General features: G+C 44.4%; 1 protein-coding gene across 1 annotated transcript; it reads left to right on the forward strand.

The window, feature by feature from the left end:
* The first annotated feature begins 23340 nt into the window (after window positions 1-23340).
* UBTD2 (ubiquitin domain containing 2) lies at window positions 23341-92363 on the forward strand. Its single transcript, XM_077265782.1, has 3 exons — window positions 23341-23571; window positions 64216-64452; window positions 91468-92363. The coding sequence occupies exons 1-3, from the start codon at window positions 23502-23504 to the stop codon at window positions 91863-91865; spliced, it is 705 nt and encodes a 234-aa protein (XP_077121897.1). The 5' UTR covers window positions 23341-23501; the 3' UTR covers window positions 91866-92363.
* The last annotated feature ends 51816 nt before the right edge of the window (window positions 92364-144179 follow it).

The raw sequence follows: 144179 nt of genomic DNA on the forward strand, positions 1-144179 counted from the left end.
ACTATGTGGAGGCCAGAGGCGTAGCTAGGGGTTTTGGTACAGGGTGGGCGAAGCTTCTGAGTGGGCCCCTAACCAGGTAACCTTGATTACAACTCGATGACTCGCCCTAATACTGGAGGAGAACCTAAGCAGATGAACCGGCTATTGCTGAATCCCTACAGAACATATAACACATCACAGCTCAGTTATGGATAATGTCTTACCGCTGACGTTCTTTATGATGGAATTGTCACTTTTCACGTCTTTTCCATCTGGCCCAGACCGACATGACAACTTCTTCCAGCTACAACTCGTCTGCAGAGAAAACAACAAAGACACGTTTCACTTCTCACATTCCAGCCATCACCATCTATTCCCAACCTGCACAAACTCCTCATCCTGCTGATACCCCAATAGTGAGCTGCTGCTGCCGTATGTGTCCCTATTACTGCACCTCATACCCCAACACTGAGCCCCTGCTTCCGTATGTGTCCCTATTACTACACCTGATACCCCAATACTGAGCCGCTGCTGCCATATGTGTCCCTATTACTGCACCTGATACAACGATACTGAGCCGCTGCTGCCATATGTGTCCCTATTACTCCTCCTGATACCCCGATACTGAGCCGCTGCTGCCGTATGTGTCCCTATTACTCCTCCTGATACCCGAATACTGAGCCGCTGCTGCCGTATGTGTCCCTATTACTCCTCCTGATACCCGAATACTGAGCCGCTGCTGCCGTATGTGACCCTATTTCTCCTCCTGATACCCCAATACTGAGCCGCTGCTGCCGTATGTGACCCTATTACTGCATCTGATATTCCAATGAGCCGCTGCTGCTGTATGTGCCCCTATTACTGCACCTGATGCCCCAATACTGAGCCGCTGCTGCCGTATGTGTCTGTAGCGCCCCCACTGCCGCAGGGCCGAGGGGTACCCGGTACCGGGCCTCTGAGTCTCTGCTCTGGGGTTGTCACGGTGGCTAGGCCCGGTCCGTGACCCTGCTGAGGGGCGTACAGTGAAAGATAGGATGGATGATGATGATGATGGTGACGCTGTAGTGGTGCGGTGCAGTAAATAACGAGGACACCAGGTTGCAGTCTCTTTACCTCTTTACTGAAGATCTCTGGGTCCTCAGTCCGGAGTCCAGATAGCCAGGCTGCGCAAGTCCGGCCGGTCCAATGGCACCTCCAGAGTTCTCTTAGCAGGTGGAAATCTGTGCCTTCCTTCTAGCGCTATGTGTTGCGGTCCTTCCCTGCTGTGCTTACTGAAAGTCCCCACAACTGTTGTGTCCGTTTCTTAAGTTCCCTCACAACTCAATTAGATGATGTTCTGCTAATCCTCCGTCCCTCCCTGATGTTGCGGTTGGAACGGCATCCGTTTGACGGGTAGGCTCGGAGCTCTTCCGGGACCCTAGAGTCGCCCCTCTCCACAAGTTGCCCCCCAAGACTGCATAGGTGATTTAAGTGAGACAGCCCACCTTAGACTGACTGTCCTGCCGCTGTTTAGAGTATTGCTTGAAGCTGAATATTGTAATACTCCCTCGGCGTTCCGGCCGCCGGTTGTGCGCCTCAGTAGAATGTTGCCTCGATCTTACAGCACGACCCCTACTGGTATTCTCCTTGTCGCTTTGATCTCGTTTCTCACTCAGCACAATCTATCTCGCTTCCAATCCCTTCTTGGGCACCGCCGCTATACTGAGCAGGCACGGTCCCGTTGCTTTCTCTCTAATTGCCAAGTCTCGTCCGGATCCCACTCCTGACAGAGACCCTACCGAATCTTCTCCCGCAACACCTTCTGCCACAAGGTGTTGCCTGGTTCCAACCCAGTCAGCTTTCTGTCTAACTTCCTGCCTGACCCCCAGTTTTACCAGTGTGTGAGGAGTGGCCTAATGAATAGAACCCTTAGCTCCCCCTGGAGGCCCGGCGGTGAAATGTATTGGTGTCTGTGATACCTGATCAGACGAACTCCTTCAGTGCCATCAGACGTACCATAGCTCCCCTTAGTGGCGGAGCCACAGTACTGCAACGACCAGGACTCTGGGGCGCTGCACTCCCCCCCGGTTAAATCCAGTACTCCGGGACTGGGAAGAAAACAACAATACAGATTAGCAAAAAGACATACAATTTTGTTGAGTGCAATAACAATAAGTATATTTGAACAGAGCTTCCCTTTATGGGAGGTGAGGACACTTGAACGTTACAAACATGGTTAAATATCATAGCAACATGCTATAAGTAACTTTTCTTACCCAACCGGGTATTCTACTTAGTACAAATTCTTGAACAATAACACTGGTCAACAGCATTTTTGGTGCCAAAGATATTTCATCGAATTTAGGGTATTTTTGGGGTGCTGATTCTGAATATGTCATCAGTTTTGCCAGATTGGCTCAAGTTTTAGAGATTTTTGGTATCTTATTTATAGCACTTGTTGGTAAATGCGACGCATCATCTCATTAATTTCTTTGGATTAGTACTTGAACTGAGCAGTTCTCAATATAGTTTTGTGTTAATTAGTGTTCTAAAAGTTTGTTCATAGCTTGATTTTTGCACTAACTTTATGTTGTTGTCTGTTTTCCAGTGAAAAGCATGAACTCATCAAGAAGAAGTTGTCTTAACGATCCAGACTCATTCTGTTACATTTGTGGTGAATACACACTGCCAAAACATAGAAGAAACATAACAGACTTCGTAAAAAAAAGTGTATTTTGCCTATTTTGGGGTTATGCTTGGGGACCAAGACAAGTTTTGGGCACCACACATAGTGTGCAAAGCATGTATCGAATTATTACGAAAATGGAGCAAAGGACAAAGAAAAAGCTTCAAATTTGGTGTTCCAATGGTGTGGAGAGAGCCAAAAAATCATCATGATGACTGTTATTTATGGTAAACACAGGTACAGGCACATCTTCACAATGAGGGACAGGCCTTCTTGCAGATTCCATGTTACTCCCATTTTCGTTTCTTATGCTTATTGAATCCTTGCACTTGCACTGCACAGAAATAACAGTCATCATGATGATTTTTTGGCTCTCTCCACACCATTGGAACACCAAATTTGAAGTTTTTTCTTTGTCCTTTGCTCCATTTTCGTAATAATTTGATACATGCTTTGCACACTATGTGTGGTGCCCAAAACTTGTCTTGGTCCCCAAGCATAACCCCAAAATAGGCAAAATACACTTTTTTTTACGAAGTCTGTTATGTTTCTTCTATGTTTTGGCAGTGTGTATTCACCACAAATGTAACAGAATGAGTCTGGATCGTTAAGACAACTTCTTCTTGATGAGTTCATGCTTTTCACTGGAAAACAGACAACAACATACACTCACCGGCCACTTTATTAGGTACACCTGTCCAACTTCTTGTTAACACTTAATTTTTAATCAGCCAATCATATGGCGGCAACTCAGTGCATTTAGGCATGTAGACATGGTCAAGACAATCTCCTGCAGTTCAAACCGAGCATCAGTATGGGGAAGAAAGGTGATTTGAGTGCCTTTGAACGTGGCATGGTTGTTGGTGCCAGAAGGGCTGGTCTGAGTATTTCAGAAACTGCTGATCTACTGGGATTTTCACGCACAACCATCTCTAGGGTTTACAGAGAATGGTCCGAAAAAGAAAAAAAATCCAGTGAGCGGCAGTTCTGTGGGCGGAAATGCCTTGTTGATGCCAGAGGTCAGAGGAGAATGGGCAGACTGGTTCGAGCTGATAGAAAGGCAACAGTGACTCAAATCGCCACCCGTTACAACCAAGGTAGGCCTAAGAGCATCTCTGAACGCACAGTGCGTCGAACTTTGAGGCAGATGGGCTACAGCAGCAGAAGACCACACCGGGTACCACTCCTTTCAGCTAAGAACAGGAAACTGAGGCTACAATTTGTACAAGCTCATCGAAATTGGACAGTAGAAGATTGGAAAAACGTTGCTTGGTCTGATGAGTCTCGATTTCTGCTGCGACATTCGGATGGTAGGGTCAGAATTTGGCGTAAACAACATGAAAGCATGGATCCATCCTGCCTTGTATGGAGCATCTTTGGGATGTGCAGCCGACAAATCTGCGGCAACTGTGTGATGCCATCATGTCAATATGGACCAAAATCTCTGAGGAATGCTTCCAGCACCTTGTTGAATCTATGCCACGAAGAATTGAGGCAGTTCTGAAGGCAAAAGGGGGTCCAACCCGTTACTAGCATGGTGTACCTAATAAAGTGGCCGGTGAGTGTAAAGTTAGTGCAAAAATCAAGCTATGAACAAACTTTTAGAACACTAATTAACACAAAACTATATTGAGAACTGCTCAGTTCAAGTACTAATCCAAAGAAATTAATGAGATGATGCGTCGCATTTACCAACAAGTGCTATAAATAAGATACCAAAAATCTCAAAAACTTGAGCCAATCTGGCAAAACTGATAGCATATTCAGAATCAGCACCCCAAAAATACCCCAAATTCATTAAAATATTTTGGACACCAGAAAAAAAATTTTTTTTTGTTGACCTGTGTAATTTAACATTGCCTTTAAGGACGTACACTCTGAATCCGCTAAGGACCTTCTCATAATCACATTATAAGGCAATTTAACTTTTACATTCTCCTTCTTTAAATCTGCAGGACCGCCTGTCCTAACGGCACCAGACCTACTGCCTCTCCTTTCTTACAGGACCGCTCCTTTCAGCCTGAGCCTTCTGTCTTTTCAACTACTATACACAGTATAGAACATAACATTTCTTTCAGTTTAGGATCAATGAGCCATTTCTTCAAGGCTCCTAAGAGGACTCACTAACTAACCCCATACAGGTTCACTCTCTGTCCCCATCTTTCTATCAACATTATCAAACATTTCTCACAATTTAACTCGTTAAATTCACATAACTTTCTCATACAAACATTATCATCACTTTCTTTCGTCAAAACATTATTGCTACCTGTCTTAAAGCAATATCACCATTTAAGTGCAACAAATGAACATCCCCTTTAAGAGGGGACCAAGTCTCTATGAGGTAGTGTATCTTCTCAAGCTACCAGTCTATACTCAGCAAAGGTTCCAGTGTGGTATCTTCACAAAGAGTCCTTTTTGAAGTAAAACCAGTAGGAAGCACCTTTAAGAAGGTGCAAACTATTTACAAAAAGTTTGTATCATGCACTGTTCATGATTGCGGCAGTTCTGGAAACTTTGTGCAAAACTTGAAAGAAAAACAAACAAAACAATAGGGATCCCGGGTCAACAAAGGGATCCCTTTAAGAGTTAACCCTGAACGGGTTTAGCAGCAAAACAGTAAAACAGTAACTATATACATTCTCATGGTATCGAGGTTTATCCCTCCAAGTCTGGGGATGGCTTCCGTGAGTACCTCCCTCCTCCTGCCACCACGTAAAGGGCATCGGCACCCTGGATAGGGGTCTGGGTACTCACGGTTCGCCTCGGAGTGATGGCCCGCAGACACTTGGCACACAGGGAGATGGAAGCAATGGCCGTGGGTCCCGGTGAATCATCTGAGGATGGTGGTGTCACTTCCGGCTTGTATTTACGCACATGCAAGGCATACCACCCCTTGTCTCCCCAATGGCGGGTATACCGAACCCGGTCCCCTGGGTAGAGATCCCGGCCTGGGTGTCCCTCCATGAGGTGCGCCTCCACATCCCGCCGGTTTACAAACACCTCCAAGGCAAGGCCGGACTCTTTAATGAAGCCCCAACCTCCCTGCAGTCGGAAGGTGCTGATCACGCCGTAGCGCTGCGGGCCCCAGTTCTCCTCAGCAGCCTGCCTGACCTGGGCTTTAGTTTGAAGGTCCTTCTCTCGCTCAGCCTGACGCCGGAGCTCCTTCTTGCAGGCCCACTCCTCTTCCTGCTGGCGCAGCTGCTGGCGGTATTCCCTCTGGCGGATGACCTCAATACTCTCCCCCTCCTCCTGGGCATCCCCTGGAAACCCCATCAGATTGGTAGTGGCCGCGCGGGTCCACTTGAAGGTTACCCATTCTCCTTGGAGCTCCGTGGGCTGCTTGATGGGTCGTAGGGGGCTATCAGCTGTCTGCAGAGTTTCCCAGGGCCTCTCGCATTCGATGCAGCTACACACCCGCCCGGGTGGTCGTGGTGGGGGTGAGTCTACATCCACCAGCAGGGGCTCTTCAGTCACCATGCCAGGGTCGGCGCCGTTACCTGCTTCTGAAGCATCTCCGGTGCCGGTCTCCTCTGTTGTCGGCTGCGGGATCGATGCCTGGTGTGGGTGCGGCTCCTCGCCAGGGATGGTTGCTCGCTGGCACAGACTCCGGAACTGCCGGCACAGCTCCTCTACCTCCGCCCCGAGGATCTCCTGATTAGCGCAGCCTGGTAAGAACTCCTTCGGCTCCCATTGGCGGGGCCTGGTACGGGTCTTCTCTCCCTCTCCGGGGTGACTTCCGCGCTCCATGCTGCCAATCGGATTCTGCCTCGTGGCGTTCAGAGGTTTTCGCTCCTCCCCTTCCGGAGGGCGGCCCCTCTCTCCTCCACCATCCCACACTAGGAGGCGGGCCCTCCTCCTTGATGAGCATATCCTCTGGACATAGTAATATCTGTGAGGGGCGGGTTCCATCTTCGCGCCACTCTTCCAAGCGACGCCCACGATGACACGCCCCCTCTCTCCTGCGCGCCTCATAATACTATAATGGCGGCGGTTTTGGCGGGGAATGGCACAGCACAGTCTTTACATTAAAGCACAGTCCAAGCACCATAAATCACAGTTCCAAGGCACACATGACCTGATTCCTCAGGCTTAAGTAGATCCTGTTCGTGACACCAAAAATGTAGCGCCCCCACTGCCGCAGGGCCGAGGGGTACCCGGTACCGGGCCTCTGAGTCTCTGCTCTGAGGTTGTCACGGTGGCTAGGCCCGGTCCGTGACCTGTCATGATCTCAATGGCAAGAGAACATAGCATAAGCATATATAGGAACTAGCTCTTGGAAGATGGGAACTGAGCTGACCATGAACTAAACCTAACGCACAACTAGCAGTGGCCGGGTAGCATGCCTACGTTGATTCTAGATGCCCAGCCCAGCCGGAGGACTAAATAAAGCTAGCAGAGGAAAATATTAGTCCTAGCTCACCTCTAGAGAAATACCCCGAAAGGAGACAGAGGCCCCCCACATGTATTGGCGGTGAGTTGAGATGAAATAACAAACATAGTATGAAAATAGGTTTAGCAAATTTAAGGTCCACTTACTACATAGCAGAAGACAGAAAGGACACTTTCATGGTCAGCTGAAAACCCTATCAAAAACACCATCCAGAAATTACTTTAAAACTCTGGCATTAACTCATAACACCAGAGTGGCAATTCCCGTTCACAAGAGCTTTCCAGACACAGTAACGAAACTACAGCTGTGAACTGGAACAAAATGCAAAAACAAACATGGACAAGAGTCCAACTTATCTAGTAGTTGTCTAGGAGCAGGAACAAGCACAGAGAGGCTTCTGATAACATTGTTGACCGGCAAGCAACTAACAGAGCAGCAAGGTTATATAGCGACTCCCACATCTTGATGGGAACAGGTGAACAGAGAAGATGAAGACACCAGTTCAATTCCACCAGTAGCCACCGGGGGAGCCCAGAATCCAAATTCACAACAGTACCCCCCCCTCAAGGAGGGGGCACCGAACCCTCACCAGAACCACCAGGGCGATCAGGATGGGCCCTATGAAAGGCACGAACCAGATCGGAGGCATGAACATCAGATGCATTCACCCAAGAATTATCCTCCTGGCCGTATCCCTTCCACTTGACCAGATACTGGAGTCTCCGTCTGGAAACACGAGAGTCCAAGATTTTCTCCACAACGTACTCCAACTCACCCTCAACCAACACCGGAGCAGGAGGCTCAACGGAAGGCACAACCGGTACCTCATACCTGCGCAATAATGACCGATGAAAAACGTTATGAATAGAAAAGGATGCAGGGAGGTCCAAACGGAAGGAAACAGGGTTAAGAATCTCCAATATCTTATACGGGCCGATAAACCGAGGCTTAAACTTAGGAGAAGAGACCCTCATAGGGACAAAACGAGAAGACAACCACACCAAATCCCCAACAGAAAGCCGAGGACCAACACGACGGTGGCGGTTGGCAAAAAGCTGAGTCTTCTCCTGGGACAACCTCAAATTGTCCACCACCTGCCCCCAGATCTGATGCAATCTCTCCACCACAGCATCCACTCCAGGACAATCCGAAGATTCCACCTGACCAGAGGAAAATCGAGGATGAAACCCCGAATTACAGAAAAACGGGGACACCAAAGTGGCAGAGCTGGCCCGATTATTGAGAGCGAACTCCGCCAATGGCAAAAAAGCAACCCAATCATCCTGGTCAGCAGACACAAAACACCTCAGATATGTCTCCAGGGTCTGATTAATCCGCTCGGTCTGGCCATTCGTCTGAGGATGGAAAGCGGACGAAAAAGATAAATCTATGCCCATCCTAGCACAGAATGCCCGCCAAAATCTAGACACGAATTGGGTCCCTCTGTCAGAAACGATATTCTCAGGAATACCATGCAAACGAACAACATTTTGAAAAAACAGAGGAACCAACTCGGAAGAAGAAGGTAACTTGGGCAGAGGAACCAAATGGACCATCTTAGAAAAACGGTCACACACCACCCAGATGACAGACATCTTCTGAGAAACAGGCAGATCTGAAATAAAATCCATCGAGATGTGCGTCCAAGGCCTCTTAGGAATAGGCAAGGGCAACAATAATCCACTAGCCCGAGAACAACAAGGCTTGGCCCGAGCACAAACGTCACAAGACTGCACAAAGCCTCGCACATCTCGTGACAGGGAAGGCCACCAGAAGGACCTTGCCACCAAATCCCTGGTACCAAAAATGCCAGGATGACCTGCCAACGCAGAAGAATGAACCTCAGAGATGACTCTACTGGTCCAATCATCAGGAACAAACAGTTTATCAGGTGGGCAACGATCAGGTCTCTCCGCCTGAAACTCCTGCAAGGCCCGCCGCAGGTCTGGAGAAACGGCTGACAATACCACTCCATCCTTAAGGATACCTGTGGGCTCAGAGTTACCAGGCGAGTCAGGCTCAAAACTCCTAGAAAGGGCATCCGCCTTAACATTCTTAGAACCCGGTAGGTATGACACCACAAAATTAAACCGAGAGAAAAATAATGACCAGCGCGCCTGTCTAGGATTCAGGCGCCTGGCGGTCTCAAGATAAATCAAATTTTTGTGGTCAGTCAATACCACCACCTGATGTCTGGCCCCCTCAAGCCAATGGCGCCACTCCTCAAAAGCCCACTTCATGGCCAAAAGCTCCCGATTCCCAACATCATAATTCCGCTCAGCGGGCGAAAATTTACGGGAAAAGAAGGCACAAGGCCTCATCACGGAGCAGTCAGAACTTTTCTGCGACAACACTGCCCCAGCTCCGATCTCAGAAGCGTCGACCTCAACCTGAAAAGGTAGAGCAACATCAGGCTGACGCAACACAGGGGCAGAGGAAAAACGGCGCTTAAGCTCCCGAAAGGCCTCCACAGCATCAGGGGACCAATCAGCAACATCAGCACCCTTCTTAGTCAAATCGGTCAATGGCTTAGCAATATCCGAAAAACCAGCAATAAATCGACGATAAAAGTTAGCAAAGCCCAAAAATTTCTGAAGACTCTTAAGAGAAGAGGGCTGCGTCCAATCACAAATAGCTTGAACCTTGACAGGATCCATTTCAATGGAAGAGGGGGAAAAAATATATCCCAAAAAGGAAATCCTCTGTACCCCAAAAACACACTTAGAACCCTTCACACACAAAGAATTAGACCGCAAAACCTGAAAAACCCTCCTGACTTGCTGGACATGAGAGTCCCAGTCATCCGAAAAAATCAGAATATCATCCAGATACACAATCATAAATTTATCCAAATAATCGCGAAAAATATCATGCATAAAGGACTGGAAAACTGACGGAGCATTAGAAAGACCAAAAGGCATCACTAAATACTCAAAGTGGCCCTCGGGCGTATTAAATGCGGTTTTCCACTCATCCCCCTGCCTAATTCGCACCAAATTATACGCCCCACGAAGGTCAATCTTAGAGAACCACTTGGCCCCCTTTATGCGAGCAAACAAATCAGTCAGCAACGGCAATGGGTATTGATATTTAACAGTGATTTTATTCAAAAGCCGATAATCAATACATGGTCTCAAAGAGCCGTCTTTTTTTGACACAAAGAAAAAACCGGCTCCTAAGGGAGATGACGATGGACGAATATGTCCCTTTTCCAAGGACTCCTTTATATATTCTCGCATAGCAGCATGTTCAGGCACAGACAGATTAAATAAACGACCCTTTGGGTATTTACTACCCGGGATTAAATCTATGGCACAATCGCACTCTCGGTGCGGAGGTAACGAACCAAGCTTGGATTCTTCAAAGACGTCACGATAGTCAGACAGGAACTCAGGAATTTCAGAGGGAATGGATGATGAAATGGAAACCACAGGTACATCCCCATGAGCCCGCTTACATCCCCAGCTCAACACAGACATAGCTCTCCAGTCGAGGACTGGGTTGTGAGATTGCAGCCAAGGCAATCCTAGCACCAAATCATCATGTAGATTATACAGCACCAGAAAGCGAATAATCTCCTGGTGATCTGGATTAATACGCATAGTTACTTGTGTCCAGTATTGTGGTTTATTATTAGCCAATGGGGTGGAGTCAATCCCCTTCAGAGGAATAGGAGTCTCCAAAGGCTCTAAATCATACCCACAGCGTTTGGCCAAGGACCAATCCATAAGACTCAAAGCGGCGCCAGAGTCGACATAGGCGTCCGTGGTAATAGATGACAAAGAGCAAATCAGGGTCACAGATAGAATAAATTTAGACGGTAAGGTGCAAATGGAAACAGATTTACCAAGCTTTTTAGTGCGCTTAGAGCATGCTGATATAACATGAGTAGAATCACCACAATAGAAACACAACCCATTTTTCCGTCTAAAATTCTGCCGCTCGCTTCGGGACAGAATTCTATCACACTGCATACTCTCTGGCGACTTCTCAGTGGACACCGCCAGATGGTGCACTGGTTTGCGCTCCCGCAAACGCCTATCGATCTGAATAGCCATTGTCATGGACTCATTCAGACCCGCAGGCACAGGGAACCCCACCATAACATCCTTAATGGCATCAGAGAGACCCTCTCTGAAAGTCGCCGCCAGGGCGCACTCATTCCACTGAGTAAGCACAGACCATTTACGGAATCTTTGGCAGTAAATTTCCGCTTCATCTTGCCCCTGAGATAGGGACATCAAAGTTTTTTCTGCCTGAAGCTCCAAATGAGGTTCGTCATAAAGCAACCCCAAGGCCAGAAAAAACGCATCCACATTGAGCAACGCAGGATCCCCTGGTGTCAATGAAAAAGCCCAGTCTTGAGGGTCGCCCCGGAGCAAGGAAATCACAATCCTGACCTGCTGTGCAGGGTCTCCGGCAGAGCGAGATTTCAGAGACAAAAATAATTTGCAATTATTTCGAAAATTCTGAAACCCGGATCTATTCCCCGAGAAAAATTCCGGCAAAGGAATTCTTGGCTCAGATACAGGTGCATGACAAACAAAATCTTGCAAATTTTGTACCTTCGTGGCGAGATTATTCAAACCTGCAGTTACACTCTGAAGATCCATTACAAACAGGTGGACACAGAGCCATTCAAGGGTTAAGAGGAGGTAAGAAGCAGCTAGACAGCAATTAAGGGCTAGGCAGCAAAACTCTGAGGGGAAAAAAAAAAAAAAAAAAATTTCCCTTCAACACTTCTTTTTCTCCTGCTTCAGCCCAAACAATAAACACTTTATTGGCCGGTCAAACTGTCATGATCTCAATGGCAAGAGAACATAGCATAAGCATATATAGGAACTAGCTCTTGGAAGATGGGAACTGAGCTGACCATGAACTAAACCTAACGCACAACTAGCAGTGGCCGGGTAGCATGCCTACGTTGATTCTAGATGCCCAGCCCAGCCGGAGGACTAAATAAAGCTAGCAGAGGAAAATATTAGTCCTAGCTCACCTCTAGAGAAATACCCCGAAAGGAGACAGAGGCCCCCCACATGTATTGGCGGTGAGTTGAGATGAAATAACAAACATAGTATGAAAATAGGTTTAGCAAATTTAAGGTCCACTTACTACATAGCAGAAGACAGAAAGGACACTTTCATGGTCAGCTGAAAACCCTATCAAAAACACCATCCAGAAATTACTTTAAAACTCTGGCATTAACTCATAACACCAGAGTGGCAATTCCCGTTCACAAGAGCTTTCCAGACACAGTAACGAAACTACAGCTGTGAACTGGAACAAAATGCAAAAACAAACATGGACAAGAGTCCAACTTATCTAGTAGTTGTCTAGGAGCAGGAACAAGCACAGAGAGGCTTCTGATAACATTGTTGACCGGCAAGCAACTAACAGAGCAGCAAGGTTATATAGCGACTCCCACATCTTGATGGGAACAGGTGAACAGAGAAGATGAAGACACCAGTTCAATTCCACCAGTAGCCACCGGGGGAGCCCAGAATCCAAATTCACAACAGTGACCCTGCTGAGGGGCGTACAGTGAAAGATAGGATGGATGATGATGATGATGGTGACGCTGTAGTGGTGCGGTGCAGTAAATAACGAGGACACCAGGTTGCAGTCTCTTTACCTCTTTACTGAAGATCTCTGGGTCCTCAGTCCGGAGTCCAGATAGCCAGGCTGCGCAAGTCCGGCCGGTCCAATGGCACCTCCAGAGTTCTCTTAGCAGGTGGAAATCTGTGCCTTCCTTCTAGCGCTATGTGTTGCGGTCCTTCCCTGCTGTGCTTACGGAAAGTCCCCACAACTGTTGTGTCCGTTTCTTAAGTTCCCTCACAACTCAATTAGATGATGTTCTGCTAATCCTCCGTCCCTCCCTGATGTTGCGGTTGGAACGGCATCCGTTTGACGGGTAGGCTCGGAGCTCTTCCGGGACCCTAGAGTCGCCCCTCTCCACAAGTTGCCCCCCAAGACTGCATAGGTGATTTAAGTGAGACAGCCCGCCTTAGACTGACTGTCCTGCCGCTGTTTAGAGTATTGCTTGAAGCTGAATATTGTAATACTCCCTCGGCGTTCCGGCCGCCGGTTGTGCGCCTCAGTAGAATGTTGCCTCGATCTTACAGCACGACCCCTACTGGTATTCTCCTTGTCGCTTTGATCTCGTTTCTCACTCAGCACAATCTATCTCGCTTCCAATCCCTTCTTGGGCACCGCCGCTATACTGAGCAGGCACGGTCCCGTTGCTTTCTCTCTAATTGCCAAGTCTCTGTCCGGATCCCACTCCTGACAGAGACCCTACCGAATCTTCTCCCGCAACACCTTCTGCCACAAGGTGTTGCCTGGTTCCAACCCAGTCAGCTTTCTGTCTAACTTCCTGCCTGACCCCCAGTTTTACCAGTGTGTGAGGAGTGGTCTAATGAATAGAACCCTTAGCTCCCCCTGGAGGCCCGGCGGTGAAATGTATTGGTGTCTGTGATACCTGATCAGACGAACTCCTTCAGTGCCATCAGACGTACCATAGCTCCCCTTAATGGCGGAGCCACAGTACTGCAACGACCAGGACTCTGGGGCGCTGCATGTCCCTATTACTCCTCCTGATACCTCGATACTGAGCCGCTGCTGCCGTATGTGTCCCTATTACTCCTCCTGATACCCCGATACTGAGCCGCTGCTGCCGTATGTGTCCCTATTACTGCACCTGATACCCAAATACTGAGCCGCTGCTGCCGTATGTGTCCCTATTACTGCCCCTGATACCCCAATACTGAGCCGCTGCTGCCGTATGTGTCCCTATTACTCCACCTGATACCCCAATACTGAGCCTCTGCTGCCATATGTGACCCTATTACTGCACCTACTCTGTGGTTCTCTGTACCCTCTAAATTCTAAAGCACCCCTCTATCATATAGTAATGCCGGGTGCAAGTGCCCTAGAAAACAGAGCCCACATTTTGCCCCCTAGAAAGTAATAATGCCCTGTGTGCCCCTTTGATAGTCACAGTAACCTGAGTTCCCCTATTACAATAAGTGTCCACTTTACATTTAATAATGTCCCGAGTCTCCCCCCTGTACAGCTCCCCTATACACAGTATAATGCCCCCTAACTGTATAGTACCACCCACACAGTATACTGACCCCTTAGCAGCCTTCAAACTGTTTGATGGCTCCAACATTGTAATCCCCATACTGTATGATGGCCCCCATAGATAACCTCCATATAGTATAATGTGCCAGATAGTCCTCAATATAGCACAAGGCAGCACCGCTATAGGCAGACCCTGTAGTTTAAAGCAGCACCCGCCTATAGGCAGATCCTGTAGAATAAGGCAGCACTCCCCCCCATAGGCAGATCCTGTAGAATAAGGCAGCACTCCCCCCCATAGGCAGATCCTGTATATAAGGCAGCACTCCCCCCCATAGGCAGATCCTGTAGAATAAGGCAGCACTCCCCCCATAGGCAGATCCTGTATATAAGGCAGCACTCCCCCCCATAGGCAGATCCTGTATATAAGGCAGCACTCCCTCCTATAGGCAGATCCTGTATATAAGGCAGCACTCCCTCCTATAGGCAGATACTGTATACAAGGCACCACTCCCCCCATAGGCAGATCCTGTATATAAGGCAGCACTCCCACCTATAGGCAGATCCTGTATATAAGGCAGCACTCCCTCCTATAGGCAGATACTGTAGAATAAGGCAGCACTTCCCCCCCATAGGCATATCCTGTAGAATAAGGCAGCACTCCTTCCCCCCCCCCAATAGGCAGATCAGGCAGCGCCCATATAAAACACAGTAAATAAATACTCACCTCTCTTCCTCCTTGTTCCAGCGGTGCTTCCTGCTCCTGCTCCCGCTCATCTGACAGCGGGCGCTGGACGGTGATGTCATCGCGCCCGCTGTCAGAAAATGTGGGGGGATGATGGGAGAAGCGCAGCGCTCCTTCCCTCATCACCGCGGTCAGCTGTATCGCTAGATGCCGATACAGCTCACCATGCGATGACGGGCGGGGGGCCCACTGCTGGCACCGGGGCCCCCTGCCTGCTCAGGGGCCCCATAGCGGCCAGGCAGTGGAGCAGGGAGATCGATTCTCCCTGCTCTGCCGCAGAATGTAACTGCATCACCATGCGATGACGGGCGGGGGGCCCACTGCTGGCACCGGGCCCCCCGCCTTCTCAGGGGCCCCATAGCGGCCAGGCAGCGGAGCAGGGAGATCGATTCTCCCTGCTCTGCCGCAGAATGTAACTGCATCGGCGCGCTGCGCGCTTATGCAATTACAATAGCTTAGCTCCGGGTGGGCCCCCTCAGAGCGCGGGGCCCGGGGCGATGGCCCCCTCTGCCCCCCCGGTAGCTACGCTACTGGTGGAGGCACATGAGTTATTATTACTATGTGGGGGCACAGGGGGTTATTAGTACTATGTGGAGGCACGGGGGGTTATTATTACTATGTGGGGGCACAGAGGGTTACTATTACTATGTGGGGGCACAGGGGGTTATTAGTACTATGTGGAGGCACAGGGGGTTATTAGAACTATGTGGAGGCACAGGGGGTTATAATTACTATGTGGGGGCACAGGGGGTTATTATTACTATGTGGAGGCACAGGGGGTTATTAGTTCTATGTGGAGGCACATGGATTATTATTACTATGTGGGGGCATAAGGGGTTATTAATACTATGTGGAGGCACAGGAGTTATTACTATGTGGAGGCACAGGGGATTATTATTACTATGTGGGGGCACAGGGGGTTATTATTACTATGTGGAGGCACGGGGGTTATTATTACTACGTGGAAGCACGGGGGGTTATTATTACTATGTGGGGGCACAGGGGGTTATTATTACTCTGTGGAGGCACGGGGGGTTATTATTACTATGCGGGGGCACAGGGGGTTATTATTACTATGTGGGGGCACAGGGGGTTATTATTACTATGTGGAGGCACGGGGGGTTATTATTACTATGTGGGGGCACAGAGGGTTACTATTACTATGTGGGGGCACAGGGGGTTATTATTACTATGTGGAGGCACGGGGGATTATTATTAGTATGTGGAGGCACAGGGGTTTATTATTACTATGTGGAGGCACAGGGGGTTATTATTACTTTGTGGAGGCACAGGGGTTATTATTACTATGTGGAGACACGCGGGTTATTATTACTATGTGGGAGCAGAGGGGGTTATTATTACTATGTGGAGACACAGGAGGTTATTATTGCTATGTGGGGGCACAGGGGGTTATTATTACTATGTGGAGGCACAGGAGTTATTACTATTTGAAGGCACAGGGTGTTATTATTCCTATGTGGAGGCACAGGAGGTTATTATTACTATGTGGAGACACAGGGGGTTATTACTATGTGGAGGCACGGGGGTTATTTTTAGTATGTGGAGACACAGGAGTTATTACTATGTGGAGGCACAGGGGGTTATTATTACTATGTGGGGGCACAGGGGGTTATTATTCCTATGTGGAGGCACAGGGGGTTATTATTACTATGTGGAGGCACAGGGGTTATTATTACAATGTAAAGACAAAGGGGGTTATTATTACTATGTGGAGACACAGGTTTTTTATTACCATGTGGAGGTACAGGGTATTATTATTACCATGTGGAGACACAGGGGGTTATTATTACTATGTGGAGGCAGGGGGTTATTATTACTATGTGGAGGCACAGGGGGTTATTATTACTATGTGGAGGCACAGGGGTTATTATTACTATGTGGAGACACAGGGGGTTATTATTACTATGTGGGGGCACAGGGGGTTATTATTACTATGTGGAGACACAGGGGGTTATTATTACTATGTGGAGGCACAGGGTTTATTATTACTATGTGGAGAAACGGGGTAATTATTACTATGTGTAAGCACAGGGGGTTATTATTACTATGTGGAAGCACAGGTGGTTATTATTACTATGTGGAGGCACAGGGGGTTATTATTACTATGTGGAAGCACATGGGATATTATTACTATGCGGAGGCACAGGAGTTATTTCTATGTGGAGACACAGGGGGTTATTATTACTACGTGGAGGCACGGGGGGTTATTATTACTATGTGGGGGCACAGGGGGTTATTATTACTCTGTGGAGGCACGGGGGGTTATTATTACTATGCGGGTGCACAGGGGGTTATTATTACTATGTGGGGGCACAGGGGGTTATTATTACTATGTGGAGGCACGGGGGGTTATTATTACTATGTGGGGGCACAGAGGGTTACTATTACTATGTGGGGGCACAGGGGGTTATTATTACTATGTAGAGGCACGGGTTTTTTTTATTAGTATGTGGAGGCACAGGGGTTTATTATTACTATGTGGAGGCACAGGGGGTTATTATTACTTTGTGGAGGCACAGGGGTTATTATTACTATGTGGAGACACGGGGGTTATTATTACTATGTGGGGGCAGAGGGGGTTATTATTACTATGTGGAGACACAGGAGGTTATTATTGCTATGTGGGGGCACAGGGGGTTATTATTACTATGTGGAGGCACAGGAGTTATTACTATGTGAAGGCACAGGGTGTTATTATTCCTATGTGGAGGCACAGGGGGTTATTATTACTATGTGGAGACACAGGGGGTTATTACTATGTGGAGGCACGGGGGTTATTTTTAGTATGTGGAGGCACAGGAGTTATTACTATGTGGAGGCACAGGGGGTTATTATTACTATGTGGGGGCACAGGGGGTTATTATTACTATGTGGAGGCACAGGGGTTATTATTACAATGTGAAGACAAAAGGGGTTATTATTACTATGTGGAGACACGGGTTTTTTATTACCATGTGGAGGTACAGGGTATTATTATTACCATGTGGAGACACAGGGGGTTATTATTACTATGTGGAGGCAGGGGGTTATTATTACTATGTGGAGGCACAGGGGGTTATTATTACTATGTGGAGGCACAGGGGTTATTATTACTATGTGGAGACACAGGGGGTTATTATTACTATGTGGAGGCAGGGGGTTATTATTACTATGTGGAGGCACAGGGGGTTATTATTACTATGTGGGGGCACAGGGGGTTATTATTACTATGTGGAGACACAGGGGGGTTATTATTACTATGTGGGGGCACAGGGGGTTATTATTACTATGTGGAGACACAGGGGGTTATTATTACTATGTGGAGGCACAGGGTTTATTATTACTATGTGGAGAAACGGGGTTATTATTACTATGTGTAAGCACAGGGGGTTATTATTACTATTTGGAAGCACAGGGGGTTATTATTACTATGTGGAGGCACAGGGTTTTTGTATTACTATGTGGAAGCACATGGGATATTATTACTATGTGGAGGCGCAGGAGTTATTTCTATGTGGAGACACACGGGGTTATTACTATGTGGAGGCACAGGGGGTTATTACTATGTGGAGGCACGGGGGTTATTTTTAGTATGTGGAGACACAGGAGTTATTACTATGTGGAGGCACAGGGGGTTATTATTACTATGTGGGGGCACAGGGGGTTATTATTCCTATGTGGAGGCACAGGGGGTTATTATTACTATGTGGAGGCACAGGGGTTATTATTACAATGTGAAGACAAAAGGGGTTATTATTACTATGTGGAGACACGGGTTTTTTATTACCATGTGGAGGTACAGGGTATTATTATTACCATGTGGAGACACAGGGGGTTATTATTACTATGTGGAGGCAGGGGGTTATTATTACTATGTGGAGGCACAGGGGGTTATTATTACTATGTGGAGGCACAGGGGTTATTATTACTATGTGGAGACACAGGGGGTTATTACTACTATGTGGAGGCAGGGGGTTATTATTACTATGTGGAGGCACAGGGGGTTATTATTACTATGTGGGGGCACAGGGGGTTATTATTACTATGTGGAGACACAGGGGGGTTATTATTACTATGTGGGGGCACAGGGGGTTATTATTACTATGTGGAGACACAGGGGGTTATTATTACTATGTGGAGGCACAGGGTTTATTATTACTATGTGGAGAAACGGGGTTATTATTACTATGTGTAAGCACAGGGGGTTATTATTACTATTTGGAAGCACAGGGGGTTATTATTACTATGTGGAGGCACAGGGGTTTTTTATTACTATGTGGAAGCACATGGGATATTATTACTATGTGGAGGCACAGGAGTTATTTCTATGTGGAGACACACGGGGTTATTACTATGTGGAGGCACGGGGGTTATTTTTAGTATGTGGAGACACAGGAGTTATTACTATGTGGAGGCACAGGGGGTTATTATTACTATGTGGGGGCACAGGGGGTTATTATTCCTATGTGGAGGCACAGGGGGTTATTATTACTATGTGGAGGCACAGGGGTTATTATTACAATGTGAAGACAAAAGGGGTTATTATTACTATGTGGAGGCACAGGTGTTATTATTACTATGTGGAGACACGGGTTTTTTATTACCATGTGGAGGTACAGGGTATTATTATTACCATGTGGAGACACAGGGGGTTATTATTACTATGTGGAGGCAGGGGGTTATTATTACTATGTGGAGGCACAGGGGGTTATTATTACTATGTGGAGGCACAGGGGTTATTATTACTATGTGGAGACACAGGGGGTTATTATTACTATGTGGGGGCACAGGGGGTTATTATTACTATGTGGAGACACAGGGGGTTATTATTACTATGTGGAGGCACAGGGTTTATTATTACTATGTGGAGAAACGGGGTTATTATTACTATGTGTAAGCACAGGGGGTTATTATTACTATGTGGAAGCACAGGGGGTTATTATTACTATGTGGAGGCACAGGGGTTTTTTATTACTATGTGGAAGCACATGGGATATTATTACTATGTGGAGGAACAGGAGTTATTTCTATGTGGAGACACAGGGGGTTATTATTACTATGTGGAGACACAGGGGTTTATTATTACTATGTGGAGGCACAGGGGGTTATTATTACTATGTGGAGGCACAGGGGGTTATTATCTACTATATAATTGTCTAAGGGTCACTTCCGTCTTTCTGTCCTTCTGTCTTTTTGTCTGTCTGTCTGTCTGTCACGGATATTCATTGGTCTCGGCCTCTGTCATGGAAATCCAAGTCGCTGATTGGTTGCGGCAACAAAATGGCCGCTCCTTTCTCCGCGCAGTCAGTTCCCGCTCCATAATCCCCTCCAGTCAGCGCTCACACAGGGTTAATGGCAGAGGTAACAGACCGCGTTATGCCGCGGTGTAACGCAGTCCGTTAACACTGCTATTAACCCTGTGTGACCAACTTTTTACTATTGATGCTGCCTATGCGGCATCAATAGTAAAAAGATCTAATGTTAAAAATAATTTAAAAAAAATAAAAAATAGTTATATACTCACCGTCCGTCGGCCCCTCGGATCCAGAACCAGCCTTTCCGCTCCTCGCGATGCTGCGGTGACCGCTCCATGCATTGTGGTCTCGCGAGATGATGACGTAGCGGTCTCGCGAGACCGCTACGTCATCATCTCGCGAGACCGCAATGCACTCTTGGGACCGGAGCGCGTGAGGAGCATCGGTAAACGCTTCGCCTGGTTCCGGGGCCACCGGAAGGTGAGTATATAACTATTTTTTATTTTAATTATTTTTTTTAACAGGGATATGATGCCCACATTGCTATATACTGCGTGGGCTGTGCAATATACTACGTGGCAGTGCAATGTACTACGTGGGCTGTGCAATATACTGCATGGGCTGTGCAATATACTGCTTGGGCTGTGCAATATACTGCGTGGGCTGTGCAATATACTGCTTGGCCTGTGCAATATACTGTGTGGGTACTGCTTGGGCTGTGCAATATACTGCTTGGGCTGTGCAATATACTGCTTGGCCTGTGCAATATACTGCGTGGGCTGTGCAATATACTGCGTGGGCTGTGCTATATACTGCGTGGGCAGTGCAATATACTACGTGGGCTGTGCAATATACTACGTGGGCTATGCAATATACTACGTGGGCTGTGCTATATACTGCGTGGGCTGTGCAATATACTACGTGGGCTGTGCAATGTACTGCGTGGGTTGTGCAATGTACTGCGTGGGCTGTGCAATGTACTACGTGGGCTGTGCAATGTACTATGTGAGCTGTGCAATGTACTACGTGGGCTGTGCAATGTACTGCGTGGGCTGTGCAATATACTATGTGGGCTGTGCAATATACTACTTGGGCTGTGTTATACACTACGTGGCCTGTGTTATACACTACGTGGCCTGTGTTATACACTACGTGGGCTGTGTTATACACTATGTGGCCTGTGTTATACACTACGTGGCTGTGTTATATGCTATGTGGGCTGTTATACACTCCGTGGGCTGTGCTATATCCTACTTGGCTGTGCTATATACTCAGTGGGCTGTGTTATATACTACGTGGCTGTGCTATATACTCCGTGGGCTGTGCTATATACTCCGTGGGCTGTGCTATATACTACGTGGCTGTGCTATATACTACGTGGCTGTGCAATATACTATGTGGCTGTGCAATATATTACGTGGCTGTGCTATTTACTACGTGGGCTGTTATATACTACGTGGCTGTGCTATATACTACATGGCCGGCCGCGAACAATCAGCGACAGGCGCAGGCCGGCTAATTGGTCGCGGCCGGCCGAATCCTGTGTATTCAATGTACTATTCTAAAATCTTCATAAATAAACTACATGCATATTCTAGAATACCCGATGCGTTAGAATCGGGCTACCATCTAGTCTACTATATAATTGTCTAAGGGTCACTTCCGTCATTCTGTCTGTCCTTCTGTCTGTCTGTCACGGAAATCCCAAGTCGCTGATTGGTCGCGGCAAAACGGCCACGACCAATCAGCGACGGGCACAGTCCGGCAGCAAAATGGCCGCTCCTTATTCCCCGCAGTCAGTTCCCACTCCATAATCCCCTCCAGTCAGCGCTCACAAAGGGTTAATGGCAGCGTTAACGGACCGCGTTATGCCGCGGTGTAATGCACTCCGTTAACGCTGCTATTAACCCTGTGTGACCAACTTTTTACTATTGATGCTGCCTATGCAGCATCGATAGTAAAAAGATCTAATGTTAAAAAAAATTAAAAAAATAAAAAATCATTATATACTCACCCTCCGTTGGCCCCCCGGATCCAGCTGAGGCCTTTCCCGCTTCTCGCGACGCTCCGGTGACCGGTCCATGCATTGCGGTCTCGCGAGATGACGTAGCGGTCTCGTGAGACCGCACCTCATCATCTCGCGAGACCGCAATGCACTCTTGGGACCGGAGCGTCACTAGGAGCATCGGTAAATGCCTCGGCTGGATCCGGGGGGCCGACGGAGGGTGAGTATATAACTATTTTTATTTTTTTTTTAACAGGGATATGGTGCCCACATTGCTATATACTACGTGGGCTGTGGTATATACTACATCTCTGTGCTATATACTGTGTTGGCTGTGCTATATACTACGTGGCTGTGGTATATATTACATGGCTGGGCATTATACTACATCGCTGTGCTCTATACTACGTGGCCTGTGTTATATACTACATGGGCTGTGGTATATACTAGGTCTCTGTGCTATACACTATGTGGGCTGTGCTACATACTACGTGGCTGGGCAATATACTACATTGCTGTGCTCTATACTACGTGGCCTGGGTTATATACTGCATGGGCAGTGTTATATACTACATATCTGTGCAATATATTACGTGGCTGTGCAATATACTACGTGGCTGTGCAATATATTACGTGGCTGGGCAATATACTACGTGTCTGTGCTATATACTACATCGCTGTGCTATATACTACGTGACCTGTGTTATATACTGCATGGGCTGAGCAATATACTACGTGGCTGTGGTATACATTACGTGGCTGGGCAATATACTATGTGGCCTGTGCAATATACTACGTGGCTGTGCAATATATTACGTGGCTGTGCAATATACTGCGTGGGCTGTGCAATATACTACGTAGGCTTTGCAATATACTACGTGGCTGGGCAATATACTACATGGCTGTGCTATATACTACGTGGCTGTGCTATATACTGCGTGGGCTGTGCTATATACTACGTGGCTGGGCAATATATTATGGCTGATGCGTTAGAATCGGGCCACCATCTAGTTAGTAATAAAGAGGCACAGACTGAGGGAAGCCGCTGACACGTTCTGTGAAGGCCAGAAACCCCTGGCTCAGGGATTTGCGGCGGACTCGGAGAGGTGCGCCATTATATAGGCACACGCCGGCTCCCGTCCTCCCGCACACAGCCAATGAGAGCGGCTGTATGGATTCCGCTCAGTGACGTCATCAGCACGGTACAAGGAGGCCGACAGGGAGGGGGCGTGGAGCTCAGTGACGTCAGAGGCGCGCTGCCGCGACGTTCTCTTCTTTCTTCCTCGTCCCCGGTTACGGTGACGCGCAGCGTGAGCGCGCCCGCCCGTGTGAAGGAGGCAAGAGGGAGATAACGGCAGAGGCTGCCCCCGCCGGCACCCATGGGAGGGTGTGTGGGCACTCACCACGACTCCTCGGGCAGCTTGAACGAGAACTCGGACGGGACCGGAGGTAAGGAAAGAAGGAAGGATGGTGGGGAAGAGGAGGAGAGAGAGGGGGAGGAGGGAGATGAAAAGAGATTCTCTGCTCTTTTGTCTGTTGCTGGCCCGGTGCAGATAATGCCCCCTGAGGGCACCCAGCGGGCCCCCCATGGGCCGAGTGGGGGTCTGCACTGGCAGCCGGTACACAGGGTAGCCCCCTGGTATCACACTGTCATTCTGGGATGGAGGCTGCTCACCAGGGACAATGGAGGTCCTCTACAACTCCTCCTGACAGGGCAGCGTCCCCTGGTGCCCCCTGGCCATAACCCTACACCATCCATGTGTACACGATTTACCCCAGGGAGAGCGCCGCCTGCTGTATGGATGGAGCCGAGCGCTCATTGTGCCCACAAGTTTCCCCTTAGGAAGTTAGATCGCCCCTGCGGGTCTGAGGGGTGTGTAGGCCGGCCTAGCAATGGGGGGCAGAAAGATACTGGTAGTCATAGAAGTTTTGTTGAGGCCCCAGATTCTTGGGCTTCGTTCCCACCATGAGTTTTTATTCTGCATATTTATTATTGGAGACATTCTAGTAACCTATGTCACTTAATGGGGGCAGAAAATCTGCAATAACAAAAAACCCTCATACAGGTGGGCTTCTCAGATCACTTTTACTTTCCCCTAATAATGCATTTGCAATTAAAGGGGTTTTCCCAAAATTGACACTTATCTAATCATAGGATAGGTGTAAAGTATATGCCTGCTAGGGGCTCCCTGCCGAGACCCCACTGGTTGAGAGCTGGTGTACCATGTCCCGCCTTTGAATGAAGTGCTGGTCCAGTGTTAAATGGCTGTTAACTGGTTTACTCTATAATTTTTATATTTCTCGATGCCAAGGTGACTCGACCACCTCTGCTGGCGTGGAGTGGTGGCCGAACCAAAAACCGTGCTTACAAGCTCTCTCCTAATTATGGTAGCTGCTGAGCTCTGCACTGAAGATGGCCACTGACGGACGTTGCTCCTCCAATGCTGCAGAGACGAGGCTGATTCATAGAGCAGCATAAGGGGAGCGTTGTACAGGACAGGAGCACCCCTCAGCAGCCAGAAAGGAGGCCTGGGAGCGCTTTGCTTTTTCTCCAGATGATAGGACAAACCTTTTAGGGTACGTGTCCACTTTCAGGATTGCATCAGTATTTGGTCAGGATTTTCCATCAGTATTTGTAAGCCAAAACCAGGAGTGGGTGATAAATGCTTAAGTGGAGCATATGTTTCTATTATACTTTTCCTCTAATTGTTCCACTCCTGGTTTTGGCTTACAAAAACTGATGAAAAATCCTGACCAAATCCTGATGCAATCCTGAACGTGGACACATACCCTTAAAGTCTATGATACTAACGCAGATAGGTTAGTGCTGCCTCGGACAGTCCCATAGACTTTACATGGCACATGGATGACTTTACATGGCACAGAGGCATGCATGACCGCCAATAGCCTCAAACAGGAGACTGATTGCATCACTGGTAGGGGTCAGGCCACGGTCACACTAGCAGTATTTGGTCAGTATTTCTCATCAGTATTTGTAAGCCAAAACCAGGAGGGGGTGATAAATGCAGAAGTGGTGATGTGTTTCTATTATACTTTTCCAATGAATATTCCTCTCCTGGCTTTGGCCTACAAGTACTGACCATGTGACCATGGCCTTATAGTAATGACTCACAATTTTGGAAGAGATTAAAAATGCCAACAGAAGTTTTATTGCTTGCCCCCCTTATTCCAGCTAGAAACAGAAGCATCAGTTCCCTATTAAGGCCGGGATCACACATACGTGAGATACGTCCGAGTCTCTCAGATGAAAACCCAGCTCTGGCGCCGGCACTCCGGAGCGAAGCGTGCGGCTCCATGCATTGCTATGCGGCTGCACGCTCCGGCTTACCTGCCTGATGTCCCTGGCGCCGTTCTTCCCCAGCACAGAGCAGTATCAGACCACTCCAGCCAGGGATTCAGCTGTCTCTGCTGATACAATGGGGTGGGACTTCCGAGGGCACTCTCATTGCCAGCTGGCTCCCCCAGTTAGGCAAAGGGGATCCTTCTGTCAATCAGAATGACCTCGGAAGTCCCGCCCCGTTGACAGAGCAGACTGGAAAGGAAGCCTCCGCTCTGTAAATTTGATGTCAGCGGAGCCTTCTGAATCCCCGGCAGGAGCGGACGGTGACCACTCTGTGCCTGGGAAGAACGGCGCCGTGCCCAATATTCAGGTAAGTTTCAATTACCTGTCTGTTAGTGGTTAGGAGCATTTTTATTATTTTTTGTAAAGTCCCAGATACCCCCTTTAAAATACACCTGATCCAGGATCATAATCACTAAAATAATGCTAAACAATTCACTTTTTAAATTCTGTGCTGCTGTTCCTAAGGGCCTGATGAAATGTAAGGTATATACAGTGTATGACTGCATGCTGTCGCTGGCTGTAATGATAACTATCTCTCGCAGGCGTTTCTGGATGTTCTCCCCATTGTATGCCAATTTCTGCCATATTTGGGGGAGTGCTGGGTGACCACAAATGTGGCTGTAATTACTGCTTCCATATTAGTTGTTGTTAGGATGTCCTAAAGTTCTGAAAGACAAGTCTGCAATCTTCATGTAGAGGTATATGGGTGAGGGAGGCAGATTTCTTCTTTCGAGAGTGTAGGGAGCTCGTCTAGGGTGCTCCTTCTAATGATGGCTGCGAATAGCCAAAATGTAGAGACCATTGTATACGGTTTGGTTATTAGAGACTGTCTCGAGAAAGTGCTGATGTCTGTCAGTCCATATTCTAGTCTAAGGGTTGGTGCCCACGCCATCTTTCAGACCCTGGTCTATCCGTATAATTTTTTTAAAAATGGAAGACACTGGAGGAAAACACCAGCTTTTTTTCTGACTTATTTTTGGACATCTTTTGGGGCAGCTTTGCAACTGGTCTTTCTTATTCCTTTCCATATATAACAGTGATGGATTCCAAGTAGAAGCTGCTAGATGAATGGACCAGTCACTTTTAGGCTACTTTCACACTAGCGTCGGGCTTGGCCCGTCGCGGTGCGTCGGGCCGAGGTTCCCGATGCTAGCGTTGTCTCCGCCGCACAACGGGGGCAGCGGATGCATTTTTCCAGCGCATCCGCTGCCCCATTGTGAGGTGCGGGGAGGTGGGGGCGGAGTTCCGGCCGCGCATGCGCGGTCGGAAAAAGCGGACCGTCGTGAGCAAAAAACGTTACATGTAGCATTTTTTGGTCCCGACGGTCCGCCACAACACGGCGCAACCGTCGCATGACGGTTGCGACGTGTGTCAATCCGTCGCAATACGTCGCTTAATGTAAGTCTATGGGGAAAAAACGCATCCTGCAAGCACTTTTGCAGGATGCGTTTTTTCGGCAAAACAATGCATTGTGGCGGATTGCAGTTAACGCTAGTGTGAAAGTAGCCTTAGCCATTGCATTGCATGTGTTCAATCCTTTTTGCATTTTTTTAGCACTTTTTCAGGCAGGTTCCATGCGTATTCCGCCTGAAAATGATTTTGAGTGCACATACTCTAAATGTTAATTTTTTTTGCTTTGTATACAGTATTTGTGGCCAAAAAATATTATTTTTCTCCTAAATTTTGTGACTTTCAGTCAAAGGCTCTTTCCATAGCTTAGAAGAGCGAGGGTCCCCAACCAGTAGCTCAAGAGCCACATGTGGCTCACAGAACCATTGATGTGTGACTTGTGGCTGTCTGCCAGCTTGGTGCTTTGGCATCTCTAGATGGTGACTTTTGTGTGTAGCCCTGCACAAAAGAGTGGATCTAATTGGAGACCCTGGAGCTTGGCATACTGCCTTGGTGTGATTTTAGTGGAAAAGCTTTCGCTGCTGTTATTATACCTGTATTGGGGGCTCTGGGTGTTACTACCATGAGTGGGGCCGGAGCTGGATGTGGCTCTCTGACCCTCTCTGAATTTGTCTCGCGCCTCTGTTTCATAGCTGAAAGTGGCTCCCAAGGTCAGGAGGTTGGGTACCTCTGGCTTACAGTAACCATTGTATTTTATTTTATAAATCTGCTTTTTTTTTCTCTGGACTGTTCATTTGCTCTCAAGAGTTGAAATCTGTGTTCCATTATAGATTTTCACTTTACTGAGAAAGCAAATTATAGTCACTGCCAGTTTTGGACTGGAGAACACTTGGCCCACTAGAGGTCTTGATTCTGAGGGCCAACCTTTTTTCAACTATCACTTTTTGGTATTTATACTTGGTTTTAACAATTCGAAATAAAGGGACTTGACATTTTATCAGAAACGTGGGGTCTTGTGAGCTGGATCAATCTTTACCTTCGTATTGCTGAGCTTTCGCAGTAGTGCCGATCACAGACTCTGGGACAGACTGAAGCTGCAGGAGGGTGAGCTGGTTCCTTTTTCTTTCATTGTATCTCCCAAGACACACACCTGTGTCCTAATATTGAATTAAAGAGATTGTCCACTGAACATGAACATGGTCTGACACCCATCACCCCTGCCGATCAGCTATAGTCGGCAGTGGCTGCTATCCAGAACTATACAGTTGCGAAACTGATTTGAATAGGAGGCAGATGTGCGGTACCCTACTGTGTCCACTATCAGAAGACAGAGCAGTTCTGCAATTGGGGAGCTTTGGCTGGCGGCTACTGACACTAAGAAAAGCTGATCGGCACGGGCGATGGATGTCAGACCCATACCGATCAGACATTGATGACCTACCCTAATCATGGGTCATTACTGATAAATTAATGGACAACCTCTTTAAGACTTTAGTTTGTCTGTGCACTGTTCCTGTCCTCAGGCTCTAGGCCATCTCCTGATCTCCAGTCCTTGAGTTACTTTTCTGCAGCTTCCAGTAAACCTGCTACCTGTTCTGGTGTTCATGACACCTTTAAACTTTCAGTTTGCCTCTGTATGTGGCTTCCAGGATGTCTCCTGTCTGCTTGCTTCTTCCAGATCTCCTTTAAGACTTTCAACTTGTCTCTAACTGTCTGACTGTGACTTGCAGTAACTCTGCTGTTTCCTGCTTGCTGCACCAACACCCGATCCATCTCACTTAGTGACCACACTTTATTTAACAAGCATTTGCTGCAGTTCCAGTTGTAACACAGCCCGTATCTGCTTCGTATGAAGCAAGCTCCGCTCTTGAGTCGGCTACACACCGCTGTTTGTAATCTTTGACAAAAATAAAATGCGGTCATCATTAGTGATGAGCAAGCGTACTTGATTGAGCATTGGGGTGCTCAGGTACACGTGTTACTTGATCAAGTATGGCAGGTGCTTTTGCACCGCCCCACGTGTTTTGGGGCTGGTAGACGGCTTAGGCCGGAGTCACACTACAGCGTAATACGGACGAGTGCAATGCAATAAAAAATCGCATAGCACTCGGCCCAATGTTAATCTATGGGGCAGCTCCTATTATCCGTTGTTTTCTTGGCTGTATTCAGGATCCGAGTGAAATCGCAGCATGCTGCGGTTGTCAGCGTATCTCGGCCCAGAATCGCCAATGCAAGTCAATGGGTGCGAGAAAAAAAGGGATTACACAAGGACCATCAGTGTGACTTGCGAGAAATACGCAGCGGTGTTCTATAGAAAAGCCGGTAATTCAGTGCGGTGTACAGTAAAATCACACTGACAGGATGGAATAGAACAGATAAAATTAATGTCTACACATAGTATAGGTGTGTATGTATATATATATATATATAATATGTATATGTATCTCGCTAGATAGCTTAAAATCCGGTAATTCAATTGCCGGCTCTTGCTGTCTCCTTGCTAAGCCGACATATGAGACATGGTTTACATACAGTAAATCATTTCATATCCCTTATTTTTTTACATATTCCTCACTACTAATGTTAGAAGTGTAAGTGTGCAAAATTTGGGGGCTCTAGCTGTTAAAATAAAGGGTTAAATCCCGGAAAAAACTGGCGTGGGCTCCCCTGCAATTTTCTCCGCCAGAGTGGGAAAGCCAGTGACTGATGGCAGATATTAATAGCCTAGGGAGGTACCATGGCTATTGCCCCCCCACCCCCCTGGCTAAAAACATCTGCCCCCAGCCACCCCAGAAAAGGCACATCTGTAAGATGCGCCTATTCTGGCACTTAGCCTCTCTCTTCCCACTCCCCTGTAGCGGTGGGATATGGGGTAATAAGGGGTTAATGTCACCTTGCTATTGTAAGGTGACATAAAGCCAGGTTAATAATGGAGAGGGTGTCGGTAAGGCACCTATCCATTATTAATCCTATATTAATTGTTAAAAAAACACATACATTATGAAAAAGTATTTTAATGAAATAAAGACACAGGGTGTTATGATATGTTTATTAAACGCTCAATCCAATTGAAGACCCTTGTCACCTGAAATAAAGTTAAAATAAAGAAACAACAATATCCCATAGCTCTCCGGAGCTCAGTCAAGTCCCACGATGTAAATCCATCAGAAGGGGTTAAATAATTTTACAAGCAGAAGCTCTGCTAATTCAGCCACCCCTGGCTGTAAAAACTGGGGAATGAATGGAAAGCAGGGGAACGTAGCAACCTAGACTTGCGGTGCTGCGCCCCCTGCTGGCATAACCTAGACATGTTTGCTGCCTATGAACTCGTAATGACCTGGAGAATCATAATGGCAGGTCAGTTTTAGCATTTAGTGAACCTAGCAAAAAAAGCCAAACAAAAAAACAAATGTGGGATTGCACTTTTTTTGCAATTTCACCGCACTTGGAATTTTTTTCACGTTTTCTAGTACATGACATGGTAAAACCAATGGTGTCGTTTCAAAGGCACAACTCGTCCCGCAAAAAACAAGCCCTCACATGGCCATATTGACGGAAAAATAAAAGTTATGGCTCTGGGAAGAAGGGGAGCGAAAAACAAAAACGCAAAACCTGAACCCAATTGAGATGGTTTGGGGTGAGCTGGACCGCAGAGTGAAGGCAAAAGGGCCAACAAGTGCTAAGCATATCTGGGAACTCCTTCAAGATTGTTGGAAGACCATTCCCGATGACTACCTCTTGAAGCTCATCAAGAGAATGCCAAGAGTGTGCAAAGCAGTCATCAAAACAAAAGGTGGCTACTTTGAAGAACCTAGAATATAAGACATAATTTCAGTTGTTTCACACTTTTTTGTTAAGTATATAATTCCACATGTGTTAATTAATAGTTTTGATGTCTTCAGTGTGAATGTACAATTTTCATAGTCATGAAAATACAGAAAAATATTTAAATAAGAATGTGTGTCCAAACTTTTGGTCTGTACTGTATATATATGTGTGTGTGCGTCTAAGAAATATGAAAGACACACAAGTTCAAATCACCCCCTCTTGCCCCATTAAAAAATACACATTTGTCATCGCTGCTTTACTAAAAGACTGTAATATCAAAATTTAAAATGAACTTAATCTGATCGGTAAAAGGCGTAATGAGAAAACATTTTTAAATGCCCGAACTACGTCTTGTTTTGTTTTTTTTTGTCACCGCAACATTGCAATAAAATGTAGTAAGAGGCGATTAAAACGTCAGATCTACCCCAAAAGGGTATCACTAAAAACACAATCTCAGGGCACAAAAAAGAAGCCTTCACTTAGCCCTATATCCCAAAAATTGTAAACATTACGTGTCTCAGAAAATGTCGACAAAAAAAGTGTTGTTTTTTTTTAATACAAATTTCAGAATTTTTTTTTCACTACTTAAATAAAAAAAAAAACAAAAAAAACAACTATGGTACCTATGTAATTCTACTGACCTGAAGATAGTGAGGTCAGTTTCACTGTATAGTGAACACGGTTAATAAATATTTGTCAAATTGCACTTTTTTATGCAATTGTACCACATCTGGATTTTTTTCCCTGCTTTACATTGCATCATATGATAAAATGTCATTCAAAAGTACAACTTTTCCTGCAAAAAACAAGCCCTCATTTGGTTTTGTCCAGAAAAATGAAAAGTTATGGCTCTTAGAAGGGGAGGAAAATGAAAAAAATGGAGAGGGTGACTCTAACCTGCTGTAAGGCATTGCCTGGACTCCATATCTAGTGGTATGACAGCTTGTAGACCTCCTGCTGATCTCTGCTCCAGCACCACCCTTGTGGAACTTCCTTCATCTGTTTTATGCCCCCTTTTCAGTTTGTAGCTGCAATTCACACTGGGCTTTAAGCATGACTTGTCCACTGGAATAACTAAAATGGACATGGATATCCCCAGCTGTCCACAGCATGTAAGGGTAGATGGGCTGGGTAAAATTGAACAAAATGTGTACTACACAAATGCGTAGTGGTGTGTTCCTCAGAACGTGCGTGCAAGAAAGATTAATGAACGTGACAGCGAAAAAAAAAAATGCAAATTGTGATTTTAAATCTTGTGTTGCATCTGCTTCATAAAAATGCTGGTATCAAACAACTTACTACCTCCCTAGATAAATACATGAAAGGGTATAATTTACAAAAAATACATTTATGGGGGATTTCTGTTGCTCTTGAACCACAGGGGCTCTTGCAAATATGACAATTTATTCCAAATAGAGCCAAATTTATGTTACAAAATTCAAATTGTACCTCTTCTATTCCGTGCCAAACAGTTTGTCCAAACAGAACTTTTTGACTACATATGGCGTATTGCCGCGCTTGTCAGAAAGTGGGCAACAAACTGTGGGGTCTAGTTTATGGTGTTACCTCTTGCAAAAGTGAGAAATCTGGGGCTAAAGCAAGATCTTTGTGAAAGAAAAATGAACTTTTTCAATATGACGACCTAATGTCATCAAATTCTTTTTAGTGCCTGGGGGATCAAAATGCTCACTATATGCCTGCAGAAAATCATTGAAGGATGTAGTTTTCAAAATTGGTTCACTTGTGGGGGGTTTCTGTTGTTTAGGCACCTTAGGTGCCCTGCAAATGCGACATGGTGCCCACTATCTTTCTGCCAAATTTGTGTCCCAAAATTCAAATATTGCTCCTTCCATTCCGAGCCCTGCCATTTATCCAAACAGACATTTTTGACTACATGTGGGATATCGCCGTGCTCATAATAAAGTGGGTAACAAACTGGGGGGTCCACTTTTTGCTGTTTCCTCTTGCCAAAGTGAGAAATCTGGGGTCTAAAGCAAGATTTGATGTAAAATTTTATTTTTCATTCCACTTTGCATTAATTCCTGTGTACCACCTGAAGAAGGGTTAACAAATTCCCGACAGCAGTTCTGAAGTAATTTGAGGGGTGCGTTTTTTTTTTTTAAAATACTTCCCTTTTGGGGATATATAGGCCCATCAAAGTCCATTTAAATCTGAATAAGTCCCTAAAGAGACAGGTTTTGTTAATTTGTTGAAAAAATTTGAAATTACTGCTAAACTTTTAACCCCTCTAACATCCTAACAAACAAACAAAAAAGTTTAAAAAATTATGCATGTCTAGTAAACAAATGAGAAATCTTATTTATGAATTATTTTGTGTAATATAACTATCTGATGTAAAAGGATAAAAATTTTGAAGTCTGAAAATTACGAAATTTTCACTTTTGTTTTTTTTTTTAGTAGAAATTTCAATATTTTCCTAAATATACGCAAATCAGATCGTCCAATATTTATCACTAACATGAAGTACTGTCACGAAAAAACATTCTCCGAATCAGTAGGATGCGCTGAAAAGTTCTAGCGTTACTACCTCCAAGTAACACTGGTCAGATGTCTCAAATTTGACTTGGTCATTAAGGTCAAAATGGTCATTAACCCCTTCCCGACCTTTGACGCCACGTAGGCATCATGAAAGTTGGTGCCAATCCGACCTGTGACGCCTATGTGGCGTCATGGAATGATCGCGTCCCTGCAGATCGGGTGAAAGGGTTAACTCCAATTTCACCCGATCTGCAGGGACAGGGGGAGTGGTACCACCCCCCTGTGGCTACGATTGCTCTGATTGGCTGTTTCACTTTCAACAGCCAATCAGAGCGATTTGTAATATTTCACCTATAAAAATGGTGAAATATTACAATCCAGCCATGGCTGATGCTGCAATAGCATCTGTCATGGCTGGAGACCCCGATCTGCCACCGATCGCCTCCCCAGTCGTCCTTTCTGCCCCGTCCTCCTGTCCACTCCCCTCCGTCCTCCTGTCCGCTCCCCCGTCCTCCTGTCCGCTCCCCCCCGTGCTCAGATTCCCCCCCCCCCCGTGTTCCGATCCCACCCCCCCATACTTACCGAGCTCCGATGTCCCTCCCGGTGTCCATCCGTCTTCTCCATGGGCGCCGCCATCTTGGAAAATGGCAGGAGCATGCGTAGTGTGCCCGCCGAATCTGCCGGCCGGCAGATTCGTTCCCTGTACATTTTGGTCGCTGTGATAGACCCTATCACAGCGATCAAAATAAAAAAATAGTAAATAAACCCCCCCTTTATCACCCCCATAGGTAGGGACAATAATAAAATACAGAAAATATAATTATTTTTGTTTTTCCATTAGGGGTAGGGTTAGGGTTAGGGTTGCACTTAAGGTTATGGTTGCACTTAGGGTTAGGGTTGCACTTAGGGTTAGGGTTGCACTTGGGGTTAGGGTTGCACTTGGGGTTAGGGTTGCACTTGGGGTTAGGGTTGCACTTGGGGTTAGGGTTGCACTTGGGGTTAGGGTTGCACTTAGGGTTAGGGTTGCACTTTGGGTTAGGGTTGCACTTTGGGTTAGGGTTGCACTTTGGGTTAGGGTTGCACTTTGGGTTAGGGTTGCACTTTGGGTTAGGGTTGCACTTTGGGTTAGGGTTGCACTTTGGGTTAGGGTTGCACTTTGGGTTAGGGTTGCACTTTGGGTTAGGGTTGCACTTTGGGTTAGGGTTGCACTTTGGGTTAGGGTTGCACTTTGGGTTAGGGTTGCACTTTGGGTTAGGGTTGCACTTTGGGTTAGGGTTGCACTTTGGGTTAGGGTTGCACTTTGGGTTAGGGTTGCACTTTGGGTTAGGGTTGCACTTTGGGCTAGGGTTGCACTTTGGGCTAGGGTTGCACTTTGGGCTAGGGTTGCACTTTGGGCTAGGGTTGCACTTTGGGCTAGGGTTGCACTTAGGGCTAGGGTTGCACTTAGGGCTAGGGTTGCACTTAGGGCTAGGGTTGCACTTAGGGCTAGGGTTGCACTTAGGGCTAGGGTTGCACTTAGGGCTAGGGTTGCACTTAGGGCTAGGGTTGCACTTAGGGCTAGGGTTGCACTTAGGGCTAGGGTTGCACTTAGGGCTAGGGTTGCACTTAGGGCTAGGGTTGCACTTAGGGCTAGGGTTGCACTTAGGGCTAGGGTTGCACTTAGGGCTAGGGTTGCACTTAGGGCTAGGGTTGCACTTAGGGCTAGGGTTGCACTTAGGGCTAGGGTTGCACTTAGGGCTAGGGTTGCACTTAGGGCTAGGGTTGCACTTAGGGCTAGGGTTGCACTTAGGGCTAGGGTTGCACTTAGGGCTAGGGTTGCACTTAGGGCTAGGGTTGCACTTAGGGCTAGGGTTGCACTTAGGGCTAGGGTTGCACTTAGGGCTAGGGTTGCACTTAGGGCTAGGGTTGCACTTAGGGCTAGGGTTGCACTTAGGGCTAGGGTTGCACTTAGGGCTAGGGTTGCACTTAGGGCTAGGGTTGCACTTAGGGCTAGGGTTGCACTTAGGGCTAGGGTTGCACTTAGGGCTAGGGTTGCACTTAGGGCTAGGGTTGCACTTAGGGCTAGGGTTGCACTTAGGGCTAGGGTTGCACTTAGGGCTAGGGTTGCACTTAGGGCTAGGGTTGCACTTAGGGCTAGGGTTGCACTTAGGGCTAGGGTTGCACTTAGGGCTAGGGTTGCACTTAGGGCTAGGGTTGCACTTAGGGCTAGGGTTAGAATTAGGGTTAGGGTTAGAATTAGGGTTAGGGTTAGAATTAGGCTATGTGCACACGGTGCGGATTTCGCTGCGGATCCGCAGCGGATTGGTCGCTGCGGATTTGTAGCAGTTTTCCATCACGTTTACAGTACCATGTAAACCTATGCGAAAACCAAATCCACTGTGCCCATGGTGTGGAAAATACAGCACGGAAACGCTGCGTTGTATTTTCTGCAGCATGTCAATTCTTTGTGCGGATTCCGCAGCGTTTTACACCTGCTCCATAATAGGAATCCGCAGGTGAAATCCACACAAAAACCACTGGAAATCCGCGGTAAATCCGCAGGTAAAGCGCAGTGCTTTTTACCTGAAGATTTTTCAAAAACGGTAAGGAAAAATCCACACACAAATCCGCAACGTGAGCACATAGCCTTAGGGTTAGGGTTGGAATTAGGGTTAAGACTAGGGTTAGGGGTGTGTTGGGGTTAGGATTGTGGTTAGGGTTGGGATTAGGGTTTGGGGTGTGTTGGGGTTAGTGTTGGAGTTAGAATTGAGGGGTTTCCACTGTTTAGGCACATCAGGGGGTCTCCAAACGCGACATGGCGCCACCATTGATTCCAGCCAATCTTGCGTTGAAAAAGTCAAATGGTGCTCTCTCCCTTCCGAGCCCCGGCATGTGCCCAAACAGTGGTTTACCCCCACATATGGGGTATCAGCGTACTCAGGAGAAACTGGACAACAACTCTTGGGGTCAAATTTCTCCTGTTACCCTTGGGAAAATAAAAAATTCTGGGCTAAAAAATTATTTTTGAGGAAAGAAAACGTATTTATTATTTTCACGGCTCTGCGTTATAAACTTCTGTGAAGCACTTGGGGGTTCAAAGTGCTCACCACACATCTAGATAAGTTCCTTTGGAGGGTCTAGTTTCCAAAATGGGGTCACTTGTGGGGGGTTTCTACGGTTTAGGCACATCAGGGGCTCTGCAAACGCAACGTGACGCCCGCAGAGTATTCCATCAAAGTCTGCATTTCAAAACGTCCCTACTTCCCTTCCGAACCCTGACGTGTGCCCAAACAGTGGTTTACCCCCACATATGGGGTATCGGCTTACTCAGGAGAAACTGGACAACAAATTTTGGGGTCAAATTTCTCCTGTTACCCTTGGGAAAATAAAAAATTGCGGGCTAAAAAATCATTTTTGACAAAAGAAAAATTATTTTTTATTTTCATGGCTCTGCGTTATAAACTTCTGTGAAGCATTTGGGGGTTCAAAGTGCTCACCACACATCTAGATTAGTTCCTTGGGAGGTCTAGTTTCCAAAATGGGGTCACTTGTGGGGGAGCTCCAATGTTTAGGCACACAGGGGCTCTCCAAACGCGACATGGTGTCCGCTAACGATTGGAGCTAATTTTCCATTCAAAAAGTCAAATGGCGCGCCTTCCCTTCCGAGCCTTGCCGTGTGCCCAAACAGTGGTTTACCCCCACATATGAGGTATCCGCGTACTCAGGAGAAATTGGACAACAACTTTCGTGGTCCAGTTTCTCCTTTTACCCTTGGGAAAATAAGAAAATTGTTGCTAAAAGATCATTTTTGTGACTAAAAAGTTAAATGTTCATTTTTTCCTTCCATGTTGCTTCTGCTGCTGTGAAACGCCTGAAGGGTTAATAAACTTCTTGAATGTGGTTTTGAGCACCTTGAGGGGTGCAGTTTTTAGAATGGTCACTTTTGGGTATTTTCAGCCATATAGAACCCTCAAACTGACTTCAAATGTGAGGTGGTCCCTAAAAAAAAATGGTTTTGTAAATTTTGTTGTAAAAATGAGAAATCACTGGTCAAATTTTAACCCTTATAACTTCCTAGCAAAAAAAAAAATTTGTTTCCAAAATTGTGCTGATGTAAAGTAGACATGTGGGAAATGTTATTTATTAACTATTTTGTGTCACATAACTCTGGTTTAACAGAATAAAAATTCAAAATGTGAAAATTTGCTAAATTTTCTAAATTTTCGCCAAATTTCCGTTTTTTTCACAAATAAACTCAGAAATTATCGACCTAAATTTACCACTAACATGAAGCCCAATATGTCACGAAAATACAATCAGAATCGCTAGGATCCGTTGAAGCGTTCCTGAGTTATTACCTCATAAAGGGACACTGGTCAGAATTGCAAAAAATGGCGAGGTCATTAAGGTCAAAATAGGCTGGGTCATGAAGGGGTTAAGGTCAAAATAGTCACTAAGGGGTTAAAGGCACCACTCCAGGGCTTATTTTTTATTTCAATGCTGGAGTGATATTACTAATGTACGTTCTCCAAACCTTAGTATTAAACTTGCCAGACGCTTTCTTCTGCTCTCCCCAGTGCCTCTCCTGTGGAACCTCTGACTGACCATGAGTCAAAGGTAAAGGCCCCGTCTCACATAGCGAGATCGCTAGCGAGATCGCTGCTGAGTCACTAGTTTTGTGACGCAACAGCGACCTCAGTAGCGATCTCGCTATGTGTGACACGTACCAGCGATCAGGCCCCTGCTGTGAGATCGCTGGTCGTGTCGGAATGGCCTGGACCTTTTTTTGGTCGTTGAGGTCCCGCTGACATAGCTGAATCGGTGTGTGTGACACCGATCCAGCGATGTCTTCACTGGTAACCAGGGTAAACATCGGGTTACTAAGCGCAGGGCCGCGCTTAGTAACCCGATGTTTACCCTGGTTACCAGTGTAAATGTAAAAAAAAACAAACAGTACATACTTACCATCTGATGTCCGTCAGGTCCCTTGCCGTCTGCTTCCTGCTCTGACTGACTGCCGGCCGGAAAGTGAGAGCAGATTACAGCAGTGACGTCACCGCTGCGCTCTGCTCTCACTGTACGGCGGCTCAGTCAGAGCAGGAAGCAGACGGCAAGGGACACCGAAAGGCGAGTATGTACTGTTTGTTTTTTTTGGTAACCAGGGTAAACATCGGGTTACTAAGCGCGGCCCTGCGCTTAGTAACCCGATGTTTACCCTGGTTACCCGGGTGCTGCAGGGGGACTTCGGCATCGTTGAAGACAGTTTCAACGATGCCGAAGTCGTTCCCCTGATCGTTGGTCGCTGGAGAGAGCGGTCTGTGTGACAGCTCCCCAGCGACCACACAGCGACTTACCAACGATCACGGCCAGGTCGTATCGCTGGTCGTGATCGTTGGTAAATCGCTATGTGAGACGGGGCCTTAACAGTCACAAAGTCTTAATGGAAGTCTCTGAGAAACTTGTTCTGGCCTCATTCTGGCTCTCATAGACTTACCTTGAGTAGTGACTTCTGGTCCACTTAGCAAACACTGAGGCAGCCATCAGGTCACAACCTGCAGAAAAAGATCGGACAGATTAAGACCACACTCACACGTTCAGTACTTTACCTCAGTATGTGTAAGCCAAAACCAGGAGAGGAACAATCAGAGGAAAAGTATAATAGAGACACGTCACCACTTCTGTATTTATCACCCCCTCCTGGTTTTGGCTTACACATTCTGAGGTAAAATACTGAACTTGTGAACGTGGCTTTACACAGCGGCTGGTAAGTACAGGGGCTTCTCACAAAATTAGAAATCATGAAAAATCTAATTTATGTCAGTTCTTCAATGTAAAAAGTGAAACTCGTATACTACATAGTCGTTACAAACAGAGTGATCTATTTCAAGTGTTGAAGTGTTAATGTTGATGATTATGTAATGCTTTTATTGAAAATTGGTCCACGCTCTCCTCAGCACCTTCAGTAGTCAGAAATACGTCCTATATTTGTGGGTAAAACTGCACGTAATAAATGGCCTTCAGACGGTTAAGTGGCGGCAGCAAGTAAAGTACTCTACATTAACTTGTCCATCCACTCATATTATTACTAAGGATACTACAGTATTTTTATCTAGCATTAATGCAATGGTTATTGATTGCAGAATAAAGAGGTCATATTTTTGCATGATGCAAAAATTATTGCAATTATTAAGACTACGTTCACATTCTGCTTGCCTGTTCCATTTTAGCCCTCTTTCAGTATTTGGTCAGTATTTTACCTCAGAATGTGTAAGCCAAAACCAGGAGTGGGTGATAAATACAGAAGTGGTGATGTTTCTATACTTTTCCTCTCTGTCCCACTCCTGGTTTTGGCTTACACATACTGAGGTAAAATACTGATGTAACATGCTGAACTTCTCCTTAGGAACAGGCATGTGCCAATGTGATCAGTTGCATCAATTATTCAAATTGAAGCAGAGAGGTTCCATTGATAATTCCAATGTCCATTTTGTTTCAATTTTTTACAACAGAAGTCGTTCTGAATGCATGACTTCAACAAAGAACTGAAGGACCTCTATAGTGGTGGGATGTACTAAGTCTGTATAAGCTATCATAAGAAAAACCCCATTAAAGACTGATAAAGTTATACCTTTATTAATTAATCACATGAAAAGGGACAAGTAACATATAGTAACACACACCATACAAAAGTGCACACTACTTCCACCCTATAGATGATCCCTGACCTGTAACCTACCTGCCTGCGGAGGTTGGCATCCTATAAAGAAATATATAAGAATGGCGCCCCCGCTCAAAGATGGCTGACCCTACTGTCCTAGATAACCCTCATCACAAGTCACGGATACACAACTTTCACGTGCTCAGGGGACCCAGAGACAGTCAGAAAAAGGAAAAATAGGTGTATACAAGGTCAGTGAAAAAGTGACAATCTTGCAAGATGATTGAAACCACTTAACAGAGAGTTAATGTTGACAAACCCCTCTGTACTAAACCTGCGCTGTGCCCTGCCTATACAGCGGAGGTTGGCACCCTAGTGGTCAGCGGATATGGCGCCCCCGCTCCACAATACACGCCCTGATACACTCTTAACCCAGGGGTTTAGCAATAATGGTATGTGGAAGCCGAGGGTAAGTAAGTGCTATTCTATGGCTGGCTGTAAATTCATGTTGCTATGATATACACCAAACCTCAATCCTTCAGTGGGATATCCGATACAGCATGATAACAAAGAAATAGCCAAAAATGTGAACGAAAATTATGTCCTCCAGTAGAATATCAGATATAGCATAATAACAATTAAATAGCCAGGGGGGTACTTATTATTCAGATGTCATGTGACCTCTACACATTTCACCACACGGCTCATCAGGAGGTTAGATGGATGAATATTGCCCCAGGTGTTTGGCGCTTTCACAGTAGGGAAATATCTCCAATGATAAAAAATGATTTAATTAAAATATTTTTGGCTGCGAACACCTTTTGTCAAATGGCACCATTGCCATTTTATGTGCCAAATTCTTCAAAACTAAATGAATCTTTATTTTTGTCTTCAACCTTTTTGCAGCTTTTTTTGTGCAATAAGTCAGGTTTCCAAAATTGTCCAAAAATTGCGCTAACATTTTCTGGCATAGATAAAATCACTTCAGAGGAGAACTCAATCAAGGGAACACATATGGAAACTCTAAACTTTGCATGTTTTTTTGCTTTGTCATCGGGGGTTAACAAATAATAATAATAATAATAATTAATAATTTAAAAAAAAAAAGACTTTAACAAAGGGGAAAATTTAAGAGTGTCACGGATGAAAAACATAAGATGTTCTTAAGTGGAGATAAAATCTATCAGTAAGATAATTACAATTTTTTTTCCTCCTACTGTTTTTTTTTATGCAAAGTATTGAAACAAGTGACCATTTAACTCCATCAGAAAGCGTAGAAGAAGGCTGCATGAAGCAATACATATTATTCTTACAAATTTTAGAATTGTCATCGGATTAGTGACTTGGAAGGTGCAAGACAAACTGAAAATTGATGTAGAAAGCATTTAACGAATTCTAAAGTAAATCTAGGAACAACTCTGCCAAAGTAGCTGACACACAGGTCTTTCATCGGTGCAGAACATCAAATATTAATTGCAAGGTAGAGACTTGGGTGCAATTATTAATTTAGCATGACTAGCTGATTAGGGAGTTCTTCCTACGTGAATAATTCTACAACAGCCCAAATATATATTAAGCTTTTAGAACTAGATATCTTCAAAAAGCATATGACCATGTCAGATCCCCTTACTATTGTGGAGCTCCATTGCTTATACCTGTGACCAGTGCATTTCAGTTCTATATAACCAAACTTTTTTTTATAGACTTTTGCACATTCTGTAGTTTAATTTCCCAATTGTTTTTATTTGTTGGCCTTAGAAAATTGTTTTGTGCCTTTTTTAGGTTTGTGTCATAATGCGTATAGATGTGTTCATAGAGGTTGACTCAGGAATGCTTTATGTTTGTCTTCCACTGGTTTATTAAAAAAAAAAAATGCTGCATAAACCAGTTCAAATTTAAATACACAGGCCCGCTGGCTTAACGGGAACAAACTATCATACAGTACAGTCTGTGTGGCAGCAGGGTTTGCCCACTCAGGTGAAAAATCTCAAGGTTCATCTCTGATTACCATGAACACAGCTCTGGCGGTCGCCAAACACTAAGATCAAAGGCTCCACATTTAACTTGTGGACCCACCCTGGGGTGGAGATTTATGGTGAACAACCTCCCACCCACTCTTCAGCTGTTCACAAAATCCCAGCCCTTAACATGGCTGATTAACCCTTCTCAGCACTCCGTATGCTGGAGCATTTTTCCAGGTTCAGATCACTGAGGCTAACAGCTCTCCTCCAGTATTATACCAGTGACCTTCTCAATCCATTTTAAGAGGCCTTTTCCAAATCCATAAAGTAATAGCATATTTGCTAGAATATCACTGATTCACTGCTGCAGCCCCTTTAGGAACAGTCTAAAAGTTGTTTTATTCTGCACTATTTTTTGCATAATCCTAAATTAGTCCTGTCTAAATCTTGCTGTGAACATATAGGATAATTTCCTGCCTGTGAGTTCCGTTGGTGGATGACTGAAGCCCATCCCTGATGGTTTATCCAGCAGCTATCTCTGCTGTCTCTCCGCCACACGCATGCCCACCCGTGTTCCCTATGATAGAGCCACTGCAAAGACATCTTTGACGGTGACTTATTATTAGTGCTACAGAAAAGGGGTTTTACAAACATCATTATCACTGTTCCCATTGGCTCACAATCTAAATTCTCTACTGTTATTCTTGTTTCCTCCCACACGCCAAACACATATCACAAAGAAACCCACGCAAACATGGAGAGAACATGCAAACTTCTTGCAGATGTTGTTCTTGTTGGGATTTGAGCCCAGGACCCCAGCACTGCAAACCAACAGTGCTAACCACTGAGCCAATATGTATCAGGAGTTTGAGCTGGTGCTGAAGGGGGACATGGATGATCTGAGACACTGAAGATGTCTGTTTTAATTGTAAAATGAGACCAAATAGGTTTAGAGGTGGAAATTATTAGGAAATTGCTGTTTTTGTTTTAGTTTTTTGTCCAACTTTTTATTCCTTTAAAATAGTAGACAACCTTTATAATCAATTTTAGGCAAAAATGTGGCAAATCTCAACTCCCCGTTAACACTTGTTCTGCTTGTTTGTATAGGGATTATGCTAACACTCATTGGTCAATATTAGCAAAGCCCAGCAGTGTAAGGCCATGTGCACACGTTAAGTATTTTTCGCGTTTTTTTCGCGTTTTTTCGCTATAAAAACATGATAAAAACGCGAAAAAACGCTTACATATGCCTCCCATTATTTTAAGTGTATTCCGCATTTTTTTGTGCAAATGTAGCCTTTTTTTCCGCGAAAAAATCGCATCGCGGAAAAAAAAGCAACATGTTCATTAAAATGCGGAATTGCAGGGGATTCCGCACACCTAGGGGTCCATTGATCTGCTTACTTCCCGCACAGGGCTGTGCCCACGATGCGGGAAGTAAGCAGATTATGTGCGGTTGGTACCCAGGGTGGAGGAGAGGAGACTCTCCTCCACGCACTGGGCACCATATAAGTGGTCAAAAAATAAGAATTAAAATAAAAAATAGCGATATACTCACCCTCGATGTCTTCCCGCCTCCACTGCATGCTGTCGCTTCGGTTCCTGTAGCTGATGTGCGGCGAAGGACCTTGCCGATGACGTCACTGTCCTGTGATTGGTCGTGAGCGGTCATGTGACCGCTCACGTGACCGTGACGTCACGGAAGGTCCTGTGCGCACAGACCAGCTATAGGAAGACGAACGGACGCCGCTGATGAGATGTCTGGGTGAGTATAAGCATTTTTTTATTTTTTTTATTATTTTTAAACATTCTATCTTTTACTATAGATGCTGCATAAGCTGCATCTATAGTAAAAAGTTGGTCACACTTGTCAAACACTATGTTTGACAAGTGTGACCAACTTGTCAGTCAGTTTTCCAAGCGATGCTACAGATCGCTTGGAAAACTTTAGCATTCTGCAAGCTAATTACGCTTGCAGAATGCTAAAAAAATGCGAAAAAAACGGAAAAAAAAACGCTAAAAAAAAAAATGCGGATTTCTTGCAGAAAATTTCCGGTTTTCTTCAGGAAATTTCTGCAAGAAATCCGCAACGTTGTGCATGAGGGAAAGGGGAGCAGCAGACTGTAACAAGACAAGTAGATGTCAGACTGCTCTGCTTTAGACGGTGCAGCTAGTCTGCTATTTCTGTTCATATGGAATTACACTGAAGAAAATAAATATCTGTAATTACCCAAGTAGACAGCTGCCAGAAACGTCCCAATATTGGCATATTTGAAAACCTTTTAAAGCCACCAAATGTAGGATGTGGCTATGAATAATGTTTTCCTTCCGATATGTCGTCATTAAAATCTCGATAAAATGTAATAGCGGCTGGAGAAACCATAGTTTGTGAAGCTACTGACTTTTTTTTCTATTTATTTTCTTCTAAAGTCAGGCTTCCATTTACAATTTAAAGATCTTTGTTGTTATTTCATATTAATGGACAAGACATCGATAAATGTGAAAGCTCCACTACCACTGTCTATTTTCATTGATAATTTATGCATCGATTTGCCAGGCAACAAAATATGATCCTGAAAAACATCTGTTTTAGAAGCTGCTAGACAATAGTAATTGTGCAGATTTTTATGCCGATTCAGCACGGGAACACAATAATTTACAGGCTGTGCCAAACCAAATATGCGGATCAGAAGGTTCTTGAAGAGATGAGAGCACAGAAAGTTATACTGCTGCTTGTCCAGTCCTCCCGTAGTGATTACATTCACAATACATTGGCCAACATGACACATTGATTGTTATTCTCAACTCAGCATTGCAAGTGTATCCACATAGCAACAGGATGTTTTATCTAGGTCATGGGGCTAGCAGGGAGATATGTGATGAATCAAAACCTGATGTTTGATTGCAAAACATAGAAGACACACCATGCACTACTCTAGTTTCTGCAGCCATTATCTGCAGTTCTCAGGGCTTACTTTCCGGACACGTCTATAAAGGATTTATGTTCCCATAAGAAATATGTTTGTGTATATATAATATATATACACATACTATTTATATTCAAAAAATAAAGGGAACCCTTAAACAGAATATAACTCCAGGTAAATCAAACTTCTGTGAACTCAAACTGTCCACTTAGGAAGCAATACTGTTTGACAATGAATTTCACATGCAGTTGAGGAAATGGAATAGACAACAGATGGAAATTATTGGCAGTTATCAAGACACACTCAATAAATGAGTGGTTCTGCAGGTGGGGACCACAGACCACATCTCAGTACCAATGCTTTCTGGCTGATGTTTTGGTCACTTTTGAATGTTGGTTGTGCTTTCCCACTTGTGGTAGCATGAGACAGACTCTAAACCCACACAAGTGGCTCAGGTAGTGCAGCTCATCCAGGATGGCACATCAATGCGAGCTGCGGCAAGAAGGTTTGCTGTGTCTGCCAGCATAGTGTCCAGATGCTGGAGGCGCTATCAGGAGACAGGCCAGGCTGTTTTCTATACAGATCTGTGAATTCAGCAGATACCAGCAGCTCTCATGCAACCCCATATAAGGACACTACCACCACCATGTTTCACTGTAGGTAACATACATTTTTCTTTGCACTCCTCACCCTTGCAGTGTCCTGCAGATTTGAAGCAATCAGTTCTAAAAACATTAATTTTGGTCTCATCACTTTAGAGGGTGACCTTAATGCATGGGCTTCAGTAAAGGCTTCCTTCGTGTACAACACTAAGACAAATAAAAGTGCATACTGTGTGCATACATATGGGTGCAAAAGTGATAAGACTAGTGATGAACGAATATACTCGTTACTTGAGATTTCTCGAGCACACTCGGGGGTCCTCCAAGTATTTTTTAGTGCTCGGAGATTTAGTTTTTCTTGCCACAGCTGAATGATTAACATCTGTTAGGAAGCATAAGTACCATGTGGGGGTTGCCTGGTTGCTAGGGAATCCCCGCATGTACTTATGCTGGCTAACAGATGTAAATCATTCAACTGCGGCAAGAAAAACGAAATCTCCGAGCACTAAAAAATACTCGGAGGACCCCCGAGCGTGCTCGAGAAATCTCAAGTAACGAGTATATTCGCTCATCACTAGATAAGACCTAAAACAAACCTCACATAGTAAAAATAAGATGTGTAAAAAAAAAAAAAAAAAAAAAAAAAAAAAAGCCCAATCTGGCCGCACTGAACGGCTAATACAAATTGAAAGTCATGTTTGGTACTGTAAAAGCAATGCTGTGTAATTACGTAATTTATTGTAACTTTTTTCATGGAAAATAATTTAGTGGAGAAGTGTTGCAGTAATTTCCAGCTTCCATCTTTAATTTATTTATTTTTTTTGATTTCCAACTACATGTGAAAGTAAAAGGGCTTTGATACTGGGAATACCTTTAACACTCAGAAGTTGTATTGATGGTTTCATGAAAATTAATGTCATCATTGTGTAGTTAATTATCATAGTATTGGAGTCTGGTCCCAAGATTATCCAAAGCATTCCTCTTTTATTATTGATTGAAAACAAAACCTTCTTTACATTTATTGCCTATAGTTGATAATCCCGGAGCTATTCGATTGAATCTCAGTAACGTGTCAGACAGGGCCTTTTAATTCTCTGACTTTTCCTATTTTAATTGCGTTTATTGTAAACAGAGGATTTTATTGTGTTTGCATTGCCTGATGTGACCAGACAGTTTTCAGGCAGTCATGCTGTGACATAGAAGCCTCAGATTTATTTTGCTGGCAAATGAGTTTGACCAAGGCCAATATGCACATAAGGATGTATTTGAATATTACCGTAGCACCTGATTTTTTTTTCCCAGCATTATTACTGCTAACCCTGAACTTTGGTTGATTTCTGATTTGGTTTAGTTTTTCAGTAGTCCAGATAATAAAAAAAAAAAAAAAAGAAGCGATAAAGGTGTTTTCTAAGATAAAAGTGAAAGTCAAGCAGTATGATTAAAATAAAAAGCTCCTTTACTCATTTATTCCCACTGCCCCAATAATTCCTGCTGGATTTTCTTTACTTGGCTCTAGCTATTATGTGATGTCTACACTCTTGACTGCTGCATCTAATCGCTGACCTCCGTGGTTTTCAGCACTAGGGATAATCCTAGCAAACTTAAAAACCTATAGTAGACATACTTTTGGAAGCTCGTAAAAGTGTCATCCAAGTAATACAGATGGTTTCTGTTAGCAAGGGTGTAAACACTGGTAATAAGGGACCCAAACGTAGACACAATGACAGATAAAATACATCAAAACTATACGCCTTTCTTGATTTGCACTAGATCTTAGCTTAAGAAGGCGTTGTCCACTACTAGGAACACGCCTTCTTAAACTAAATGTTCGGCCCTGATAAAAAAAAAAAACAACAAAACCCATACTCCTCTCCGATATTGGCGCCATTCAAGCGATATAGGTATTCGCAGTCCCGGGGATGTGATGCGGTGTTGTGACGCTGGCGCCAAATCGGCGCCAGCATCAGTCTTCGCCTTCTAACAAACTGAACATGAAGCAGAAGTCCAGGCTACAGGTGATCTTTGACTTTCCACTTCCTGTTGAAATGAACTTGAAGAGAAACAGTGACATTAGCGCTGATTGGGTGACGGGCATCACGTGTCATTTCATCGCATCATAGCCCCGAGATCACGAATGTTGACACCACGGGAACGGAGCCGGCACGGTAGGTGAGTATAGATTTATTTTATCGGGGCCGAACATTCCGCTTAAGAAGGGGACGTCCTAGTAGTGGACAACCCCTTTTAAGACACTGTCTGCACAACGAGTAGGCCAACTAGTAGCCGGTGTAAACATTAGACTAATGTTGGCTGTGCCCTCTGATATTGGTGGGTTCGGCCAACACTCCAGAGCGGATGGGTTGTCGGAAAAACTGATTGTCAGGAGAGATGTTAGTTGGGCGTGACTGATTTCAGTCTGCTGATCACTTTGTTCTCCCGTAGGTAAGAAATGTCTGTTGGCGGCTCTCATAAAGAACAAGGGAACACACTATGTATAGGGCACACGATAAAGATGGCCGTTGACTGAACAGTTGTCCACAAGATCGGACAACTTTAGATTAGGCAGACGATGCGCCCGATTTACTAAACCTCATGAACCACTATGATAAACCTAGCACATGTTACCAGTCTATGCTTGGACTATTTAGGAAATACGGTGTTGTTAATTATGCTCCGCCTTGGAGAACAGTTTGCTCCCGCTAGCACTTTTTTATTTTTTTTTAGAAATAATACTAGACTTTTTCCAAAAAGAGCGTAGAGTTTATACAAACCCTTTGGAGCGTGGTAATGCTGCTATCAGGATATCTACAATAACCAAGTGGTTTACAGGAGCTTCTTCCATAGGCCAATTAGATTTCCATTATGGTTTGTCCACACCGCATTATTTCCCGTAAATGCCTTGGTGTATATACACGCCACTTATGCTGAATGTATTCGTAGGTTCTCATGTAGCCATTTTGTACCAGGCAATGAAAAAGAAATCTCGTTACGTAGGAGTTTGTGTTTTGCTGCTTGTCAATAACATCTGATAGTATGTTCACTATGCATTGGCTACATCAAAATACATTTCCTTCAAATAAAGCAGTGGAGAAGAATATATAGAAGGCTTTTTACTTAAGTAATGTCATATTAACTCCCTCCACCCATTTTCTCATCTCAAAACTGCATGAATAGATCAAAGAAGATATAAAGGCAGCAATGGATTTACATTTCAATCTGTTGTTGCATTTCTGAATAATTAGCGGTGTAGCTTGTATGCAAATGAGACATTCAGTGCTTTGGTCATCACAAAGCACTTCTGGAGACCATGCCTCCCCAAGATGTTTCCCCGCCTGACACCAGTCTCTTCAGCTTGATTACGTTCTCACTGTCTGATATCATTGCTTGATGTCACATATCAAGCTAGCTAAAGAGACTGGTGCTGGACAGTAAACTACCTGGGGAGGCAGTGACTCCTTAACTGTTCTGTCACACCCAGAGCACTTGATGCCTAATTTGCATATGAATAAAAATGTTAATTACTCAGGAATGCAAAAAAGGTAGAAGAAATAAAGGTGTTAATGGATTTACATGACAAAGAGCAGTATGCCTACATATGTGGTTTGGAGGTTGATCTTACTTGACGTTCTTTTTACAAAAATAAATAATATTTTCAGATTACTTGAGGTTACAGGCCCAAAGCCACCAGCTTGCGATTAATTATATTTTATCTCCAGATTTCAGTTGGATACTATGTTGAACCCCCTTTGTCATATACAATTGTCCTTTTATGTATGAGATTTGTCAGCCACTGTTCAGGGCTTATTCACTCATCAGTACTTGACCAATATTTTGCATCAGTGTTTTTAGACCAAAACCAGGAGTGGAACTTATAACTCAAAGATTGACACTTGTTCTGTGTTTTGGAGACCCTCCTAGTTCTGGCATACAAATACTGATCAAAAACGCTGTATGAACCAATTTGCAGCTTCAAAATCTTGTTTCTAAGTACTGATCTCAAGAATTGGCTGCTCTCAGACAGCCATAATGCTATAGTCTTGCAGCATGTGTATTATGGCTGCAATTCTAGGACCTCCTGCCATCTTTTGGATGACGTATTCCATACAAACTCGTCTGTGGATGATGTGTTGGACAATTCCATGTAAAATCCCTTCCATAATGAGCCTTTGGGTGCAGCAGCCTTTCTACAGCATTGCAAAGTCACAACCTCATCCCATCCCAATTTTTTTTTAAGCTTGATGTCTTTCAAACATTGTACTAATATTGATTATGAAAGATTAATGTCCTCCAGCTGTTGTTCTGTGAACGTGGAATGCGAAATCCAGGCTTCTCCTTTACTTACGTAGCTGTTAGGAAGCACATGGCCATATTTACACTCCGAATGGGAATGATTAGTTTGGAAACGTTGCTCTGCCAAGTGCTCTGACTCTCCTAATGTTAATAAAGCAAGAACAATGTGAAATTGGTCTCGCAAGGCTGTGGCGTTGTTTGGGTGTGTTTTGGAAAATTCCGTCCCTAAACCGTGAAGTCTTATAATTCTTGTCAATATTTAATGCCTATAGATTGTTTGACAGGGTCGATGTATTTGTTGTATATGTTTCCACAAACGTTCATATAAATTATGACTGGAAAAAGAGGGTAATTTAGATTGCAAAATCACTCCTAAACATTGAAAGCAACACCAAGGATGAAGTGTGGAATTATGGAAATCTCAGGATCGACAACATTTTCCGCACATCCAAATGTATTTTAGTCTGAGTGCCACTGGCAGAAATACACACGTTGGCATACTATCAAGGGGTTAATAATGGTTGTCTGTGATTTCCATAATTTAATGACTTTTCCTTCCTGGTGTTTCACTTTCAATGTTGAGGAGTTTGCATATAGAAGTACCTGAAGACACTGATATGTCTAAAAGGAAGAAACGTAAATAAGTAGGTAAACTTTGTAATGGAATATCCATTTAAAAGGGAAACTATAATCAGAAAATGGCATACTATTTAAAGGGATCCGGTCATGATTAATCCCATATCTGAAGGTTAACAGCATTTTTACATGACATGTTCCCTTTAAGTCTTTGTTTTTTTTCTTTTTAAAGAGCATTTTTTCTAAAAATGGACATTTCAGATTTAGACACTGAAGTGGCTCACAACTGATTGTTATTATGGACTGCCATAGAGCATACATTCTGCTTAAAGAGCTGTAATTTTTAGTAACATCTACTCTAACATAGGATGATTGTATGTTTGTATTTCCACTATGCTAAACAAAAATACGGACATGAATACAATTGAGTATGGGGAAGGAGCGATAGCTGGGGCGAAGGCAGTGAGAGGGGTGAGCGGTGTCAGCCCTGGCTGTCACGTTGCTGAATGTCAACATCCAGAAGAAGGTGGCGGGCAACCGCAGACATTCAGCAATTTTTTTTCAAAGTGTGCTTTCCTTGGCTAAGCAAAAGGTAGCACCCTAGACAGGTTCCCACACCTTGTCCCTGCTCTGACTGTAAGTTGCTTTGGGTAAGTCTCTGAGATTTCCTCAACTTGCCACTTGCATTTTGGCCCATTCCTCAAAGCAAAACTGCTCCAGCGCCTTCAAGTTAGATGATTTCCTCAGGTAAACAACAATCTTCAAGTCAGACCACACATTCTCAATTGGATTAAGGTCTGGGCTTTGACTAGGCCACTCCAAAACATTTACACATATCCCCACAAACATCTCGAGTTTTTCTTTAGCAGTATGCTTTGGGTCATTGTATGGTTGCAAAGTGAACCTCCGTCTCAGTTTCAAATGACGACTGAAACAGGTTTTGCTCAAGAATATCTCTGCATTTCACACATCCATCTTCTCCTCAACTCGGACCATTTTCCCTGTCCCTGCTGCCAAAAAGCATCCCAACTGCATGATGTTGCCACCACCATGTTTCACTGTGCGGATGGTGTTCTTGGGGTGATGGTTCGTTGGTTTGGCACCAGACATCGTGTTTACCTTGGTGGCCAAAAAGTTCAATTTTGGTTTCATCTGACCACAGTACCTTCCCCCATACATTTGGAGCATCTTCCATGCGTTTTGGGGCCAACTCAAAACAGGCCTTCCAATTTTTTTGTGTATTCAAAGGCTTTTTTTCTGCCCACTCTTCCATAAAGGCCACCTCTATGGAGTGATACTCCAGTCTCACCTTGGGAACTCTGCAGCTCCATCATGGTTACCTTGGTCTTAGTGCTGCCTCTCTGGATTAATGCCCTCCTTGCCCAGGCTGAGAGCTTTGGTGGGTGGCCTTCTCTTGGCATGTTTGTTGTGGTACCATGTTTTTTCCACTTTGATAGTGTTCCGGGGGATCATCAGAGATTGGGATTATTTATTTTATTTTATTTTTTTTACATAACCCATCCCTGACTCATTGGACAACTCCCCCTACCCCGAAGCCCACGCCTTTTCTGGCACATGACAGCTGATCTGATCAGCTGACATGTGCCCCTAACAGCTGCCGGTGGAATCGCGATGTACCCACGGCTGATAACATGTTAAATGCCGCTGTCCAACTCTGACAGCGGCATTTAACATGCACGTGCAGGAAGCGCGTCATTACCTTCTCCCATTGGCGCCCGTGCCACATGACCAAGGGTCGCCGATGGGTCGGCGTGACAACCCAGGGTCAGCAGGAGACCCCTGTTGTTGTTATAGCCGGATAGCTATGAGCTCCGCCCAGCGGTCGGGCTCATAGCAAGTGAGCACATCTGCTACATATAGCAGGGCTGCACCCCCTTTCGCCCTATTCAAGATAAAACAGTAAAAAAAAACAATATACACATATTTGGTATCGCCGTGTTCTGGCTGCTGCTTTCAAGATGGATTGGAGAGGAGAAAGTTTGGTAAGAGGGAGACCCATCAGAAGATAGTTGCAGTAGTCCAGACGGGAATGAATAAGAGCAATAGTAAGAGTCTTAGCAGTTTCAAAGGTGAGAAAAGGTCGGATTCTGGAGATGTTTTTAAGATGCAGGTGACAAGAGTGAGTGAGTGATCGGATATAGGGAGTAAAGGAAAGTTTGGTGTCGAATATGACCCCAAGACAGCGGACATACTGCTTGGGAGTTATGGTGGAACCCTCCAGGGTTATTTCGATGTGAGGTAGTAGAGGGGAGGTTAGTAGAGGGGAGAAACACAAGAAGTTCAGTTTTGGAGAGCTTTAGTTTCAGATAGAGGGAGGACATGATGTTAGAGACAGCAGACAGACAATCCTTGGTATTTTGAATTAGGGTAGGGGTGATGTCAGGGGAAGAAGTGTATACAGTAATTGGGTGTCATCAGCATAGAGATGATACTGGAACCCAAATCTGCTGATTGTTTATCCAATAGGGGTAGTGTATAGAGAAAAGAGGAGGGGGCCTAGGACTGAGCCCTGCAGAACCCCGATAGTAAGGGGACGAGGAGAGGAAGAGGAGCCGGCAAAAGATACAGTGAAGGAGCGGTCAGAGAGGTAGGAGGAGAACCAGGAGAGGGCTGTGTCCTTGAGGTCTATAGAGCGGAGCATAGTGAGGAGGAGCTGGTGATCCACAGTGTCAAATGCGGCAGAGAGATCCAGGAGAATCAGCAGAGAGCAATGACCTTTGGATTTAGCTGTTATTAGATCATTAGAGACTTAGTGAGGGCAGTTTCAATGGGGTGTAAAGAGCGGAAACCAGATTGTAAGGGGTCGAAAAGAACATTATTCGAGAGATAGTGGATTAGATGGGAGTAGACCAAGCGTTCCAGGAGTTTAGAGATGAAGGAAAGGTTAGAGACAGGTCTGTAGTTAGCAGTGCAGTTCTGGTCCAGGGATTGCTTTTTAAGTAAAGGGGTTATGATGGCATGTTTAAATGAGGAGGGACAGATACCTGAAGAAAGAGAGAGGTTAAATATTTTAGTCAGGTGAGTGGTGACCACTGGTCAGAGAGACTGCAGGAGATGTGAAGGAATGGGGACACTGTTGCAGGTTGTAGACCGAGCAGAAGCGAGGAGCTTGGAAACTTCTTCTTCTGAAACAGGCTCAAAGATGTCTAGTGAGCTTGAGGTGCAGCAGGGAAGGGGATCCAGGCACTGAGGAGATTGGGCTGAGATATCCTGATGGATGTGGTTGATTTTTTTTTTTCTAGGAAATAAGTGGCCAGATCCTCACCGCTGAGGTTGGTGATGGGGGCCTGTACTTTAGGTTTCAGGAGGGAGTTTAAGGTTTCAAAAAGTCGTTTTGGGTTGTTGGATAGTGAGGTGATGAGGGTGGTGAAGTACGATTGTTTGGCCAGATGGAAGGGCAGAGTTATAGGTTTTGAGCATGAACTTAGTGGATGAAGTCTTCTGCTAAAAGAGATTTTCTCCACTGCCACTCTGCACAACTTGAGCAGCGCTGAAGAAAGCGTGTTTGCATTGTGTGCCAGGGCTGCCATTGTCTGTGTCAGGTCTTTCTGCGTGTAGAAGGTGCTGCTTCATCTAGGGCATTCTTCAGTGTATTATTGAAGTGTGTCAGTGCCAAGTCTGGACAGGAGAGGGAGGAGATGGGGGCTAAAGATGTGTGTAGAATGTCCATAAGCTGCTGGGTATTAATGTTACGTGTATTCCGGTAAGTGGGGGTATCCCGGGTGAGGAGACCATTCTTGACAGAGAAGGAAAGAAGGTTGTGGTCCGAGAGCGGGAGAGGGGAGTTAAGTAAAGTCGTGCAGCGAGCCGGGACGGGAGGAAACCAGGTAGGTCCAGAGTATTCCTGTCCTCATGCGTAGGAGAATTAGTAAACTGTGAGAGGCCGAATGAAGAAGTTAGAGAAAGAAGATGAGGCAGATTGGGAGAGGGGATCATTGATGGGGATGTTAAAGTCTCCCATGATGAGGGTGGGGATGTCACAGGATAGAAAGTGAGTAAGTGAGGTGTCAAAGTGGTCTAGAAACTGGCGAGAGGAGCCTGAGGGCGATAAACAACCGCCACTCGCAAGGAGAAGGGCTTAAAGAGTCTGACAGCGTTGACTTCAAAGGAAGGAAATGTAAGTGAGGGAAGCGGGGGATAACCTGTAAAGCACATTGTGATGAAAGGCGCAAACCAACACCGCCACCCTGTCTGTTCTCAGGTCTGGTGGTATGTGAAAATTTCAGCCCGCCAAACGAGAGAGGTGGCGTCTGAATGCTGGATCCAGGTTTCTGTAATAGCCAGAAGGATTTTTGTAAGTTAAATACAGATCTATTATTTAACAAAAAAATTGTGATGTAATTTCTTTGTCCAACCTCTTGTTTTACACACTCCGTTGAAGAATAATGTTTACACACAGATATATCTATAGATACATAAATACCGAGCCCGATGTTTAGTAATAAACATAATAAAATGGTACTGTACATAAAGAGTTAAATACACACACAAAATCTGCGTTAGGCCAGGTTCACACTTGCGAGAAACTTGCATGAGTCTTGCACCCCAATACCCGGCACTGCCGCCGGCACTTGGGACCAGAGCGTTCAGCTGCATAAAAATACATGCAGCCACACACTTCAGTCACGAGTGCCGGTGGTAGTGCCGGGTACTGAGGTGCGAGTTTCTCACAAGTGTGATCCTGGCCTTAAATGCAATATCTGTTAAATTTTAAAAAAAAAAAAAATGGGAAAATAAATGGCGTGGGCTCCCGCACAACTTTCCAAAATAGAGAGGGAAAGCCAACGACTGGGGCCCAATGTTTATAGCCTGGAAGTGGGTAATACCCATGGAGCTTCACAGGCTATTAATATCAGCTCACAGCTGTATATTTAGCCTTTACTAGCTATTGAAATAGGGGGGCCAAAAAAAATGACGTGGGGTCCCCCTATAATTGATAACCAGAAAAGGCTATGCAGACAGCTGTGGGCTGATATTAATAGCCCAGGAAGAGGCCATGAATCTTGCCCCCCCCCCTTTCCCGGCTACAAACACCAGCTCTCAGCCGCCCCAGAAATGGCACATCTCTAAGATTCGCCAATTTCGGTACTTAGCCTCTCTCTTCCCACTTGCCCTGTAGAGGTGGCAAGTGGGGTAATAGTTGTGGGGTTGATTTTACCTTTGTATTGTAAGGTGACATCAAGCCGGCTTAGTAATGGAAAGATGTCAATAAGACACATGTCTGTTACTAATCCTATAGTTGTTATAGGTTAAATAAAGACACAGCCAGAATAAAGTATTTTGATGTAATAAAACGCCACACAGTTTCCCATATTTATTATACAGCTAATCCATGCGATGCCCTCCTGCAAAAAAATAAAATAATAAACTAACACAAATATTCCCTGTTCCAATGTAGTCTATTTAATAATGAGTGTCCCACGATGATCTTCCCTATAGAGCAGTCACATCAGGAGATGTGACTGCTCTGTAGGCCTCCCTCGATGCACTGGCAGGAGACAATGGCTTCTGCAGTGCATCACTGAAGAGGTCACCGGAGTTCGCTCTCTCACTTTACAGCACCGCTGCGTGAGAGTTTTCTCACACAGCGTTGCCGGTGACAGCAAGAACTCAGGTGACCTCTCTCCCGGCGGTGGAGGGATACACTGCGGAGGATTACCCTCCTGTCAATACATCGCCAGAGGCCCTCCTGTTGAACGGTCACATCTCCCGATGTCACTGTTCTACACAGGCGATCGTCGTGGGACACTTGTTATTAAATGGATTACGTCGGAACAAGGAGTATACTGTTGGCTTTTTTTTTGTTTTGTTTTACTATTCAACACAGTAGCCGGATGATGGGACTACTACTGTTCCATCATCGGCTAATGCTGTCACTGTAGCAGACATAGCTGGATGGGACTAGTACCCCCCCTGCAGACACACACCCACAGATACAGACACACACACACATCTTCGTTCATACAGTCTCCGCCCACGCACACTTCCTCCTCCCTATCTGCAGCGTTTTTCCCACCAACTCTGCAGCAAAACCGTAAATCTTTTTACAACATCGGTTTTGCTGCGTATTTGACTGACTCAATGCAAGTCAATGGGTGCAGAAATGCTGCAGATCCGCAAAAAGAATTGACATGCTGCGGAAAATAAAACTCTGTGAATCCACGTGGATTTTTCCGCAGCATGTGCACACCAATTCTGGATTTCCCATTGACTAACATTGGTTGTGCACTACACTGCGGATTTGATGCTATTCCGCGCTTCGTCCAAAAATGCTGCGGATCCGCATCAAAATCTGCAACGTGTGCACATAGCCTTAATGTAGCAGAATAGGTAAAAAGCCAAGGGGGGTAAATACTTTCACAAGCCACTGTATTATTGTACAGTCCAACATGTGCCTTTGAGACCTCTCTAATTTGAAAAGGGATGTACTCCATAGATCCTAAGAAATATCCTGTGGTTTGTAGAAAGAAACTGAGCAGCAGATCTGTTAAAGGATATGGACAACTTTTTGCAGCTGTTTGATTACTTATGATTTTTGCCAAACATGCATATTTATTTGCAGTTGGGTATCATTAAAGTTAGCTTAGAATTATTTCTACAGCTATTACTGTCCTATAGGTTGTGAAATAAGGCTTCTTTGATTTGTACTTTGCAGCACATCACGCTGATACATGATTATATTAAGGCCTAGAGATTTTGAAGGCTAAAAGTTAAAGCCTTGAACTGTTGTGTTCCTCAAACCACTCCTGAATACTTTTTTTTTTTTTTTTTTTTTTTCTTCTTCGGTGCTTCAGGGCATATTATTCTGCTAAAAGAATATAAAATGCTTAACAACAATATCGAATTTTCTATGTGGTTTATGTCAGAGTAACGTCCCCACATGAGTGCCAGGACTCCTATTTTCTTAGCAGAACGTTATGCAGAGCATCACACTGTTGACTAACCTTATTATAATTGTTCCATCAGCTCGCCATCCCCTCCTCGGGTAAGAGAAACACACACCTGTCCATCCATACTAGAGAGATATATAGTCTGTGTGTATTTTATTATGTATTCAGAAAAGTCCAGACGTTCTTTCATTGCTCAATGGCACAGTTTTAATGCTCAGCTACCCATACAGTAGACCCATGGTTGGCACTTTCGGCAGTGCATAAGGGGTCATCATGCGCACTCTGATCTTCAGATATACTGCCACTTACACAGTAAGCTGTGATGCACTGTATGTTCTTACAATTTTGAATCATAACCTGAATTAAATAGTCTCTATTTCAACAAATTTTGTATAAATCAATAGTACAGGCAAATATATGAAGCTTTGTAATACATCTGTGACGATACAGCATTTTATCTTAATTAACCAGACCTCTATTTTCAGTAAGCCAGGAGGAATAGACTGTTATCTATGTGTTGACTTTTGAATTTGTGTTTATTCTTCAGTTGGTCAAGAACCATACACTGTTGTCATGAGTCTTAAACATTGATCTTTGATCATTTTGAATGGCTAATGTTTGCCTGTTATGTCGGCTCCTTCAACTAATTGTCTCACTTTGCAAGATAGTGATGCAGGGTCATTGAACAATGGATGTTTGCTTAATATGTTTAATGACCATTGTGTGGGGTGTGTGGCTTGACTTGCAAAGCAGAGGATTTGGGACAGCAGAGGATTTGGGACCACCGATCATTTGGCTCCATGGAGATGTTTGGAGAAGCCAGGGTGTGACCCTCCGGTCATTTGGCCTTGTGACAATGGATGTCATCTTGCTAAGCTTGTTGTTACCTCTTCTCTGTGCGTGCCACAGGTAGGTTAGTTATCCTTGGAAGCTCTGAAGTCACAGCTGCTCTTATCCATGCAAGTCAGCACAAGGGCGAGACTCAGTAATTTTGTACCATCTTTGGTATTTTAATGGGACTGTTCTGTGTTATTTGCCTGTTTTGTGGTTCAACAAAGCATTGCCACACTGTTTTACCCTCACCCAGTGTTGTCTGAGCAGTGTTGTGCCCACGGTAAAAGGAGAGCGGGCGTTTGGGATGGTCCGTGCAGTTTCTGCTAGCGGACTAGAGAACCCGCTGACTCTCCTATCTTTACAACATCTTATCAAATAATGTTTATTTCTCCACTTATGAGCCACTTTACCACCTGTGGAAACTGGGCTTTGTACTTGTTGATTGTGAATTTGGTTTTACAGCTTTTGTTGCAAATATGCTGTTTATGAGATTTTACTGGGATCCAAGGGGGTAACGTTTCTCCATGCAGAGAGTGACATGCCAAGGTGAGCAGACTTTTAAGCCGCAATGCTCCTCTGGGAAATATGCAAATTGCAGAGGACTAAAACTCTAGTGCCACCTGACATTTCAATCCCGATCAGATGCCTCTCACCAAGCCCAAATAGAGCTCACACTTTGAACTTTGTACCCCAAAACGGTTTCTTCATATTGTGGTTTTGGCCCTTTTTCCAAAGTCATGTGACAAGACTCGTTAGGCTGGGTTCACATTGCGTTCAGTGACTCCGTTAAACGGACTACGTTACACCGCGGCATAACGCGGTGTAACGTAGTCCATTAACACCACCATTGAATGCAATGTCGGATGCATCGCTAGCGCACGCCCACAATGGGCGTGCGCTAGCGATGTGCCATCATTGAGTGACGGACCCGAGACGCGGGCTGCAGCGTTTCAGAGTCCGTCACTGCTAGCGCAGATGGATCTAGCAGATGCTCTATCTGCGCTAGCGCGATGAAACGTCGGCACTTGCGTTAACAGCAGCCCATTAGCGTATGTGCTGAACGGGCTGCTATTAACGCAATGTGAACCCAGCCTTAGAGAATCCATACTCACTTTTAGGATTGATACTTCCAATAGATGGCACTAGAGTTCTAGTCCTCTTCTTCTCTGCAGAGACAATTTCTAAGTTTTACTGTGATGGACGAAAGTTCCATACTGTAGCTGTGACTGTATGAATGTTTACTTAGGCTAAATGCACATAATGCAATTTTGGTGCTTATTCTTGATCTTATAATTTAAAAATTAAAAAATTGATTTTTGTGCTTTGTTTCCACCTCTTAGGATTCTCTACTGGCTTTGACTTAAAAATACTTTATCATAAACTGCTGAATGTGAACTACTCCAAACATGTCCAACTCCATGAAATATTAGATGCAGATTTTGATTTTTAAGGCTGTTCTTTCACATAAAGATTGATAGGTTGCCAAGCAGCCACTACATAAAAGTTGCAAAGGCTTTCTAGTGCACGTAGAAATTAATTGCAGGTTACTGGCCAATTGTGAGTGGCTGAAATGTTTTCCAGTTTTGCAGAAAGAGATGCCAGCAGTGTGAGTTTTCTTCACAGCGTGAAGTGATTTTAGAAAAGTTTATTCATGTTGATGCTACTGTAATCTATAATGTGTAGTATATTTTCTGTGCATAAAATTAAGACAAAATATGCCTGGTATAAACAGCTGTGCGCACATCCCCTTATTTAGAGTCTGCATAAGATGTACACACCGTTTCAAGAAATAAACTATTGCAAAGGTGCGAATAGCTTTTTAAGTGCAATGTCATTCATTTGGCACACAGATCAGGTTATGCACTGAAGTTGGATTTTAAAGAGGTTGTCCACTACTTTTACAGTGATGGCCTATCGTTAGGATAGGCCATCAATGTCTGAACGGCCAGGGTCCAACACCTAGCACCCCCACCAATCAGCTGTCATCGGTGTCGGCACCTGCTTATAGTGGCTGAGGCTTGGTACTGCACATCTGCATCATGTTCAAATCAATAGGAGGCAGATGTGCAGTACCAAACCTGGCCATTACAAGTAGACTGAGCAGCTCGGCAAGTGAGTACTTGCGGCCTCTGGCGCCAATAACTGCTGATCGGTGGGGGTGGCGGATCCAAACTGATCACATTGATGACCTATCCTAAGGATAGGCCAATGTAAAATTAGTGGACAACCTCTTTATGGAGGTGTGACTGAAGTTGGTAAAAGGTATCCTAAGTGTAAAAAAAAATAAAAATAAAAAAAATTGACTTCTTAGGCACTTTTATTCAGAATTCTGACTTAAAGCTGCTTGAAACATCATTAGTTTTTTTTCACAGCTTGAAGTTGTGCAAAAATGTTGAGACTCTTAACAGTTGTATGCAATTCCTGTTCAGTTCAGACATGGGCAGAGCATAGAAGCAATGTGGTGAAGCGCGTCCAGCAAATTCTTCAGAGTAAAAGCCACAAAGGTGCAGTCTATTTTGCCATCACCTTTCTGGCCATGGCGCCTAACTGTTGAAAGATGCACCAAATTGATTAGAGGTTTGTGGCTTTTTAATTTTAATTCCGTTCTCCCATTTGTAAGACTGACATACAAACACCAGTCTTAATGAATTAGGGCTAAAATTGTAAAAGTAGATCTGGCCCCAGACTGGGAGAAATTCAGCCCAAATAGTTTGGCCACATAAGATCCCAAAGCCTAGTTAAAAAATGATAGATGTCTAAACTCTGGAGATTGTCACCTGTTCGAGGCTTTCATGTTGCTGCATTTACTGTCAATGTTGGGCTATGCATGTCAGCAGGGGAGCTATGGCTAATAAAATATTTAAAGTACGTGTGACCTTCTCTTGTGGGTGTTGGACGTACTGTAACTCTCACCTTCTTTTCTAGGTGAAGCCAGGCTTCCTGCAAACTCAAATTACACTTCAAACGCCTTACTGCTGGTATACATTCATAGCAATCTGTTAGAAGTAGGATTTTGAAAATACCTTTAGGGCTTGTTCACACTATCCTTTTTTTGCTGCGGACTTTTCAGCTGCGGATTTGTAAAAACCGCAGTGCAAAACCGCGGTGGTTTTCACTGCGTTTTTTTGTGCGGTTTCTACTGCGGATTCCACTGCGGGTTTCCAACTGCACTTTCCTATTGGTGCTGGTGGAAAACCGCTGCGGAATCCGCAGAAAGAATTGACATGCTACTTCTTTTTTTCCGCAGAAAATTCGCGCTGATTTTCATGCGGAAAAACGCAAAGTGGGCACAGCGGTTTTTGTTTTCCATAGGGTAACATTGTACTGTACCCTGCATGGAAAACGGCTGCGGATCCGCAGCTGCAAATCCGCTGCGGATCCGCAGCAAAAACCGCAAAGTGTGAACATAGCCTTACACTGTTAGTCCTATATGATTTTTAACTTGGTTTATTTCCTTGAAATGACCGGCTTTTTATTCATAGAAAATAATTTTAAAAATAAAAAATTTACATTTTTCTGGCAATTAATGTTCCTACTGGACAATCCATGTATCCTCCATCTCTGGGACCCACACTGATCAGCCGAATGGGGAACTTTTATCCATGGTACAAAAGGTCGGACAACTGACTGCAGCGCTCCATTCTTTCCCTATCAGGATTGAAAATGCTGAGCACAGTGCTTGGCATCCCCCAGGGAATGAATGCAGTGATGGTCAAGCATACGCACTAATGCTCCATGCTGATTGGCAAAATGGGTACTTTTATCCCTATCAGTGCAGATCCTAGTGGTCGGACCCCTATTGATCAACAAGTTATAGTTGATAAAGCTGTTGTCCACAAAGTACTCCATTTCCATATATAAATGGATGTATTTTAACCTCTTCCTTGGTTCTTTTTTGTTTTTTTTCGTTGGACAAGTTGTAATTTTAAAAGAGCTACCTTAATTTTTCTATACAATTTCTTGAAAATGAGGGGAAAAAAATTGCTATTGCAGTGAAATGATGGGGAGAAAGAAAATTGAAAATACTCAGTTTTGCAGTTTTCTGTGTTTTGGTCATTGTGTGGGAAAAAATGGTCTGGGAAAAATATTTAAACAAAATTGTGTAGTGCTTTTCTTAGACCCCTAAATGTATTTTTCATCAAAATTCTTTTTATTAGGGGATTTTTACAGTATAGGGGATAATGGGGTAAGGAACGCAATGAAGGGAAAGGAAGGTAGCCAAACAAAGGAAAAGAGGAAAAGGGTTAGGGAGGAAGAGGAGAGAAGGGAAATGAAGATCATCTTCACATAGTTGCACCACAACAATTAACATACCAAATGCAAAAACAACATAGCATAAAGTATAGATTAAAAGTATTCTGGCAAAGTAATAAGACATCAAATAAAGAGGCTTATCTTTCTTGGAGAAGAAATTACGTTCCAAGAGGACCATTAGGAATTATATTTAGGTAGAGAGTACTGATGAGCGAATAGCATTGTTACTTGGGTGGTCTCCGAGTATTTGTTAGTGCTCGGAGATTTCGTTTTTGTCAACACAGCTGCATGATTTACAGCTGCTGGACAGCTTGAATACATGTGAGGATTCCCTAGCAACCAGGCAACCCCATATATACTCAGGCTGGCTAGCAGCTATAAATCATGTAGCTGCGTCGAGCACTATCAAATACTCGGAGACCACCCGAGTAACGAGTATACTCGATCATCACTAGTAGAGTTATTCCTCAAAGCTAAGGACATTTCAAAGGAGTTATGAGAGAACATAATATCAGTTATGTCAGAAATAGAGGCAGTATCCATCAATGTATTTTTTCCAAAGATGTGTGTGTGTGTGTGTGTGTGTGTGTGTGTGTGTGTGTGTTTGTGTGTGTGTGTGTGTGTGTTGGAAATCCCTTAAGGTACCGTCACATTGAGCGACGCTGCAGCGATAGCGACAGCGATGCCGATCGCTGCAGCGTCGCTGTTTGGTCGCTGGAGAGCTGTCACACAGACCGCTCTCCAGCGACCAACGATGCCGAGATCCCCGGGTAACCAGGGTAAGCATCGGGTTGCTAAGCGCAGGGCCGCGCTTAGTAACCCGATGTTTACCCTGGTTACCAGCGTAAAAGTTAAAAAAACAAACAGCACATACTCACCAGCGCGTCCCCCAGCCTCTGCTTCCTGACACTGACTGAGCTCCGGCCCTAACAGCACAGCGGTGACGTCACCGCTGTGCTTTCACTTTCAGTTTAGGACCGGCGCTCAGTGTCAGGAAGCAGAGGCTGGGGGACGCGCTGGTGAGTATGTGCTGTTTGTTTTTTTAACTTTTACGCTGGTAACCAGGGTAAACATTGGGTTACTAAGCGCGGCCCTGCGCTTAGTAACCCGATGTTTACCCTGGTTACCAGTGTAAAATATCGCTGGTATCCTTGCTTTTGCTGTCAAACACGGCGATACACGGCGACCTAGCGACCAAATAAAGTGCAGACCTTCTAGCAGCGACCAGCAATTTCACAGCGGGATCCAGATCGCTGCTGCGTGTCAAATACAGCGATATCGCTATCCAGGTCGCTGCAACGTCACGGATCGCTGGCGATATCGCCTAGTGTGACGGTACCTTTAGAGAATAATGTGGCGCTATCGAAGTATTGTAAATTAGTATAAAGGGTCAAACAACAGACAGCGTGTGCTCACCTGAATGGGTTGTACTGAGGTACAACACTAGGAGTAGTTGGCCCAAGAAGTAACGGGGTGCTGCTGACCTGGTGTGCTGTAGGAAGTTCCGGCAGTGGTGATGGCGGTGAAACACCCAGTTGTTTGTCGCGCCCACCGTAAATAACCGGGATCTTTAACCGCAATTTTGTGGTACATTTGTTTTATCTGTTCTTTGTTGCATTTGAAATGAGACATGCAACGACCTTGAAAACACAATTCTGGCTTCTTCACACCACCTCCCTGGAATGGCTGGTCTTTTCCTATACACGCACTCAGTATGAGACCGGTCACCTAAGCTGAGCGGGTTGGTAGAAGCAGGCAGGGACCTGCCTGTCCAGCTAGTCTCCCATGCGGCTCAGTCCGCAGCTATTAAACGTGTCACATGTATGGCTCCAATCATGCAACCAGTGTCTGGGTGCATGCTGCCCTTGGATTGGGCAGTACGTATAAAGAGGCGAGTCTTGGGCAACGGTGTTGGGGCCTATTTCACGGTCTTAGGACCCATATAAGCCTGAAAACAGTTCAGCATGGTGTATACAGAGCATATGTTTTATTTTTGGAATGTGTCTTTTGCCTTTTTGCATTTGATAAAATGTATATATTTTTTTTCTTTTCCTATTTAGTGGCCTTAGGACGTAATCAACCTTTGAAAAAGGATAAACCCAAGTGGAAAAGTGATTACCCTATGACAGATGGACAATTACGTAGCAAGCGGGATGAATTTTGGGACACTGCCCCAGCTTTTGAAGGCCGGAAAGAGATTTGGGATGCTCTGAAAGCAGCAGCACACGCTTTTGAGAGTAATGATCATGAACTGGCTCAAGCAATCATTGATGGTGCAAGTATAACTTTACCACATGGTAGGTTACTGAGCTGAAATCTAAAACTGTGTAAAAGGTTGGTAAACAAACGTACACATATTGAACACATAACCCAATACAGCCCAGGTTTAGTATTTGCAACTGAAAAATCTAAAGGTCGAAAGGTAAAACGCCGTATAGAATACTCATGTTTTTGATGCGTTTTAATGGATGTAAAATCTTCAAAAGCGATGAAATTGAAATGTTGAAATCTGCAAATAAAAAATAAGCAGCATGTGCTAATTCACTTTGATGGCACCGTAAAATATTGCTTTTTTTTATGGGAAGTTAAACGTAGTTTTTTGGTGTTTTCAATTTTTTTTTCTTTTATCCAGCAAAAGTGTTTTTAAAACGTACACATGTCATCGCTTAAAACAAAATTCCAGAAAAGTTTATTTTGGCTGCTAAACTAAAACTTCCATCATAGGCTTGGTTTGGAATATGTTTGCCGTTCATTTAAGTCATGTATGGGAGAAAATAGTGCAGCACCAGTTTTATTCTTCTCACCATCTTGTTGGAAACCAGTGAACCCTACGATAAATTGATAATGTTTGCTGATTGCCTTTTGGTGCCGGTTGTGTAACTGATTCAGCACTGGATTATGGCTTCAGTTCACAAGAGAAAAGGGAAAAAGACACGCTACGCACCCTATACCGTTTTATTTTGATGGTTTTCTTTTTTTTTTTCTGCCTCCTTTTCTCTTAGGTCAGAGTTGTGTGTAGGCCAGTCAAGTTCTTCCATGCCAAAATCTCCCAACCATGCCTTTTTATAGCTCTTGCTTTATAAATTGGAGCACAGTCACTCTGATACTGAAAGGTCCTACCCCAAACTGTTCTCACAGTTAAACATGCCACATACCTTAGGCTATCAGATCCAACTACAGGTGGGATCTAATGGGCTACCTATCACTCAAACACCCACAGACTAGTGCATTGCACTACATAAATAGCATCACATGTTAATGTCTCCTTTAATGAGAAGTATTGTAAAATACAAATGTTAGGTGTAAAAAGAAAAAAAAAAAAAAGAACCCGAATCGCAGTTTTAATGATGTTCAAATAGTTTTTCTGGGGCAAAAAGGCAAAAACCATACATTTGGTATTTTATATCCTATACGGTGAACACTGTGAGAAGATGAAAATATGACTTGACTTTGTTTTTTGGGGATCCTCACAAAACATTGAAAAAGTGATATAAATATTGTTTGTATTCCAAAATGATACAAAAAACCCTGCACCTCATAACAGTAAAAAAAATACATACACACTCCTCCACATTGAAGTTCCAACACCATAAATGAAATTAATTATGGTAATGAGAGGATCAATAGACATGTTAATGAGATGCAAAAGACGAAAAAAAGGGAAACTTAGAGCATCTTATTATAAAAAAAAAATTACTGTGTATAGCCATAGCATTTTTGCCGCTAAGGTTTATTTTTGACTAATTTCAAAACCCAGAAGAATATCTTTTTGTGCCCTTCTCATGAAATTTGTATTAATTGTTGACCTATTGTGCTTTTCCACCCAACTTGCAGGTTGGAAAAGTAGTTTCTATACATCAGCGATTCTTGGCATAGTTTTGAGAAATTCATGAGGCGCTATTTCAGCAGTAGTGAACATGATTTTAAGGTTTTGAATAAAAAGAAAATTGTTTAAAAGCATGAAGCGGTTGTGAATCAACCTCTGAAAACCCATTCTGTAAATGTAAAAACAGGAAAATACAAGATTTGAGTGAAAACATGCATAAATTGATCCAATGCAAATCAATTTCATATCATTTTTAGGAATTCACTGAATCTGGTGAATTTGAACAATTTATGATTTCACTTTGCACAAATCCCCTTAAGCCGCGGCTACCATTTTACACATTGCAGAAGGATTACATGACCTCTGGCAGGCTACTCCATAATCCCATGTAGCTATTACATCACATTGTATAGAATCAGGAGTGACTCATAGCCTTAATAAAAGCAGAAGCAGGAAATGCAGCAGCCATTTTGTGGCGAGTCTGGATAGTGAGAGGACGTCACAGGGTAGCCATAGAGGTAGGGGGAGAAAGCCATAAGACACTGAAGTAGTAGTTCAGACTGTGCAACAGCTCAATAGTGAAGAATAGTGTGTGAGGAAAAGAGAGTAGAGGCAATTGGAAGATTTGGAGTACATATTAATCACATTGAATTTAATTTCCTAGGAAAATTTGGTGAATACGAATTTAAAAAAAAGTGTTCATCTCTAATGTTCATTGAAACTTGTGTATGTTATTTTAAATATGTATTTTCCTACCAATATTACATTCTAAACTATACATTATCAAGCAAGCGTGGTATTTCATGTGTACCCAATACAGTACATCGCTTTTAAGTCATTACCTCCTAGCCAGACTTGCACACGCCACATACTTACGTTACCATGTATGTAGCCGGTGTATTCCTAGCAGGTCACTATGATTTATGTGGTGGTTGTCGGTTTGCCAGCCATTGATCTTGTCGAAGAGCTCAATTATTAGTTCTTTATAATAATCATAATGCACAGTTGTGTTCACATGAGGCCAGAAAGTGACATCCTCAATACCGATCTTCAAACATGCACATTTTCAAGGTGCTATTTACCTTGGAGAATGAGAAAATTATTGGAAAGCGTTGCCACCCAAAACTAGTGTGTACATATTCCTTGCAGTGAACGGTTAGCAAAGTTCTGTGTACCTTCTTTTCCAAGAACACAGGGAGATCCCTTGTCATTGGCAGCTCTTTAAAAATCATTTTGATTAAAAGTGAAAAAAATTACAGAATTGAAGGGATTAAAAAAAGTTCCCTTTTTTTGTCCTGAAACATCGCCGTATTTGTCATTTGGGACAAATTTGATTCTAACAAAATGGAACAAATGACAATTTATTGTAATTTCTATGTATTAATACTCTGTCATGATAACCTCCAGACTGAAAAAAGAAACCTGTGATAAGATTTTAGGGAACTAATACAAGAATGGTGTAATCCTTGTCTTTCAAAACGGTCAGATGTGTGTCCGCACTATGACTGACGGGCTCTAGCTGTGTTACGGAGCATCAGGGATTAGAAGGAACTCTGATTTTGACTTGTTAATTCCTTAGATTCTACAGGCATGACCAGAACATCTACGTTATATTACATAGGGTGATGGCGATCAGTCGCCCCATGATGTGATCACATGACGGATTGTCTGTAGACTTGCCCCCGACATATACGTTCACTTTAGTGAGGCAAACAGAATCCTAAGTATGAAACGCTATCCAACACTCTTAAGTGGTAGAATAGTACTTTCTCTTGTATCGAGACCAGTTACTATTGCAATGAAATATACCTGGATTACCAGATCTTGTTATAATTCAGTGAATTTAGCCATTTTTAAGAGATAAGCTGGAACGTCACCAGGGAGTAACACATAGCTGATTTGCTTGAGATTGAATCTTGCTACGAAGGAAGTGCCTGATTTTTTATTTTTTTTTTCTTGTATCTATGTTTTGATTTTTTTTAAACAATCATTTGTATTGATTTTTAACATATAGATTTCAGTTTTTGATTATCACATTACAATTTGTAAGGTCAAAATACAGAAGAAACCCCTCATAAGCTCCCCCCTACCCTCCCTCTTCCCAGACCTGCAGGAAATAGTTGAATATTTCTTGTGTGCGCATCTCCTTTCTTTACGTACATCTTCTTAATCCCAAACCGTTATAGAATATTTAGTTTGCATCCATAATTTATATTACTACTTAACCAATGTGTCCCTACCACCTATTCCATCAACATTCAGATCAGCTATTTTCAACTTCCCCAGTGTTCCACCCATGTCCTCCAATATGTACCTACTGGTCTGTTCAAAGGGTTTCACAATTCCCTGAAGTCCTTTGTTTGTATAATGTTTAAGGAAAAAAGCTTTTCCACTTTGTCATGAGTGATGTTATATTCTTTTCCTTGTTACGCTCTGCTTCCATCCATTCTAAGTGAAACATAGTCTTCATTTGACCTATTATAGCTTTCCTATTTCGAATGGAACCACTCAACCAATCCTTTAATAAGCTTCTTTTGGCTATCAGACAAATTAAGTGGAACATTGGAGTTAACCCCTTCATGACCCAGCCTATTTTGGCCTTAATGACCTTGCCGTTTTTTGCAATTCTGACCAGTGTCCCTTTATGAGGTAATAACTCAGGAACGCTTCAACGGATCCTAGCGGTTCTAAGATTGTTTTTCGTGACATATTGGGCTTCATGTTAGTGGTAAATTTAGGTCAATAATTTCTGCGTTTATTTGTGAAAAAAATGGAAATTTGGCAAAAAATTTAGAAAATTTCGCAATTTTCAAATTTTGAATTTTTATTCTGTTAAATCAGAGAGTTATGTGACACAAAATAGTTAATAACTAACATTTCCCACATGTCTACTTTACATCAGCACAATTTTGGAACCAAAATTTTTTTTTTGCTAGGAAGTTATAAAGGTTAAAATTTGACCAGTGATTTCTCATTTTTACAACAAAATTTACAAAATCATTTTTTTTTAGGGACCACCTCACATTTGAAGTCAATTTGAGGGTTCTATATGGCTGAAAATACCCAAAAGTGACACCATTCTAAAAACTACACCCCTCAAGGTGCTGAAAACCACATTCAAGAAGTTTGTTAACCCTTCAGGTGTTTCACAGCAGCAGAAGCAACATGGAAGGAAAATATGAACATTTAACTTTTTATTCACAAAAATGATCTTTTAGCAACAATTTTTTTATTTTCCCAAGGGTAAAAGGAGAAACTGGACCATGAACATTGTTGTCCAATTTGTCCTGAGTACGCTGATACCTCATATGTGGGGGTAAACCACTGGTTGGGCGCACGGCAGGGCTCGGAAGGGAAGGAGCGCAATTTGACTTTTTGAATGGAAATTTGGCTCCAATCTTCAGCGGATAGCATGTCACGTTTGGAGAGCCCCCGTGTGCCTAAACATTGGAGCTCCCCCACAAGTGACCCCAATTTGGAAACTAGACGCCCCAATGAACTTATCTAGATGCATAGTGAGCACTTTAAACCCCCAGGTGCTTCACAAATTGATCCGTAAAAATGAAAACGTACTTTTTTTTCACCAAAAAATTCTTTTAGCCTCAATTTCTTCATTTTCACATAGGCAACAGGATAAAATGGATCCTAAAATTTGTTGGGAAATTTCTCCTGAGTACACCGATACCTCATATGTGGGGGTAAACCACTGATTGGGCATATGGTAAGGCTCGGAAGGGAAGGAGCGCCATTTGACTTTTTGAATGAAAAATGATCTCCATCGTTAGCGGACACCATGTCGCGTTTGGAGAGCCCCTGTGTGCCTAAACATTGGAGCTCCCACACAAGTGACCCCATTTTGGAAACTAGACCCCCCAAGGAACTTATCTAGATGCATAGTGAGCACTTTAAACCACCAGGTGCTTCACAGAAGTTTATAACGCAGAGCCGTGAAAGTAAAAAATAATTTTTCTTTCCTCAAAAATGATTTTTTAGCCCTGAATTTTTTATTTTCCCAAGGGTAACAGGAGAAATTTGACCCCAAAAGTTGTTGTCCAGTATCTGCTGAGTACGCTAATACCCCATATGTGGGGGTAAACCACTGTTTGGGCACATGCCGGGGCTCGGAAGTGAAGTAGTGACATTTTGAAATGCAGACTTTGATGGAATGCTCTGCGGGCGTCACGTTGCGTTTGCAGAGCCCCTGATGTCCCTAAACAGTAAACCCCCCCCACAAGTGACCCCATTTTGGAAACTAGACCCCCAAAGGAACTTATCTAGATGTGTGTTGAGCACTTTGAACCCCCAAGTGCTTCACAGAAGTTTACAACGCAGAGCTGTGAAAATAAAAAATCATTTTTATTTCCTCAAAAATGATGTTTTAGCAAGCAATTATTTATTTTCACAAGGCTAAAAGGAGAAATTGGACCCCAATAGTTGTTGCCCAGTTTGTCTCGAGTATGCTGGTATCCCATATGTGGGGGTAAACCACTATTTGGGCACACGCCGGGGCTCGGAAGGGAAGTAGTGACGTTTTGAAATGCAGACTTTGATGGAATGGTCTGCGGGCGTCACGTTGCATTTGCAGAGACCCTGATGTGTCTAAACAGTAGAAACCCCCCACAAGTGACCCTATTTTGGAAACTAGACCCCCAAAGGAACTTATCTAGATATGTGGTGAGCACTTTGAACCCCCAAGTGCTTCACAGAAGTTTACAACGCAGAGCCGTGAAAATAAAAAATCATTTTTATTTCCTCAAAAATGATGTTTTAGCAAGCAATTTTTTATTTTCACAAGGGTAACAGATGAAATTGGACCCCAATAGTTGTTGCCCAGTTTGTCCCGAGTATGCTGGTACTCCGTACGTGGGGGTAAACCACTGTTTGGTTGCACGTTGGGGCTCGGAAGGGAGGGTGCACCATTTGACTTATGGAACGCAAGATTGGCTGGAATCAATGGTGGCGCCATGTTGCGTTTGGAGACCCCTGATGTGCCTAAACAGTGGAAACCTCTCAATTCTAACTCCAACACTAACCCCAACACACCCCTAACCCTAATCCCAACTCTAGCCATAACCCTAACCCCAACACACCCCTAACCACAACCCTAACCCAACACACCCCTAACCCTAATCCCAACCCTAATTTCAACCCTAACCCCAACACACCCCTAACCATAACCCTAACCACAAGCCTAATCTTAAACCTATTTCCAACCCTAGCCCTAATTCCATCCCTAACCCTAAGGCTATGTGCCCGTGTTGTGGATTTGTGTGAGATTTTTCCGCACCATTTTTGAAAAATCCGCAGGTAAAAGGCACTGCGTTTTACCTGCGGATTTACCACAGATTTCCAGTGTTTTTGTGCGGATTTCACCTGCGGATTCCTATTGAGGAACAGGTGTAAAACGCTGCGGAATCCGCACAAAGAATTGATATGCTGCGTAAAATACAACGCAGCGTTTCTGCGCGGTATTTTCCGCACCATGGGCACAGCGGATTTGGTTTTCCAAAGATTTACATTGAACTGTAAACCTGTTGGAAAACTGCTACGAATCCGCAGCAGCCAATCCGCTGCGGATCCGCAGCCAAATCCACACCGTGTGCACATAGCCTAATTCTAAGGCTATGTGCACACGCTGCTGAAAACGCTGCGAATCCGCAGCGTTTCCGCAGCTGCGGGTCCGCAGCAGTTTCCCTTGAGATTATAGTTCAATGTAAACCTATGGGAAACAAAAAACGCTGTGCCCATGCTGCGGAAAAAACTGCGCGGAAACGTTGCGGTTTACATTCCGCAGCATGTCACTTCTTTCTGCGGATTCCGCAGTGGTTTTACAACTGCTCCAATAGAAAACCGCAGTTGTAAAACCGCAGTGAAATCCGCAGAAAAACCACGTTGAATCCGCGATAAGTCCGCAGCGGTTTTACACTGCGAATTTATCAAATGCGCTGTGGAAAAATCCACAGAGGACCAGAATACCCTAACCCTAAGGAAAAATCCACAGAGGACCAGAAAACCCTAACCCTAACCCTAACCCTGGTTCTGAACCTAGTGGGGAAAAAAAAATAAAATATATATTTTCTTTATTTTATTGTTGTCCCTAGCTATAAGGGTGATAAAGGGGGGGGGGGGGTCATTTACATTTTTTTTTATTTTGATCACTGCCCGGCAGGCAGATTCGGCGGGCGTACTGCGCATGCGCCCGCCATTTTGGAAGATGGCGGCGCCCAGGGAGGAGACGGACCGACACCGGGAGGCTCGGTAAGTATGTGGGGGTAAGGGGGGGGAGCTCGGGGGGTGGATCGGAGCACAGGGGAGGTGGATCGGAGCAAGGAAGGAGTGGGCAGGAGGACGGGGGAGCGGACAGGAGGACGGAGAGGACCGGGCCACATAACGGATGACTGGGGAGGAGATCGTGGGGGGGGGGGGGGGCAGAACATGATTTCCAGCCATGGCAGATGCTATTGCAGCATCGGCCATGGCTGGATTGCAATATTTCACCATTTTCATAGGTGAAATATTGCAAATTGCTCTGATTGGCTGTTGCACTTTCAACAGCCAATCAGAGCGATCGTAGCCATGTGGGGGCAAAGCCACCCCCCCTGGGTTGAAGTACAACTCCCCCTCTCCCTGCAGATCGGGTGAAATAGGAGTTAACCCTTTCACCCGATCTGCAGGGACGCGATCATTCTGTGACACAGCATATGCGTCACAGGTCGGATTGGCACCGACTTTCATGACGCATATGCTGTGTCACAGGTTGGGAAGGGGTTAATGTTTCCTTCCCTTTTTGTTGTGTGGCTCCATCTCCTTTCCAGTAATGGAAAAGGAACGGTAGCGGGTGCAATGATATATTCCCAATGCCCAAATTTTCCATCATATGCTTCGGCTTTCCAGAATTCTTGTACTTTAGGGCAGCCCCAGAGTCCGTGTAGTAAATTGGACTCTTAAGTTTACATTTTGGACAATGTACCAGGCGATCTCTCATTGTTCTAGATACTGGTATGTTGAAGGCCAGTATAGCGCTATGCATAATCCTAAATTGTCTCTCCAAACTTCACTCAAAATATTTTTCCGTACTGCCTGCCAACCTGCTAGTATTTTTCCCCAATTTCCTCATCCTCTATTTTAGCCCAGGATCTAAATGTTTGCTGTATGTCATCTATATTTGATTTTGAACTATGTAAGTTCAATCTTGAGTTCGCAAAAAAGAATTTTGGTTGGAAATTGTCCAGCATTTTGCTATGATATGTAATCTACCAGGACAAATTGGTAGACCCAATACAATGGATACTTGTGCTTTCTTCCATACATGGCTTAACAAGCAGTCATCAAATGATAAATTCTTTTGGAATATGCTGGTTCTCCATGCTGAGATCCAACTGGTGTAGAGATTTTGTGTTTGCATCACGTTAATGGATATGAACCAGGGGTGCACGGCCCACTGACCACATGCTGCCTGGGGTACTACCAGTTGTAGCCTGCGCAGTGTAAATGCATGCCTCTGGGGATCCGTATTGTCTCTGCTGAAGAACGCTAGTGTGCTGCTCAGTAAATTATCAGCACTTTCCTTCACTGCAGAGGAAAGTACTCATTGGTTATTACAGGCTCCTGTTTGCGCCTGTGACCGTGACTAGAGCCTGCCGTAAACTGCTTGTCTCAACTTCTGAAATGAGTACAATTTTAAAGTGCTTGTACCTATGAGCAACTTTACAGGTTACCCCTATCTAAAAATCCTCTTCATTTTCTAGAAAAGGATTTGGACTTCTATTGTATGCTGCTCCTTGCCTATCAGTAGTGGCCTGTTTCCTAGGCAAGCAGCGAGCACATGCAGGCGTTTCTGTGAAGCTGGCAGGATCAAGCCAGCTTCACAGCCTATGTAATCCTCCATAGGCTAAGCTGCCTATGCTAGCATCATTTGGGAGAGCACAGAGTGGGTCAGCCATGCTTATGGTCCAACCTTGTCAATCATGCTGAGTACCCCAGGCCCTGGCTATAGAAAGAATTCATCAGGTGAAATCATCTTTTTGTGCTGCACAAAAAATAATCACTCAGCAGTGCATTGTACTGTGCAAACAAGACTCGTGCTGCTGAGAACGATGGCAGCTTATGCTCACTGAACAATCTACACTGCTCAAAAAATAAAGGGGAACACTAAAATACCACATCCTTGATATCACTGAATGAAATATTAGGCTGTGTGCACACGTTCAGGATTTTTTGCATTTTTTTTCGCGATTTTTCGCTATAAAAACGCTAAAAAAAGCATACATTAAGCATCCTATTATTAGAATGCAATCCGCAATTTTTGTGCACATGTTGCGTTTTTTTTTCTGTGGCGGAATCGTGGGGATTCCGCACACATAGGAATGCATTGATCCACTTTCCGCTATGTCCACCATGCGGGAAGTAAGCGGATCATGTGCGGTTGGTACCCGCTACGTCATCTGGGGTCATTGCCGCGGTGCATTACTGGGAACGGAAGCTGCCAGGAGCATCGCGAGGAGCGGGAAGGCTGCAGGGGACGCAGGAAGCTGAGAATATCACAATTTTTTTTATGCAGCATCAATAGTAATGCAGCATCAATAGTAAAAAGTTGGTCACACTTGTCAATCACTGTTTGACAAGTGTGACCAACCTGTCAATCAGTTTTCCAAGCGATGCTACAGATCGCTTGGAAAACGCTAGCATTCTGCAAGGTAATTACGCTTGTAAAACGCTAGTGTTTAGCGGGAACGAATGCCAATTCCACATGCGTTTTACCCGCGGCACAGTTGCGGAATTGCCGCTGAAATTTCCACAGCAATTCCGGACGTGTGCACATAGCATTACAGTTGCAAATCTTTGTTACATAATGGAATGCGTTGAGAACAATAAAACACAAAAACGATCAATGTAAATCAAAATTAATACCCCATGGAGGTCTGGATTTGGAATTATGCTCAAAGTGGAAAATCAAATTACAGGCTTATCCAACTTCAGTGAAAATGCCTCAAGACAAGGAAATGATGCTCAGTTGTGTGTGTGTCCTCCACGTGCCTGTATGATCTCCCTACCACGCCTGGGCATGGTCCTGATAAGGCGGCAAATGTTCTCCTGAGGGATCTCCTCCAAGACCTGGTTTATGGCTTCAGTCAACTCTTGGACAGTCTGTGGTAAAACATGGCATTGGTGTATGGAGCCTAATGGCAGTTGGGGGTACCTTTTGGCTAGCTCATGGAGGGCTGTGTGACCCTCCAAAGAAATGCCTCCCCACACTGATCCACTGCCACACCGGTCATACTGGAGGATGGGGGTATCTGTGTACTCAGGACAAATTGCACAACTTTTGGGGTCCAATTTCTCCTGTTACCCTTGAGGAAAATAAAAAATTGTGGGCGAAAAGATCATTTTTGCAAAAAAAAAAAAAAAAAAAATTTATTTTTACGGCTCTACATTATACACTTCTGTGAAACACTTGGGGGGTTCAAAGTGCTCACCACACATCTAGATAAGTTCCTTAGGGGGTCTACTTTCCAAAATGGTGTCACTTGTGGGGGGTTTCTGGAGCGCCCCCATAGGACCGTGGGGTACTCGGTACCGGGTCCTTCGGTTCTCTCTCGGCGGGGATGTCACGGTGGCTGACCCGGTCCGTTGCCCTAGTGGAATGTCCGTTGTAAAATAAGGGAAAGGTCTTTAAAGGGATAATGTTCGTGACACCACCTGCGGTATTCGGTCAGGGTGACCGACGCTGCTTAGGGGTCCGCTGGGGTGATGTTATGGCAGCTAGATGGCATACCTTCCCACAGGTGAAGTGTGTCCCCAGGGCTTCCCATAGTGTAGATGGTGAATGGTGTGAGGCGCAGTGAAGAACGAGGACACAAGGTTGCAGTCTCTTTACCTTTACTGAAGGCTTCAGTGTCCACAGTCCAGGGTATGGACCACAGGGTAGGCAGAGTCCGGCCGGTCTGAAGGCAAATCCAGAGTCCCCTTATCCAGGTGGAATTCAATAGCCTTCCTCTAGCGCCTGGGTGTTGTAGTACCTCCCTGCTGAGCTTCTCGGTAAGGTCCTCACAACTATTGGAGATGTTAAGTCTCTTTCTCTCTGTCCCCCTGATGGATAGGATAGGACAAAACCCGTATGACTGGTGGCCTGAGGCTTTTTACAGGGACCCTACAACGCCCCGGCCCCCACAAATTGCCACCGTGCCTCCTGGGTATAAGGTCGGGCAGCTAACGTGGAATTAACTGTCCTACCAGTCTCTGAAGTAAAGCGTAGAGATCCTTACTCCCTCGGTATTCTGGCCACCGGGATTCCTGCGCCTCAGAAGGAGGCAGCCTTTCACAGGGCAGAACTCCTTCTGGTTTCCTCTCCTTTTGCTATGACTTCGTTTCTCACTCACTGCAATACACTTCTCTTCTAATGTCTCTTTCTTAGGATGCTGCCGCGCGTGGGGCAGGCGCAGCTCCGCGGACCCTCGTCCTCCTCAGACCAAAGTCTGGATCTGGCTGGAACTCACTCCAGCCAGCTTCTGCCAAACTCCGTCGGGTTCTGACTGGGTGAAGCCCAGTCAACTTCTGACTAACTTTCTAACCAAACCACCAGTTTTACCTAACTGTGAGGAGTGCCCTAATAGATAGAAGCCTAGCTCCCCCTGGCGGCCTGGAGTGTGAAGTGTGTTGTGTGGTTTGTGATACCTGGTAAAGAGATCTAGTTTATTGCCTTCAGACGTAATATCACTCCCCCTGGTGGAAGAACGACATTACTGCAACGACCAGGACTCTGGGGCGTTGCACTTCCACTGTTTAGGCACATCAGGGGCTCTCCAAACGCGACATGGCGTCCTATCTCAATTCCAGCCAATTTTGCATTGAAAAGTGAAACGGCGCTCCTTCCCTTCTGAGCTCTGCCATGCGCCCAAACAGTGGTTTACCCCCACATATGGGATATCGGCGTACTCAGGTCAAATTGCACAACAACTTTTGGAGTCCAATTTCTCCTGTTACCCTTGATAAAATAAAAACAAATTGGATCTGAAGTAAAAATTGTTTAACATTCCAAAAATTTCTGTAAAGCACCTGAAGGGTTAATAAACTTCTTGAATGTGGTTTTGAGCACCTTGAGGGGTGCAGTTTTTAGAATGGTGTCACTGGGGTATTTTCTATCATATAGACCCCTCAAAGTGACTTCAAATGTGATGTGGTCCCTATAACAAAAATGGTGTATGTAAAAATGAGAAATTGCTGGTCAACTTTTAACCCTTATGACTCCCTAAGAATAAAAAAATGTTGGTTCCAAAATTGTGCTGGTGTAAAGTAGACATGTGGGAAATGTTACTTAAGTATTTTGTGTGACATATCTCTGTGATTTAAGGGCATAAAAATTCAAAGTTGGAAAATTGAGAAATTTTAAATATTTTCGCCAATTTCCTTTTTTTCACAAATAAATGCAAGTCATATCAAAGAAATTTTACCACTACACAATATGTACAATATGTCATGAGAAAACAATGTCAGAATCACTGAGATCCTTTCCAGAGTTATAACCTCATAACGGGACAGTGGTCAGAATTGTAAAAATTGGCCCATTAACGTGCAAACCACCCTTGGAGTAAAGAACATCTAGGCCATCTAGAAAGCTGTTTGCTACATATACCATGTCATATGTGCAACAATCATTTATTCTGCAAGCTTTTGTAGATATTTTGTCTCAAAAATATTTTTTTATTCCGTTTGAGATAGAATTCTGGTTAGTCTATTTCTGAAAAATGAGAACAAGTAAGTATTATAGGGCAAGGTTTCTATCCTCACCAGGCACAGTAGGTTTGATGAGCAGTAGGGCAGTTTGAAGAGCATGGTTATGAGTTGCCAGATGCAATGTGGAACAGCCAGGACCACTAGAGCTGGATATGCAGGATGGTGGATTTCAGCAGAGCTGTAAATACAGACAAATGTGATAAAGCACAAGAAAATCAGAGTTGAGTAGGTAATCAGAAAGGAGTGCAGTTGCACACAGGACATGCAGAGACGAGGTTGGCAGATGTCTTGATTCAGCGGAGTTGCAAGTGTGTACTCAACAAATAATGGCATGGCTGAGCTGTTAAGGGTACCGTTACACTAAGCAACTAAAGGTACCGTCACACTAGGCGATATCGCCAGCGATCCGTGACGTTGCAGCGTCCTGCATAGCGATATCGCTATGTTTGGCACGCAGCAGCGATCTGGATCCTGCTGGGATATCGCTGGTTGCAGGGAGAGTGGACTAACTTTCTTTCGTTGCAACTCTCCCGCTGACACCGCTGGATCGCCGTGTGTGACGCCGATCCAGCGATGTCTTCACTGGTATCCATGGTAAACATCGGGTTACTAAGCGCAGGGCCGCGCTTAGTAACCCGATATTTACCATGGATACCATGGTAAAAGTAAAAAAAAAAAAAAACACTACATACTCACCGTCTGTTGTCCGTCACGTCCCCTGGAGCTTGCCGTACTGACTGTCTCAGCGCCGTCCGGCCGTAAAGCAGAGCCCAGCGGTTCACCGCTGGGCACCGCTGTTACGGCCGGCCGGCGCTGAGACACAGTCAGTACGGCAAGCTCCAGGGGACGCTGGTCGCGATCGCTGGTAAGTTGCTTAGTGTAACGGCACCTTTACCAGCGATCGCGACCAGCGACGTGATCGCTGGTAAGTTGCTGTGTGGTCGCTGGGGAGCTGTCACACAGAGAGCTCTCTCCAGCGACCAAGCGACTTCGGCATCGCTGAAACTGTCTTCAGCGATGCCGAAGTCCCCATGTAAGAAAAAAAAAAAAAACACTACATACGCACCTTCTGTCGTCCTTCATGTCCCTCGGCGCTTGCCGCACTGACTGTGTCTCAGCGCCGGCCGGCCGTAACAGCGGTGCCCAGCGGTGAACCGCTGTTACTGCAGGTTCACCGCTGGGCTCTGCTTTACGGCCGGACGGCGCTGAGACAGTCAGTACGGCAAGCTCCAGGGGACGTGACGGACAACACACGGTGAGTATGTAGTGTTTTTTTTTTACTTTTACCATGGCATCCATGGTAAATATCGGGTTACTAAGCGCGGCCCTGCGCTTAGTAACCCGATGTTTACCATGGATACCAGTGAAGACATCGCTGGATCGGCGTCACACACGGCGATCCAGCGGTGTCAGCGGGAGAGTTGCGACGAAAGAAAGTTCGTCCACTCTCCCTGCAACCAGCGATATCCCAGCAGGATCCAGATCGCTGCTGCGTGCCAAACATAGCGATATCGCTATGCAGGACGCTGCAACGTCACGGATCGCTGGCGATATCGCCTAGTGTGACGGTACCTTAATAGAAGCTGATTGCTAGGAGCAGCAGGGAAGATAATTGGGCACCTAGCTGGTTTCCAGCCAAGTAGGAAATGTGGCATGACCTCTGGAAAACATGATATCGGCATGCACTAGAATCTGGATAGTCGGGTGGCGCACAGGTCTTCAATGTCAACATCAGAAGTGCATGATTGATTAGCCTACTAACCCAGCTCTTTGAGTAGCACAGTGGTGGCCGTAGGGGAAGAAAGCAGGGCTCATTGAAATTTAATTTAACCCCCTCCATCTTACCCATAATGGTATTCTTAATGCAATACTGTATATATAAGATCTACTAGAATGGATGACTGATAGCAGTGGCTGCACTTGAACTATTCCCGGTTTAATTGTTGTGGATGACACATTCTGCGTCATCCACATAGCACAGCGAGATCTCGCGTCAGCGCAGCAGCATCTCGGGCCCAGAAATCAAAGACCGGATCGACCTCAAATCTCTCCTATAAAACAATTTAAATGCCGCTCCTCCAATCGATGGGGTTACCATGGTAGTCAGGGGTGTGCCGAAGGTCACGGTCTGTCAGGTTTATCCACCTATATTCTGCAATACAGCAAAACATATAAGAAGCAATGATATGATTGCAGGTTCAAGTACCTTACTGGGATTAAAAGAGCAATTTAATAAAAAAAATTAGCATAAAAGGTCTTGTGTCTATGAAGGTCCAATCTATCAAAACATAAAACTATTTACCCCATACCAATAAACACAGAAAAAGAAAACATAATTCTAAATGTTTCAATTTTTTTCAGTTTTTTTGTAGTCGCATCTTTCCCAAATATGCAATAAAAAAAATGATCAAAATACATCATAACTCAAAATGTTATCGATAGCGGCAGATTGGCCCAAATATAGGGCATGTTTGTGCTTAGCTGACATTTTTATTGATACAACACAGGTTCATTGACTGACAAAAATATTACAAGTGTCTCAAAATGCAAACACACACTTTTTTTTGTGTGTTTTTTTTTCTCTCTCTTGCGCTCTCTTGCGCTCTTGCGCTCTCTCGTGCGCTCTCTCTTGCGCTCTCGCGCTCTCTCTCGCGCGCTCTCTCTCTCGCGCTCTCTCTTTGCGCGCTCGCTCTCTCTCACGCTCTCTCTCTCGTCATGGATCAATACCCGGCACTGCCGCATGCTCCTACGGGGCGACACCGAGTATTGATGCGAGTTTCTCGCATTGCACAGGCAAGTGTGACCCAGGCCTAATACATACAGGGTATGACTCAGTTGCCCTTAGCAACCAATCAGATTCCATCTTTCATTTTCCATTTTCCAAAGAGTCTGTGAAGAATGAAAAGTGGAATCTGATTGGTTGGTCAGTTTCACTTTACACCATGTTTCCATGTTTAATAAATCTCCCCCTTCATATCCCTATTACACATACTGTCCACTTACTTTTGGACCACCCTGTGTATACAGTTGTGCTCAAACGTTTATATACCCCGGCTGAATTTTTGCTTTCTTGGCCTTTTTTAAGAGAATATGAATAAAGCCAAAACTTTTCTCCACCCATGGTTAGTGGTTGGGTGAAGCCATTTATTGTCAAACTACTGTGTTTTCTCTTTTTAAATCATAATGACAATCCAAAATATCCAAATATCCCTGATCAAAAGTTCACATACCCCATTTCTTATTACCGTGTATTGCCCCCTCTAACATCAATGACAGCTTGATGTCTTTTGTGGTAGTTGTGGATGAGGTTCTTTATTTTCTCAGATGGTAAAGCTGCCCACTCTTCTTGGCAAAAAGCCTCCAGTTCCTGTAAATTCCTGGACTGTCTAGCATGAACTGCGCGCTTGAGATCTCCCCAGAGTGGCTCAATGATATTGGCGTCAGGAGACTGAGATGGCCACTCCAGAACCTTCACTTTGTTCTGCTGTAGCCAATGACAGGTTGACTTGGCCTTGTGTTTTGGATCATTGTCATGTTGGAACGTCCAAGTACGTCCCATGCGCAGCTTCCGGGCTAATGAGTGAAAATTTGTCTCCAGTATTTGCTGATAACGTGCTGCATTCATCTTTTTTTCAACTTTCACCAAGTTTCCTGTTCCTTTGTAGCTCACACAACCCCAAAACATCAGTGGCCCGCCTCATGCATTACAGTAGGAATGGTGTTCCTTTCATCATAGGTAGTGATGAACGAGTGTACTCGTTGCTCGGGTTTTCCCGAGTACGCTCGGGTGGTCTCCGAGTATTTGTTAGTGTTGGGAGATTTAGTTTTCATCGTGGCAGCTGAATGATTTACAGTTACTACCCAGCCTGAGTACATGTGGGAGTTGCCTGGTTGCTAGGGAATCCCCACATGTAATCAAGCTTGCTAGTGGCTGTAAATCATTCAGCTGGGGCGATGAAAACTAAATCTCCGAGCAGTTACAAATACTCAGAGACCACTCGAGTGTGCTCCGGAAAACCCGAGCAACGAGTACACTCGCTCATCACTAATCATAGGCCTTGTTGACCTCTCTCCAAATGTAACGTTTATGGTTGTGGCAAGAAAGTTCAGTTTTGGTCTCATCACTCCAAATTACCTTGTTCCAGAAGTTTTGAGGCTTGTCTCTGACCTGTTTTGCGTATTGTAGGCGATATACTTCGTGGCATTTTCGCAGTAATGGCTTTCTTCTGGCGACTCGACCATGCAGCCCATTTTTCTTCAAATGCCTCCTTATTGTGCATCTTGAAGCAGCCACACCACTAGTTTTCAGAGAGTCCTGTGTTTCAGCTGATGTTGTTTGTGGGTTTTTCGTTGCATCCCGAACAATTTTCCTGGCAGTTGTGGACGACATTTTTGTTGGTCTACCTGACCGTGGTTTGGTTTTTACAGAGCCCCTGATTTTTAATTTGTTAATCCACAGTTTGAACGCTGCTGACTGGCATTATCAATTCCTTAGATATTTTTTTGTATCCCTTTCCTGTTTTATACAGTTCAACTACCTGTTCCTGTAGATCTGTTGACAGTTCCATTGCTTCCCCCATGACTCACAATCCAGACATGTAAGTGGCTGTATGAAAGATGCAAGAGTCTGTCTGGATCCAAGAAACTCACTCAGCTTTTATTCATACACTGATTACAAACAAACAGGTCACAGGTGAGGATGTTACCTTTAGTAGCCATTCAAACCCATTTGTGTCAACATCTGTGCATGTTATCAGGCCGAAATCACCAGGATATGTGAACTTTTGATCAGGGTCATTTGGATGTTTTGGGTTGTCATTATGATTTAAAAAGAAAAAACACAGTAGTTTGACAACAAATGGCTTCACCCAACCACTAAGACTTTCTCACCGTGCTAGTGGGTATGTCACCGCGGTTCAGCCCGACTGGAAACGGAGCCTCAGTAACCGGAGGTAACCTCTATGACGTCCCTGCTGGTCACTGACATTGCGCACTCAGCAGCTCATTCACCAGTAGTTCTCAGCCTGTACAGGTCCTTCTCAAAAAATTAGCATATAGTGTTAAATTTCATTATTTACCATAATGTAATGATTACAATTAAACTTTCATATATTATAGATTCATTATCCACCAACTGAAATTTGTCAGGTCTTTTATTGTTTTAATACTGATGATTTTGGCATACAACTCCTGATAACCCAAAAAACCTGTCTCAATAAATTAGCATATTTCACCCGTCCAATCAAATAAAAGTGTTTTTTAATAACAAACCAAAAAACCAACAAATAATAATGTTCAGTTATGCACTCAATACTTGGTCGGGAATCCTTTGGCAGAAATGACTGCTTCAATGCGGCGTGGCATGGAGGCAATCAGCCTGTGACACTGCTGAGATGTTATGGAGGCCCAGGATGCTTCAATAGCGGCCTTAAGCTCATCCAGAGTGTTGGGTCTTGCGTCTCTCAACTTTCTCTTCACAATATCCCACAGATTCTCTATGGGGTTCAGGTCAGGAGAGTTGGCAGGCCAATTGAGCACAGTAATACCATGGACAGTAAACCATTTACCAGTGGTTTTGGCACTGTGAGCAGGTGCCAGGTCGTGCTGAAAAATGAAATCTTCATCTCCATAAAGCATTTCAGCCGATGGAAGCATGAAGTGCTCCAAAATCTCCTGATAGCTAGCTGCATTGACCCTGCCCTTGATGAAACACAGTGGACCAACACCAGCAGCTGACATGGCACCCCACACCATCACTGACTGTGGGTACTTGACACTGGACTTCAGGCATTTTGGCATTTCCTTCTCCCCAGTCTTCCTCCAGACTCTGGCACCTTGATTTCCGAATGACATGCAAAATTTGCTTTCATCAGAAAAAAGTACTTGGGACCACTTAGCAACAGTCCAGTGCTGCTTCTCTGTAGCCCAGGTCAGGCGCTTCTGCCACTGTTTATGGTTCAAAAGTGGCTTTACCTGGGGAATGCGGCACCTGTAGCCCATTTCCTGCACACGCCTGTGCACGGTGGCTCTGGATGTTTCCACACCAGACTCAGTCCACTGCTTCCTCAGCAATCTTCCTCAGGGTCCGGTCACCTCTTCTCGTTGTACAGCGTTTTCTGCCACATTGTTTCCTTCCAACAGACTTACCATTGAGGTGCCTTGATACAGCACTCTGGGAACAGCCTATTTGTTGAGAAATTTCTTTCTGGGTCTTACCCTCTTGCTTAAGGGTGTCAATGATGGCCTTCTTGACATCTGTCAGGTCGCTAGTCTTACCCATGATGGGGGTTTTGAGTAATGAACCAGGCAGGGAGTTTTTAAAAGCCTCAGGTATCTTTTGCATGTGTTTAGAGTTAATTAGTTGATTCAGAAGATTAGGGTAATAGGTCGTTTAGAGAACCTTTTCTTGATATGCTAATTTATTGAGACAGGTTTTTTGGGTTATCAGGAGTTGTATGCCAAAATCATCAGTATTAAAACAATAAAAGACCTGACAAATTTCAGTTGGTGGATAATGAATCTATAATATATGAAAGTTTAATTGTAATCATTACATTATGGTAAATAATGAAATTTAACACTATATGCTAATTTTTTGAGAAGGACCTGTATGTTCGCATCTTGGCACCGTCCAGGTTGAAAACTATTTATCCCCCAGACTTGGATTACGGTGTGGGGCAGAACTATGGAGAGGTGAGGGATATTGTTTTTTAATTTTTGGTTTATTACAGGAGAACGAGGGCTTTGGTGGAATTGGGCGAGGTCGTGAGTATGGTTTAATAAGGATTAGTAAAGGAGTCTGTGTCTTTCTTTGAATCAAAGGACTTTATTCTGGGTGTCTGTGTTTTTAGTATAAAAAGCTATGACCACCAATCCAAAATTGATATGAAAAGCAGGGTGCGACTGATAAGTTAAAATATATAACTTTTAATCGATATATTGTGTAAAAAAAAAAAAAAAAAAGTGCTCAAAGAAACACAAAATCACAAACAGACTCACAAAAATCACTCAGCTGTGTGCTGAATAAAGATAACTCTGATGTCACTCAGAAGATCCAAGGGGCAAAATTATCACATATATATCTCTCCAAAGATCAAGGGAGCAAAATACTGCATGTAATTTCATAGAATGCTCAATATGAGGACTCGGGTTGGAACCCACATTTGGAGAATCATAAGTCAACAATATTGGAAAAAGAGCAAAATTCCATATAGATATAGCCCTTTACATAAAACTTAATCCAAAAAGCATAGTAAAGGAACAATCTCGCCTCATGTTTCTGATTCATCAGGTGAATCCGGGACCATAATCGTGTCTGGGAGGGTGGAGGCACCTTTTTATCCACACAAATACCCCACAATAACGATTCGCCAGCTATGACCCATACCGAAACCCCAAAGAAACTGTTACTTCCCTACGCGTTTCGTTTGTCATACTCATCCGGGGGAGGTAAAATCCAAGTGTGTCTCTCCATCAATTCACACAGGAGACCATTATAACAACGGGGGAATAAAGCGATCAATGATCGCAGGTAATCATCCCCTTTTGGGTACAAATCTACATAGCATTGTCACACTATGTGTACACAGTTGTTTTAATACTGTCCATGTAAGAGATTTGTAGATTTTTATTTTTTAGGTCTTATAAATATGGAATGTTTAACCCCTTAATGACAGCCAATACGTCTTTTAACTGACCTGAGATATAAGAGAATAGCCTCCCCGTACAGGTGACAATCCCACTACTGTCCGCTGTCCACTATAGCTGACAACTTGCTGTATCAGCCACGATCACTGCTTGCCCCATCCAAATCTGTTTAACCCCTTATATGCTGCTGTCAATAGTGACTACATCATTATAAATGGTTAACGGAGTGTAGGGGCTTCCTCTTTATCCAAATTGGTGCCCTCAGATCATGATTGTGTGGTCCTGATGTTTGCCGTGGCAATTCATGACCAAATAGCGGCCTTAAGGTACCTTCACACTTAACGATATCGCTAGCGATCTGTGACGTTGCAGCGTCCTGGATAGCGATATCGTTTAGTTTGACACGCAGCAGCGATCAGGATCCTGCTGTGATATCGCTGGTCGTTGAACAAAGTTCAGAACTTTATTTGGTCGTCAGACCGGCGTGTATCGTCGTGTTTGACACCAAAAGCAACGATACCAGCGATGTTTTACACTGGTAACCAGGGTAAACATCGGGTTACAAAGCGCAGGGCCGTGCTTAGTAACCCGATGTTTACCCTGGTTACCAGTGTAAAATGTAAAAAAAACAAACAGTACATACTCACCTTCGCGTCCCCCGGTGTCCGCTTCCCACACTGACTGAGCGCCGTAAAGTGAAAGTGAAAGTACAGCACAGCGGTGACGTCACCGCTCTGCTGTTAGGGCCGGCGCTCAGTCAGTGCAGGAAGCAGACGCCGGGGGACGCGAATGTAAGTATGTACTGTTTGTTTTTTTTACATTTTACGCTGGTAACCAGGGTAAACATCGGGTTACTAAGCGCGGCCCTGCGCTTAGTAACCCGATGTTTACCCTGGTTACCCGGGGACCTTGGCATCGTTGGTCGCTGGAGAGCGGTCTGTGTGACAGCTCCCCAGCGACCAAACAGCGACGCTGCAGCGATCGGCATCGTTGTCGCTATCGCTGCAGCGTCGCTTAATGTGAAGGTACCTTTAGAGTCTGACGGCTCTAGTAATCTGTTCACAAGTTAGAGGCATTTAGGTGGTAAAAATACACATTTTCATTTCGGTCATACCACTTTGTATTAATTCCTGTAAAGCACCTGAAGGGTTAATAAACTACCTGACTGCAGTTTTCAATATGTGAGGGGGTGCTGTTTTTAAAATGGTATCATGTTTGGGGGTTTCCCAATATGAGACCCCTAAAGTCACTTCAAACATAGATAAGTCCCTAAAAAAATAAATTTTGTAAATTTCCTTGAAAAAAATGAAAAATTGCTGCAACATTTTAAACCTCCTAAAATGCTAACAAAATAAAATAACATTTTACAAATGGTCCTGATATAAAGCCGACATGTGGGAAATGTTATTTATTAATGGTTTGCTGTGGTATGACCATCTGGATTAAAGGGATAATCATTCAAATTTAGAAAATTGCAAATTTTTTAACATTTTTCTCAAATTTTTTATATTTTTTATAAATAAACACAAAACGTGTTGACCTAAATTTACCATTATCATAAAGTATAATGTGTCATGAAAAAACATTCTTAAAATCACTGGGATTTGTTGAAGGGTTACAGAGTTATTACCACATAAAGTGACACTGGTCAGATTTCAAAAATTTGGCTCCGTCACTAAGGGGTTAAAAAAAAAAAATTCTAAAATCGCCTTCTGAGAGGTTGCCTTTTCTAAGAATATGGCCAATTTGCATGTTATGTCGTGGGACTGGAAATACCGTAGGTCACAGAAAAATTGTTCTGGCCAAAAATCTGATCTTTGGGTGAGATGTAACTGTATTTATGATCATGTTGTGCCTCCCTATAATGTGGTGCTGGCTTCTGTGTGAAGTGGAAATCTGTGATAGAGATTGGGCTGACTGTCAGTTTTACTTGTCATCGAACGTTTATAAAAACAAACTTAAAAAAATCAATCACCCCACAATATAAGCAGTCAAAAAGCCAACAGCTGCCCATCAGCTCATTTATCGAGCACGTCAATATGCTCAGCAGCACTGTCTAGGGCCACCCGGCACTCCTAGTCGTTTTCTCATACACTTGGCTGTAGTACGGGTTGCTGCTGGGAGGAAGAACACTTGAGGACTTGATTCAGTCATTATTGGCTCTCAATCTCTGTATCAAAAGGCTGGTGCCAGATTTAAGAGATGCTGAAGACATCCTGAAGTAAATCTAATGCTCCATTCTGTTACTGTCAGATGTCATGGAGCAAAAATAGTCCTGTCATATTCATTGCTATGAAAAGATTCTAAATACAAAAGAGTGATTCTGTACTGTGGCTTCTGCTATACACAATGGAAGCATTAGCTACAGGTTACTTCTACTTTAGGCATGTCGTTAGAAACTGTTAACATCTAGTTCTGATCATATTAATGGTCTGTGCTTAGCGTGTACATCAGAGAGAAGGGCAATGGTGTTCTTTTGTCCGGTTTAGGTTAGCCTGAAAATCCCAAAAGTGATGGGTCACTTGGTAAATGAAATACTTCCATAGTGGAAGACTATAGTGTATTGTTGGTGGATAAGTAGCGGCGTTTGTTCTGCTGGATTGGTTTTCATTCAATAGGGATGTCATCGATGTGCACAAGAACAAATTGCCTTTGACAGCCGCAACACAGCCAGGGATTCCCTAGTAAACCGGTAACCCCTGTATGTGTTGCGGCTCTCGACTAGCCACGAGATATGCAGCCGCGAGGACTGGAACATGGTATTGGATCACGCCGAAGATACTCTGTTAGCTTCCGAGCATGCTCTGATCACACCGTATACGAGTACGTTCGCTTCGCACTATTGCAGGGGCATCTGTCCACTAAGGGACCCATTGTAAAGAAGCGTATACCAAATGGTATACATTTGTCCGCAGTGTTCCTCTGTACAGGAAAATGAGGTCAGCTGCGCTTTCCTCTACAGTTAAACTGTATACTGGGCAGGCGAGGGTTAGCTCCAAAGTCATTCAGTGGGCTAATCTTCATGCATATCCACACCATCCCCTTTCATCCCTAATTTTTTTCCCCCTTTTTTTTTTTTTTTGATGATGCTTTATTTGAGAATCCTAGTGCATGCTGGGATACTTAAAGGAAACGTCATCAGGGGGCAGACGCTGCAGTCACCACCACCGCCCCTTGTGGCATTATGAAGTGTCCCAAAGAGGAAAACAACGGTGTCCCCATCGGTTGCCATTTAGTGGGGTGTATCGTGATCGATCCTGCTATTGTCTGGACATCTCCATCTCTGGTAGCATAGTGTCTGTGGAGTAATTCATGACATTATGTGAAATGGTCATTACCCAAGGTCCTCTTGAGAAGAGATTTCTGTGGTTACATGTGTGGAAGCATGACAGCGATGCTGCTCTGGAATCTATTCTTTCCCAGTAGGTCCCATCCCGTGGCTTTGTCAGAAGTGCACATCAAAGGCCAGCTGTTCTTAATTGGGCCATTCTGCGCTCCCACATTTCACATGGCTCTTAGAAATGGCCGTTATTGCTCTGCGCTGCTTTGTTACAGCCGAGGAAGATGTATCACAGGAATGTAGCCTCCATTCCGCAGCCATACAGCTTGTTACAATCATTCTAAATGGTCGCTTTACCTATTATTGCCGTACAGGACGTTTTAGCTAATATGAAATAGTTTGGGAAATTGATACCTTTCACAGATTCCAAATCTGTCCACAACATTTCTAAGGGGAGTAACTAATAGAGTGGATCCATTGCAATATATATGCACCCTATGTTTTTAGTATTTCCTTCCAAGGAGGTATACATAGGGACAATATACTTAGGTATGGAAATTGTTTTATTTACTAGCTACTTACCTGCAATGAAGACAAAACCAAACAATGCATTGAGAGGAGTTTTATTGTATGTAGGGAGCTTTTTCTTTTATCTGACTAGTGATAAATTCCACAATCTGGCTGAACACCCCACCGCTAATGACTAGTTTACCTCTTCAGTACACACACCGACCATAAAATGTTCTGCTGTAGGCAGATAGTGTCCTGGAGAGATAACCGAACAGGTTGTGCAGAGGGGGGGATCCCAAGATAGTGTTCTTATATATTGTCGTGTTTGCATATCTTCAGTGTAGTGTTGTATTGACAGTTATGATCGCTAGAATCATTATAGCCCATTACTGTTGTCAAGAATGAGGTCACTAGACACAAATATTAGTGTAATCACAAAAACAACCCATAACCCACCCTACCTCTGTGCCATGCTCAGGCAGCAAGAAGCTGTGCCAGCTGACTGCAATAAAAATAGAGAAGCACTCCTACATTTTTGATGAGGACCAGCTGAGGAACATGGGCAGAATTTTCACCCTAAATGCTATTGAATGCGCTTTGCTATAAGGACTTGGCTCCTGTAGAATGAGATAACTGCTTAGTGTTTGTGCGCCATCTGCAGGTCAAAGTAGGTATCATGAGAAAATCTCTGAATTTTTTCTTTTTACTTTTTATTGCTGTGTATATTTGTATTTATAATGCATTTTTTTTAACCAGATTTATGCCTAATATTATTGTACAAATGCTACAGTCTTAACTGTTTTAATGGACACAACAGTTTTTTTAGCACATAATTGTTGTCGTTATGGCATATTTAAAAATTTGAAAGCTAGGTTAGAGCGGTGATCCAAATCCCATAAAGCCCTATATAAATACCTATCTTCAAGCCCTAAGCACTTTTGTGATTGGCTTTATTATTACATTTCCTACCATTCTCCCTATCCTGCTATTTACATGTATGTCTTTTTTACTTCCTGTGACTTTTCATTTGAGAGGAGTCTCAAACAGGAGGCTGGGGCTGCACTCACTGCTTTGCATCCTATAACAGAATGTCATCAGGGGGTGGCACTGTGGTCACTTAACAGCTACTGTCACCACCGTACCCTGAGCAAGTCTTGGTTCAGTACAGGTGATTAAGTATGGCAACCACATCTTCAGTCACCATGGCCATCAGTCATTACTTCTAATACTGAAGTCTTTCCCTGAAATGAATCCTCATCAGGGGGTGGTGTTACAAGCAGTGTGACACCAGAACTGCCCCTTGACAACTATTTGTTTTGAGAGCGGTGATAGCAGCAGAGTGATTGACAGCAGCGCCGCCCCACAGTTTTAATCAGTCCTCAAATGAATCATCATCTGGGGGTGGCGGAGGTGTCACTCATACTTCTTCTAACACCAACATCTGCTGACCATTTGTGTCGGTGAAATAGTCTGTGGTGGTAGAAGCTTTGATCGTGACTGCAGCCCCGACTGAAGATGTGTTCACTTCTCCTGAAGCAGGATGTCCTCATAGTACAGCGGTGACAGTAGGAGTGGTGAGTGGCTGCAGCGTGACCTCCTGATGCCATGGAGTTGTAGGATGGGTTATAGATGTTGCAGAGAAGCGAGTGCAGCACCGACTGAAGATGTGTTCACTTCTCCTGAAGCAGGATGTCCTCATAGTACAGCGGTGACAGTAGGTGTGGTGAGTGGCTGCAGCGTGACCTCCTGATGCCATGGAGCTGTAGGATGGGTTATAGATGTTGCAGAGAAGCGAGTGCAGCACCGACTGAAGATGTGTTCACTTCTCCTGAAGCAGGATGTCCTCATAGTACAGCGGCGACAGTAGGTGTGGTGAGTGGCTGCAGCGTGACCTCCTGATGCCATGGAGCTGTAGGATGGGTTATAGATGTTGCAGAGAAGCGAGTGCAGCACCGGTCTCCTGTGATGTCCTGTGTGAGACTCCTCTCACACAAAATGTCACAGGAAGTAAAGAAAAAATAAACTTCTAGGAAATAGCAAGATAGTGAGAAGTGTAGGGAGTTTAATAATAAAGAAATTACAAAAGTGGTTTAGGGCTTAAAGATGGATATTTATAAAGGGTTTTTATAGGTATCTGATCACCCCGTTAATATTGGAAATCACCTCCAGGCTACTTTTTAAACACTTGTGCTTGGTCTTTGCCACACGCATGGGACCCTGTATTTCATGTTGTTTGTTCACTAATAAATGTTGTTTTCTTTATTGTTCAGAATAAATATTTTTTTTACATATGTATATTCTCTTTTTACTTTTAAGGTGCCCTTACTGAGTGCTACGACGAACTGGGAAACCGCTACCAGCTGCCAGTTTACTGCCTTGCCCCTCCCATTAATATGATTGAGGAGAAGAGTGACACAGAGACTTTAGATATCCCTGAGCCTCCTCCAAATACTGGTCATGAATGCCAGCTCCGCCTGCGCCTCTCCACAGGCAAGGACCTTCGGCTCTTAGTGCGCAGCACGGACACTGTATATCACATGAAGAGGCGCCTCCACACTGCCGAAGGCGTTGAACCTGCCAGCCAGCGCTGGTTTTTTTCTGGCCGGCCACTCACAGACAAAATGAAGCTAGAAGAGCTGAAGATTCCCAAGGACTATGTAGTACAAGTAATAGTGAGCCAGCCTGTTCTCAATCCCACACCAGTAGAGAATTGACCATCTCAAAGACAATGCTCACCTCTTTACTTACATCACTCCTTGCTATGTTTGTACGCAGCCTGTAACTTTTCTCTTTCTTTTTTTAATCTTCTGATAAGTCCTGAATTGTCAAAGCAATGTAACCCATTGCAGGCCTCTTTGGCATCACAGGACTTTGTAGCTGGTTCAGTGGACATGTGACTACAGAAGGAAGAGCCGGGCCTTCCTCTGAGTTTTAACGGAGGGTGGAAAAGGGGAATCAAGACGTATTTCTTAATAATGCAACAAAAGACTTTTTATAACACCAGGAAAACTATCTTTTTTTATCTGTTCTATAAAGGTTTGGACTGTATGTGGAGTATTTAGCATTGCACTTTTAAAAAACTAAATTTGAAACAATCAAATGTTTTGTCCTGTTTTGTGAAAACTGTGGGGAAGGTTATATATTACAGGAAACATAGTCCCAATGTAATTTTGCCTCTCCTCCAGATCAAACATATAAATATGTCGCACTTCAAAATAATGGTGTACTAAATGTCCAGAAGGTAATGCTAATCAATAACTATCATTTCTCAACTCGGTAAGGAGCAAGTTCAATGTAAACCAGGTCGGGTTCTGCAAACCTCTCATCTCAATTCAACAGTAGTTAACACATTAGCCCAAGGGTATGATTCCACCATTCAAAATCTGTATGGTGTGACCTGTTTGATGAATCAGGGTCTACAGATTTTATTAACCAAAGCAATTACGGTAAGTCACAAATCTGGCTTAAGTTGCTTTGAAAAGCCTTAAAATTGACACAATCGTGGGTTGTGCAAAAATCAAGCAACTTTTAGCGTTTTCACGCTTGAGTTGGCCAGCTCTGCCAAAATGGGAAGAGGCGTGACACCACAGCTCACCTAAATCATGACGAGCTGTGGCATCCCTTACACCAGAAATCTAACTCCAGTCTCTAACTGTAGTAAGATTAATGCCGAGTCGCATGCCACTTTTTAGATGCTCCTTATTCATACGGGCAACACGGTGGCTCAGTGGTTAGCACTGCAGTTTTGAAGTGCTGGGTTCAAATCCCACCAAGGACAACATCTGTAAGGAGTTTGTATTTTCTCCCCAGGTTTGCCTGCATTTCCTCCAGGTACTCAAGTTTCTACCCACACTTCCCACATACTGATAGGGAATCTAGATTGTGAGCCCCAATGGAGACAGTGATTATAATGTCTGAAAAGCGCTGTGGAATTAATGGTGCTATACACAAGTGCATTTCACTAAATTAGAATATCATCCAAAAGTTAATTTATTTCAGTTTTTCAATACAAAAAATGAAACTCCTATATTATATAGTCATTACAGAGTGATCTATTTCAAGTGTTTATTTCTGGCTTACAGCCAATGAAAACCCAAAAGTCATTATCTCAGTAAATTAGAACAATTAACAAAAAAACACCTGCAAAAGCTTCCAAAGCATTTAAAAAGGTCCCTTAGTCTGTTTCAGTAGGCTCCACAATCATGGAGAAGACTGCTGACTTGACAGATGTCCAGAAGGCAGTCATTGGCACACTCCACAAGGAGGGTAAGCCACAAAGTCATTGCTATATAAGCTGGCTGTTCACAGAGTGCTGTATCCAAGCATATTAATGGAAAGTTGAGTGGAAGGAAAAAGTGTGGTAGAAAAAGGTGCACAAGCAACCGGGATAACCGCAGCCTTGAAAGGATTAAGAAAAGGCCACTCAAAAATTTGGGAGAGATTCACAAGGAGTGGACTGCTGCTGGAGTCATTGCTTCAAGAGCCACCACACACAGACATATCCAGGACATGGGCTACATGTGTCATATTCCTTGTGTCAGGGGCCAAGGAGAAAAAGAATTTGACTGTTGCTTAGTGGTCCAAGATGTTGTTTTAAGATGAAAGTAAATTTTGCATTTTATTTGGAAATCCGGGTCCCAGAGTCTGGAGGAAGAGTGGAGAGGCCACAATTCAAGCTGCTTGAGGTCTACTGTGAAGTTTCCACAATCAGTGATGGTTTGGGGAGCCATGTCATCTGCTGGTGTAGGTCCTCTGTGTTTTATCAAGAGCAAAGTCAGCCGCCTACCAGGAAATTTTAGAGCACTTCATGCTTTCCACTGCCGACAAGCTTTTTGGAGATGGAAATTTCATTCTCAGCAGGACTTGGCACCTGTCCACACTGCCAAAAGTACCAATACCTGGTTTAAAAGCAACAGTATCACTGTGCTTGATTGGCCAGCAAGCTCCCTGACCTTAACCCCATAGAGAATCTATGTGGTGTTGTCAAGAGGAAGATGAGAAGCCAGACCCAACAATGCAGACGAGCTGAAGGCTGCTACCAAAGCAACCTGGGCTTCCATAACACCTCAGCAGTGCCACAGGCTGATCACCTCCATGCCACGCCACATTGATACAGTAATTGATGCAAAAGGAGCCCTGACCAAGTATTCAGTGCATTTACTGAACATACATTTCAGTAGGCCAATATTTCGGATTTTTAAATCATTTTTCAAGCTGGTGGTATAAAGTATTCTGATTTACTGAGATAATGACTTTTGGGTTTTCATTGACTGCAACCATAATCATCAACATTTAACAGAATTAAATACTTGAAATAGATCACTCTGTTTGTATTGACTCTATATGAGTTTCACTTTTTGTATTGAAGAACTGAAATAAATTAGCTTTTTGATGATATTCTAATTTAGTGAAATGTACTTGTGCGTAAAATAAATACACCTTTTAATGAATCAAGAGCATCAGACTTCAGCAACGCAACCGTGAACAATGCCTGTCTTAATGAATTGGAGCGATGGTGCAGAGCACCATATAATATGTAAGCCAAGTAGAAGTTTATTAGCTATGCTCACAATGCCTTTTAAAGGGACTCTAGAAGAAAAATCATAAATGACACTCTGGAGGGGATAGATGAGTTGCTTGAGTAGCGTTCCAACCAACCAGTAGTAGTAATGAAACTCTGCACTCAAAAGGATATGTTGCTAAGGTGAATTTATTTACAGTCCGTGGATCAACAGCTAGTTAATGTTTGGACCTGCATGGATCTTCATCAGGTAAATGCTGTTTGTTCTTTAAATGGAAGATGAGTAGTTAATACTCACAGGGGATGACACTTTTAAGGACTGAAGGTGGTTGGTATGTCTGCGCTGGGTTATGGTGGCTGAGCGGCATAATGCACTAGCTGTTGATCCACGGACTGTAAATAAATTCACCTTATTTAGCAACATATCCTTTTGAGTTGCGTTTCATTACTACTATTTTTTAAAGGGACTCTATTGGCACAGAATGTCTGTTCAAACTTAACCCCTCCGCTCGGTGTTTCATGGCATAGCCAATCATGTAAATGCACCTCCCCACCTGCTTGTTTTCCCTTAATCTCCATACCCCTCTTCTTTGATAGGGTGGAGATAGATGGAACCCAAGCAGGTGGTGGGAAGATGTATATAAATTGTCTACACCGTGACGCACCGAGCACGTGTACTTGGTTTGAACAACCATTTTGTGCTGACAAAGGGACTATGTGCTGTCTAAATATTTTGGATGCTCTGCTTCAGATATTATGTGTATTACACTCTCGGGCTATGTGAGCAGATGAAGCCAACCACAGAGGGAATCTCACACACTGTGAGGCTCCCTACAGTACTGTATGTGTCTTGCATCATGGAGCCGGTGACAGCATCAGTACTGGGAGAAGAGGAATGGGGTCCTTTCCGGCATCATTTGCAGAGCAAGTCCCCTAAGCAGAGTGGGCCCACCCTCCTCTGTCTGCAGATGACTACAGAACGGGTACCTTCCACTTCTCAGTGATCATACTGCCACCGGCTCTACAATGGGCTTATAAATTACAGCAGTTTGGGGCCCCGGTGCAGCAGCATCGACCATATGTCCACCCCTGTTCTTCAGTTTTAACACTGTATCTGCTGGATATGGATGACTTATCTGAACTGGTTATGAAACTTGTTGTGAGCTAATTGAAGGTGATTGAGTCTGCACAAGACCGTTCGGCTTGCATCCAAATACTCAAATAATTACCCAATCTCATAATGTTACACCACTGGCTCAACACTTGCCACAGCCGTCCTCCAATCTGGAGAAGAAGAGAAGTGCTTCTAGTGCAATCAACCAAATGTGGCTGCTTAACCACCATCCGGACTGTGAAGATCTGAGGTTGTGGGTTATAATAATCACCTAGGCAGGTTAGTGATGCAGCTCGTTTTATTTCTTCCATCCATGGTTATACAGCAAATCCAGGTAGATGGCCAAAACACAATGTCTTCGGTCCACAAGTTCCCAACCTGGGATCAGTAGTTCCACTGTCTCCCAACTTTTGGTTGTCTCACAGCCTTTGGCATCTCCAGACAGTATAGTGTGCAGTCACAGGCTATGTTCCTCCAGACAATGGATATCACGACCATAGCTCATGGATGCTCCTCCAGCCAACAGCAAAAATATTTCCTTGCATGAGTCCTCAATACCCTCCCTCTTCCCTCCCTCCCACCTCCCTATTGTCTGGCCTTATGTATGCATAAGATCCAGCCTGCACAGCTTCCTCTGCTTACCGTCAATGAATGGAAACATTGATTCCTGAGGATGAACTGTTGAGCAAGCAAATCTCTAATAAAAAACAATGTTTGATGATGGGGAGGGACGAGGGAGAGGTTTGAAAGCTTACTACCTTGCAAGATGCTGGATCAATGTTTCAACTGGAGTTCATCACGAGGGTGCTGCACCCGCTGGTGAACACAGTGAAATGGTAAGGAAAATTGGGAGTTCATCGTGCCGATCCATCCAGGATCCATATAAAATTTATCTTTATTGGAAAATGGATTTAAAACATAGTAAAATGAAATCTCAAGAAATCTGACGCGTTTCTGGCTGGTGTATGGAAAAACACCTTTATTCATAGGACAAGTGAAGTAAGTACATTGTGAGCTGCCATTTACAATGGACTAAACCAATTAGCAACTATGATTAATTAGCAATCAGTACAACTGGTGTAAGTCTGTCAATATAGGTACATAGCAACCACAAGATGTGTGAATAAATGATGCAGAAATAAAAACACTATCATATTGTAATGTATTGCCTCAAATACCATAGTTTGTTTCAATTACATATGTGCATTTAAAGGAGTGATCTAAAGATTTCTGAAAAAAGTTTGCACAAGCAAAAGCCGCATGAAACGCAAAAAAATTTAAATTGTAATTGCACAGAGTGCTATCCAAATGAAGAGGGATCAACCATCCATGGCAGCGGACACACTACAAGGAGACAACGGTACAAAAAAATGACAAAACATGAATTGACTAAGTCCAAAATAGAGGCATCCTGCGTACCGACCGACAGAGTAGATGGTTGAATAAAGTGTTATAAACACCCTGGTATTAGATGCACAGGCGGCATGTAGGAGCCTCGCTGAAAAACAAGCAATTACGGTAAGTACTTCTGTGATAAAAGGATCATATGTAAGGGCCACAAAAGTGAATGAACATTTGGAATTCAACAGTCATTTTGGATGTGAGAACCAAACACGGCGTACAAGAAAATCAACAAAAGGAAAAGAATAAAACTGCTGCCAGGTCTGAAAGGGGAGGTAGCTGAGGGAACACTGACAGCAAAAGTAATGTTTGAAAAAGAACCAAAAATATGTCAACCTAAAATAAAAATGGTTAGGCGCAATTACAATTATAAGAAACTGTTGTCAATGTGTATTCTACATTGTAGTAATCCCATATAAAGCAAAAATGACACAGACACATGCTCCAAATCACCTGCCATATATTTACCCACATCATGTGTCTGCTAGGACTATTAGACCCATCATCATAAACCATATATGAAAAACCGCAAAAAAAGATGATACGATGGTCAATATATAGAAAACTTCAATATAAACTTTATTGACACATATTAAAAATTACATCACACCTAATTGGGACAGAGGGTGAAAACCGGAACTACAATGCGCTCTGTGTCATACATGGGTGACTGACACAATCACCCGGCACCGCAGCCAAACCATCACCTGGCATCTATATATATGTTAGCCCTCAATATATAATGCACCAATAATTATAATCATCATTTGCTCCACAATTTATGCATAGTATTAATTCCTTCCGCTATTTACTGGTGCAGTTCAAAGGGGCACACCTGCTTCTCCTACCAAACAATTCCCAATAGCGAACATATAATAGATCGGTAGCGTTACCTGTGCCGCAGGGATACCGAGGTGAGGCTGCAGTCCGGGCAAGAGCGTCTGCCCCCGGACTGCAGCCTCACCTCGGTATCCCTGCGGCCGGGTGATTGTCAGTCACCTATGTATGACAGAGCGCATTGTAGTTCCGGTTTTCACCCTCTGTCCCAATTAGGTGTGATGTAATTTTTAATATGTGTCAATAAAGTTTATATTGAAGTTTTCTATATATTGACCATCGTATCATCTTTTTTTGCGTTTTTTCATATATTGTAGTAATCCCGCATATTCTGGACAGAATTGATTTAAAAATAAACAAAAAATATTAACTTGCGATATACACTCACCGGCCACTTTATTAGGTACACCTGTCCAACTTCTTGTTAACACTTAATTTCTAATCAGCCAATCACATGGCGGCAACTCAGTGCATTTAGGCATGTAGACATGGTCAAGACAATCTCCTGCAGTTCAAACCGAGCATCAGTATGGGGAAGAAAGGTGATTTGAGTGCCTTTGAACGTGGCATGGTTGTTGGTGCCAGAAGGGCTGGTCTGAGTATTTCAGAAACTGCTGATCTACTGGGATTTTCACGCACAACCATCTCTAGGGTTTACAGAGAATGGTCCGAAAAAGAAAAAAAATCCAGTGAGCGGCAGTTCTGTGGGCGGAAATGCCTTGTTGATGCCAGAGGTCAGAGGAGAATGGGCAGACTGGTTCGAGCTGATAGAAAGGCAACAGTGACTCAAATCGCCACCCGTTACAACCAAGGTAGGCCTAAGAGCATCTCTGAACGCACAGTGCGTCGAACTTTGAGGCAGATGGGCTACAGCAGCAGAAGACCACACCGGGTACCACTCCTTTCAGCTAAGAACAGGAAACTGAGGCTACAATTTGTACAAGCTCATCGAAATTGGACAGTAGAAGATTGGAAAAACGTTGCTTGGTCTGATGAGTCTCGATTTCTGCTGCGACATTCGGATGGTAGGCTCAGAATTTGGCGTAAACAACATGAAAGCATGGATCCATCCTGCCTTGTATGGAGCATCTTTGGGATGTGCAGCCGACAAATCTGCGGCAACTGTGTGATGCCATCATGTCAATATGGACCAAAATCTCTGAGGAATGCTTCCAGCACCTTGTTGAATCTATGCCACGAAGAATTGAGGCAGTTCTGAAGGCAAAAGGGGGTCCAACCCGTTACTAGCATGGTGTACCTAATAAAGTGGCCGGTGAGTGTATATATATATATATATATATATATATATATATATATATATATATATATAATTTATTTATTTTTTTCAAAAAATAAAAAATAATTTCTGAAATTCATAATGTGGGGACCTTTTGTGTCCAGGGTTAATATCCAGTGGGCTTCCCTTAAAGCCAGTTGTTTTTGTCAGCTGCCTTCCCGAATGGAACAATTGACATTTTCAATTCCAAAAAAAGATAGGCTCAAAATGTTACGTTTGTGTATGGTGGTGAAATGTGTCACAGCTCCAGAGTAGCTAGAATTTCTGCTATTAATGTTGCCGATATGCTCGGCTATCCTCTTCTTGAGTTTACGTGTAGTGTACCCTATGTAATGCAAGCGGCAAATATTGCAACAGATCCAGTACACCACACCGGTAGTTTTACAATTGATGAATGAGTAGATGGGGAAAGAGACTCCCTGTGTTGAGAAAAATTGTGTTTACCATTAACAACAAGGTGGCATACATTGCATTTGTTTAATGCACATTTATAAAAGCCTGTGGTGGATAGCCACAAAGAAGATCTAATGCTGCGTACGGGGCTGGGCGACAACATGTCACCAAGTGTCCCACTTCTTTTTGCTACCATCTGGCACCCATTACTTGTAATGGTGCAAAGACAAACTCTTGATTCACTGCAACAACGCAGTGTGACGCAGCTTGCATTCCCTTGCGCTGGATTCTGGGGTTCCTCACACTGAAGCACACGGTTTCTGATGAAGATCTGGGTAACAAGCAAGGTAAACACTGAAGGCTGGTGAAAGTTTGTACGCTCATACTAATACATATAGTCATGTGATAAAACCAGCCCATATATGGAAAAAGTGTGGGACACACTACTGCTAATAAGCAAAACCACTACGAAAAATAGTGTCAAAGTCCAAAAATGCATATAAAAAGATGTTTATTAAATACAAAAACACAAAGTCAGCAAGGTAGGGGACGTGAAACACAACCTCATGGAACCTAGGAGTAAAGCAGTGATCCCCAAATGGCAATAAAACAATCAACCCATAGATGGTACATACCATTAAAGTGGGCTCACATAAAAAGATATATAACACTATCAAATGGTTACATCAAAGCAAAAATATAATGATGGAATAGTAATAATGATGAACAACCATAGACAGGTATGAATACAGATGGTAAAGGTGAACATACCACTCAGAAATGGGGAATCACGCCAACTCCAACCCACCCCAACGCGCGTTTCGGTAAAGTCCTTCCTCAGGGGGCGTGCCAAGTACTGAGGCCGGTGGAATATATAGTTGCCAAGCCGCTGGGTCCAACCAATGAGCGGACGCATCGCCGCCAACCAGCCGCACCTGTCCATGCCAGCCACACACGGGCCCATGTGTGCCAGGGCAGAGTCGCGGACCGGAAGCGGAAAGATGTGAACCGCGCATGACCGGAAATGTGCCGGCGGCCATTTTAATTGAGGGCAAACAGAATCGCCACAAATACATACTTTAAATGCATTGAAACAGGGCGCAAACAATGCGCTCATATTCACAAGCAGATGGCACACTATGTACAATGCAGAAGATCAGAATATCAAAACAACATATGGGCGCATACCTAAACAATCGGGGCATAATTATGTACAAAAGTGTACAAGCACTCATAATAAATAACGATCATAAATAACACACAATATGCAAGACATTAATATTGAATATTACAAAACTGTATAATCAAAAGAAATAAAATGCGACAGAATACAGACCGCATACAATCGGAAATATCCCGGTGGCCGTTTTTAATGGGGGCAAACGGATTCGCCACCATTACATATATTAAGCATATAAGAAGAACATAGACCACGAGCACCTGTTCACAAAGAAAAAAATAGTACATATACACCCCGATACAAATACATAATCCCCACAAATTGTGCATAAACACATATATACATACAGTGCCTACAAGTAGTATTCAACCCCCTGCAGATTTAGCAGGTTTACACATTTGGAATTAACTTGGCATTGTGACATTTGGACTGTAGATCAGCCTGGAAGTGTGAAATGCACTGCAGCAAAAAAGAATGTTATTTCTTTGTTTATTTTTTTTTTAAATTGAGAAAAGTTTTTTCAGAGGGTCATTTTATTATTCAACCCCTCAACCCCCCCAGAATTCTGTTTGGTTCCCCTAAAGTATTAAGAAGTAGTTCAGGCACAAAGAACAATGAGCTTCACATGTTTGGATTAATTATCTTTTTCCAGCCTTTTCTGACTATTTAAGACCCTCCCCAAACTTGTGAACAGCACTCATACATGGTCAACATGGGAAAGAGCATTCCAAGGCCATCAGAGACAAGATCGTGGAGGGTCACAAGGCTGGCAAGGGGTACAAAACCCTTTCCAAGGAGTTGGGCCTACCTGTCTCCATTGTTGGGAGCATCATCCGGAAGTGGAAGGCTTATGGAACTACTGTTAGCCTTCCACGGCCTGGACAGCCTTTGAAAGTTTCCTCCCGTGCCGAGGCCAGGCTTGTCCAAAGAGTCAAGGCTAACCCAAGGACAACAAGGAAGGAGCTCCGGGAAGATCTCATGGCAGTGGGGACATTGGTTTCAGTCAATACCATAAGTAACGTACTCCACCGCAATGGTCTCCGTTCCAGACGAGCCCGTAAGGTACCTTTACTTTCAAAGCGTCATGTCAAGGCTCGTCTACAGTTTGCTCATGATCACTTGGAGGACTCTGAGACTGACTGGTTCAAGGTTCTCTGGTCTGATGAGACCAAGATCGAGATCTTTGGTGCCAACCACACACGTGACGTTTGGAGACTGGATGGCACTGCATACGACCCCAAGAATACCATCCCTACAGTCAAGCATGGTGGTGGCATTATTATGCTGTGGGGCTGTTTCTCAGCCAAGGGGCCTGGCCATCTGGTCCGCATCCATGGGAAGATGGATAGCACGGCCTACCTGGAGATTTTGGCCAAGAACCTCCGCTCCTCCATCAAGGATCTTAAGATGGGTCGTCATTTCATCTTCCAACAAGACAACGACCCAAAGCACACAGCCAAGAAAACCAAGGCCTGGTTCAAGAGGCAAAAAATCAAGGTGTTGCAGTGGCCTAGTCAGTCTCCTGACCTTAACCCAATTGAAAACTTGTGGAAGGAGCTCAAGATTAAAGTCCACATGAGACACCCAAAGAACCTAGATAACTTGGAGAAGATCTGCATGGAGGAGTGGGCCAAGATAACTCCAGAGACCTGTGCCGGCCTGATCAGGTCTTATAAAAGACGATTATTAGCTGTAATTGCAAACAAAGGTTATTCCACAAAATATTAAACCTAGGGGTTGAAGAATAATTGACCCACACTTTTGTGTTTAAATTTATAAAAATTTAACTGAGCAACAAAACTTTTTGGTTTGTAAGATTTATGCATCTGTTAATAAATCCTGCTCTTGTTTGAAGTTTGAAGGCTCTAACTTATTTGCATCTTATTAAACCTGCTAAATCTGCAGGGGGTTGAATACTACTTGTAGGCACTGTACATACATATATATACGCATACATACAGCAACCACAGAGTGCCACAATAACTCAATGTACTGTGACGGAAAATGAGTATATCAAACACTTCGACCATTATGCGACAACAACTGAATCAAACCAGAAAACATAACATACAAAAATACACATACATAAAAAAATACATATAATAATTTTATTACAATACAGTATAGAGCATATAACTATTCTCAAACACAATAGCTGGAAGAAGATCCATGGTACACCATATGATAGGAGAAATCCACCGCAGCCAAAACAAGCATCATGGCAAACAGAGATCACTACAAATAAAAAACAAAAAGTTAAAAGCAGTAAAAAGGAAGCATGTGGTAAGTAACATGTCTGATATACTTAGCAGCCAGAAGATCGAAGGAAGGGAACAAAAGAAATACATTCATTAAGTCCAAAGGGATGGACCGTATTCAATTGCCAAATCCATCTCGTCTCCAGTCTACCTAGTCTCCTGGACAGATCACCGCCCCTGATATTAATCTTCAAGGCATCAATGCCCTGCACACGAAAAAGGGTACCATCACAATTATGGAATTCCTTAAAGTGTCGGGGTATAGTTTTCAGGGTGGATGTCTCCACATGGACAGCTGCCGCTTGGATGCCCAAAACATGCTCTGATGCGAACTTTGAGCTGTCGCGTGGTAAGCCCAACATAAATCAGCCCACAAGGGCAGGTAGCATAATATACCACGTACCTAGTGGTACAGGTAATAGAAGATCGAATCTTATAGCTCTTAGTTGCATCAGAGTTGGTAAAAGTATCGTATCGATCTATGTTGGGGCAGGCGACGCAGCCGCCACATGGGGAACAACCCACCCTCCTTAGAAATCCGTCCAGGAATGTAGGTTTATGAAAGTTGGAATAATGACTGGAGACGAGGTGGTCCCTCAAATTTTTGGCACGTCGAAAGGTCAAAGAGGGATGCACCGAAATAAATTTGGACATAATCGGATCCACCCTTAGAATAGGCCAGGCATTATCCAAGATAGAACGAACCCTGTTAGACTGAGAGCTAAAAGTGGTAACAAATCGCAATATCTACTTCTCACCTTGCCCACCCCTAGTCCGAGTGCCGTATAGTAGGTCATGAAGGGAAGCATGTTTTGCCCTAAGATAGGCCCGTTTAATCGACCTCCGACTATAGCCACGGGATCTGAACCGTTCCCTCAGCTCCTCCGCACGTTGTTCAAACACAGTGTCTGATGTTATGACCTGGTGGGTACGGAGCGGTACTGAGATGACCTGGTGGGCAAAACCAATCATGGACTCGCTAAGGAGCAGCACTGAAATGACCTGGTGGGTAAAACAAAAATAGGACTAGCTCTGAGGAGGTGGTAACTTTACTGACCGCAATCCCTACTCCTAACACCAACACTAGAAATAGCCGTGGAGCGTTCCTATCTCTGCCTAGATGCCTCTGCACAGCCTAAGAACTAGCTACCCCTGAAGATGGAAACGGAAAGCTATCTCGCCTCAGAGAAACCCCCAAAGGAAGATAGCAAGCCACAAATATTGACGGTGAGTGAAGAGGGAAAATGACAAACTCAGAAATGAAACTAGATTTTTTTAGCAAAGGAGGCCAATACTATCTAAATAGACAGAGATAGAAAAGGCTACTGTGCGGTCAGTATAAAAACTAAAAGTCCACGCAGAGTTTACAAAAATAACCACCACACCGACTCACGGTGTGGAGGGGCAAATCTGCGACCCCAGAGCTTCCAACTAGCCGGAATATTTCATAATGACAAGCTGGACAAAAGAGACATAAATTGAACTGAACAGAAGGTCATAAGCAGGGAAACACCCAAAAAGTAGCAGACTTAACTTAAGCTGAAAATGGACTGGCCAACAGAGAACTTCCATGAAAGGACTGAATCCACAGGAAATACATTGCCAGCTGGCATCCACTAAAGCCAAGAGCCCAGTTAAATAACAAGGCCAGGAAACCGATTAGTGAACGCAGCTGCTAAGTTCCACTTGAAACCACCAGAGGGAGCCCAAGAGCAGAACTCCCAAAAATACCATTTGCAACCACAGGATGGAGCCCAAGAACGGAATTCACAACAGTACCCCCCCCTTGAGGAGGGGTCACCGAACCCTCACCAGAGCCCCCAGGCCGATCGGGATGAGTCAAATGAAAAGCACGTACCAAATCGGCAGCATGGACATCGGAGGCAAAAACCCAAGAGTTATCCTCCTGGCCATAACCCTTCCACTTGACCAGATACTGAAGTTTCTGCCTTGAACGACAAGAATCCAAAATCTTCTCCACCACATATTCCAGCTCCCCCTCAACCAACACCGGAGCAGGAGGGTCAACGGAGGGAACCATGGGCACCACATATCTCCGCAACAAAGATCTATGGAACACATTATGAATGGAAAACGAAGCTGGAAGGGCCAAACGAAAAGACACCGGATTGATAATTTCCGAAATCCTATAAGGACCAATAAAACGAGGTTTGAACTTAGGGGAAGAGACCTTCATAGGAACATGATGAGAAGACAACCAGACCAAATCCCCAACCCGAAGCCGGGGACCAACGCACCGACGGCGGTTAGCAAAACGTTGAGCCTTTTCCTTAGACAATGTTAAATTGTCCACCACATGAGTCCAAATCCGCTGCAACCTGTCCACCACAGAATCCACCCCAGGACAGTCCGAAGGCTCAACCTGCCCTGAAGAAAAACGAGGATGAAAACCGAAATTGCAAAAAAAGCGAAACCAAAGTAGCCGAACTAGCCCGATTATTAAGGGCAAACTCGGCCAACGGCAAGAAGGTAACCCTTCAGACACAAAGCATCTCAAGTAGGTTTCCAAGGTCTGATTGGTTCGCTCCGTCTGTCCATTTGTCTGAGGGTGAAACGCCGAAGAAAAAGACAAATTAATGCCCATTCTACCACAAAAGGACCGCCAAAACCTAGAAACAAACTGGGTACCTCTGTCAGACACAATATTCTCTGGAATACCATGCAAACGAACCACATGCTGGAAAAACAAAGGAACCAAATCAGAGGAGGAAGGCAACTTAGGCAAAGGTACCAAATGGACCATCTTAGAAAACCGGTCACAAACCACCCAGATGACAGACATCTTCTGAGACACAGGGAGATCGGAAATAAAATCCATGGAAATATATGTCCAGGGCCTCTAAGGGATAGGCAAGGGCAAAAGCAACCCACTAGCACGAGAACAGCAGGGCTTAGCCCGAGCACAAATCCCACAGGGCTGCACGAAGGAACGCACATCCCGTGACAAAGAAGGCCACCAAAAGGACCTGGCAACCAAATCTCTGGTTCCAAAGATCCCAGGATGACCAGCCAACACCGAACAATGGATCTCAGAAATCACCTTATTAGTCCATCAGGAACAAACAATTTCCTGACAGGACAGCGGTCGGGTCTATCAGCCTGAAACTCCTGAAGCACCCGCCGCAAATCAGGGGAGATAGCAGAAAGAATCACCCCCTCCTTGAGAATACCAGCTGGCTCACGGACTCCAGGAGAATCAGGCAAAAAACTCCTAGACAAGGCATCAGCTTTCACATTCTTAGATCCCGGAAGATACGAGACCACAAAATCAAAACGGGAGAAAAACAAAGACCACCGAGCCTGTCTAGGATTCAAGCGCTTGGCCGACTCAAGGTAAATGAGATTCTTATGGTCGGTCAAGACCACAAGACGATGCTTGGCTCCCTCAAGCCAATGTCGCCACTCCTCGAATGCCCACTTCATAGCCAACAACTCCCGATTGCCGACATCATAATTATGCTCAGCAGGCGAAAACTTTCTGGAGAAGAAAGCACACGGCTTCAACACAGAGCCATCAGAGCTTCTCTGAGACAGAACAGCTCCTGCCCCAATCTCAGAAGCGTCAACCTCAACCTGAAAAGGGAGAGAAACATCTGGCTGACGCAACACAGGGGCAGAAGTAAAATGACGCTTAAGCTCCTGAAAGGCCTCCACAGCCGCAGAGGACCAGTTCACCACATCAGCACCTTTCTTGGTCAAATCGGTCAGAGGTTTAACCACAGTAGAAAAATTAGCAATGAAGCGGCGATAAAAATTAGCAAAGCCCAAAAATGTCTGAAGGCTCTTCACAGATGTGGGCTGAGTCCAATCATAAATAGCCTGGACCTGAACAGGGTCCATTTCAATAGCCGAGGGAGAAAAAATGAATCCCAGAAAAAAAACCTTCTGAACTCCAAAAAGGCACTTAGACCCCTTCACAAACAGTGTATTAGCACGAAGAATCTGAAATACCATCCTGACCTGCTTCACATGAGTCTCCCAATCATCGGAAAAAAACAAAATATCATCCAAATATACAATCATAAATTTATCCAAATACTCCCGGAAAATATCATGCATAAAGGACTGAAACACAGATGGAGCATTAGAGAGCCCAAAAGGCATCACAAGATTTTCAAAATGGCCTTCGGGCGTATTAAATGCTGTTTTCCATTCATCACCCTGTTTGATGCGGACCAGATTATACACCCCTCGAAGGTCAATCTTGGTAAACCAGCTAGCCCCTTTGATCCGAGCAAACAAATCAGAAAGCAAAGGCAAAGGGTACTGGAATTTGACCGTGATCTTATTGAGAAGGCGATAATCTATACAGGGCCTCAAGGAGCCATCCTTCTTGGCAACAAAAAAGAACCCCGCTCCCAACGGTGACGAAGACGGGCGAATATGCCCCTTCTCTAAGGACTCTTTTAGATAAGTCCGCATAGCGGCATGCTCTGGCACAGACAGATTGAAAAGTCGACCCTTAGGGAACTTACAGCCAGGAATCAAATTAATAGCGCAATCACAGTCCCTATGAGGAGGCAGAGGACTGGATTTAGGCTCCTCAAATATATCCTGGAAATCTGACAAAAACTCAGGAACTTCAGAAGAGGGGACGAGGAAATTGACATCAGAGGAATGTCACTATGTATCCCCTGACAACCCCAACTAGTCACGGACATAGATTTCCAATCCAGCACTGGATTATGCACCTGTAACCATGGAAACCCCAGCACAACCACGTCATGCAAATTATGCAACACCAAAAAGCGAATATTTTCCTGATGTGCTGGAGCCATGTTCATGGCTAACTGTGTCCAGTACTGAGGTTTATTCTTGGCCAATGGCGTAGCATCAATCCCCCTCAAGGGAATAGGACTCTGCAACGGCTCCAAGGAAAAACCACAGCGCTTGGCAAATTCCAGGTCCATTAAGTTCAGGGCAGCGCCAGAATCCACAAATGCCATTACAGAAAAGGACGACAATGAGCAAATCAGGGTAATAGACAAGAGAAATTTAGGCTGTAAAGTACTGATGGTAACCGACTTAGCAACCTTCTTAGTTCGCTTCGGGCAGTCAGAGATAGCATGAGTAGCGTCACCACAGTAAAAACACAGCCCATTCTGACGTCTGAACTCCTGCCGTTCTGCTCTCGTCAAAACTCTATCGCATTGCATAGGCTCAGAACTCTGCCCAGAGGACACCGCCATATGGTGCACCACCTTACGTTCACGTAAGCGCCGATCAATCTGAATGGCCAGAGACATTGATTCGTTCAAACCAGCAGGCGTGGGAAACCCCACCATAACATCTTTAAGAGCTTCAGAAAGACCTTTTCTGAAAATAGCCGCCAGGGCATCCTCATTCCATTTTGTAAGCACAGACCACTTTCTAAATTTCTGACAATATATCTCTACTGCTTCCTGACCCTGACACAGAGCCAGCAACATTTTTTATGCCTGATCCACAGAATTGGGTTCGTCATAAAGCAGTCCAAGTGCTTGAAAAAACGAATCTATATTGAGCAATGCAGGATTCCCTGGCTCAAGGGAGAATGCCCAGTCCTGCGGGTCGCCACGCAACAGAGAAATAACAATCTTCACCTGCTGAATGGGGTCACCAGAGGAACGGGGTCTCAGAGCAAAAAATAATCTGCAATTATTTTTAAAATTCGAAAACCTAGATCTATCCCCAGAAAACAAATCAGGAATAGGAATTCTAGGCTCAGAAACAGGAGTTTGAACAACATAGTCTTGGATACTCTGTACCCTTGCAGCGAGATGATCAACACGCGCAGACAGACCCTGAACCTCCATATCAGCACCAAACTCCTGCACCATCCAAAAATCAAGGGGAAAAAAAAAGGACAAAACAAGCAACACACAAAAAAAAAAAATGACTCAGAACTTTCTCTTCCCTCTTTTGAGATGCATTTAACACATTGTGGGCCAGCTGTACTGTTATGACCTGGTGGGTACGGAGTGGTACTGAGATGACCTGGTGGGCAAAACCAATCATGGACTCGCTAAGGAGCAGCACTGAAATGACCTGGTGGGTAAAACAAAAATAGGACTAGCTCTGAGGAGGTGGTAACTTTACTGACCGCAATCCCTACTCCTAACACCAACACTAGAAATAGCTGTGGAGCGTTCCTATTTCTGCCTAGACGCCTCTGCTCTGCACAGCCTAAGAACTAGCTACCCCTGAAGATGGAAACGGAAAGCTATCTCGCCTCAGAGAAACCCCCAAAGGAAGATAGCCCCCCACAAATATTGACGGTGAGTGAAGAGGGAAAATGACAAACTCAGAAATGAAACTAGATTTTTTTAGCAAAGGAGGCCAATACTATCTAAATAGACAGAGATAGAAAAGGCTACTGTGCGGTCAGTATAAAAACTAAAAGTCCACGCAGAGTTTACAAAAATAACCACCACACCGACTCACGGTGTGGAGGGGCAAATCTGCGACCCCAGAGCTTCCAACTAGCCGGAATATTTCATAATGACAAGCTGGACAAAAGAGACATAAATTGAACTGAACAGAAGGTCATAAGCAGGGAAACACCCAAAAAGTAGCAGACTTAACTTAAGCTGAAAATGGACTGGCCAACAGAGAACTTCCATGAAAGGACTGAATCCACAGGAAATACATTGCCAGCTGGCATCCACTAAAGCCAAGAGCCCAGTTAAATAACAAGGCCAGGAAACCGATTAGTGAACGCAGCTGCTAAGTTCCACTTGAAACCACCAGAGGGAGCCCAAGAGCAGAACTCCCAAAAATACCATTTGCAACCACAGGATGGAGCCCAAGAACGGAATTCACAACAGTCTGATGAACAGATTCTCCTAATGCGGAGGAACTGACCAATCGGGACAGATCTGATCATATGCCGTGGATGGCCAGATGAAGCATGTAACAAGGTGTTCGTAGCTGTTTTCTTCCTAAAGACATCAGTCTGCAACATCCCAGAAGGATCTTTCCTGATGGAGACATCAAGAAAGTCCAAAGATGTAGCACTGGATGTAAATGTAAGATGGATATTATAGTCATTGCCATTCAGAGCCTCAATAAGTCGCGCAAGGTCAGATGGAGAGCCCTGCCAGATAAAGAAGATATAGTCTATGTAGTGTGTCCAAAATGGGACACACTCCATAGACCCCACTCTATCCGACAGGAAGAGGTCCCTCTCCCACAGCCCCAGGAAGAGACCAGCATAGGCCGGCGCAAAGGCCGCCCCCATAGCGGTCCCCTGGAGCTGCAGGTAGAAGGACCCCTTAAACACAAAAAAATTGTGAGTGAGGGTGAACTCCAACAGCTCCAGCAGAAGGTCCCGTATACCAATCAGTAGTATAGAATTACTGAGAAAAAATTGGACAGCAGCCAAACCGTCAGTATGTCTAATATTGGTATACAGGGATTCAACATTCGCTGAAACCATCAGAGAATCACCCTCCAAATGCAGTCCATCGACCCTGCGCAACAAGTCCCCCGCATCCCTGAGGAAGGAAGGGAGGCCCGAAACCAGGGGTTGCAAATGATAATCGATCCATTTATTAATGTGTTCCAAAAAGTTGCCCCTGCCCGATATGGTCGGTCTGCCAGGTGGAGAGGCGGAATTCTTATGTACTTTAGGGAGAAGATAAAAAGTCGGAATAGTAGGCTCAGGAACCACCAGAGCAGAAGACAAGTCTTTGGAGATAATGCCGTCACCCAAAGCCCGCTTAATGATGGTATCCAATTTCGCTGAGTATGCAGAGAGAGGGTTATAAGATAACTTCTTATAGCATGTATTATTATGCAATTGCCGAAAAGCCTCTCTCTCATACATACAGCTAGGCCAGAGGACGACATTACCCTCCTTGTCAGCTGGTTTGACAAGTATGTCCGGCAGTTCCTGGAGAAATGTCAGCCGACTCCTCTCCTCTTTTGTTAAGTTGTCATTAACTACAAATTTAGGTCTGGGTGTAGACCAAAATTGTTCAACTTGTGTACACAATAAAATGGAACTTTTTTTCTCATCACTACCTTTTTGAGTGTCAAGTTTTTTTCATTCTGTCTTGATTCATTACTGGCAGATATTTCAAAATGATGTTTTTAATGGTATTGAATTGGCAACTGGAAGCAGTGGAAAAAGTGATAGTGGAGGGAGAAAAAAAAGTCACTACTTTTGCCTAATCCATACATTTTTTTTTGTGATGTGTTTCTAGCACAGTTGTGCTGTCACTTGATTATTTTTTTAGACATAATTTTTTTTATGTTTCAAAGTTTTTTTTCTCTAAACGTTGGGAGCCCCAACGGACTCTACGTTTTCCCCAAAGCCTGTGATTCTTTTCATGGCTTGATGGGAAGAAATTTTATATTTTTTCAGTCAATATTCATTTTTTATCTCTGGTATGGTTTGGTAGGTATGTGGATGATGTTTTCCTAGTCTAGAAGGAAGACACATCCAAATACTCAGCTTTTGTCTCATATATTAATTCCAATGATTGTAGCCTTAGATTCACTTAGAGTCCTTTGTCTAACACTCCTTTTCTGGATATTATGCTATGGGGCAACACCATTCTAATAGGGTAGATTCATCTTAATATAGAAAGGACACTGCTGAAACCATTCTTCAATCCACATGTTCACACCCCATACATACCATAAAGGACATCCGAAAGGGAAAATTCAATCGAACCAGAAAAATGTTGCTCTAATGATGAGGAGTACATTACAGAAAGTAAAAATTTTTAAAGATTGATTGACAGGGGATATGGCACACATAAATTTATCATGCATTAAAGCAGGCTAGAAACACCCCAGGAAAAAATGCACTATATGGATCAGGAAAAAGTTGTGTGAATCTTTTTCTCCCTTCACTATCACTTTTTCCACTGTTGCCAGTTGCCAGTTCAATACCAGTAAAAGCATAATTTTGAAATCTCTGCCAGTAGTGAATCAAGACCGTTGTCTTTGTGCCATTATAAGTAATGGGTGCCAAGTGGTAGCAAAAAAAAAAGCAGGACATTTGGCGACATGTTGTCGCCCAGCCTTGAACGCAGCATTACATCTCCTTCATCGTGGCTATCCACCACAGGCTTTTATAAATGTGCGCTAAACAGATGCAATGTATGCCACCTTGTGGATAATGGTAAATAAAAAATTTTCTCAACACAGGGAGTCTTTCCTCATCAAATCATCAGTTGCTAAACTACCTACAGTTGTGCTCAAAAGTTTACATACCCTGGCAGAATCTTTGCTTTCTTGGCCTTTTATCAGAGAACATGAATAATGAGACCAAAACTTTTTCTCCACTCATGGTTAGTGGTTGGTTGAAGCCATTTATTGTCAAACTACTGTGTTTTCTCTTTTAAAATCATGATGACAACCCAAAATATCAAAATGAAAGTGTTCAAAAGTTCACATGCCCTGGTGATTTTGGATTGAAAACATGCACAGAAGATGACACAAATGGGTTTGAATGGCTACTAAAGGTAACATCCTCACCTGTGACCTGTTTGCTTGTAATCTTTGTGTGCATAAAAGTGCAGTGAGTTTCTGGGATCCAGACAGACTCTTGCATCTTTCATCCAGCCACTGACGTTTCTGGATTGTGAGTCATGGGGAAAGCAAAAGAATTGTCAACGGATCTGCAGGAAATGGTGGTTGAACTGTATAAAACAAGAAAGGGATACAAAAAGATATCCAAGAAATTGATAATGCCAGTCAGCAGTGATTAACAAATGGAAAATGAGGGGCTCTGTAAAAACAAAACCACAGGTATACCAACAAAAATGTTGTCCACAACTGCAAGGAAAATAGTTTGGGATGCAAAGAAAAACCCACAAATAACATCAGCTGAAATACAGGACTCTCTGTTTCAATATGCACAATAAGGAGGCACTTGAAGAAAAATGGGCTGCATGGTTGAGTCGCCAGAAGAAAGCCATTACTGCGCAAATGCTACAAAGTATCTTGACTACAATAAGCAAAACAGCAGAGACAAGCCTCAAAACTTCTGCAACAAGGTAATTTGGAGTGATGAGACCAAAAGTGAACTTTTTCATCACAACCAGAAATGTTACATTTGGAGAGAGATCAACAAGGCCTATGGTAACAGGAACACCATTCCTACTGTAAATCACGGAGGTGGATCGCTGATGTTTTGGGGATGTACGAGCTACAAAGGCACAGGAAACTTGGTCAAAGTGAAAGATGAATGCAGCCACGTTATCAGCAAATACTGGAGGCAAATTTGCACTCATCAGCCCAGAAGCTGCGCATGGTATGTACTTGGACGTTCCAACATGACAACAATCCAAAACACATGGTCAAGTCGACCTGTCATTGGCTACAGCAGAGCAAAGTGAAGGTTCTGGAGTGGCCATCTCAGTCTCCTGACAATATCATTGACCCACTCTGGGGAGATCTCAAGCACGCAGTTCATGCTAGACAGCCCAGGAATTTTCAGGAACTGGAGGCTTTTTGCCAAGAAGAGTGGGCAGCTTTACCATCTGAGAAAATAAAGAACCTCATCCACAACTACCAGAAAAGAATTCAAGCTGTCATTGATGTTAGGGGGGCAATACACAGTGTTAAGAAATGGGGTATGTGAACTTTTGATCAGGGTCATTTGGATGTTTTGGGTTGTCATTATGATTTAAAAAGAGAAAACATAGGGGGGCGTGGTTTGCCAGGGGAAGGGAGCAGACGTGTTCCTTAGGAGCTCCTGCCAATTCCCCTAAAAATGCTACTTAAAGCATACTAAAAACTGGAATATCTGACTTTAAACCCTGCCGGAACATAGCAGGAATGGGACCCTCAAAGAAAAAAGCTGGTACAAGGAAGATATCTCCCTTACCGGAAGTGAAAAAGCAACTGCTGGTGTCTAATGGAGGTCGGCTCTCCTCGGGACAAAGGAAAAGTAGTCCCGCACCTAACCGACAGCATCTCATCCAACACTTGGAGGAGCAGAGACCTAAGATACAGCTTAAGAAGACCCACAAGAATAACCAGCCACCTACAAGCAAGAAAAACGCAAGTTCGGGGACAATCACAGGAGTCGCTGTGAGAGACAGCACAGCGGAGAAGCACATAGCGAGGACGCGGCGGATGGATTTTAAAGCTGACGCCTCATGGATGCCTGGGAGAGGAGCGCTTCTCCCTGCAGCAGCCGCGGCTCTGGAAGGAGTGAGTTGGGAGAGCCGGCGGATTACAACAAAGCCACAGATCGTCCGGATGCAGCAGACAGGAGACGGTGAGAGCCGGCGGGACCGGAGTGCACTGAATAGCGGAAGGATTTCTCCGGCGCCCGGAACCTCTTGCAGCAGCCTCAGACATGACGCGCCGGAGTTCGTGCCTGCGAGGGAGGAGAGGGGAGTGTCTTTGATGTCAGCTGATGGAGCTGACGAAGAACGCAGTGAGTTACAATGGAGCGAGAGGGGTGGAGGAGCTGGGACACAGGGCAGGCGGTTTATTAATAAGCCAGAGGCAATTACAACACCCACCGCAGCCCTGGAGCTTAAAGATCTATACAATGCGCAGGAGTTTGGGTCCCTCAAATCACCGCTACCCACCCTTAATAAGGCAGAGACTTTACCTATAGAGCTGGGAATCCAGCTTAATACCACCAATGATATCTTCCCTCTAAACAAAGAATCCTCTTTGAGTGGGGGTAAACCCCTTCCAGCTGGCGATTCGCTAAAACTAACTGAAATGTGGTCTCAGGCATTGATTGAGTCGTGCACCTCATATTTTGTGGAGAAGATTAAGTCCGATGCTAGAGAGAAACCTGACCAGTCGTCTAAAGATTGCAGAGACACAGATAGGAATTTAAAAACAAATGACAATATTGATACCTCTCATTCAGTCCCTGACTTACCTATTCTGTCAAAGAGTGAGGAAAGCTTTGAAGCTGTTAAGTGTGCGGACTCTTCAATTTCCTCTGACCAGGAGGATAATAATTCCTTTAGTGAATTAGATTCTGAGGATATCACCTACTCAAATATACAATCTGAGGGGTTTAGCTATACTGAGGACTCAAGCTGCTCAAGCAGATTGTCAAAAAATTCAAATACCAGCGACCTGGCACAGGAGCAATTGAGCTCTGAGGCTACCGATTACTCACTAATAGACAACATTTTAGCCTCTGATGAACAACCCTCAGAGAGTTTTTTGGTTAATCTATGTATAGCTCTCCTAACCTCTTTGAGCTTAAAAGGAGCTCAAACTTCTGAAAAATTTATTAAAAATCTCTTTAAAGACACTTTTTCCACAAATCAGTGCTACCCCTCACTCTGATATTAATAAGGCTCCTAATAAACCTCTATACACTCAAAAAAGACCGGTCCCTCAAAATACTCATCGGGAGACAGCAAAAGATGTAGGGGGCGTCTCTGCACTTTCGGACCCACTGGATAACTTAAAGACTGAAGTAGCCGCATTCAGGATTGGATTAGCTAATTTCGAGAACTTCAAAAGAAAAAATAACTTGAAAATTCGTGGGATTCTGGAATCGGTAAAAAAAAATCGCAATTGGGAGGTTACGTCTCCTCTATGATCCTCCATCTGTTCCCTGAAACTCAAGGGAGAAATCTGATTCACAAAATATTCAGAATTCGCAGACCATCTTCTCTACCGCCGAACATAGCTGCAGATGTGGTTGTTTCATTTTATCCCAACTGGCTGAGAGATTCACTGCTTGACGTCACAAAAGATCCAAGGTTCCTCTCTTCTCCGTATGGCCACTTAGCCTTTTACAGAGATCTATGTAAGGATACTTTACAAAAATGTAAGATGTTTCAACAAACTATCCAAAGACTGCAACAGGCTGGAATTCAGTATAATTGGCATCAGTATTGTAATCTGAGGTTCTACTATACATCAAAATGGTACATTTTCTCTTCCTCAGCAGAAGCAGCGGTCTTCCTGAACTATGCGGGTGTGGACTTCTCCGGGTCTTCGTTTAGTCCCACTTCCTCAACTTAATACAAACCTCCGTCAAGAATTTCGGAAAAACATTTTTCTTTTTCTTTTTTCATACAGATATTCTACATTATAGCATTTAAAAGAACTGAACTTTTTCGCCCACAAGGTCGGAGGGTCTTCTGTGATGACCCAGACGCAACAGGCCTTCTTATAATATTATGTATCTGACTGGCCACCTTATATAGCCTCAGATGTTGATTTAAGCAATATTTCAACTTCAAAGCGACTATATTACTTCATGTTAAGCTATTTTACACATACACTTTACTATGTCACTTTGGGCAACTTCAAAGAGGAACTAATCAGGTATATAGATAGTATTATTTATGTGAAGGCATACTTTTTTCTTTTCTCTCTTATTCGGTCCAAACCTCGTTTTTAGGCCAGCTTTGGAGTTGATTTAATCGTCTTCTTCTACATATTTTATTGCATATGTTACAGCTTGTTGTATTTAGATGCTAACTTTTGTGAGTTATGCGTAGCACTATTCATGTCTTTGCATTTTTTATTCAATTCTTTTTAGGTAACGTTTCTAAGCTATAATGCAGCGTCAGAGTGCCAGAGCTGAAATAATCTAATTTTCATAGCATTTTTATGAGAAGTCATACCATACTAACTTTGTTTTTTTTTTATTATGCTAATAGAGTACATTAGCAACTTTTTTTTCTTTTTAGGTATTGCATATAAGTTCCAGATATTATACTTATACCAAGTATTGTATGTGTGCCTGTCTCCCCTATTGCTATAGGGGTTCAATTTTTTTTCTCCTCTTCAAATCCCACCCCTTCCCCTTCCCTTCCCTCTTGGTCTATCCCTTCCAGTTAAAAAAAATGTTAAAATTCCCCAATAAAAATGTTGGAAAAAGAAAAAGAGAAAACATAGTAGTTTGACAAAATGGCTTCACTCAACCACTAACCATGAGTGGAGAAAAAGTTATGGTGTTATCATTCATATTCTCTGAAAAAAAAAAACAAGAAAGCAAAAATTCTGCCAATGTATGTAAACTTTTCAGCACAACTGTATATGGTGTACTGTATCTGTTGCAATATTTTTCATTTGCAGTACATAGAGTAGACTACATGTAAGCTCAAGATAGCCGAGCATGGTGGTCTGAAACATTTGTGTGTGGCAAAAGAATAGAAAATCAGGAAGGGGCAAACACTTTTTCACACAATTATATATACGGTGATAATGCATTCTAAGAAAAATGTTTTATTTAAAATCTCACCACTATAATTGTTACACATAATAATCTGTAATATCCTTTAAGAAATCGTTTCTTCTGGTTGTGTTTAAAAGGTGGCTCAATATCAGCCTTTGAACACTTAAGTGCCATTAAAATAGGATTTGGGTAGTTTTAATATAGAGCAGCAATAAGGGCCCCATCGCTTCTTGAAACTCTCTCCAATTTACTTATTTGTAATTTATGAAGAATATTTAATACTAGATGGTGGCCCGATTCTAACGCATCGGGTATTCTAGAATATGCATGTCCACGTAGTATATTGCACAGCCCACGTAGTATATTGCCCAGTGACGTAGTATATTGCTGTAATGTGAATATAAAAATGGCTATTTGAGTCCATATTGAAATATACTGAACGCATACAGACCATTACAGAGCAGCATTTCTTGTCATACATTTACAGACAGACAATGCTCATTGTGACACAATCTTGAGAGCTGTTTATTTATTGTCTGAAAACCTTTGAGTTTACAAACAGTTTTAAGTGTGTTTGTTATTTTAAAACATTAAGGTTTATTTAACCTCTGTCTATGGTAGTTTTATATAACCCTTGTGGGCTTTTATGTATCTATGGGTTTATGGCCCATTGTCTGATGATTCCTTGGTATCTCAGTCTCATCCCACCTTGAAAGCTGGCCACTTGAAGGGCGGGATGAAACCAGAGTAAGGGTACCATCTCACAGTGGCACTTTGGTCGCTACGACGGCACGATCCGTGACGTTCCAGCGATATACTTACGATCTCGCTGTGTCTGACACGCTACTGCGATCAGGGACCCCGCTGAGAATCGTACGTCGTAGCAGATCGTTTGAAACTTTCTTTCGGCGTCAAGTGTCCCGCTGTGGCAGCATGATCGCATCGTGTAACAAAGGTGTGCACGATATTGTATACGATGTAATGGGTGGAGGAGCTTAATACGTAGGAGCGCCAAATTCTCCACCTCCTGTGTGCTGATTGGGCGGTACAATACTGTGCGCTCATTCGACAGATGTGGTACTATTGTTCCCGGCCAATAAAACCGCGGCTCTCGAGCGCTGTATTCTTTTCTTTCCAACCAATGCGCACACAGTAACCAACGGCCAATCAGCACATTACAGGTGTAGTTAGCTAGCAGCACAACACGCCCCTCGTGAACAACGTCACACATAGATTATGCAAAATGTGCTCTGAATTGTGAGAGCACCTCCTGTGTGACATGCCCGTATCACTGTCCCGTACGACTTCTACATCGCAAATACGTTATGAAATTATCACTCCAGCGCCGTGCATTGCGAAGTGTGACTGCAGTCTACGACGCTGGAGCGATAATGGAGCAACGCTGGAGCGTCACGGATCGTACCGTCGTAGCGACCAAAGTGCCACTGTGAGACGGTACCCTTACACATAGTGAAAATCACTATATAAGGCCAGATAAACATGACTAAGACAGAAGCATAAACTGGTGTACCTACACTTACATGTACAGTGTTGTGATACCTGCATAATTGGGGACGCCCATGCAGTGTTGTGAATTTTCCAGGGGTTCTCTGTCTTGGTGTTGCTTCTCTGATTTTCCAAACGGATGATGTTTAAAAGCTCCTTGGTGACGGATGATGTGAGTATACGTACTTAATCATTATATGTATTTAATCCTTATATGTACTTAATCATTATATGAATTTAATCCTTATATGTACTTGTATCTTAAAATGTACAAAGGTCTATGCGATCATACTATTCAATTATACCATTCCTTTAATTTTGTATTTTTAAATAAAATTGTGTTATATCACAAATAGTAGCCTTCTTTAAAGCCGTATCCGAACCTTAGTGTTAAAAACTTGGCAATACAATTGCCCAGCCACGTAGTATATTTCCCAGTTACGTAGTATATTGCCCAGTGACGTAGTATACAGCACAGAGCCACGTAGTATATTGCACAGCGACGTAGTATACAGCACAGAGCCACGTAGTATATTACCCAGCCACGTAGTATATTGGCCAGTCATGTAGTATATTGCCCAGCTACGTAGTATAAAAAATAAACATATACTCACCTTCTGAGGGCCCCTTGTAGTTCTGTCGCCTGTGTGCGGTGCAGGCGGCAGCTTCCGGTCCCAGGGTGTGATGACGTCGCGGTCACATGACCATGACATCATGGCAGGTCCTTCTCGCATACCATCCTTGCCACCGGAACCTGCCGCTTGCATGGAGCGGTCACCGGAGCGTCGCGAGGAGCGGGAAAGGCGGCGGAAGGTGAGTATATAATGATTTTTTATTTTTTTAATTATTTTTAACATTAGATGCTTTTACTATTGACGCTGCATAGGCAGCATCAATAGTAAAAACTTGGTCACACAGGGTTAATAGTGGCGGTAACGGAGCCAGATTACAGACAACATTCAGTATTATTCACTGTTTTAGATAAGTCTAATCTATGAATATTTCCGCAGCAGCATACACCACTCCCATGAGTCTTTTACTGTCTAATTATATTTTTGGATGTTCCATGTTTTCGTCATTTGTGGATAATGGCTCATACTGTGATTCGCTGGAGTCCCAAAGCTTTAGGCCATGTGCACACGTTCAGGATTTTTTGCGTTTTTTTCGCATTTTTTTCGCTATAAAAACGTGATAAAAACGCGAAAAAACCGCTTACATATGCCTCCTATTATTTACAGGGTATTCCGCATTTTTTGTGCAAATGTTGCATTTTTTTCCGCAAAAAAAATCGCATCGCGGAAAAAAAAGCAACATGTTCATTAAAAATGCGGAATTGCGGGGATTCCGCACACCTAGGAGTGCATTGATCTGCTTACTTCCCGCACGGGGCTATGCCCACCATGCGGGAAGTAAGCAGATTATGTGCGGTTGGTACCCAGGGTGGAGGAGAGGAGACTCTCCTCCACGGACTGGGCACCATATAATTGGTAAAAAAAAAAAGAATTAAAATAAAAAATAGTGATATACTCACCCTCTGATGGCCCCCGGAGTGTTCCCGCCTCTCCGGTGCATGCTCTCTCTTCCGTTCCTATAGATGGTGTGGTTCAGGACCTGTGATGACGTCGCTGTCTTGTGATTGGTCGCGTGACCGCTCATGTGACTCACGCGACCAATCACAAGCCGCGACGTCATCGAAGGTCCTGAACCACACCGGCATCTATAGGAACGGATGCCGCTGAGGATATCGGCTGTCTGCGGAGGGTGAGTATAACCATTTTTTTATTTTTTTTATTTTTTTTAAACATTCTATCTTTTACTATAGATGCTGCATAAGCAGCATCTATAGTAAAAAGTTGGTCACACTTGTCAAACAGTATGTTTGACAAGTGTGACCAACTTGTCAGTCAGTTTTCCAAGCGATGCTACAGATTCACTTTGTCAGGTCCTATTTAAGTGATTTCTTGATTGAGAACAGATGCAGCAGTAATCTGAGTGTGGACTCCGCTTCCAAAGATGTGATAAACCACAGTTAATTTAAGAAGGGGGGATCACTTTTTCACACAGGGTCTTGTAGGTTTCGATTTCTTTTTCACTTAATAATAAATACTTTCATTTAAAAACTGCATTTAATGTTTACACTGTGTTCCAAATTATTATGCAAATTGGATTTAAGTGTCATAAAGATTTAATTGTTTTGTTTTTCAAATAAACTCGTGGATGTATTGTGTCTCAGGACTCAGTGTATAACTGAAATCAATCTTAAACACATGTGATAATTAAAAATGATGTTCCATATTATTAAGCAGGCCACAGGTTTCAAGCAATATGGGAAATAAAAAAGATCTCTCTGCTGCTGAAAAGCGTTAAATAGTGCAATGCCTTGGACAAGATATGAAAACATTAGATATTTCTCGAAAACGTAAGAGTGATCATCATAGTGTGAAGAGATTTTTGACTGAAACAGAGCACAGACAGAGTTGATGCAGATAAAGGCATAATGAGGAAGGTTTCTGCCAGACAAATGCATTGGATTAAGAGAGCAGTTGCCAAAATACCATTACAAAGCAGCAAGCAGTTATTTGAAGCTGCTGGTGCCTCTGGAGTCCCTCGAACCTCAAGGTGTAGGCTCCTTCAAAGGCTTGCTGTGGTGGATAAACCTACTATTCGGCCACCCCTAAACAGTGCTCACAAGCAGAAATGGTTGCAGTGGGCCCAGACATACATGAAGACTAATTTTCAAACAGTCTTGTTTACTGATGAGTGTCGAGCAACCCTGGATGGTCCAGATGGATGGAGTAGTGGATGGTTGGTGGATTGCCACCATGTCCCAACAAGGCTGCGACATCAGCAAGGATGTGGAGGAGTCATGTTTTTGGCCGGAATCATGGGGAAACAGCTGGTAGGGCCCTTTAAGGTTCCTGAAGGTGTGAAAACGACCTCTGCAAAGTATATAGAGTTTCTGACTGACAACTTTCTTCCATGGTATAAAAAGCAGAAACATGCCTTCAGGAGCAAAATCATCTTCATGCATGACAATGCACCATCTCATGCTGCAAAGAATACCTCTGAGTCATTGGCTGCTATGGGCATGAAAGGAGATAAACTCATGGTGTGGCCACCATCTTCCCCTAAGCTCAACCATATAGAAAACCTTTGGAGTATCATCAAGCAAAAGATCTATGTGGGTGGGAGGCAGTTCACATCAGAACAGCAGCTCTGGGAGGCTATTCTGACTTCTTGCAAAGAAATACAAGCAGAAACTCGCCAGAAATTCACAAGTTCAATGGATGCAAGAATTGTGAAGGTGATGTCAATTAAGGGGTCCTATGTTAATGGAGCGCCCCCAGACACAGGGCCGCGGGGTACCCGGTACCGGGCCTCTCTGTCTCGGTCCTGGGGTTGTCACGGTGGCTAGACCCGGTCCGTGACCCTGCTAAGGGGCGTCCAATGAAAGGTGTGATGTTGGTGCATGGTGCAAGTCGCAATGAATAACGAGGACACAGGGTTGCAGTCTCTTTACCTCTTTACTGAAGGCTTCAGGGTCCGCAATCCAGAGCACTGCTAACAGGGCTGGCTGAGACCGGCCGGTCCGAAGGCACATCCAGAGTTCCCTTTGCAGGTGGAAATCAGTGCCTACCTTCTAGCGCCTGTGTGTTGTAGTACCTCCCTGCTGAGCACCACGGGATAGTCCTCACAACTGTTGTGTCTGTTTCTGATGTTCTTTCTCACAACTCTCGTTTCTGTTCTGATGTTCTTTCTCCGTCCCCCAGATGATTTGGCTAGGACGCACACGTATGACGGGTAGGCCTGGAGTTCTTCCGGGACCCTAGAGTCGCCCCTCTCCCACAATTGCCTCCTATGTCTGCTTAGGTGATTTAGGTGAGACAGCCAACCTAAAGTCAACTGCCCTGCCGCTGTTTGAAGTAATGCTTGGAGCCCAATACTTCCTCGCCGTTCCGGCCACCGGCTACGCGCCTCAGTAGGATGTTGCCACGATCTTAAGGCACGACTCCTACTGGTTCTACTCTCCTTTGTGCTGTGATCTCGTTTCTCACTTCTCCACAATAAACCTCGCTTCTTATCCTTTCTTTCTATCAGTACTGCAACGACCAGGACTCTGGGGCGCTGCATTAACATGTACCTTAGCCTGCTAGGAAGTCTTGGAGTTAAATAGCTTTTTTGTTCAGTGAATGTGACCTCCTAATGCTGCAAATTCCACAAATGAGCATTTTCAGTTCTTTAAAACATAATAAATGTTTACAGGAAAGAAATATATCTTGGTACCGTGTTAGCCAGTAGATAGAAAAATATTTAGAATTGAGAGTCCTCAGTGGTTGATACCTTTTAAAAGGTATCAACCACTGAGGACTCTCAATTCTAAATATTTTAATAAATGTTTAGAAATTCTACTGTGCCTAATGATGTACAATAACAAATTGTATTGTGGTACCGTGTTGATACTGTGCCCAATAATTTGGAACAGTGCATTGTTAGTTTTTATTCATTTTGAAGATTATACTGTTATCATTGGGAGGTTTCTTCAATAAAGTTCGATGTATAATCTAACGGGTGATGACTTATATTAGATTGACTGTCATGTGCACCGACCATTTAGGAAAATCTGAGAAAAATGTCATTTGCATAATAATTTGGAACACAGTGTACTTGTGTTACCATTGTTTAATATTTATATTTGTTTGATGACCTGAAACATTTAAGTGACAAACATAAAAGAATAGGAAATCGGGAAGGGGCAAACACTTTTTTACACAACTGTGTGTGTGTGTATATATGTATATATATATATATATATATATATATATATATATATATATATATATATATATGTGTGTGTGTGTGTGTGTATGTGGATAGTTTTCGATAGCTTTACAATTGATTTTACAAATTTATAAGACAGAAAGCTAAGAAGGTTAATAATTTGGTTTGTAAGGCTGGGGTCTAAGGGGTAACGTTTCTCCTTATGGAGAGTGGCATATCAGCTCTGGCTTTTCAAGGTAAGGAGGTAAGGAGGCTTATTCACCGTGCAATGCTCCTCTGGGAAATTAAATATTCAAATTGCCTCTTCTGAGAAAAAGAGGACTTAACTCTATAACGCCACCTGTTGGAAGTAGCGATCCTACAAGTCACAATCAACCCTTTAACGAGTCGTGCAATATGACTTAGGATAAGAGCCAAATCAGTATCTCAATTTGCAGACACGGTGTTTCGGGCTGTTGGCCCTCGTCAGTGCGAAGCATGAGAACTGATTTGGCTAGGTGAGAGGCTCTGGACTGGGGTCTAAGGGGTAACGTTTCTCCTTATGGAGAGTGACATACTCAGAAGAGGCAGTTTGAATATTTAATTTCCCAGAGGAGCATTGCATTGCATGGCGAATAAGCCTCCTTACCTTGACAAGCCAGCTGGTATGTCACTCTCCATAAGGAGAAACGTTACCCCTTAGACCCCAGTCCAGAGCGTCTCACCTAGCCAAATCAGTTCTCAGGCTTCGCACTGACGAGGGCCAACAGCCCGAAACACCGAATTGAGATACTGATTTGGCTTTTATCCTAAGTCATATTGCATGACTCGTTAAAGGGTTGATTGTGACTTGTAGGATCCCTACTTCCAACAGGTGGCGCTATAGAGTTAAGTCCTCTTTTTTGTCAGAAGAGGCAATTTGAATGTTTGTAAGGCTAACATACTAATGGGTAATTAGAGTCTACACCTTCAATAAAGTAATTAGTTCTTTTATTTTCAGTGTGGAACGTCACAAGCTGTCAAACTTCCTTAATGATAGAATAGATCTATAAAGTCATTCCATCTTAGGGAATAACTGCTTCATTAGACATATGGATCCCTTTGCGGTCTTTCATTTATTTTGGTATAAAAGCCAATCTTCCGAGTACAAGATGAAAAACATGTAAATGAAAGCTGCATCAACTAAAGAAAATGGTAAAATAACAATGAAATACTTGGTTTTTTTTTGGTTGCCTTGCGCTGGCGTGTACTCCGGAGGACAGAGAATGAACTTCAATCCAATATTGCGGCCAGCATGCAGCCAGCGGGTAAGGAAAGGGTGAATCAAACACCCGAAAACCTCGCCCATATGACCCAAAACTGGTCCCGCCAAATTCAGGTGACAGGTTCCCTTTAAAAATGGATTGTGATTCCAATCCGTGAGACTCTGAGCATGTCGTATTCTCATCAATGATGCAAATCAGACTCAGCCATTAAAGTCTATGGGGATCTATTAAAATGAATAAAAAGTACAAGACCTTTTTACTTCAGTGTTTTATCAACGTTTAACTGATCAATGGATAAAAATAAGTTCAGACAGTCAACTCAACCTGCTTCAGCATTTTTTTAAAGATAAGGAAAAAAATGAAGGCTAAATGGATGACACAAGGAAGTAAAATGGTTAATTTTACTTAGATATAAAAATGGACACAGATGTGTAAATATAGCCTTATGACTAGTGATGGGCCAACCTGAACAGTAAAGTTCAGGATCTGTACTGAACACCTATTGTTCGGGTACGGACCCTGAACACTGACTTTTCCACTAAGTCTGTGTTACCGTTCGGGTTCGACACACTGAACATCAGGTGTTTCCCACCTTTTCAAATTGCATTAGTGCTAACGCTGATGCCCAACTTCACTTTTTTCTACGATTTCGCTAACGTATGATAGCATTGCATTGGCATGCGTTAGTAATAGAGGTCTATGCACAGCGAATGCATCCGTTTGCTGTGTGTTAGACCTAACGTACCCGAAAATGCGGTAGACCGCGTTCGACAGTGCATCACAAAGTAATGCATCATCACTAATGCATGACGATTTAGACATGCGTTAGGATGCGTTACGATAATGGATGGCAATAGGTGTGCTAATGGATCTGTTACATTGCGTTAGTGCATGGGGTCTGTTCTATTTTTGATAACCAGTATGGCAAAACTCACAGCTGGGGGCTGGAACCCTCAGCTTCACCAAGCTGGTCCCCCCCATTTTTGACAATCAACCAAGCTAAAGCAGACAGCTGGGGGCTGGTATTCCAGTTTTCCCAACCAAAAAATAGCAGCCCACAGCCGCCCCAGAAAAGGCACATCTATTAGATGCACCAATTCTGGCACTTTGTCTGGCTATTCCCACTTGCCATGTGGCAGTGGCAAGTGGAATAATATTTGTCAGGTTGATGTCACCTTTGTATTGTCAGGTGACATCTAGCCCACAGGTTAGTAATGGAGAAGTGGCTATAGGACACCAATCCATTACTAACCTCATAGTTAGTGTTGAGCATTCCGATGCTGCAAGTATCGGGTATCGGCCGATACTTGCTGTATCGGAATTCCGATACCGGGATTCCGATACTCTTGTGGTATCGGGTATCGGGTATCGCAACAACATTAATGTTAAAATGTGTAAAAGAGAGAATTAAAATAAAAAATATCGCTATACTCACCTCTCCGACGCAGCCGGGACTTCAGCGAGGGAACCGGCAGCGTTGTTTGTTTAAAATTCGCGCTATTACTTGGTTACGTGAATTCCCGGCTTGTGATTGGTCAGGTCGGCCACGTTGCCGGGACGCGGACCAATCACAGCAAGCCGTGACGAAATTACGTCACGGCTTGCTGTGATTGGTCCGCGTCCCGGCAATATGGCCGCCCTGACCAATCACAAGCCGTGACGTCACGGGAGGCTGGACACGCGCCCATTTTAAAATGAGCGCGTCCAGCCTCCCGGCTTGTGATTGGTTGACCGCGGCGCAACCAATCACAAGCCGTGACGTCACGGGAGGCTGGACACGCGCCCATTTTAAAATGAGCGCGTCCAGCCTCCCGGCTTGTGATTGGTTGACCGCGGCGCAACCAATCACAAGCCGTGACGTCACGGGAGGCTGGACACGCGCCCATTTTAAAATGAGCGCGTCCAGCCTCCCGGCTTGTGATTGGTTGACCGCGGCGCAACCAATCACAAGCCGTGACGTCACGGGAGGCTGGACACGCGCCCATTTTAAAATGAGCGCGTCCAGCCTCCCGGCTTGTGATTGGTTGACCGCGGCGCAACCAATCACAATCCGTGACGTCACGGGAGGCTGGACACGCGCCAATTTTAAAGTGAGCGCGTGTCCAGCCTCCCGTGACGTCACGGCTTGTGATTGGTCAGGGCGGCCATATTGCCGGGACGCGGACCAATCACAGCAAGCCGTGACGTAATTTCGTCACGGCTTGCTGTGATTGGTCCGCGTCCCGGCAACATGGCCGACCTGACCAATCACAAGCCGGGAATTCACGTAACCAAGTAATAGCGCGAATTTTAAACAAACAACGCTGCCGGTTCCCTCGCTGAAGTCCCGGCTGCGTCGGAGAGGTGAGTATAGCGATATTTTTTATTTTAATTCTTTCTTTTACACATTTATATGGTTCCCAGGGCCTGAAGGAGAGTTTCCTCTCCTTCAGACCCTGGGAACCATCAGGAATACCGTCCGATACATGAGTCCCATTGACTTGTATTGGTATCGGGTATCGGTATCGGATTGGATCCGATATTTTGCCGGTATCGGCCGATACTTTCCGATACCGATACTTTCAAGTATCGGACGGTATCGCTCAACACTACTCATAGTTATATTGTAAATAAAAACACCCAGAATAAAGTCCCGTATTTGATATGAGACGGATGAGATGGGATAGTCAGAAGCAAAGCCAGAGGTCAGGAATCCAGAATAGCAAACAGAGAAATGCACGGTAAACACAGTCACAACCACTCCGGGTTGAAGAATGGAGGAAGGAGGTTCTGGAGGGGACACAGAATCAAAACTACAGGATATGGTATCTGCCTTAACATTTTTAGATCCTGGTCGGAACGTAATGGTAAAATGAAACTGAGAAAAAAAAGTGCCCATCGAGCCTGTCTGGGGGTCAATCTCTTAGCGGACTCAATATAGGCCACATTTTTATGATCAGTGATGACCGCAAAGGGATGAACAGCCCCCTCCATAAAATGCCTCCATTCTTCGAAGGCCAGTTTAATTGCCAACAATTCACTGTTGCTGACATCATAATTTATCTCAGCCAACGATAAAGGCACAGGGTTTAAGGTTAGTAAGGGTGGACGGACCCTGGGACAACACTGCTCCCACTCCTACCTCTGAAGTGTCGACCTCCACGATAAAAGGTCTCGACAGATCGGGTTGTATCAACACGGGGGCTGAAGTGGACCATTTCTTCAGTGTCCGGAAGGAATCAGTGTGAGGTCCGTTAAGATTTTCACCACCTGCGAAAACCCTTTAATGAACTTCCTATAATAGTTAGCAAAGCCCAGAAATTGTTGAAACCCCTTCAGGTCATGAGGTTGCACCCAAACAGAAATGGCCTGAAGTGTCCCAGGATCCATGCGGAATCCCCCCCCCCCCCCGATACAATTAAACCCAGAAAAGACAGTTCTTGCATAAAGAATGAACACTTCTCCAGTTTAGCATATAAATGGTTCTCCCTCAGTCTCTCAAGAACCGTATGAAGATGATGTACATGTGACTGACTGTCCTCTGAGTATATCAAGATGTCATCCAGGTAAATGACAACATAGTGCCCAATCAGGTCAGAAAAAACAACATTAATGAAACTCTGGAAAACAGCAGGGGCGTTAGTGAGACCAAAGGGCATAACCAAATTTTCAAACAGACCCTCGGTTGTCAGAAATGCTATTTTCCATTTCCCCTTCTCGGATCAGGTTATAAGCCCCTCGTAAGTCAAGCTCAGAAAACCATTTGACCCCAGTAAGTTGATTACATAAATCAGGAATCAGAGGAAGAGGATACATGTTTTTTACAGTAATCTTGTTTCCCGAAGTCGAGGCACAGTCGCAAACCACCATCTTTTTTCTTCACAAAGAAAAATCTCGCTGCCACAGGTGAGACAGAAGGTCAAATATGCCCCTTGCGGAGACTCTCTGTGATGTACTCTTTCATGGCTTGGCGCTCAGGCCCAGACAAATTGTATAGATGATCAAACGCATGAAAAAATGGAGTTCCATACACAAGAAAACATTTAAGTTTAAAATTAGCACATTTTATTATAGTGCTTTGGCACAAAGCACTATATTGTAATCCAAACGTGGTTAACTTCTTCTTATTATAGTGCTTTGGCACAAAGCACTATATTGTAATCCGAACGTGGTTAACTTCTTATTCTTATTATTATTCAGTCCGCAATTAATGCGGCCCGAAACGCTGCACTCACAGACTCCAGTGAGGCGTCATTTCGAAGCCAGCGTCCCCAAGAGGCGTGTTAAGTATTTTTCTTGTCGATCGGATTTGTAGTTTTGGCGCAATTTGCGTTTGAAAATTTTTTCCCCTCATTGCTCAATGTACAATGTATTTCAATAGGGAAATTTTCCCATAAGGTTATAATGGGCTGATTTCTGAGGCAATTTGAAATGTAACTGCCACCTGCCACCTGGGCTGATTAGCTCATTGATATGCGCAGTCAGACCCAGTTACTATGACAACGCCTACGAACTCTACTCGGACCCCGAGTGACCCCGCCCACCAAATCGGACCCCGAGGGGCCCCACCCACTAAATTAAACCCCGAGGGGCCCCGCCCACCAAATCAGACCCCGAGGGGCCCCGCCCACCAAATCGGACCCCGAGGGGCCCCGCCCACCAAATCGGACCCCGAGTGGCCCCGCCCACCAAATCGGACCCCGAGGGTCCCCGCCCACCAAGTCAGACCCAGAGTGGCCCCGCCCACCAAATCGGACCCTTGAAGGTTCTTCTGAGTGAAACTTTTCATGATGGAAGGTCCAAAGCGACTTCGCAATCCAACATTCAAAAGATGACCCTTTGACAAAAGCAGAAGATCCCTTCCAAGGTTCTTCTAGGACATGCATTAGCTATGCTATGGCTCATGCAATGAGCAACAAATTATTGCTCATAGCTCTGTGCATGCACATAGTTTCACAACAATGCAGTAAAACAACTCTTTGACAAGAACCTTTACTGCATTTATCATTGTGAAATGTGTGGGCATTGCATAGGAACAACCAAGCACTTGAGCATGACCTTCTTCCCATAAATAGCTGGAGGATAACATGTTTCAGTGACCCCAAAGAGGGGAATTGCCTGGATCGAGAACGGTCCCTTGTTTTTCTAAAGAAAACACAGCAGTTTAGCTTGTAGTAATAAAAATGAAATCTTAATTTGTCAGCTTTCTGACAAATGATGATTGAATATAATTTACAGTCATAGCTTTGTACATGTAATTGAATGGTGGAATAAATACTTACCATCCAACTGAAGCATAACGTGAATTTTAAAATGTTTTTCATTGATTCCAAGAGTCCAGAACTTGCTTCCAGAGTAATAATTTTCTTGCCTACACAAAGCAAAACAACTAATCGGTAATAAGTGCTATTACCATACTTATCATTGCAAAATATGAGGGTATTGCACAGAAGCAACCAGTTGGGTCAACAAATATTTCGGACCGTATTTGGCTTGAGGATAACAGATTTAAGCAACTGCCAAAAGAGAATTGCATGGATCGAGGATGGTCTTTCATTTCTTAACTGAAAAACAAATGACTAGTTTGTAGTAATAAAAATGCAATCTCAATGTAAAGATTCTCAGCTTTCTGATACATGATGATTGCATATTGTCTACATTCAAAGCTTTGAAAACCTGATTAAATGCTTGAGCAATTGCTTACCACCCAGTTGGATTATCACCTGAATTCTTCAATGTCTTCCTAGGAATCCAAGAGTCCAGGAACCGCTTCCAGGTAAGGATCTTCCTGTTCTACAAAAAAGCAAAGCCAAAAAATATATTTGGACAAAAATGGAAGATGATAGCCAAACATTTAAATATTACATTAGTTCTACTTACCTTGATTTGTTTTTTTTTTTTTTTTAAATGTTCAATAAAATCCACACATGTTCTTGAAGGTTCTTCTGAGTGAAACTTTTCTTAATGGAAGGTCCAAAGCGACTTCGCAATCCAACATTCAAAAGATGACCCTTTGACAAAAGCAGAAGATGTCTTCCAAGGTTCTTCTAGGACATGCATTAGCTATGCTATGGCTCATGCAATGAGCAACAAATTATTGCTCATATCTCTGTGCATGCACATAGTTTCACAACAATGCAGTAAAACAACTCTTTGACAAGAACCTTTACTGCATTTATCAATGTGAAATGTGTGGGCATAGCATAGGAACAACCAAGCACTTGAACTTGACCTTCTTCCCATAAATAGCCCGAGGATAACATGGTTCAGTGACTCCAAAAAGGGGAATTGCCTGGATCGAGGACGGTCCCTTGTTTTTTTAACGAAAACACAGCAGTTTAGCTTGTAGTAATAAAAACGAAATCTCAATGTAGAGCCTCTCAGCTTTCTGACAAATGATGATTGAATATAATTTACAGTCATAGCTTTGCATATGTAATTGAATGGTGGAAGAAATACCATCCAACTGAAGCATAACGTGAATTTTAAAATGTTTTTCATTGATTCCAAGAGTCAAGAATTTGCTTCCAGAGAAATAATTTTCTTGTCTACATAAAGCAAAAGAAAAAATGTCAGCTAAGACCAATGGAGAACATACAATGCAAAAATTGAAATGCTAAATTTGTTCTACTTACTTTGATTTGGTGTCTTCCAAAAATTAATGAGTGAAGGCCTCACATGTTCTTCAATGTTTTGCTAATGGCATCCATTCTTGATAGCAGGTCCAAAATATCCTCAAAATTCAACACTTGGAAAGTGCTCCTTTGTCAAGAATGGCAGTATTTTTTCAGTTCTTCTACAAAGTGCATGAGCCATAGCTTAACCCATGCAATACGTAAGTGCAGCGCCCCAGAGTCCTGGTCGTTGCAGTACTGTGGCTCCGCCACTATGGGGAGCTATGGTACGTCTGATTGCACTAAAGGAGTTTCTCTGACCAGGTAACACCTCACTACACTTCACACTCCGGCCACCAGGGGGGGTGGTCCTATCTCCTAGGCCACTCCTCACACTCTGGTAAAACTGGGGGTTGGACAGGAAGACAGAGAGAAGTAGCTGGGAAGAGCTAGTGAGAGGACCTGTCAGGGATGGGATCCTGGCAGACTCCTCAGAGCAGAACTAACCAGTGCACAACGGGAATACAGTAAAGAAGTATTGGGACCAGAAGGAGTCGTGCTGTTAGACCGAGGCAACATCCTTCTGAGGTGCAAACAGTCGGTGGCCGGAACGCCGAGCAAGTAAGAGACTTTAAGTACACTGCAAACCACGGCCGGACAGCTAATTACAGGTTGGCTGTCTCACTTAACACCTAAGCAGACAACGGAGGCAGCTGTGGGAGAGGGGCGACTCTAGGGTCCCGGAAGAACTCCAGGCCTACCCCGTCATACGGGTGCGTCCTACCATATCACCTGGAGGACGAAGAGAACGAACAAATAGAGACAGACAGAAACAGTTGTGAGGACTATCCCGGGAGCTCAGCAGGGAAGGACTACAACACCCAGCGCTAGAAGGTAGACACTGATTCCCACCTGTAAAGAGAACTTCTGATGTGCCTTTGGACCGGCCGGTCTCTGACAACCCAGTTAACAGCGCTCTGGACTGAGGTCTCCAAAACCTTCAGTAAAGAGGTAAAGAGACTGCAACCTGGTGTCCTCGTTATTTACCGCGACCTGCACCCCACAACTGCACCGCTACACCACCACTTATTCTACCGGACGTCCCTCACCGACACACAGGGCCACGGACCGGGTCTAGCCACCGTGACAACCCCAGGACTGAGACCCAGAGGCCCGGTGCCGGGTACCCCTAGGCCCTGCGGCGGTGTGGGGGCGCTCCATTTTTGGCGTCACGAACAGGATCTACTTAAGCCTGAAGAATCAGGTCATGTGTGCCTTGGAACTGTGATTTATTGTGCTTAGACTGTACTTTATTGAAAAGACTGTGTGCTGTGCCATTTACCGCCAAAATTCGCCATTGCCACGCACGGAGGGAGGAGCTCTAGCTACGCGGGCGGGACCAGCCAAAAGAAGCGCGGAACGGAAAGCGCGGTAAGGCGCCAATCCCGGAAGAGGAACTCCGACCTCCAGCAGGTTAGTGAGAGGAAGGGACCATCATGTCCGAGTCGGGAGGAGAGGAGGTGGCGGTCGCAGCCGCAGACGCAGGGGCAGCTCCGGTCTCCGCAGCGGACGAAGCCGCGGCCCTAATACCACCACCGGTAGCCGCAGAACCCGCTGTTCCCCCCAGCCAGCCGGACGCTGCCGCTAACACAAAAGCCATAATGCCCTTCTCTATGCCGTACCTGCCCGGAGCGGCCTGGCTCCCGCGATACTCTGGGGAGTCGCATACATTCACTGACTTTAAGGAAGGGCTCTGCAGCCTGCTCGAGTTCTATCCCCTGACGGAGCCTCAGAAGGTTCATATGATAACCGGTCAACTCTTTGGGGCGGCTCTGAGAGAATTGAAGTCCTGGCCCGCCGAAGATAAGGGAACTGCGCAAGAGATTTTTGCAAAGCTTAAGGCCACCTTCGATACTCGCACTGCTACAGAAATTAAATTGACTTTCTATGGATGCAAACAGAGACCGCAGGACAGCTTACGGGACTATGCCCTTAATCTTCAGGAGGCAATGCGGGCCATTAAGCAGAGTGACCCCGGCAGCATGCAGGATGAGGATAAACTTCTGAAGGAGCGGTTCATCGAGGGGCTCCTGTGCAGTCACCAACGAGGCCAATTGCACTTCTTGGCCATGCAAAATCCAGATTTGACTTTTGCGCAATTCAAAGATAAAGCTATCCAGGCATTGCAGGAGCGCCAGCCCAGCCGCACAATACCACCCAGGCGCCCCGCTCTCACATACCACCAGGAGGTGGCATCGGACACCCCAGTTGCCGCGGAGGCCGACGCCCAGAGCTTCGAGGACGACTCCCCTGCAGGACTCCGCCTCCAGATGCAAGAGCTAACCAAGAGCGTTGCTGCCCTGGCCCGGACGGTGCAGTCCCTACAGGAGGCCCCCAAAGGGAAGATCCAGTTGGCTTCCAGCCCGGAGGATGTCCCTTGGATGCGACAGAGGAGGACTCTGCCGACCAGAAGCCGGCCCGACGATCGCTTTCACCAGGATGGACGACCCATCTGCCGCCGCTGTCACCAGGTGGGCCACCTTGCAAGGTACTGTCCTTTAAACGAGCAACCCCTGGGGCAAAGGGCCAACCCCCAGGAGTAGGACGATCCGGCCCGCAGCATTGGAGAACCAAGTACATTGGAGGACGGCCAGTTCTCCCTGTAGTGGTTGATGGGATCCCCTTGAACGCTTTGCTGGACACTGGTTCTCAGGTGACGACTATACCTTACGTGCTTTACAAATGGTATTGGGAGGACACTGATATTACCCGTGGCCCTGACGATGATTTCACCATAATTGCCAGTAATGGTCAGCCGTTGCCACAAGTGGGGTATAAGGAGGTCACCATCAAGGTGGGGCGGGTGGAATTGAAAGCCCAAGGGATTGTGATTGTTGATATTGATCGTCGAGAATGTAATCCCATGATGACTCTTGGTACTAATGTTATAGAAAATTGTCTTGCAGAAGTTATTGTTTTGCTGCAACAGGTGGCAGAAACCGCTGGCCACAGTGAGCAACGTGCCCTGCAGAAAGAAATCAGAGCTCTGATGCAGAGACAGCAGGTAGAGCTGACTGGTGGTGAGATTGGTCGTGTCACTGTGAGTGATTCAAACCCCATCGCGATACCCCCCATGTGTGAGATGTTAATATGGTGTCGGGCAGCCATAGGCCTCAGGGGTAAGGACTACCAGGCCTTGGTAGAACCCGTATATTCAGACAATAGGCCTACTGTTCTGACAGCCCGGGGGGTGGTCGACGTCCGCCAGGGGAGAGTGCCCGTACGTGTCCTCAATTGTGGGGAGGAAGAGGTTCACCTCACCAAGTATACCACGCTCGCCAAACTGTTCACTGTCAACAATAATGTGATACAGACACCTGAACCCTTGGTCCCGTCAAACTTGGCGGAGAACAAAGGTTCTGCAGAGCCCTCGAAAGACTGGTGTCGGGAATTGCATGTGGGCACTGACTCTACCCCATCCCATCAAAAACAGGGGGCCTACAGGGTGGTACACGAGTACGAGCAGGTATTCAGCAAACACCCCTCAGATTTTGGGCAGGTGAAAGGGATCCAACATCACATCCCCACGGGAGATCACCGACCCATAAAAGAGAGATATCGCCCTGTACCCCCAGCTCATTACCAGTGTGCCAAGGACATGTTGCGGGAAATGAAGGAGGCTGGGGTGGTGAGAGACAGCTGTAGCCCCTGGGCAGCTCCGTTAGTCCTTGTTAAAAAGAAAGATGGTACAATGAGGATGTGTGTTGATTACAGGCAGTTGAATCGCATTACACATAAGGACGCATACCCACTGCCCAGGATAGAGGAGTCTCTGGCTGCCTTAAAATCTGCTAACTACTTCTCTACCTTAGATCTCACCAGTGGGTACTGGCAGGTTCCTGTAGCGGAGGCGGACAAAGAGAAGACGGCCTTCACGACGCCAATGGGTCTCTGTGAGTTCAACTACATGCCCTTCGGATTGTGCAATGCTCCCGGAACGTTCCAGAGGATGATGGAGTGCTGCTTGGGACACCTGAACTTTGAAACCGTGCTGTTATATTTGGATGATGTCATTGTCTTCTCTAAGACCTACGAAGACCACCTGAAGCACCTGGCCGAGGTGTTTGAAGCCCTATCCAACTTTGGCTTAAAGGTGAAACCATCCAAGTGTCATCTGCTGAAACCTAAAGTGCAGTACCTGGGCCATGTGGTGAGCGCTGAAGGAGTGGCCCCAGACCCCGACAAGGTCACAGTGATTAAGGACTGGCCAAAGCCCAGTGACCTCCACGAAGTCCGGCAGTTCCTCGGGCTGGTAGGCTATTACCGGAGGTTCATTAAGGACTTCACCAAGAAGGCCGCACCCTTGCAAAACCTGTTGGTGGGCCAACCAAAGAAGACCAAGGGGAGGAACACCCCCTTTGATTGGAACGAAGAGCTGGAGGAATCCTTCACCTGTTTGAAGTCGGCACTGACGGGAGAAGAGGTACTGGCCTACCCCGAATACGACCAACCGTTTGTGCTGTACACAGATGCCAGCAATGTGGGATTAGGAGCCGTGCTGTCCCAGGTCCAGAAAGGCAAAGAGAGGGTGATCGCTTACGCCAGTCGGAAACTCCGTCCCACGGAAAGGAACCCTGACAACTACAGTTCCTTTAAGCTGGAATTCCTTGCCATTGTCTGGGCAGTGACAGAGAGGTTCAAACACTACCTGGCCTCCGCGAAATTCACCGTCTTCACGGACAACAATCCACTAACGCATCTGGATAATGCCAAACTCGGGGCCTTGGAGCAGCGGTGGATGGCCCGGCTATCCAACTACAATTTCACCATCAAGTACCGGGCAGGACACAAGAATGCCAATGCCGATGCCTTGTCCCGAATGCCCAATTTGCCAGAAGCGGGAGAAGACCCGGAGGCACTTGAAGAGGTGGAGCTGCCTGCATTCCATCACCCCAAAGCCACCCAAAACTCTCATCAGGTGAAGAATAGGCACAAGAACCAACCGGATGCCACGCTCAATCCCCTGCCCCACCACGGATGGGCAGAAACCCAGGATAGTGACCCCGCGGTCCGTCAGGTGAAGGAGCTCTTGACGCAGGCTGGGTTGCACCCTGGCCCAGATGATCCACAAGAAACCCAACAGCTGTGGAAGGGGAGAAGCAAACTGTTTATCCATGATGGCAAGTTGTGCAGGAGGAGCATCGACCCACGTACTCATGAATTGGTGTGGCAGATAGTGGTGCCAAGGCGAGATGCGCCCATGGTTCTGGGAGCCTACCATGATGGAGCCGGACACTTCGGATGGAGGAAGCTAGAGAAGCTGCTCCGAGGGAGGTTCTATTGGATTGGCATGAAGAGAACCATTGAGAAGTGGTGTCGGGAGTGTGGTCCATGTAGCCTGCGCAGGAAGGACCGTGACAGTCAACGGGCTCCCCTGCGGCCTACCATCACCAAACGGCCACTTGAACTGGTCGCGCTGGATCATGTGAAGCTGACACCTAGCCGGTCGGGCTATATCTACGCCCTTACCATCGTGGACCACTACTCCAGGTTTTTGGTGGTTGTGCCTGTCAAGGATCTAACGGCCAGGACTGCCGCCAGGGCCTTCCAGCAGCACTTTTGTAGGCCCCATGGCTACCCAGAGAAGGTACTGACCGATCAGGTACCTGCATTCGAAGCGGAAGTGTTCCAAGAATTCTGCCAACTGTACGGGTGTAAGAAGATCAGAACCACACCGTACCATCCTCAAACCAACGGGATGTGCGAGAAGATGAACCAAGTGGTAATTGATTTATTGAAGACCTTACCCGTGGAGGAACGGAACCTGTGGCCGACAAAGTTGCCTGACCTGGTGGATATGTACAATCACATCCCAGTAAGTTCCACCAACTGTACTCCAGCGTACCTGATGCGAGGAAGATCTAGTCGGTTACCCGTTGATCTGGACATGGGGGTCCTAGTACCCGAAGATACCTCGCCGGATGCAGATTGGGATGCAGAAAGGCAGCGAAGGTACCGCGAAGTACAGGAGTGTGTAGAAAGAAGTCTCGCCCAGGCTAGGCAGAAACAGGAAAGAGATTACAACCAACACGCTCCTGCGATTCCCCTGTCACCTGGCGAGCAAGTACTTAAACGAAAGAGGAGATTACACAAGCTCGATGACCGATGGGAAGCGGAACCGTACACCATCCTGCCATCCGACTTCGACAACACAAAAGTCTGTCTCATCAGCAAAGACAGAGGGGAGACCTCGACAGCGGTATCCAGGGATCACCTTAAGGTCTGCCCCGATAAGTTGAAAGAGAGGGGCACGGCCCCAGAAATCTCCCCGCCGGTAGAAAAGGAGAAGATGTTCCACACCGTCCTTGGTGACTTTCCCCAGTCCTGGACTCAGATAAACCAAGCCATCGTGGTGCCTGTTCTAATGTTTCAACAGCCAGACCCACCAGAAACAATGGTGATACCAGATCATCCGGCCCCGCTACCTCAACAGGCCTTACCTGATGAAGCCATGCCAACCGTTGAACCGGCAAATCCTCCCTCTGCTATCAGTGAATCTGCTGTACCCACTGTTGATAGCAGCAGCTCTGAGAGCCCCAACCTGCCAGTGCTACCCAGACTCACTAGAAGTGTAGCTAGAAGACAGTACACTACACCAGCGGTAGCAAGCATAGCGGGCCCTGTTAGGCCAATAGCAACCCCTGTGCTGCGAAGGTCCACACGCAGCACTCAAAATCAAACTCCCCTCTGCTACAAAACTTGGAGGTATTAATAAGGGCTGCTCTTTAGTTGAAAATGTTTTTCTTGTATATATCTTTTGTTACAGGTTTTAAAATGGACAATAGGGTAATGGACGGTGAATTGCTCAAAAACTTTCAAAAAGGGGGGCCCCTTTGTTTACCCGGGGTCCCCGCTGTTTTAACCACTGAACTGAGAGTCATAAACTGTGCATGACCTAACTTTCGCAACGTTCAAGAATTCTCACCTCCCATAAAGGGAAGCTCTGTTATGTTCAATTGTTATGCTATTTCAAAATGTTGTGTGTTTCCTGTTAACATGTATTGTTGTTCTTGTTTTTCCCAGTCCCGGAGTACTGGATTTAACCGGGGGGGAGTGCAGCGCCCCAGAGTCCTGGTCGTTGCAGTACTGTGGCTCCGCCACTATGGGGAGCTATGGTACGTCTGATTGCACTAAAGGAGTTTCTCTGACCAGGTAACACCTCACTACACTTCACACTCCGGCCACCAGGGGGGTGGTCCTATCTACTAGGCCACTCCTCACACTCTGGTAAAACTGGGGGTTGGACAGGAAGACAGAGAGAAGTAGCTGGGAAGAGCTAGTGAGAGGACCTGTCAGGGATGGGATCCTGGCAGACTCCTCAGAGCAGAACTAACCAGTGCACAACGGGAATACAGTAAAGAAGTATTGGGACCAGAAGGAGTCGTGCTGTTAGACCGAGGCAACATCCTTCTGAGGCGCAAACAGTCGGTGGCCGGAACGCCGAGCAAGTAAGAGACTTTAAGTACACTGCAAACCACGGCCGGACAGCTAATTACAGGTTGGCTGTCTCACTTAACACCTAAGCAGACAACGGAGGCAGCTGTGGGAGAGGGGCGACTCTAGGGTCCCGGAAGAACTCCAGGCCTACCCCATCATACGGGTGCGTCCTACCATATCACCTGGAGGACGAAGAGAACGAACAAATAGAGACAGACAGAAACAGTTGTGAGGACTATCCCGGGAGCTCAGCAGGGAAGGACTACAACACCCAGCGCTAGAAGGTAGACACTGATTCCCACCTGTAAAGAGAACTTCTGATGTGCCTTTGGACCGGCCGGTCTCTGACAACCCAGTTAACAGCGCTCTGGACTGAGGTCTCCAAAACCTTCAGTAAAGAGGTAAAGAGACTGCAACCTGGTGTCCTCGTTATTTACCGCGACCTGCACCCCACAACTGCACCGCTACACCACCACTTATTCTACCGGACGTCCCTCACCGACACACAGGGCCACGGACCGGGTCTAGCCACCGTGACAACCCCAGGACTGAGACCCAGAGGCCCGGTGCCGGGTACCCCTAGGCCCTGCGGCGGTGTGGGGGCGCTCCATAAGAAGTGTACATCCTAGGTTATGCGCAGGCACACAAATTCACAACAATGCAGTAGCAACTAATCTGTAATAAGAGCTTTGACCGTACTTATCATTGTAAAATGTTAGGGTATTGTACAGAAGCAAGTTGGTTCAACAAATATTTTGTACCGTATTTGGCTTGAGGATAACAGATTTAAGCATCTGCCAAAAAAGAATTGCATGGATCGAGGATGGTCTTTCGTTTCTTAACTGAAATACAGAAGATTAGTTTGTAGTAATAAAAATGCAATCTCAATGTAAAGATTCTCAGCTTTCTGATACATGATGATTACATATTGTCTACATTGAAAGCTTTGAAAATTTGATAGAATGCTTGAGCAATTGCTTACCACTCAGTTGGATTATGACCTGAATTCTTCAATATCTTCCTAGGAATCCAAGAGTCCAGGAACCGCTTCCAGGTAATTATCTTCCTGTTCTACAAAAAAGCAAAGCCAAAAAATATATTTGGACAAAAATGGAAGATGATATCCAAACATTTAAATATTACATTAGTTCTACTTACCTTGATTTGTTGTTTTTTTTTTTAAATGTTCAATAAAATCCACACATCTTCTTGAAGGTTCTTCTGAGTGAAACTTTTCTTGATGGAAGGTCCAAAGCGACTTCGCAATCCAACATTAAAAAGATGACCCTTTGACAAAAGCAGAAGATCCCTTCCAAGGTTCTTTTAGAACATGCATTAGCTATGCTATGGCTCATGCAATGAGCAACAAATTATTGCTCATAGCTCTGTGCATGCACATAGTTTCACAACAATGCAGTAAAACAAGTATTTGACAAGAACCTTTACTGCATTTATCAATGTGAAATGTGTGGGCATTGCATAGGAGCAACCAAGCACTTGAACATGACCTTCTTCCCATAAACAGCCTGAGGATAACATGGTTCAGTGACTCCAAAAAGGGGAATTGCCTGGATCGAGAACAGTCCCTTGTTTTTCTAACGAAAACACAGCAGTTTAGCTTGTAGTAATAAAAACGAAATCTCAATGTAGAGCCTCTCAGCTTTCTGACAAATGATGATTGAATATGATTTACAGTCATAGCTTTGCATATATAATTGAATGGTGGAATAAATACTTACCATCCAACTGAAGCATAACGTGGATTTTAAAATGTTTTTCATTGATTCCAAGAGTCAAGAATTTGCTTCCAGAGAAATAATTTTCTTGCCTACATAAAGCAAAAGAAAAAATGTCAGCTAAGACCAATGGAGAACATACAATGCAAAAATTGAAATGCTAAATTTGTTCTACTTACTTTGATTTGGTGTCTTCCAAAAATTAATGAGTAAAGGCCTCACATGTTCTTCAATGTTTTACTAATGGCATCCATTCTTGATAGAAGGTCCAAAATATCCTCAAAATTCAACACTTAGAAAGTGCTCCTATGTCAAGAATGGCAGTATTTTTTCAGTTCTTCTACAAAGTGCATGAGCCATAGCTTAACCCATGCAATACGTAATAAGTGTACATCCTAGGTTATGCGCAGTGTTGTGAACTCTGTTTTTGGGCTCCCTCTTGTGGTCACAAGTGGTACTGTGTGAGTGCTGTCTTTGGGCTCCCTCTGGTGGCTCTTTGTGTCTTTCTGCAGGTCTGAGGCGGATCAGCTGTCTCGTTATCTGTTAGCTGGTTTCCTATTTAGCTCACCTGGACTTTCAGTGTTTGCCTGCTGTCGATGTATTCAGTGCTATCTTGATCCTCCTGAATTCCTTCGCTATCAGTCTCTCCAAGAGAAGCTAAGTTTTCTGTTTGGTTATTTTTTGCTCTTTAGTGTTCAATATGTTTCTTGGTTATTTACTTGTTCTTGTCTAGCTTGCTAATATGTGATTTCCTTGCTTGCTGGTAGCTCTAGGGGGCTGAGTTTCTCCCCTCACACCGTTAGTTGGTGTGGGGGTTCTTGTATTCTCAGCGTGGATATTTTGTATAGGGTTTTTTACTGACCGCACAGTTCCCTGCCTGTCTTCTGCTATCTAGTATTAGTGGGCCTCATTTGCTGAATCTGTTTTCATTTCTACGTTTTGTATTTTCCCCTTACCTCACCGTTAATATTTGTTGGGGGCTTATTATATCTTTGGGGTCATTTCTCTGAGGCAAGTGAGGTCTTACTTTCTCTATAGGGGTAGCAAGTTTCTCAGGCTGCGTCGAGACGTCCAGGAATTTAGGCACATTCACCGGCTACCTTCAGTGTGTTTGGTTAGGATCAGGTTTTGCGGTCAGTCCAGTTACCACCTCCCTAGAGCTCGTTCTATGTTCAGTAACTTAGCTAGTTCATTCTGTGATCCTCAGCCACTAAGGATCATAACAGTACAGCAGGCCATAAAGTGTTTAATGCATTGCAGAAGTGGGATAAGAGAAGCCCTGAGTACAATTTTTTTTTTTTCCTCTCCCTTTGCTGCAGTCTGTCCAGCTTCTCTCATCCCCTTAATCTCTGGGTGGCTTTGAGTTCAGCTGCAGACATGGATATTCAGAGTCTGATTTCTAGTGTGGATCATCTTGCTGCAAGGGTGCAAAGCATTCAGGATTTTGTTGTTCACAGTCCTATGTCTGAGCCAAAAGTACCTATTCCTGAGTTGTTTTCTGGAGATAGATCTAGGTTTCTGAATTTTAAGAATAATTGTAAATTATTTCTTTCTTTGAGACCTCGTTCCTCTGGTGATTCCGCTCAGCAAGTTAGAATTGTTATCTCCCTGTTACGTGGCGACCCTCAAGATTGGGCTTTCTCCCTGGCGCCAGGAGATCCTGCATTGCTGAATGTGGATGCGTTTTTTCTGGCGCTTGGATTGCTTTATGAGGAACCTAATCTTGAGAACCAGGCAGAAAAGGCCTTTCTGGCTCTCTCTCAGGGCCAGGATGAAGCTGAGGTGTATTGTCAAAAATTTCGGAAATGGTCAGTGCTTACTCAATGGAATGAGTGTGCCCTGGCTGCAAATTTCAGAGAAGGTCTTTCTGAAGCCATTAAGAATGTTATGGTGGGGTTCCCCACGCCTGCAAGTCTGAATGACTCAATGACTTTGGCCATTCAGATTGATCGGCGTTTGCGGGAGCGCAAATCTGCGCACCATCTGGCGGTGTTTTCTGAACAGAGATCTGAGTCTATGCAATGTGACCGAATTCTGACCAGAATTGAGCGGCAAAATCATAGACGTCAAAATGGGTTGTGCTTTTACTGTGGTGATTCAACTCATGTTATCTCAGCATGCTCTAAGCGCGTAAAAAAAATCGCTAAATCTGTCACCGTTGGTACTATACAGCCTAAATTCATTTTGTCTGTTACTTTAATTTGTTCTTTGTCATCCTACTCGGTTATGGCTTTTGTGGATTCAGGTGCTGCCCTGAACCTGATGGATTTGTCGTTTGCCAGGTGCTGTGGTTTTGTTCTGGAGCCTTTAGAATTCCCTATTCCACTGAGGGGAATTGATGCTACACCATTGGCTGAGAATAAGCCTCAGTATTGGACTCAAGTGACCATGTGCATGACTCCTGTACATCAGGAGGTGATTCGCTTTCTTGTGCTGCATAATTTGCATGATGTTGTCGTTTTGGGTCTGCCATGGCTGCAGGCCCATAATCCAGTTCTGGATTGGAAAGCTATGTCTGTTTCAAGTTGGGGTTGCCAGGGGATTCATGGCGATGCTCCTTTGGTGTCAATTAGGGTTGAGCGACCTTTACTTTTATAGGATCGGGTCGGGTTTCACGAAACCCGACTTTTTCAAAAGTCGGGTCGAGTGAAATCGGCCGATCCTATAAGAAAATCGGGGTCGGGGTCGGCCGAAACTCGAAACCCAATGCAGTGCATTGGGTTTCCAATGGTTCCCAGGGTCTGAAGGAGCGGAAACTCTCCTTCAGGCCCTGGGATCCATATTTAAGTGTAAAATAAAGAATTAAAATAAAAAATATCGCCATACTTACACTCTGACGGGCCCTGGTACTAACCGGGAACCTTCCTTCCTTAGAATCAGCCTTCCAAGACCTTGCGGTGACGTCGCGGGGACGTCGCGGCTTGTGATTGGTCGCGCGGCCCCCATGTGACCGCTCGCGCGACCAATCACAAGCCGCGACGTCACCGTGACGTCACCGAAGGCCCTGGAAGGGCTGATTCTTAGGAAGGAAGGCTGCCGGAACGAAGCCGAGGGTGAGTATATTCCTATTAGGTATATACTCACCCTCGGACACACCCTGCTTCTTTCCGACAGCCTTCCTTCCTAAGAATCAGCCCTTTCAGGGCCTTCGGTGACGTCACGGTGACGTCACGGCTTGTGATTGGTCACGCGAGCGGTCACATGGGGGCCGCGCGACCAATCACAAGCCGCGACGTCACCGCGACGTCACCGCAAGGTCCTGGAAGGCTGATTCTAAGGAAGGAAGGTTCCCGGTTAGTACCAGGGCCCGTCAGAGGGTAAGTATGGCGATAGTTTTTATTTTAATTCTTTATTTTACACTTAAATCTGAATTCCGATACCAATTCCCGATATCTTAAACATATCGGGAATCGGTATCGGAATTCCGATTCCAGATTCAGAAGATCGACGACCTCATGGCCGACCCCACACAGGGGTCGGGTCGGGTTTCATGAAACCCGACTTTGCCAAAAGTCGGCGACTTCTGAAAATTGCCGACCCG

This window comes from Ranitomeya variabilis, chromosome 5 (genome assembly GCF_051348905.1).
Source record: "Ranitomeya variabilis isolate aRanVar5 chromosome 5, aRanVar5.hap1, whole genome shotgun sequence".
NCBI classification, from domain to species: domain Eukaryota; kingdom Metazoa; phylum Chordata; class Amphibia; order Anura; family Dendrobatidae; genus Ranitomeya; species Ranitomeya variabilis.

Bases quoted from the DNA above. Each gene is read 5' to 3' on its own strand.
- UBTD2 (XM_077265782.1), top strand. From the start codon at position 23,502: ATGGGAGGGTGTGTGGGCACTCACCACGACTCCTCGGGCAGCTTGAAC. The intron at 23,572-64,215 runs GTAAGGAAAGAA...TTTCCTATTTAG, and splicing joins GAACTCGGACGGGACCGGAG to TGGCCTTAGGACGTAATCAA. The intron at 64,453-91,467 runs GTAGGTTACTGA...TTTACTTTTAAG, and splicing joins AAGTATAACTTTACCACATG to GTGCCCTTACTGAGTGCTAC.